General features: G+C 46.1%; 7 protein-coding genes, 2 non-coding genes and 1 pseudogene across 13 annotated transcripts; 4 read left to right on the top strand and 6 right to left on the bottom strand.

Annotated features, from left to right (window-relative positions):
* Window positions 1-36,599: 36,599 nt before the first annotated feature.
* Nupr2 (nuclear protein 2, transcriptional regulator) lies at window positions 36,600-41,461 on the bottom strand. 2 transcript variants are annotated; one of them, XR_005089812.1, is made up of 3 exons: window positions 40,223-41,461; window positions 39,674-39,740; window positions 36,600-37,121 (listed from the first exon to the last, which is right to left on the bottom strand). XR_005089812.1 is itself a non-coding variant. In XM_028870222.2 (2 exons), exon 1 carries the CDS (start codon window positions 40,545-40,547, stop codon window positions 40,227-40,229), a length of 321 nt encoding a protein of 106 aa, XP_028726055.1. In that variant the 5' UTR covers window positions 40,548-41,454; the 3' UTR covers window positions 36,600-37,121; window positions 40,223-40,226. The 2 variants fall into 2 exon arrangements, 1 of the variants encoding a protein (XP_028726055.1); XM_028870222.2 differs by lacking the exon at window positions 39,674-39,740 and having other exon boundaries at window positions 40,223-41,454.
* Window positions 41,462-44,515: 3,054 nt separating this feature from the next.
* On the bottom strand, window positions 44,516-53,632 carry LOC114693671 (protein ZBED8-like). Its single transcript, XM_028870169.2, has 4 exons — window positions 53,525-53,632; window positions 49,261-49,510; window positions 47,526-47,676; window positions 44,516-46,620 (listed from the first exon to the last, which is right to left on the bottom strand). Exons 1-4 carry the CDS (start codon window positions 53,572-53,574, stop codon window positions 44,804-44,806), a joined length of 2,268 nt encoding a protein of 755 aa, XP_028726002.1. The 5' UTR covers window positions 53,575-53,632; the 3' UTR covers window positions 44,516-44,803.
* A 3,343-nt stretch (window positions 53,633-56,975) lies between these two features.
* On the top strand, window positions 56,976-60,333 carry LOC114693672 (annotated as a pseudogene).
* A 3,638-nt stretch (window positions 60,334-63,971) lies between these two features.
* On the top strand, window positions 63,972-69,174 carry Chchd2 (coiled-coil-helix-coiled-coil-helix domain containing 2). Its single transcript, XM_028870171.2, has 4 exons — window positions 63,972-64,113; window positions 66,724-66,973; window positions 68,348-68,498; window positions 68,926-69,174. Exons 1-4 carry the CDS (start codon window positions 64,064-64,066, stop codon window positions 68,934-68,936), a joined length of 462 nt encoding a protein of 153 aa, XP_028726004.1. The 5' UTR covers window positions 63,972-64,063; the 3' UTR covers window positions 68,937-69,174.
* A 2,319-nt stretch (window positions 69,175-71,493) lies between these two features.
* On the top strand, window positions 71,494-85,228 carry Phkg1 (phosphorylase kinase catalytic subunit gamma 1). 2 transcript variants are annotated; one of them, XM_028870172.2, is made up of 10 exons: window positions 71,494-71,686; window positions 74,273-74,389; window positions 74,829-75,007; window positions 75,405-75,459; window positions 79,285-79,350; window positions 81,232-81,395; window positions 82,649-82,739; window positions 82,879-83,032; window positions 83,900-84,025; window positions 84,606-85,228. In XM_028870172.2, exons 2-10 carry the CDS (start codon window positions 74,307-74,309, stop codon window positions 84,855-84,857), a joined length of 1,170 nt encoding a protein of 389 aa, XP_028726005.1. In that variant the 5' UTR covers window positions 71,494-71,686; window positions 74,273-74,306; the 3' UTR covers window positions 84,858-85,228. The 2 variants fall into 2 exon arrangements, with proteins under 2 accessions (XP_028726005.1, XP_028726007.1); XM_028870174.1 differs by lacking the exons at window positions 71,494-71,686; window positions 74,273-74,389; window positions 75,405-75,459 and having other exon boundaries at window positions 74,924-75,007.
* Window positions 85,229-85,687: 459 nt separating this feature from the next.
* Window positions 85,688-99,103, bottom strand: Sumf2 (sulfatase modifying factor 2). 2 transcript variants are annotated; one of them, XM_037198274.1, is made up of 10 exons: window positions 98,985-99,103; window positions 96,137-96,293; window positions 92,767-92,878; window positions 91,712-91,756; window positions 90,956-91,106; window positions 89,100-89,155; window positions 87,877-87,961; window positions 87,604-87,748; window positions 87,338-87,438; window positions 85,688-86,710 (listed from the first exon to the last, which is right to left on the bottom strand). In XM_037198274.1, the coding sequence occupies exons 1-10, from the start codon at window positions 99,073-99,075 to the stop codon at window positions 86,514-86,516; spliced, it is 1,140 nt and encodes a 379-aa protein (XP_037054169.1). In that variant the 5' UTR covers window positions 99,076-99,103; the 3' UTR covers window positions 85,688-86,513. The 2 variants fall into 2 exon arrangements, with proteins under 2 accessions (XP_037054169.1, XP_028726009.1); XM_028870176.2 differs by lacking the exon at window positions 87,338-87,438 and having other exon boundaries at window positions 98,985-99,098.
* A 909-nt stretch (window positions 99,104-100,012) lies between these two features.
* On the bottom strand, window positions 100,013-109,894 carry Cct6a (chaperonin containing TCP1 subunit 6A). The gene is made up of 14 exons (XM_028870175.2): window positions 109,687-109,894; window positions 108,985-109,048; window positions 108,051-108,185; window positions 106,820-106,993; window positions 106,108-106,211; window positions 105,464-105,574; window positions 105,092-105,251; window positions 104,933-105,015; window positions 104,336-104,432; window positions 103,299-103,446; window positions 102,643-102,776; window positions 101,742-101,844; window positions 100,727-100,799; window positions 100,013-100,640 (listed from the first exon to the last, which is right to left on the bottom strand). Exons 1-14 carry the CDS (start codon window positions 109,821-109,823, stop codon window positions 100,568-100,570), a joined length of 1,596 nt encoding a protein of 531 aa, XP_028726008.1. The 5' UTR covers window positions 109,824-109,894; the 3' UTR covers window positions 100,013-100,567.
* Window positions 103,120-103,249, bottom strand: LOC114693720. The gene has a single exon (XR_003734590.1). It is a non-coding gene; the product is annotated as a small nucleolar RNA SNORA15 (small nucleolar RNA).
* On the bottom strand, window positions 107,114-107,252 carry LOC114693721. Its single transcript, XR_003734591.1, has one exon. It is a non-coding gene; the product is annotated as a small nucleolar RNA SNORA22 (small nucleolar RNA).
* Window positions 109,895-110,324: 430 nt separating the features above from the next.
* Psph (phosphoserine phosphatase) lies at window positions 110,325-135,087 on the top strand. Of its 2 annotated transcripts, none has more exons than XM_028870178.2 (8): window positions 110,325-110,506; window positions 119,677-119,904; window positions 123,216-123,353; window positions 128,160-128,318; window positions 129,556-129,690; window positions 130,813-130,958; window positions 133,824-133,972; window positions 134,744-135,087. In XM_028870178.2, the coding sequence occupies exons 4-8, from the start codon at window positions 128,179-128,181 to the stop codon at window positions 134,849-134,851; spliced, it is 678 nt and encodes a 225-aa protein (XP_028726011.1). In that variant the 5' UTR covers window positions 110,325-110,506; window positions 119,677-119,904; window positions 123,216-123,353; window positions 128,160-128,178; the 3' UTR covers window positions 134,852-135,087. The 2 variants fall into 2 exon arrangements, with proteins under 2 accessions (XP_028726011.1, XP_037054170.1); XM_037198275.1 differs by lacking the exon at window positions 110,325-110,506 and adding an exon at window positions 119,483-119,575.
* The last annotated feature ends 4,776 nt before the right edge of the window (window positions 135,088-139,863 follow it).

The raw sequence follows: 139,863 nt of genomic DNA, 5'->3' as shown, positions 1-139,863 counted from the left end.
GCTACTGCTTCCAAGGTCCCTCTGCTCTTCTTTCTTCTTTCTTCTTTTCTTTTCTTTTAAAGTCAGGTCTCATGTATCCTAAGTCTGCCCTCAAACTCACCATATAGCTGATGATGACCTTGAACTTCTGACTGTCCATCTCCACCTCTCTAGTGATGGATTTATAGATATGCATTTCTGTACCCAGTTTATGTAACACTGGGGATTGAAGCAAGGGCTTCCTGCATGCTAAGGAAGCACTCTACAAACAGCCTCATTCCAACCCCCCCCAACCCCCCCCCCCGTTCCCTGTTTCACTGACGCTGGGAGATGTGCGGTATTTTCTGACAAACTCAGCTTTGTATTTGAGTTGTCTTCTTTTCCTTAGAATACTCTATCCGATAGCCCTGTGTTTGTACAAAGACAGAGATTGCTGCCGGCTCAACCCCTGCTCCAGAACAAAAGTCCCAGAAAGTTTCCTGCAAGCTTCTTCAGTGGCCTCAGACTTGATTTGCTGAATTAGAATTCCATGCTTTTCACTCAGAGTTTTGGAGATAACCCTAAGGTGTAACAATAGCAGGGCTAGAAAGCTCTAGAATGGGCTAGAGTCTTGAATGTGACAATAGCTAGGCTAGAGTCTGAATGTCCAAGGCCTCCCAGGTCCCATCGGGAAATGGCCTAAGGACAGGAAACCAGTGTTATTTTCTTATTTGAGAGGTAATGGGTTCTGTTATTATTTCATTGATGTGAATACAGTCTATAAGTCATAGTTAAACTCAAGAGAGATAAAACAGGAAGCTTTTAATTTCAGTGCCAGCCTGGGCTACACTAAGAGACTCTGTTTCCCAAACAAACCTTGAAACCCCTGTGCCATGATCTAATATACATAGAGGATTGGGCTGGGTGGTGGTGGTAGTGGCGAACACCTTTGATCCCAGCATTCAAGAGGCAGAGGCAGGCGGATCTCTGTGAGTTTAAGGCCAGCCTGGTCTATAGAGCAAGTTCCAGGACAGCCTAGGCTACACACAGAAACCCTGTCTCAAAAAAAAAAAAAAAAAAAAAAAAAAAAAAAAAAAAACCAAATACCTATTATATTTATTTATCTTGTTTTTTTTTCTCCTATATCCCTCCCTATATTTTAAGTCCCCCAGATGGGCATTCTTTCTCTATTTCATTAATTACTATATAGGTCAGTAAGACAGGATCTGGCCAAAGGGTAGGGACCTAGTAAGTAGATTTTGAATGAATGAATGATTAAATGAATGGTTCCTTTAAAAAGGTTAGCTTCTGTGCACCTAATAGTTGAAGAACTGAATACAGTGGTTCACCACTGTAATCCCAGAGAGTGTCCTATTGCTTAAGAGCATGGATTGGGATCCCCACATTTCACTAGCTGTGTGTCTGGCAGGCTTCTTGCTCCCTCTACCCATTGTCTTCATCTGTAAATTAGGAGGGCTGTACCACCTACCTAGAGGGCTTAAGGAGGATTAGATGCATGGCACCTGGCACACGGGAGTGTTCAGTAAATGCTCCCTATTGTTACCTTAATCCTCTCCATGGGTGAAAATGAAACACAGCACTGGGTGAGATTAAAAATCTTCCAGAACCAATTGCCTAAAATAAACACTCAAAACTTAACTGCTCTGTATTTCAACAACTATTACACATACAATTTAAAACGTAATTCCTAGGGGAGAGGCCTAGGAATGTGTGGGTTTTTTTTTTTTAAGCAAAATTCTCTAAGTAGTTTGTGTGTGTTTTGTTTGTTTGTTTGTTTAATTAATTAATTTATTTATTATGTATACAGTGTTCTGCCTGTGTGCCAGATCTCATTACAGATGGTTGTGAGCTACCATGTGGTTGTGGGAATTGAACTCAGGTCCTCTGGAAGAGCAGCCAGTGCTCTTAACCACTGAGACGTCTCTCCAGCCCTGTTTGTTTGGTTTTTGTTTTGGTTGTTAGAGACAGAGTTTCTCTGTATAATAGCCTTGACTGTCCTGAAACTCGTTCTGTAGACCAGGCTGGCCTCGAACTCACAAAGTTCCACCTGTCTCAGCCTTCCAAATGCTGGGATTAAAAGGCATGCACCACCATGCCCGTGTACTCTAGGTAGTCTTTATGATGAAATCTGCATGGTTGCTTGCTTGCTTACTTGGTTTAAGACAGGGTCTCCCTAAGTAGCCTAGAGTGGTCTCAAATCCATGATCCTTCAGTCTTAGCCTCCCAAGTAGCTAGAATTACAGGATCTTCTCAGCTGGATATGGTAGTTCTCACCTGAAATCCCGGGATTGGGGAGAGGAAAGGAGTGGGAAGTAGGAGGAGAAGGAGTTCAAAGTCATCTTCAGCCACAGAGTGAGGTCAACATGGGCTACATGACACTGTCTCTCAAAAACAACAAAAGTAAAAAAAAGGGCTGGAGAGATGGCTCAGAGGTTAAGGGCACTGACTGCTCTTCCAGAGGTCCTGAGTTCAATTCCCAGCAACCACATGGTGGTTCACAACCATCTGTAATGAGATCTGGCACCAGATCTCTAGACAGAACACTATACATAATAAAAATTTTTTAAAAAGTAAAAGAAAAACTACAATAAACAGAAATAACAACAAACATTTCCCAAAGGACAGGCAAGACCGTTCATCAGGTGGCTGGAAGTGATTCTCATTTATACCACGGCACATTCACACCCACACATAGATGCATGCACACACACAAAATAAATAATAAATAAAAGTAATTTTAAAAAATATCTAGCCAGGCAGTGATGGTACATGCCTTTAGTCCCAGCCACTCGGCAGGCAGAGGCAGGAGTATCTCTGTGAGTTCAAGGCCAGCCTGGTCTACAGAGTGAGTTCCAGGACAGCCAGAGCTACACAAAGAAACCCTGTCTCAAAAAAAAAAAAAAAAAATCAGATTCTCATTTTTATCTGTTTACTTATTTAGGGGTTTTCCGTTTGTTTATTTTTGTTATTTTTTTCAAGAAATGACTCATGTAGCCCAGGCTGTCCTCAAACTAACTATGAGGCTGAGGCTGATCTTTAGGAAGATTGCCTGATCCCCCTGCCTCCACCCAATCCAAGTGCTGGAATTACAGGCATGTGCCACCATGGCCAATACCTGCCCGCTTGCCTATTCGTTTATTTATTTTATTTATTTTGAAACGGGGTCTTATTCTGTAGTCAGAAGGGCCTGGCATTCATATGTGGTCCAGTCTGACCTCAACAATCCTAACCCACCAGGCAGGGATAGTAGGCTGACCACCAAGATAGGTCTGCATTTAGAACAGCCTTCTTCTCTGGGCAGTGGTGCACACCTTTAATCGCAGCAATCAGGAGGCACAAGCGGGCAGATGAATTCAAGGCCGGCCTGGTCTACAGAGTGAGTTCCAGGACAGCCAGGGCTACACAGAGAAACCCTGTCTCAAAAAAAAAAAAAGTCTGTGTTTGCTTTGTCATTTGAAAATTAGCCTTGGTTAAATCTAGACTCAAATGTGACCACATTAACATTATACTTAACTGTCATAGAAAGCCACGTGATAATGCAAGAGTATGTTCCCTTCTCTAGGTTTCCGATGTGTCAGCCTCAAAATCATGTGTTCAAAGCTTAGTCCCTTGGCCAGCTGTGGTGGCACATATTTGTAATCTCAGCACTCAGGAGGGAGAAGCAGGAGGATGAGAAGTTTGAGGTCATTCTGAATTACACGGTGAATTTGATGCCAGCCTGGGCTACATAAGATTGTGTGTCAATAAAAAAACAAATAGGGGCTGGAGAGATGGCTCAGAGGTTAAGAGCACCAACTGCTCTCCCAGAGGTCCTGAGTTCAATTCCCAGCAACCACATGGTGGCTCCCAACCATCTGTAATGAGATCTGGCACCTCTTCTGTACTTCTGTATACATAATAAATAAATAAATCTTTAAAAACAAACAAACAAATAAATAAATAAAAAACAATAAAATAATGATCTTATGGACATTGGTCTCTCCCAGCTACCCAGAATCTCAACTCTTCAAGGTTGCGGAGAAGACACAGTTCATCTCCCTTAAAAAAAAAAAAAAAAAAAAAGATTAAAAACAGCCGGACAGTAGTGGAGCATACCTTTATTTTATCCAGCACTCAGGAGGCAGAGGCAGGTGGATCTCTGTGAATTCAAGGCCAGCCTGATCCACAAAGGGACTTCCAGGACAGCCAGAGCTGTTACACAGAGAAACCCTATCTCAAAAATCCAAACCAAATGTAACAAACAAACAAATAAACAAACAAAAAAGATGAACACCCCAGACACTTTGCTGGCATCAGTTCTGTTGGAGGGAGGACGTGAGGAGACTTCCGGACACTGTGTCAGGGAAGGAAAATGGCAGCATCTATATCGAGTGTCAGGAGGTGGCAGAGCTGGAGAGTCAGGGCAATGTCTCCTACAATGACTTTTCCTCAGTGTGCTCAAAATGCCTGACTTTCTAACTTAAGGAAGGATGCGTTTATCAAGCAAATGGTTTCAGAGGCTTAGTGCATGGTCGCTCAGCCCCACACACTCGCATCATGGCAGTGGAAGCACATGGTAGAAGAGATTCTTGACTTCTTGGTGGATAGAAGCAAAGAGAGAAGACAGACTAAGTTATTGGTATTCTCTTCAAAGACACACCCCCAGATCCACCAGCTGGGGACCAAGCTCTCAGGAACCAACAAATTACCTATGCCCCCTGCGTCAGGGCTTCCTTCCAACACCATGCTCTTTTTATTGTTTTGTTTTTGTTTTCGGAGACAGGTTTTCTCTAGGTAGCCCTGGCTGTCCTGGAACTTGCTCTGTAGACCAGGCTGGCCTCGAACTCAGATCCTCCTGCCTCTGCCTCCTGAGTACTGGGATTAAAGGCAGACGCCACCACTGCCTGGCTAACACCATGATCCTAAGGTCCACCTGCAGAAGAACCAGGTTCAAAGCTAGCTCATACACTCTCGGTACAACCTACCTCTTCATTGATTGGACAGTTATAGGTCTCAGTGGGGCAATAGCAGTGGCTGTGAAATTACCCTCGGTTCCTAGTCATCTGGTCCTCCCAACACGAGAGCTTGTCTCCTCAATGTGAACAAGCAAGCAGAGGGTGGGGAGCGAGAAAGACAGAGAGCCAGACAGAAGCCTCAGCCTGTTGTAATCAAATCATCAAAATGACCTACTGTCGATTTTGTTTATTATGTTGCTTAGAAGCAAGCAGGCAAGCAGGTCTGACCTACCTACACTAATGAGGGAAATGAGATCACAATTAACAGCAACTACCATGAGGTGGAGATTACTGGGATCCATGTCAGAAGGTGATGACTACAGGTGGCGTACAGAAGGAAAGGAAGACTCCAGTGCTACGGTTTGGATACAGACTGTTCCTCGAGGAGGCTGGGTCTCCAGATGCTAGCACTGTTGAGAGATGATTGGCTGTAACGAGGGTACTGATTTAATAATGGGTTAATCCACCGATAAACTCATACTAACTGAGCTATGAGGAGGTGGGTCCGGGTTGGAGGAGGTAGGTCACTGGAGGAGTGGGTTTGAAAAGTATGCCTCCCCCTGATCCCCTCCTGCCTGTCCCTCTCTTCTTCCTGGCTGCCCTGTGGTGAGCGACTTTGTCCCGTCATGGCTTTCTCCCAGGGTGCTCTGTTGTAGAATATTCCTTGACACTCCGTGAAGATGCGTCACTATGATTGGTTTAGTAAGGGACTTAATGGTCAATAGTTAGACAGGAAAAGGTTAGGTGGGACTTCTGAGGATAGAAAGGTCTTGGGGAAGAAAGGCAGAGTCGCCAGCAGACGCAGAGAAAACAGACATCCAGGAGGAGAGGTAAAAGCCACGAGTCACATTGCCACACGTTCATTTAAGTTATAAGAGCTAGTTAAAAACAAGCCTAAGCAGCCGGGCGGTGGTGGCGCACGCCTTTAATCCCAGCACTCGGGAGGCAGAGCCAGGTGGATCTCTGTGAGTTCGAGGCCAGCCTGGTCTACCAAGTGAGCTCCAGGAAAGGCGCAAAGGTACACAGAGAAACCCTGTCTCTAAAAACCAAAAAAAAAAAAAAACAAGCCTAAGCTACACGCCAAGCTTTCATAATGAATAATAAGTCTCCGTGCCATTTTTTGTGAGCTGGCAGCCCAAAAAACGAAATCCAGCTACAGTGTTCAGCAATCTCGACACTCCAAAGCAAGGGAGCCATCCAGCCATGGCCTGAGACCTCTGAAATCATGAGCCAAAATGAACCCTTCCTCCCTTAAGCTGATTTCTTCAAGTTAGAGTGATAGAAAACCAGCACAATGAAGGTCATAGAAATGTAGAGTTTAAAAAAGAAAGAAAGAAAGAAAGAAAGAAAGAAAGAAAGAAAGAAAGAAAGAAAGAAAGAAAGAAAAGAAATGTAGAGTTTTCTCATTGAAAAGGCCCCACAAATCCAGCCATTCACATGATGCCTATTTTCACCATAGTCCCCTGCTGAGTAACTTTTCATTCTACACCCACATGTCCTGAGTAGAAATGGAATGCTATGAGCCAATGAGATGACTTAGCTGGTAAGGGTGTTTACGGCGTGTGTTGGCTAGTCTTACATCTTACTTGACACACATGCTAGAGGTATCTGAAAGGATGGAACCTTCACTGAGAAAATGCCTCCATAAGATCAGGCTGGAGGGCATTTTCTTTTTTTTTTTTCTTTTTGGTTTTTCGAGACAGGGTTTCTCTGTGTAGCTTTGCGCCTTTCCTGGAATTCACTTGGTAGCCCAGGCTGGCCTCGAACTCACAGAGATCCGCCTGGCTCTGCCTCCCGAGTGCTGGGATTAAAGGCGTGCGCCACCACCGCCCGGCTTGGAGGGCATTTTCTTAATCAGTGATTAATGGGGGAGGGCCCAGCCCACTGTAGGTGGCGCCATCCCTGGGCTGGTGGTCCTGGGTTCTATAAGAAAGCAGCCTGAGCAAGCCATGAGGAGCAAGCCCATAAGCAGCTCCCCTCCATGGCCTCTGCCTCAGCTCCTGCCTCCAGGTTCCTTCCACATTTGAGTTCCTGACCTGACTTCCTTCAGTGATGGACAGTGATGGGGAAGTGTAAGCCAAATAAACCCTTTCCTCCCCAAGTTGCTTTTTGGGTCACGGAGTTTCACAGCAACAGTAACCCTCAGACACTGTGCAAGCCTAACAGCTTGAGTTCGGTCCATAAAACCCACAGTGGAAGAAGAGACCCAAAAGTAGTCCTCTGACCTCCACATGCACACTATGACATACACGTGCCATCACTCATACACTCACATATCACACACAGGTGAAATGAACTTCAAAAGAAAATAAATGAGCTATGAATGTAGCTTAGTGGTAGAGATTGCCTAGGATGCCCCAGTGAGGGGTCAGAGCAATGACTCAGAGATATATCACTTGTCTACTATGTTCAAGGAAGGCTTTGGATTTAGTACCCAGCACTGAAGAGAGAGAGACAGACAGACAGACAAAAACAGAAAGAAAGCAGAAGGGCAAGATGCATATTCTTTCCATATATGCCCATCAGATCAAGGCCTCTCTCAACCCTCCTTTGAGCTTCTATTTGCAGTAAATTATTATTAACACAGAAGCCCACAACTAGCCAAGACACAGAAAATAAGAGGCTGCTGAACACTCAGCCCTAAAGGGAATATATATACAGCATTCTTCCATGACTAAGGCTCAAGGATCACTGAAAAAGAGAGGGAGGAAAGAGTGTAAGAGCCAGAGGCAGTGGATGGCCACAAGGAAACATCTGAACGCAGCAGAAATGCTGCGCATAGCAACTCCTGGCAGTTGTGACAGTATCCACCAAACCTGTGTGTCGTGTGAATCCTAATTGGTCTTAATAATAAAAACCAGGAGCCAGATATCGGGGTAAATGCTGAAAGATCAGAGAAGTAAAGGAGCTAGTCAAAGTCACCTTTTTTTTTTTTTTTTTTTTTTGGTTTTTCGAGACAGGGTTTCTCTGTGTAGCTTTGCGCCTTTCCTGGAACTCGCTTGGTAGCTCAGGCTGGCCTCGAACTCACAGAGATCCGCCTGGCTCTGCCTCCCGAGTGCTGGGATTAAAGGCGTGCGCCACCACCGCCCGGCTCAAAGTCACCTTTTACATCCACAACAACTCAGATCAAAAGGGCTGAGCTCCTGTCTCCTCCCACCTCATATTCCTCTCTCTGCCCAGCCATATCACTTCCTGTCTCCACCTCCCTAGTGCTAGGATTAAAGGCATGTGCTTCTACCACCTGCCTCTGTTTCTCTTTTAGACTGGATCAATCTCAGATAACCCAGGGTAGTATTGAACTCCTGATCTTCCTGCTTCTTCCTCTCAAGTACTGGGATCAAAGGCATGAGATCTCAAATGCTGGGATTGAAGGTGTGAGCCTCCACTGCCTGGCTCTGTTTCTCTTTAGACTGGATCAATCTCAAGTAGCCCAGAATGGCCTTGAACTCCTGATCTTCCTGCTTCCCCCTCCTAAGTGTTGGGATTAAAGGTGTGTGCCACCACTGCCTGGTCTCTATGGTTAATTCGTGGCTAGCTTCCCACTCTGATCTCCATGCAAGCTTTATTCCTTAGAGCACAAACAAAATATCACCACCTTTCCCTTTTTTGTCTAAAATTAAAAAAAGATTATAACTAATATAAGAAAAACTATATAAATAAGTACAATAACTATATATAATGTATACAGGCAATAAATACATCAACAATGTCTAGTCCATAAACATTTGACAAATTCAGAGAAAATATTTCATTATCTATCCTATTTTGGTGAGTGTAAAAGGTTGTACCTAATTCACTTTCTAGTCTAACTTGCATTATCCAAACTATCTTTTAATGTCTCTCAACCTTACACACTTTAGACCTCTTGCAAATTTCTTTTCTGAATCTGGTAACAAGGAAAACTATAACTGAAACTATAATGTCTTCAACTCCATCAGAGACCTGAGAAGGAAATAATATTACCTGAGTAAGCAGGAAGTGCAAACAAGCCACTTTCAAAAAAAAAGGTGAGAAATGACAGAAACAGCTGGCTGCCTGGATAGTCACCCAAGGTTCCTCTGCAACGTTAGGGCATCCATCTTCAGCCTACAAACCTAGAATATCAGACAGACTTATCTGTGAAGCAGAATTTTTCTGAAGGGCTGTCCTACCTTCTCGGCAAAGTTCAGCCATCATTTTCTTTTGTGTCCTGCTTGTCCCATTTGGACAGCATACTGTCAACAGTCGAGGCAAGGGCATTTTCTTGCCCAGTGGCTAGCTTTTGCCACAAAGAAAGTAAACTCCATATGGAGTTTCTTTGATGCTCATCATGTTCTCTGAAGTAGACTGGTGCTGCCAGGAGCAGACACATCTCATTGTCATAACAGGAAAAAAAAAAAGAACCTATGTTGTTAAAACCTCTGAAGTGTTTGAAAGCCACCTGTTTACCAAAAATTATCTGTTTGAGCTTGAAAACATACCTAACAAGACTACAAGTTTAATTAGAATAGGTGACTAACTACTAACCTGCATTTCTTTATTATCCTAAAGAGTTTGTAATAATAACTTTCAAGGACTAGCAATTTGCATTACATTGTTAAATGAGATGTATAGGTAAAACACCTTGAACAGGATTACAAATGTATGTACAGTATGTTCTAACAAAAAAAATCTCAAATTTGTATCAATCTATAAAGATCCATATTAATGTAAAATATTTAGAACAAGTAATTGCTTTTTAAAAGTAGATTCAAAAATCTACCCTTTTATCCTATCATTTTTATATCCCCCTTTTTTCTTTTCAGAGTAGATTCAATAATCTACCCTTTATCCTATCATTTCTTTCTTTTTCTTTTTCTCTTCTTCTTTTTTCTTTTCTTTTTTTTTTTTTCTTTTTTCTTTTTTTTTTTTTTTTTTTTTTTTTTTTTTTTTTTTTTTTTTTTTGAGACAGAGTTTCTCTATAAAACAGTCCTGGTTGTTCTGGAACTCACTCTGTAGACCAACCTGGCTTTGAACTCAGAGATATGCCTGCCTCTGCCTCCCAAGTGCTGGGATTAAAGGCATGTGCCACCACTGCCCAGCTTACCCTATCATTTCTATATGCCCTTTTTTCTCTTTTTTTTTTCCTTTTTCAAAATAAGAACTCTGAATCTAATCTCCTTTGTTCAGCTTTTTTCTAAAGCATTACCAATAACAAGTTGTAATCAACCACCCTAAACAAAATGACAAATATCCATAACCCATTCAAAGACTGAAAACTATCCACCCCACCTCTTGGGAATGTGGGTTTCATGTTCTTAAAATTACTTCCTGCGCCAGGCAGTGGTGGCACAGCCGGGTGGTGGTGCATGCCTTTAATTCCAGCACTCGGGAGGCAGAGACAGGTGGATCTCTGTGAGTTCCAGGCCAGCCTGGTGTACAGAATGAGTTCCAGGACAGGCTCCAAAACTACAGGCAGAAACCCTGTCTCAAAAAACAAACAAACAAAAATTACTTCCTGCTGTCTGGGGGCAACAGCAATTTTAGGGGATCCTGAAAAGAAAAAAAATGGGTTAATTGTTAAGTCCTGGGAGAGCTAGCTGTATCATTTATTGTCCAGTCTCTGTGTTATGGGAAAGTGCAGGGCTTATCTCAAGTCTGGGCTAGAGTAGTCTGTGAGGCTGGATCATCTCAGCTAGCCACCTCAAAATTATCCTGAGCAGTTTGTAGTCCAAAGCTGACCTCTGGGTGATGTAGTAGAATATTATTTTAAGGTGTGTTACTTTTGTTTATGTTGCATTTGTTTAACTCTGTGAAGCTGTGTTACTGTGCCTGTCTAACACACCTGATGGTCTAATAAAGAATAATAGCCAATAGCAAGGCAGAAGAAAGGATAGGTGGGGCTGGCAGGCAGAGAATATAAATAGAAGGAGAAATCTGGGAAGAGGGATTGAATAGGAGGAGCCAGAGAAGGGGGAGGACTCCAGGGGCCAGCCACCCAACTACATGACTAGCAACGGAGTAAGAGTAAAGATTCATAGAAGTAAGACAATGGGAAAAGCCCAGAGGCAAAAGATAGACTGGTAAAGTTAAGGAAAGCTGGCTAGAAACTAAGCCAAGCTAAGGCCGAACATTCATAAGTAAGAATAAGCCTTCATGTGTGGATTTATTTGGGAGCTGGGTGTCAGGCCCTCCAAAAGAGTAAAAACAAAAACAAAAACAAAAAAACACACAGCTAAGAATATTTTGGGCAACACAAATTGGTCTGAAAATGTTAAAAAAAAAAAAAAAAAGTCCCAAAGTTAGGTAGATAGAGAGCATAAAGAGTATCTGAGAAGAGTTGAGGGGGATAATGCTGTGGAATAATCATTTTGTACACTGTGAAGATTTGTCGCTGTGATTGGTTTAATAAAGAAGCTGACTGGCCAATAGAGGAACAGGATAAAGTTAGATGGGAAAGCCAAATCGAGAATACTGGGAAGGAGAAGGGCTGAGTCAGGAGTTGCCAGCCAGATGCAGAGGGAGCAGGAGGTGAATGTGCCATGCTAATAAAGATACTGCCGGGACAGGAAAACTCTGCCTACAGGAGAACATAACCAAAACATGTTATAGGGCTATCGTGGTAGCACACTCAGGAGGCAGAGGCAGGTAGATCTCTGAGTTTGAGACCAGCCTGGTCTACAGAGTGAGTTCCAGGACAGGCAGGCCCACACAGAGAAATTCTGCCTTGAAAAAAATAAGAAAAGAAAAAAAATTACCTTAGGGAACATGTGGTTTCATCCTTTAATTTTACTTTACTCTTTGTTTCCATCTTATTTTGTTTTATTTCTTGAGACAGGGGTTTATTAGGCTGCTCAGGCTGGCTCTGAACTTCTGGCTTAAAATATGACTCTTGTCTGAACCTCCCAAGGAGCTGGGAGTACAAACTACATCCCACCACACCACACCCTGATTGTCAAGATGAGAAAACTAGGTACTGAAGAGATTGAGTTTGGCTGGGATGGGACCTAGTTGGTAGAATGCTTTACCTAGCACAAAGATCTGGATCTAGGTTTGAACCCTGGCACCCTGTTTCAAAAGTAAATAAATAGTAAAGAGACTAAACAATTATATTTGCTTGTTTGTTTGTTTGAGACAAGGTTTATCTGTGTATGTTTGGCTGTCCTGGAACTCACTCTGCAGAGCAGCCTGGCTTAGAACTCAGAGATCTGCCTCCCTCTGCTTCCCAAAGGCATGCACCACCACTGCCCGCTGTCCCCACCCCCACCCCTTTCAAATGGCTTCTATTAGGCATTGCTCAGAGCAGCAAAAAGTCTAACATGCCAAGTAGAAGAGGACAGTCCTTAGGTCCGCTGTTCCTACAGTGACTCTCTCACTGGAAGCCTAGTGAGACAGGATCCTGCCGCCTCCATTTCCGGAGTTCAGTGGGAAACCGCCCAAGGCCACTCTGAAGGGCTTCCACCTCCGAGGACAAGTCACCATGTCCTTTGCCTCTTTTACAACCTTTCCAAAAGTGCTATTTCTCAACTCTGTTTGTGCAAGCTCTTGAACAGCACTCGTGCCCCAATGGAAAGGCACTGCTTGGTTTGCAATGAAGGCCAAAGGCTAGAATGGGTTGGCCACTCTCCAAATGCCTTTCCCGGAGGCCTGAGGTGAACGGAAAAGAAGTATTTATTATTATTTTGTGTGTGTGTGCATTGTGAGTGGAAGCTAGGTTCATCAAGTAGAGATCAATTTGCTTTACTTATTTTAGCTTCTCTATCTATCTGCCATTCCACCTCTCTATCGCTCGTGTGTGTGTGTGTGTGTGTGTGTGTGTGTGTGTGTGTGTGTGTGTGTGTGTGTGTCCCTCCCTCCCTCTCTCTCTGATATTTTGAGACAGGGTTTCATACAGTGAGGCTGTTCTCTCTGGGACTTGTTACATAGCTCAGGATGACCTTGAACCTTGATCATCCCCCCTGAATCATCCCGTGTCACCTCCTGAATGCTAGGATCACAACAGGGTACCATCATGCCCGGTTTATACAGTGCTGAGGACCCAAGACTTCATACACACCAGGCAAGCACTCTCCCAGTTCAACTAAATGCCCAACCTCCAAATTACCTTACTCTTGATGTCTAAGAAACATTCGGGGGTGGGGGGCAGGATGGGACAATTGATTAAGAATATGCTAATAGGGAGTGAGGAGATGGCTCAGTTGGTAAAGTGCTTGCCACACAAACAGAAACACCTGATCCCTACTTGCCAGGGCAAGTACTCAGGCACAGAAGCATGTGCCTGTACTTCAGTGCTTAAGGGGACAGAGACAGGAGGGCTCACTGGCCAGTCAGTCTAGCCAATCAGTGAGCTCCAGGTTCAGTGAGAGACCCTGTCTCAACAAAAGAAGATGGAGGACTGGGAAAATGGCTCAGCGCTCAACCCCAAATCAAGCCTTCCACAGCGGAAGGAGAGAACCAGACTGACTCCTGAATGTTGTGCTCACACACACACACATATACACAAAGGGAAAAAAAACACACAAACGGTCAGTTGACAGGTGACAGATAGGAAAAGTTGTAACCCAAAACCAGTGGAGAGAGACGCAATTAGTTTGCCTGATTTTCTAGTTTTTCCGCTCAGTTTAGATACAAACCTTTATAGAGTGTAGCAGCACAGTTCTTGAGGGGGTGGAGGCAGGACACAGTTCAAAGCTGACTTAGGCTACATCATGAGACTCAGTGTCAAAACAAACAAAAAAATACTAAGCATGGCTACACATGGTGGCGCATGCACGCCTTGAATCCCAGCACTTGAGAGGCAGAGGCAGGCGGGTCTCTGTGAGTTTGAGGCCAGCCTGGGCTACAGAGGGAGTTCCAGGACAGCCAGGGCTATGATGAGAGACCCTGCCTCATAAACAAACAAACAAACAAAAGAAAGAAGGAAGGAAGTGGGAAGAAAGAAGGGGGGGGAAAGAAGAAGGAAGAGGACGGAAAGGGAGGGAGGGACGGAGGATGAATCGGAGGAGGAGGAAGTAGACAGGAGAGAAGATGAGCCATAACCAGGTAGAACTTGGAGAGTAGGTGGTACTGGAGTTGAGGGTGAAGGGAAACCTCCAAGTAAGACGGGAGGATACTGTACAGGAGCATTGCTCATTCCCTAGCTGGTACGTGGTGGAGGAATGCAGTTTTGGTGCAAGTTTCTGTCCTGCCCACCAGTTCCCAAATAACAGACACGGAGACTTAATATTACTTATAAATGCTCGGCCAATTGCTCAGGCTTGTTACTAGCTAACTCTTACATTTAAATTAACCCATATTTCTTATCTATGCTTTGCCACGTGACTCATAGCTTGTTACCTCATTTTCTACATGTCCTGCTTCCTCAGTGGCTGGCTGGTGTCTCCCCTGACTCTGCCCTTGCTCATCCCATCATTCTTAGTTTGGGTTTCCCACCTAGTTTTATCCTGTTCAGCTATTGGCCAGTCAGCTTGTTTATTAAACCAATCATAGCAACATATATTCACACAGTGTACAAAAGGATTATTCCACAGCATTGTGTACCATCCGTCAGTCTAGTCAACACACAGTAACAGAGAGCGAGGCACAGCGTGGTGTTCTCCTGCCCAGTTTTGAACAACTCATCCACACTTGCTGTCTATCTTCACAATTTAGAAATTAAATCTAGCTGGAGGGAAGTCTCAGGAGTTAAGTCCTCCAGTGCTCTGCCAGTGGACCCGGGTTCAGGTCCTAGCGCCCACATGGCAACTCACAACCATCTGTAACTCCAGTTCCAGGGAATATAATGCCCTCTTCTGACAGCCACGGATACATCACACACGTGGGGCACAGACATACATGTAGGCAAAACACTCGCACACACAGAAGAAAAAAATAAATCTAAAAAAATTTTAAATGAAGGGTTTTTTTTTTAAAAAAAAAAAAAAAGAATAAAAATTAAAAATCAAATCAAAACAATTGATTTTCCTTTTGCTTTAAGAATCCAATAACCGGCTGGGTGGTGGTGGTGTATGCCTTTGATCCCAGCCCTCGGGAGGCGCGGATCTCTGTGAGTTCGAGGCCAGCTGGTCTACAGAGCGAGAGCCAGGACAGGCACCAAAACTACACAGAAAAATTCTGTCTCAAAAAACCAAAAGAAGAAGAAGGAGAAGAAGAAGAATCCAATATCAGAGCCAGGCATAGTGGCAGATGCCTATCATCTCAGCATCCAAGAGGCAGAGGTGGGATTACTGTGGATTCATAGCTAGCCTGGGCTACATTATGAATACAAAGTTGGACTGGGTCCATTTTTTCCGTACCCATTTTTGTGGGGTACATTTTTGAGATGGGGTTCATTTTTGAGAACCTGCCTCAAAAATAAAATAAAAAGAAGGAAGGGAAGAGGAGAAGAGGCAAGAAGGAAAAGGAGAGGTAGCCAGTCAATGAGGCAGGCAGATCTCTGAGTTCGAGGCCAGCTTGGTCTACAAAGCAAGTTCCAGGACAGCCAAGGCTACCCAAAGAAATCCTGTCTCGAAAAGCCAGAAAAAGAGAGAGAGAGAGTTCAAGGAACAGATTCAACATGAAAAAGAAAAATTCTGAGGCTCAGAGGTTAAGAGCACCGACTGCTCTTCCAGATGGACCCGGGTTCAATTCCCAACATCCACATGGTGGCTCAGAACTGTCTGTAACTCCAGTTCAGGGGATCCAACACCTTCACACAGATGTATGTATATTCAGGCAAAACACCAGATATATATGTGGGCAGAACACCAATGCACATAAAATAAAAATAAATAAATAATTTTTGAAAAGAAAAAGAAAGCCGGGTGGTGGTGGTGCACACCTTTAATCCCAGCACTCAGGAGGCAGAGGCAGGTGGATCTCTGTGAGTTCGAGGCCAGCCTGGTCTACAGAGCAAGTTCCAGGGCTGTAACACAGAAATACCATGTCTGGGGAAAAAAAAAAGTATGCAGTCCTTCATCAAAGGACATATCATATGCCTGTAAAAATTAATATAGAATTGGCTTAGGCCCAGCACCTGCTAATAAGCTTTTCAATTTGAAAGACAAAGGTAGCATTCCACAAACCTTTGAGCAGGAGAGGATGTACCTATGACAAAACCCTTTGGCCAGCCACAGACTTTTCCAGAGTCTCTGCCACAGCTAGATGATCCTACACTAACAGCTAAGGAAGGGGCATCTGGAATATTCTGTGGGGACTGGAGAAATGGCTCAGCAGTAAAGAATGGACAGTAAGTCGGGCAGTGGCAGGGCACACCTTTAATCCCAGCACTTGGAGGTAGAGGCAGGCAAATCTCTAAATTGCAGTCCAGCCTGGTTTATAGAGGGAGTCCCAGAACAGCCAAGAATACACAGAGAAATAGTCTCTGAAAAACCTAGATAGATAGATAGATAGATAGATAGATAGATAGATAGATAGATAGACAGATAGTGACTGAATCATGCCAGGCATGGAGGCATACACCTTTAATGCCAGCACTTGGGAAGCAGAAGCATGTGAATCTCTCTCTGCATTTCAGGACATCCAGAGCTACATAGTGAGACCCTGTCTCAAAAAAAAAAAGAGAACATCTAGTGATCTTCCAGGAGATCTAAGTTCCATTCCCAGCACCCACACTAGACAGTCCACAACTGTCTGTGACCAGCTCTGGGGGTGTCTGACACTCTGGTCTCTGTAGGCACGAGCATTCATCCGCACAGACCCACACACAGGCATAAAATACATCTTTTTTTTTTTTTTTTTTTTTAAAGAATCTTCCAAAAAAACAAAGAATCTTCCATGAAGATGTCATCCAGTATAAAAATCATTAAACGGAAACTATCAAATGTGCCAAGTCAGGAAATACAGCAGCTATGAGCCAAAATAGAAATTGTAGATTAAAAAGAATCATGGAATTTGACTTGATTTGATATGCGTAGGTATTTTGCTCACAAACATGTCTGTGAACCACTCGAATGCCTGGTTCCTGTGGAAGCCAGAAGAGTGTGTCAGAGCCTCTGGAACTGGATTACAGCTCTGAGACATCTTGTGGTGCTGGTAATCAAATCCTAGTCCTCTGCAAGAATAGCAAGTGCTCTTAACCACTGAGCCATCTCTTTAGCATACACACACACACACACACACACACACACATATATACGTGTGTGTATATATGTGTGTGTGTATATATATATATATATATATATATATATATATGTTCTATTTTATATATTGTTGTTTTGGTTTTTCAAAACAGGGTTTCTCTGTGTAACAGCTCTTACTGTCCTGGATCTCGATTTGCAGACTAGGCTGGCCTGGAAGTCACAGAGATCCACCTGCCTCTGCCTCCAGAGTGCTGGGATTAAAGGCCATACTCAGTTTATGGGTGCTGGGGATCAAACCCTGGGCTTCCTACATGCCAGGCAAGCACTCTGTCAACTGAGCTACATCCCAATCATGCTTATACTAATTCTAAAACATTTTTATTTTATTAATTGTTTGGAGGTTTTAAAAGTTATTTTTAGGGGCCGGAGAGATGGCTCAGTGGTTAAGAGTACTTACTGTCTGCTCTTCCAGGAGACCTGGGTTCAATTTCCAGCACCTACCTGGAAACTCACAACTGTCTTTAACTTAAGTTCCAAGGGGTCTGACACCTTCACACAGACATAAAGGCAAAGCACCAAGGTAAATAAATAATTTTTTTTTAGTTTTTTTTTTTTGTTTTGTTTTGTTTTTTTGAGACAGGGTTTTTCTGTGTAGCTTTGGAGCCTGTCCTGGAACTCACTCTGTAGCCCAGGCTGGCCTCGAACTCATAGAGATCTGCCTGGCTCTGCCTCCCGAGTGCTGGGATTAAAGACGTGCACCACCACTATTTTTTTTAAAGATTCATTTGTTTATTTTATATATATAGTGTTCTGTCTTCATGTATGCCTGCACACCAGAAGAGGGTACCAGATCTCATTACAGATGGTTGTGAGCCACCATGTGGTTGCTGGGAATTGAACTCAAGACCTCTGGAAGAGCAGCCAGTGTTCTTAACCTCTGAGCCATCTCTGCTCCAATAATTTTTAACAATTTTTTTTTTCAAGACAGGGTTTCTCTGTGTAGCTTTGCGCCTTTCCTGGAACTCACTCTGTAGACCAGGCTGGCCTGGAACTCACAGAGATCCACCTGCCTCTGCCTCCGAGTGCCTCCTGATTAAAGGCGTGTGCCACCACTGCCTGGCTAACAAATTATTTTTAATTATATGTGCTCCTTAGTATAGGTGGTGTTGTCGTGGTATGCACTTGATTGAGTTCAGGTGACCATGGAGGCTGGATTCCCCTGGAGCTGGATTACAGGCAGTTGTGTGCTGTTTAATGTGAATTCTGAAAAATGAACTTGGTCCTCTATAAGAGCAGGACACAATCTTGACTAAGCCTTGCCTCCTTAATTGATTTATTATTATTTTATTCTGTATGAGTGAGAGTCCCTGTGTGTCACAGCATAAGCGTAGCAGCCAGTGGCTAAATTTCTGGGATTAACTCTCTCCTTCCACCATGGACCCAGGAACTGAGCTGAAGTTGTCAGGCTTGCCTAGGTTGAGATTGGTTAGTTTGTTGGTTTGTTTGTTTTAGTCAATTTAATACAATTCCAGACATATATAGGAAGAATGACTTCTTTAAAAAACAATTTATTTATTTTCGTTTTATGTATATTGGTGTTTTACCTGCAGATATGTCTGTATGAGGGCATCTGGTCCCCTGCAACAGGAGTTACAAACAACTGTGGGCTGTCGTGTGGTTGCTGGGAATTGAACCTGGGTCCTCTGGAAGATCAGCCAGTGCTCTTAACCGCCAATCTCTCCAGCCCCAAAGAATGACTCTTAATTGAAGAAATGCCTTCGTCAGATTGGTCTTAGACAAGTTTTGGGGGCATTTTCTTGACTAGTGATTGATGTGGAAGGGTCCTGCCCATTGTGGGTAGTGCCATCCCTGGGCAGGTGTCCTGGGTGTTAAACGAAGGAACTGGGCACGTTACAGAGAGCAAGACAGTAAGCAGCACTCCTCCATGGCTTTTGCTTCAGTTCCTGCCTCTAGCTTCCTGCTCCGAATTCTCTCCATGATGGACTGTAAACTGTAAGGTGACACAAAGCCTTTCTTCCCCAAGTTGCTTGGTGTCTTATCACACCAACAGAAATCCTAACTCAGACACCAAGCCATCTCCCTGGTTCCATAAAAAAATTACTGTAGCTGGGCAATGGTGGCACATGCCTTAGATCCTGCCCTTGGGAGGCAGAGGCTGGCCTGGTCTAGGGAGTGAGTTCTAGGACCCTATCTCAAACCAAAAAAAAATTTTTTTTTTAAACTAAGCACTTATTGAGAATGAGCCAAAAGAAATAAGTTATTCAGTTATACACTAGATGATTATACTTGCATACACTAGATTGTCTAATCTATACATCAGTCATTAAAGTACAGATTAGAATCATTTCCCAGAATAGGAAACTGAGGTTCATGAAAAGTATTTCTTGGGGCTGGAGAGATGGCTCAGAGGTTAAGAGCACCGACTGTTCTTCCAAAGGTCCTGAGTTCAATTCCCTGCAACCACATGGTGGCTCACAACCATCTATAATGAGATCTGGTGCCCTCTTCTGTATACATAATAAATAAATAAATCTTTAAAAAAAGAAAGAAAGAAAAGTATTTCTTTTTAAAATTTTTAATTATTTTATTATTTTGTGTGTATGCTTTGTCTCCATGTTTATCTGTGCACCATGGGTGTATAGTGTCCCCCCCTTTGAGGCCAGAAGAGGGTGTTGGATCCCTCTAGCATTGGGGTTCTAGACAGTTGCAAGCCATCATGTGAGTGCTGGGAACTGGTTCTCTGAACTAGTGGCCAGTGCTCTTAACCGCTGAACTACGCCTCCAGCCGCTCATGAGGATTTCTTAATTCTCTGATCACACAGGAAGTAGGGGCAGAGTTCAAACTGTGCCAGGTGCCAAAACAATTTCGCCTTCTTCCAGCTTCGTCAAGTTCAGCCCTCAAGTGTATGCTTTGTGCATTCATGTGGTTCGTCTACATATCCATGCTATTCCATTTGCCCAGGGCAGGACCTACTTCTGGCCAAACAAATACAATACCCATTTCCTGACAAGGCTGTTAACTCAATAGCTCTGTGTTTGGGAAACAGTTGTTGATTTCACTGACAATGGTCTTAAATGAAGTAATAACTGCAAAGCCTCCCGCTCTGGGTGGAAGGGATATGATCATGACGTTCAGACATTCCAGCCCTTTGCCACGCTCTGCTGGAAGGTGACTAATGAGCAAAGTCCTGGTGACTCATGACTTCCTTCAGTAATCTCACTTTCATTAGTAACAGTAGTTTGTACTTCTTCAGGGGGTTGGCTTTGTTTTTTTAATTTTTTTAAAATTTTTTATTTTTATTTATTTATTTATTTACTTTTTGGCAAGGCCAGCCTGGAACCCATTATAGAGCCCAGACTGGCCTCAAATTAATTGCAGTCTTTCTGTCTCAGCCTCCCAAGTGCTAAGATCATGGGTGTGTGCTACCACATCTGGCTCTTCTTAATGTTTGCTGATGGTGATTTCAGAATCCCAAGGAAATGTATCAGTCTATGTGTTTGATTACATATATGTATGTACATCATGTGTGTGCTTGCAGAGGCCAGAAGAGGGCATAAGATCCTTTGAAACTGAGCCAGGTGGTGGTGGTGGTGGTGGTGGTGGTGGTGTGGCAGCGGCGGCGGCGGCACACGCCTTTGATCCCAGCACTCGGGAGGCAGAGCCAGGTGGATCTCTGTGAGTCCGAGGCCAGCCTGGTCTACAGAGCAAGATCCAGGGCAGGCACCAAAACTACACAGAGAAACCCTGTCTTGAAAAACAAACAAACAAAAAAGATCCTTTGGAACTGAAGTCACAAATGGCTGTGAGCCACCATGTGGATGCTAGGAACTAGTTCCAGGTCCTCTGCAAGAGTAGCAAGTGCTCTTAACCACTGAACCACCTCTCCAGCTCCTTCCCAAATATTAGTAAATTTATTATTTGTTTACGTGTGCTGGTGCCTGAGGAGGCCAGGAGAGGGCACTGGATACCCTAGAGCTAGAGGCAAGGGTATGTTTGAGGTGCAGAGAATTGAACTCTGGTCCTCTCCAAGAGTAGTAAGTGCTCTTAACCATTGAGCCATCTCTCTGGCCCTTTTCCAGATTATTTTTGATCCATCTTTAGTTCACTGGACAGATGCAAAATCAAGATAAAGAGAGGCATGCGTCTGCACTATTCCTAGTAAAAGCTTTAGCCACCAATAATCTGCAAAAATCAAATAATACTAAAGGTGTAACCCGTGTCTTCCAGAAATGCCAGTGCTAGGTCAGAAGTGAAAAACGAGGACACAATCATAATCATAAAGGAATGTCACTGGTCCTGTCTCTATTGTGTTTTCCTTCTGGAAACTCCCAAGGGCATGAGTCACACAGGCTCTCTGCTGTCCCCAGCTGGAGCTTCCTCACACACAGCAGTTCTTTTAAATTATATTTTAACTTATCTGCTTTTGAAAGGGATGCACACATCATGGCATGCGTGGGGGTCCTAGTGCTTTGGAGGCACAGGAAGGTGGCTCTCTGTGAGTTTAAGGCTAGCTTGGTCTACATCGTGAGCTCCAGGCCAGAGCCAGCGCTTACATGGTGGGGCTTTTTAGAGAGAGAGAGAGAGAGAGAGAGAGAGAGAGAGAGAGAGAGAGAGAGAAGGAGGGACAGAGGAAGGGAGGGAGAGAGAGTATATAACTGTAAAGTGGGTATTAACAGTAACAGATGCCTATAATATCAGCACTTAGGAGGCTGAGGCAGGAGGATAGAAAGTTTGGCTGGGGGGCGTGTGCCTCTGAGATAGAGTACTCAAGCATGAGACCCTGGGTTCAGTCCCTAGCACCACAAAAAAAAATTAGCAACAACAACAAAAACCCACCACACTAGCATATATATACACTCACATGAGAAGCAGCTACCTAGGCTGAGAAAGAACGCCCAAGAAGAGATTCATTTCAAGGGGAGGTCCACGTCTTCTTGGAGAGGACACAGTCCTAAGATTGAATGGCCAGAGGACAGTCCCTATGTGGAACATGCTAGAAGTCCACCCTGTGGAATTTATCACAAGTCTGCCACCAAAGATGCTAGATTAAATAGCGTCAGTTTGAAACATTGTGTCGATGAGGAACGTCTCTAGAAAAGCGGATGAGTGCTAGAAAAAAAAAGCTAGGGCTAGAGACTACCAACCTACACAGGGCAGGGGCCTGCCCGGCATAAAAGGTGAGCCCCGTTCTCACGAGCCTCTCCCACATCCGCTGTGGACGAAGTCTTAACAACAGCTGTCATCTGCAGAAGAAATATTTTAGGGAAGGTGATGAGGGAAGAGGAAAGGGTTACTGGAGCTTCCGGTTCGCTGACTGTGTGAGAAGGGCGGGAGTAAGATCCCACGGAGTTGGGTAGCCGGAGAGTGATTAAGAGCACCAGCTGATCTCCCAAGGGACCTGGGTTCGACTCCCAGCACCCACTTAGTGGCTTCCGAGCATCTGTAACTGGTTCAAGGGGACCCAATAACCTCTTCCGGCCTCAGCAAGCGCGGCCACACGTGGCGCACAGACATATACGCAGGCAAAACACTCACACATATAAAATAAAAAGAAATAAACCAGGACAAATGACGAGCTGCTGGAGAGGCGGGAAAGATGGAGGGCTGAGGTGTTTTTTTGTTTTGTTTTGTTTTAAATTAATTTGAGGGGGTTCTTTTGGAGGGAGATGCTGCAGGGGTAGGGGGCAGATATGGAGGGACTGGGAGGTGAGCAGGATTGGGATGCGTGATGTGAAATTTCCAATGAATCAATAAAGAATTCTATTATTAAAAAAATAAATAAAGCTTTAAAAAAATCACACAGAACCATTTTATAATAACCTCATAACCAGCACCCTTCACTGGCCCGATGATGCTTCCAGGGAGGCAGCACATCTCTCGCCAGCTTATGTTTTTTGTTTTGAGGTAGGGGCTCATGTAGCTCTCGGCTGGCCCCATCCTGCTCCTCAGCGGAGGATGTCTTGGAAACCCCGATCCTCCTGCCTCTCTACCTCTGGAGCTCTGGGATTAACAGAGCTATCACCCCTGACTCCCTCTTGAACGTTTTGGCCTTGAATTTATGTACTATCACAGTATCCCCTTCTGTTATAACCAAAGGCCAGGAAGGAGGAGGGGGCGTGGCTCAGTAGTAAAGATCTGTTGCCCGCACCAGAGTGGGGGTGGGGAGCTGGGGGGGAATACACTTCCTCCCCCAGGGGATCTCCTCTCTCCCTACCTTCACTGTATAATTACTCCCGCCCCGTAGTTATCTCTTGCCGGGCATTTAAACCACTCTTATTTAACTTTAAAAAGCCTTTCCTAATCCCAGAGTATTCCCTTGTGTAGGTCTCCAGCACACACACTGAGCCATCTGCTCCTGATAGCTTTCGGATACAGCCTGAATGATGAATGTGATCGTATTGCTGCTTATTTAAATAGCAAAGAGAGAAGACCGCCTTAACCCTCCCCACTCTGCCCTGTCTTCACAAGAGCCTGTGAGAGGGCTGGAGAGATGGCCCACTTGCTGCTCTTGAAGAGGTTGGGAGTTCAGATAGTAGCATCCACATTGGGCTGCTCATAATGGCCTATAACTCCACCTCTGGGGGAGCCAATGCCCTCTTCTGACATCCTCGGGAACTCTTACACATTTGACTAGACACACACATACACGTGAATTAAAATAAAAATAAGTCTTAGGTCTAGAGAGATGGCTCAGCAGGTAAGAGCACTGGCTGCTCTTCTAGAGGACCTGGGTTCAATGCTCAGCATCCACATGGTCGCTCACAACCCTCTGTAAACCCTGGAGTATCTGACGCCCTCTTCTGGCCACCACAGGCACTGCATGAATGTAATGCACAGCCGTACATGCAGGCAAAATGCTATATACACAAAATAAAATAAATCTGTCCTAGGCAGTGGTGATGCCAGGAAGCAGAAGCAGGTGGATCTCTGTGAGTTCAAGGCCAGCCTGGTCTACAGAGCGAGTTCCAGGACAGCCAGGGCTGTTATACAGAAAAACTCTGTCTCAAAAAACCAAATAAAATAATAATAAATACAGTAGTAATAAAAATGTCCTCTGTTTGGTCTTCTATTTTAGCTTAGATTACTATTTACATGTATCTTGTGGTTTATCAGTCAGGGTTCTTGAGAATAACAGAAATAATAAGATATATGTGTAATATATACTATATAAGGAGTATGCTGGCTAATTTTACATCAACTTGATGAAAGCTAGAGGTATCTGAAAGGAAGGAACCTCAATTGAGAAAATTCCTCCATAAGATCTGGCCGCTAGGCATTTTTTTTTTTTTTTAGTGATTAATGATGTGGGCAGGGTTGGCCATCATGACTGGTGCCATCCCTGGGCTGGTGGTCCTGGGTTCTATAAGAAAGCAGGCTGAGCAAGCCAGTAGGCAACCCCTCACCTTTTATGGCCTCTGCATCAACTCCTGCTTCCAGGATCCCGCCCTGTTTGAGTTCCTGTCCTGACTTCCCTCAGTGATAACCCTTCTTTTCCCAACTTGCTTTCGGTTGTGGTGTTTCATCACAGCAATAGAAACCCTAACTAAGATGGGGTGTGTGGGGGATATAGAATTGGCTTACGTGGTTGGAGGCTGGGTAGTTGTGATAGTGTTTATTGTCAGCTTGAAAAGACTCTAGAATCTCCTGAGGAAAGAGCCTTTGGATTTGCCTATGAGGGACTATATATTTGGTTTTTTGAGACAGGATTTCTCTGTGTACCCTGGTTGTCCTGGAACTCACTCTGTAGACCAGGCTGGCCTTGAACTCACCTGTCTCTGCCTCCTGAGTGTCGGAATTAAAGGCCTGCGCCACCGACGCCCGGCTTTGACTCCTGGTTTTTTGTTAGGACTATTAGAGTTGTGCTTCATCTGGTGCCTCACGTGGGGCACCACATGTCAACAGAGTCTCTTCTCTGTCTTGAAAAACTAAAACAAAACAAAACAAAAATCTACTCATTCTTTTGGGCTGGAGAAAAGGCTCAATGGTTAAGAGCACATGTTGTTCTTGCAGAGGACCCAAGTTCGATTCCCAACACCCATCTCAGGCAGCTAACAACTACCCGAAACTCCAGCTTCAGAGAGCCGACCTCTCTCACCTCCTTGGGCACATACACAGACACACGTACATACACATAAATAAATTATAAATTTTTTAAAAAGAACTTGAGTTTGATTTCCCAAAACCTACATTAAAAAGCTGGGCGTGGGCGTGGGGTGAGGCTGGAGAGATGGCTCAAAAGTTCAGAGAACTGGTTGCTCTTCCAAAGGGCATGGGTTCAATTCTAAGCACTCACATGGCAGCTCATAACTGTAACTTCCAACCCAGGATGTCCAATACACATGGTATACAGACATTCATATAGACAGAACAATGATAAAATAAAAATAAATATAAAAAACATTTAAAAAAGAAAGCATTAGATAGATGATAGATACATAGATACATAGATAGATACATAGATACATAGATAGATAGATAGATAGAATTCTGGGCATTGCAACTTGTGCCTCTAATCCCAGAGCTGGAAAGGCAGAGACAGACAGGAAGATCCTTGCAGCTTCTTAATTGATGAGCCACATGTTCAATGAGAAACCACTATTCCAAAAAATAAGATAGAATACATCTGACATGGACCTCTAGCCTTCACATGCTCACAGATCCCAAAACATACATACAAGAAACACACACACATACACACTCACAAAGAGTTCATGCCGCATCCTGTGTGTCTTGGGACTTGACCTGATAGGGATGGTGAGGGAATAAAGAAAGGACAGACAGACAGACACATGTACATGAAAGCTGAGATCGGGTAGGGCCTAATATGGATAGCTGTGATTCATCATGTGGGTGCTGGGAACCAAACCCAGGTCTTCTGTAAGAGCAGCAAGCGCTCTTAACCACTGGGAAATCTGTCTATCCCCAGTAGAGAAAGATTGATGTGAGAGGGCCCAGCCCACTGGGGGAAGTGCCACTCATGAGTGGGTGCTGTAAGAAAACAGACTGAGAGCCGGGTGGCGGCGGCGGCGGCGGCGGCGGCGGCGGCGGCGGCGGCGGCGGCGGCGGCGGCGGCGCACGCCTTTAATCCCAGCACTCGGTAGGCAGAGGCAGGCGGATCTCTGTGAGTTCGAGGCCAGCCTGGGCTACCAAGTGAGTTCCAGGAAAGGCGAAAAGCTACACAGGGAAACCCTGTCTCGAAAAAAAAAAAAGAAAAGAAAAGAAAACAGACAGAGCAAGCCAGAAACCAGGGTTCTGCCATGGTTGCAGCTTCACTTGTTTTTTTGTGTTTGTTTGGTTTTTGTTTGTTTGTTTTGTTTTTTTTGAGACGGGGTTGCTTTCTGTAGCTCTGGCTGCCCTGGAACTCACCCTGTAGGCTGGTCTCGAACTCAGAGATCTGCCTGCTCCTGCCTCTTTAGTGCTGGGATCAAAGGTGTGTGCAACCACCACCTGGCAAGGGACTTGGGGCGGGAGCAGGATTTCATAGAGCCCAGGGTAGCCTGGAACTAGTTATATAGTCAAGAACAACGCTGAATTCTTGATCCTCCTGCCTCCACCTCTGAAGGGCTGGGATTACAGTCATGTAGCACCAGATCACAAGGACAATATGTCTGGCTCTTTGATTTCATTCTTTCCTTTTTTCAGTTTTTTAAAATTTAAGTTCCTTTCTATATTTTTGAGACCAACATAACTTTTAATCAAAAGGAAAACGAAAACTCTAAGAGGAAAAAAAAAAACCCTCTGCTTTTGCAGTATTTACAGTGCAGACATTTTTTTTTTAAAAAAAGTGCCTGTGATTTGAATAAAAACCACATTTGTATCTGGCCATGGCTGTTGCGGAGTATTCGTTAACACTGTAAAAAATGCAGCTCTGCCTAAGGTGCCTTCTGATTGGTTTAATGAAGAGCTAGATGGCCAATAGCTAGACAGGAGAGAATAGGCGGAACTTCCAGGGGTGGGGTGCTTCTGCAACCCCAGCCCCTGGGAGAAACTTAGGCAGCATGATCATGAGTTGGAGGCCAGCCTGGGTTACACAGAAGGACTCCTGTCCTGCTTGTACCCACCTAGTAGTGACAGTACAAGTGTGCAGCACTCCTGATGCTGCTAGAGTAAGGGCTCAATGTTTGCGAGGAGAAATAAACACAGGGAACAAAGGCGGTAACAGTGTTGTAGCGGTGGCGCACGCCTTTATTCCCAGCACTCGGGAGGCAGAGCCAGCCTGAGCTCAGTGAGTTCGAGGCCAGCCTGGTCTACAGAGCGAGATCCAGGACAGGCACCAAAACTACACAGAGAAACCCTGTCTCAAAGAGAGAAAAAAACAAAAAACTGTGTCCTGTAAAGCAGAGCACGTAGACATGAGTGGAAACAGCTGGATTTGAAAGGCAAGTTGTTGGGTGCTAGATGGGAAAATGCCTTTATAGCTTGTATTGCAATATATATTATGTCATTTATATTATAGTGAAAGCACTTTATAGATTATATTATAGACTGTAGCTCAAAAAAAAAAACCTCTTGGTGACTGTGGTAGCTAACTGGACTTCTTGGTCCTTAGTGTGGCTTCACTAGCACAGGGTTTAAGAACCTTTGACCCCGGGGAGGTGGAATGAGAGGTGTTGGGGGTGGGGTGGGAGAGTGGGGGGAGGGGACACTGTGGTTGGTATGTAAAATAAATGGGAAAAATGGTTAAATAAAAAATAAAGAGCCTTTGGCCCTTGAGCTCCTGTTGTGGTGGGTCACATTTGTAATTGAAGCACCTGAAGAGGTTGAGGCAGGAGGATTGTTGTGATTTAGAGGGTAGCCTGGGATACAGAATTGAGACTCTGTTTCAGTTCTGCAGGCCTAACCCCAAACCAACAAAACCAAACAAACATAGACAATATTGACTGGAGAACGTTTTCTGAGGGTTCCTCCGGAAAACTGAGATTGGCTTGAAAAGTCCTGTGAGTAAAGGCAGTCTCCGAAAATCAAAGGCAGTGTATGTACTCCCGTGGAATGCTCATCTTCGGGCTGCTGTAGAGGTCAAGGCTAGGCTGGATCTCCTCTCTGCCAACTGTTTCTCAAACACAAACTTCCCGGATGGAATCCCAAGTCAGATGTGCAGTAGATGAAGGCGGACTCCTCCTACAAGGGAAAGCTGGGATAGAACCCGGCCCAGACGACAGGAGCCACAAACGTGTGTGATGCACCAGGGAGACAGGAAGCTGGTACTTTGGCAGAGCCTGTGTGAGAGGTATGCCTTGGTGACCTCCACAATATGGAACGTGGCCTATGTTGTTATGGGTCCCGGTACTACAGGTTTTCATGCTCCCAGCAAAAGTCAGGGATCAAGGGAGCCTGGCTCCCTCCTTCCTTACTTCGTCCTTCTCTCCTTCTTTTCTCTATTTGTTTGTTTGTTTATTCTGTAGCCCAGGCTGGACTAAAGCTTGTGACAATTCTCCTGCCTCACCCAGCCTCCTAAATACTGAAATTATAGACACAAGCCATTATGCCCAGTTTGGCAGTAATTTTTTTTTTAATAGAACTCTTCCTTTTTCTATTTTCCCTGTAGATAGGGTCTCCTGTAGCACAGGCTGGCCTCCAGATCACTGTGTAGCTGAGGATGTCCTTGAACTCTGGGTCCTCCTGCTTGCACCAGCAGAGTACTAAGACTGCACGTGAGCACCCTCATACCCTTGTCATGCATACTGAGCACCCTCATACCCTAATCATCATACTGAGCACCCTCATACTCTAATCATCATACTGAGCACCCTCATACCCTAATCATGTATACTGAGCACCCTCATACCCTAATCATCATACTGAGCACCATCATACCCTAATCATCATACTGAGCACCCTCATACCCTAATCATGCATACTGAGCACCATCATACTCTAATCATGTATACTGAGCACCCTCATACCCTAATCATCATACTGAGCACCCTCATACCCTAATCATGCATACTGAGCACCCTCATACCCTAATCATGCATACTGAGCACCCTCATACCCTAATCATGCATACTGAGTACCCTCATACCCTAATCATCATACTGAGCACTCTCATACCCTAATCATGCATATGTCCTCCCCCTACCCCACCTCTTTTTTCTTCTTTTGTATAGCATTTCCCAGACTATTTTGTTTGGTTTTTGGTTTTTTTCAAGACAGAGTTTCTTTATGTAGCCCTGGCTGTCCTGGAGCCTGGAACTCACAAAGTTCCGCCTGCCTGCCTCTGCCTCCGAGTGCTAAGATTAAAGGCCTGTGTTACTACTGCCTGGCTTCCCAGACCTTTTTTTTTTTTTTTCTTTTTCAAACAGGGTTTCTGTGTAATAGCTCTGGCTGTCCTGGAACTTGCTTTTTAGACAAGGCTGGCCTCAAACTCACAGAGATCACCCGCCTTTGCCTCCGAGTAGTGGGATTCAAGGCATGTGCCACCACCGCCTGGCCCCAGGCTTTTTTTTAAGACTTTATTTTATGTGTAAGAGCAGCGGTTCGCAACCATCCCTTGAGGATCAAATAACGCTTTCACAGGACATCTATCAGAAAACACATATTTCTGGGGGATGGAGAGATGGCTCAGCGGTTAAGAGCACTGGCTGCTCTTCCAGTGGTCCTGAGCTCAATTCCCAGCAACTACATGGTGGCTCACAACCATCTGTAATGAGATCTGGTGCCCTCTTCTGGAGTACAGATATATATGCATACAAAACACTGTATATATAATAATTAATAAATCTTAAAAAAAAAACCAGACATATTTCTGATGATCTAGAGAACTGAGACACCACTCCTATCTCTCTCCAGGCAGGTCTGTCCACATGCTTGATAAGCCCACATAGCACCCAGACTGTATGAAAGGGTTGCAGCATTAGGAAGGTTGAGAGCCACTGCTCTAAATAAAGCTCAGCTTAAGCGGGGACCTTAGAGTCACAACTTCCACTAGATCCTGGCATGCCATTAAAGTCCCCAGTGCTCTTCTTAGGAAAGGCACAATTCAGACAGGTGTGCAAGGTGAGCCCAGGTAATGACTATTTAAAAAGAACAACTCTGCTATACTTAAGAGATAAGTCTGGCCATTTCTTTGCTGTGTAAATCTCCCATCTGCCCAAGCGGCCAGACTTGAAGTCTCTTATCTCTGTTTAAATTATTCAAAGTGTAACCTTGGATGGGGACCCGAAGGAGATTGGAGAATGACAACATATGTGGAATGCATAAGCCTGAAGGGTGGATGTTACTGAAACCTTCGCTTCAATGCTCCTAGTTGATCATTAGCCACAGCTGAATGAGTGTTATTATTAAAAATAAAATAAATGAAAAACTTTATTATTTTGGTTTTTTGAGACAGAGTTTCTCTGTGTAGCCTTGGCTGTCCTGGAACTTGCTCTCTAGAGCAGGATGCTCTACACAGCAGGCATTTTAGTTTCCACTCCAAGTATTTTGGAAATAGAATGGAGCCAGGTGCTGTTGGCACACAACTTTGATCCCAGCACACGGGAGCCAGAGGCAGGCAGATCTCTAATCTACAGAGCTAATTCTAGGACAGCCGAGGCTACACAAAGAAACCCTGTCTCAAAAAAAAAAAAGAGAGAGAGAGGAGAGAGAGAGAGAGAAGAGAGAGGGAGGGAGGGAGGGAGAGAGAGAGAGAGGGAGGAGAGGGAGAGAGAGAGAAAAGAGAGAGGGAGGGAGAGAGAGAGGGAGAGGGAGAAGGAGGAGAGGGAGAGAGAGGCAAGACAGGGCTCTTAAAATGTTATCTATGGAGCTACACAGTGAAACCCTGTCTCAAACATAACAAAAAGGTAGCTGAAGTGATTCAGCAAGCAGCATTCCTCTGTGGCTTCTGCTTCACACTCCTGCTTGAGATCTTGCCCTGACTTTCCTCAGTGGTGGCCTGTGGCCTGTAAGTGTAAGCCAAATAAACCCTTTCCTCCCCTCAGTTGCTTTCTGTCAGACTATTTTCACAACAGAAAGGAACTGGAAAATACAGTGAAGTAAGATGGGCATAGTTTCACACGCCTTTGGTCCCAGCATTCAGGAGACAGAGGCAGGTGCATCTCTGAGTTCAAGGCCAGGCTGGTCTACAGAGGGAGTTCCTGGACAGCCAGGGCTAGGTAGAGAGACTCTGTCTCAAAACAAAACAAAAGAAAACAAAAACTCTATTTAGTGAGGTGGTGGCGGTGGCAGCGGTGGCAGCGGTGGTACACGCCTTTAATCCCAGCACTTGGGAGGCAGAGCCAGGCGGATCTCTGTGAGTTCGAGCAAAGTTTCAGGAAAGGTGCAAAGCTACACAGAGAAACCCTGTCTTGAAACCCCCCCCCCAAAAAAAATGTTATCTGTTTGTGTCTGTGCGTGTTCATTGATGTAAATGTGTGTGTGTGTGTGTGTGTGTGTGTGTGTGTGTGTGTGTGTGGTGCTTATGGAAGTCAGAGGACAAATTTTGGAAGTCAGTTCTCTCCTTTGATCATATGGGTTTCAGGGATTGACCTCAGGTCATCAGGTTTAGAAGCAGGCACCTTTACCCACTGAACTGTCTTTGCCACCCCAGGGCAGGACTGGAACAGGAACATTGGAATAGAGTCATTGATGAATTGGGGAAGCCAGCCATGTCTTTATTAAGGGTGTATTTCAGGAGGGAACACAGCAGTTATAAAGACTCCAAGGCCTGTGCTTTAGTGATAATGGGGATGAAATGCTTGTTTGGGTTTCATGGCTTTGGGAATTGAACACTGGGGACTATGCATATATTAAATAGCACTGTGCCAACTGAGTTATAACCTCAGTTTCTGTGATAATGCTTTTAATAGAATTATTGTAGTATAAGGTGACTGTGCATTTCATGGGTTTTGTTTTTTTTTTTTTTTTTTGCTTCCAAACTCTGTTCCTCTGTGTGTGTGTGTGTGTGTGTGTGTGTGTGTGTGTGTATTTTTGAGTCGATTTGGGCTATTTGAGACTCTGTCTTAATGCATGACCCACATACACACACCAAAAAGGAAAAAAAAAATTGAAGGCTAAGATGGTATGAGCCAGCAGCAAAGCAATAGGAACATTATTACAAATAACTTTAATGCCTATGATATATATGGCACTAAGAGCTTTACATGGATTGTTTTTATCAAGACCTGTGCCGGCTAGTTTTACATCAACAGCTAGAGTCATCTGAAAGGAGGGAACCTCCATTGAGAAAAATGCCTCCGTAAGATGGCTGTAGGACATTTTCTTAATTAGTGATTGATGGAGAAAGGCCCAGACTATTGAACCTGGGCTGGTGGCCCTTAGATTCTAAAAGAAAGCAGGCTGAGCAAGCCAGTAAGCAGTGCCTCTCCATGGCCTCTCCATCAGCCCCTGCCTCAAGTTCCTGCCCTCACTGCTTCTGATGATACACCGCTATTTGGGACTATGGGAGAAATAAACCGTTCCCTCCCCAAGTTGCTTGGGTCACGGTGTTTCATCACAGCAATGGTAACCCTGACTGAGACACGAATCTGCTGTTATTCGCACTTTACAAATGAGAAAACCAGCCTGGAGGAAGCTGAAACCAGTTGCTGGATGCTGCAATGGGAAGGTCCCGAAGCCTCCGCTCAAATTTAGGTTGTTCCTTTCAGTAAAACACCTTTCTCTCCTAGCCAAGGATCACTTCAAGGTGCAGAGGGACTGACTGAAGACGGAAGAGAAATAAAAGCTAGCTTGTGCCGGGCGGTGGTGGCGTACGCCTTTAATCCCAGCACTCGGGAGGCAGAGGCAAGCCAATCTCTGTGAGTTCGAAACCAGCCTGGTCTACAAAGTGAGTTCCAGGAAAGGTGCAAAGCTACACAGAGAAACCCTGTCTCGAAAAACCAAAAAAAGAGCTAGCTTGTGACCTTTTGCTGACCTGTATAACCCCACTCTTGTCTAAAACACTTTGTGTGTGACTGAAGTATGCAACATTGTCTACAATTTGAGGAAAAGATGCTAGAGAGAGGGAATGCTTTGACTATCTGCTGCTGTGGAGTACCTAAAATGCTTCTCTAAAATCTTGGAGACATTTAAAAAAATACATTTGAGCATGGCAGTGGTGGCTCACACCTTTAATCCCAGCACTGGGGAGACAGAAACAGGCGGATCTCTGTGAGGTCAAGGCCAGCCTGGGCTACAGAGTGAGTTCCAGGCAAGATGCCAAAGCTACACAGAGAAACCCTGTCTCAAAAAAACAAAAAAACAAACAAAAAAAATTGAAAAGAGGCACATCAGTAGGGCAGTGGTGGTGCACACCTTTAACCCCAGCACTCAAGAGGCAGAGGCAGGTGGATCACTGTTTGAGGCAAGCCTGGTCTAAAGAGTGAAATCTAGGACAGCCAGGACTACATAGAGAAACCCTGTCTCGGGGCTGGAGAGATGGCTCAGAGGTTAAGAGCACTGACTGCTCTTCCAGAGGTCCTGAGTTCAATTCCCAGCACCCACATGGTGGCTCACAACTATCTGTAATGAGATCTGGCGCCCTCCGCTGTGTACATAATAAATAAATAAATCTTAAAAAAAAAAAAAAAAAAAAGAAATACTCAGAGGAAACCCTGCCTCAAAAAAAAAAAAAAGAAGAAGAAGAAGAAGAAGAAGAAGAAAGAACAAATGAAGAAGAAAAGGAAGGAAGGTAGAAAAGAGGCACACCACTCATCAGTTGGCATGAGGAAAATGAGCCCAGCCTGGTGGTGCTCGCCTTTAATTCCAATATACAGTAGAGACAGGTGGATCTCTGTGAATTTGAGGCCAGCTTGGACTATCAGTCAACTTTGAAGCCAAGCAGGAAAGAGAGAGATGAGAGAGAGAGAGAGAGAGAGAGAGAGAGAGAGAGAGAGAGAGAGAGAGAGAGGAGACAAAGCAAAAAGAAACATCCCCCTCTGCAAAACAACAAAAACAAGAAAAGGTTATTAAAATATGCACTGGCTTACGCATAATCATTATCATACCCCAGAGATAAACCCTAGGTATAACTGAATGTGAAACTGTCACTGTTGTACTACACAAGAGCACGCTTACCAGGACCAAGTTCTTGGTTTACTTCTGCGTGATCTCTGCATGTTACTTCACTGGTTTGTTTTTGTTGTTGTTTGTTTTTATGAGACAGTTTCTCTGTGTAGCCCTGGCTGTCCTGGAACTCACTCTGTAGCCCAGGCTGTCCTGGAACTCACAGAGATCCACCTGCCTCTGCCTCCCAAGTGCTGGGATTAAAGGCATGCACCACCACCACCACCACCACCACCACCACCACCACCACCACCACCACCACCACCGCCTCACTAAATAGAGTTTTTGTTTTGTTTTGTTTTGAGACAGAGCCTCTCTACCTAGCCCTGGCTGTCCTGGAACTCCCTCTGTAGACCAGCCTGGCCTTGAACTCAGAGATGCACCTGCCTCTGTCTCCTGAATGCTGGGACCAAAGGCATGTGAAACTGTGCCCAGCTTACTTCACTGTATTTGTTCCAGTTTCCTTCCTTTTTTTTTTTTTTTTTTTTTTTTTTTTTGGTTTTTTGAGACAGGGTTTCTCTGTGTAGCTTTGCGCCTTTCCTGGAACTCACTTGGTAGCCCAGGCTGGCCTCGAACTCACCTGCCTCTGCCTCCCGAGTGCTGGGATTAAAGGCGTGCGCCACCACCGCCAGGCTCCAGTTTCCTTTCTGTTGTGCAAATAGTCTGACAGAAAGCAGCTGAGGGGAGGAAAGGGTTTATTTGGCTTACACTTACAGGCCACAGTCCGCCACTGAGGAAAGTCAGGGCAAGATCTCAAGCAGGAGTGTGAAGCAGAAGCCACAGAGGAATGCTGCTTGCTGAATCACTTCAGCTACCTTTTTGTTATGTTTGAGACAGGGTTTCACTGTGTAGCCTTGGCTGGCCTGGAACTCACTGTGTAGACCAGGCTAGCCTCGAACTCATAGAAATCTGCCTGCCTCTGCCTCCAGAGTGCTGAGATAAAAGACATTAAAGACACCAAAATAGGTTCAGCTAGTTTCTACAGTCCAATGCCTCTTTCCTAGGGGATGGTGCCACCCATAGTGGGCTGGGTTCTTCCCACTCAGTTATCAAGAAAACCCCCTACTGCCTTGTTGGTGTGATGATCTTATCTAGGGAATTCCTCAACGGAGGCTGTCCTTCTCAGACGACTCTAGACTGTACCGGCATGGGACTGAAGAGACAGCATAGTGGTTAGGGGTGTGTGTAACTGCACTTCCAGATGACCTGCCTTTGCTTTCTCAAATCCACAGCAGATGGCTTACAATTGCCTGTATGAATCCCACTCTCTTCTGGCCTCTGGGATTACCAGAATACACATGACATACACACAAACAGACACATAACGTTTTTTAAAGACGTATTTATTCATTTACTATGTATACAGTGTTCTGTCTGCATATATGCCTGCACACCAGAAGAAGGCATCAGATCTCATTAGAGATGGTTATGAGCCAGCATGTGGTTGCTGGGATTGAATTCAGGACCTCTGCAAGAGCAGCCAATGCTCTTAACTTCTGAGCCATCTCTCCAGTCCCTACATAATTTTTTTTTAAAAAGCTAACTAGGATATTATTAGAATCTCTTTTCTAAAATGGGGACAGCAGCACCCATGTGAAAGAGATGTTGTGAAACAAGTGATGAGAACTTTGAATATGGCCCAGTGTTATTGTTGGCACAAGGTCCCACACACCCCAGGCTGGGCCTGAACTCACAAAGAATGACCTCAAACTTCTGATCTTTGGACCTGTAACTCCCAAGTGCTGGGATTACAGGCACATGCTACCTACCACACACCCAATTAATGCAGGCTCTATGGCTTGAATCCATAGCTTCATGCATGCTAGGCAAACACACTACCAACTGAGCTACAGCTCCAGTCCCCACAATAGCCTACTGTAATGCACACTAAAACCTTCAGCCTGGGGGCTGGAGAGATGGCTCAGAGGTTAAGAGCACTGGCTACTCTTCCAGAAGACTGGTGTTCAATTCCGAGCACCCACCTGGCGGCTCACAACTCTCTGTGACTCCAGTTCCAGGGGATCTGACACCCTCACACCAATGCACATAAAATAAAATTAAATAAATAAAAAAAAAAACAAAAAACAAAAAACTTCAGCCTGATGCCTGACAGTGGTGGTATAGGCCTTTAATCCTAGCACTCCAGAGGAAGAGGCAGGCAGATCTATAAGTTCTAGGCCAGCCTAGTCTTCAGAAGGAGTTCCAGGACAGCCAGGACTACACAGAGAAACCTTGTCTTGAAAACAAACAAACAAAAACCTTCAGCCTGAAGTAGTGGTACATATATTTAATTTCAACACTCAGGAGGCAGAGGCAGGCAGAACTTGTGGGTTCCTGGCTGGCCTGGTTTACATAGCAAGTTCTAGAACAGCCAAGGCTACATAGAGAGACCCCATCTCAGTCACTCCCCAAAACCAAAACCAAACTTTCAGAGATGACATATGGGTAGAATTTTTTCTTGTAAAATATCCTGTCCTGGATCTCCCCAGTTCAGTGCTTGTGTGTGTGTGTGTGTGTGTGTGCGTGCATGTGAGCATGGGTATGTACATGTAGAGGCAATTATTCAGTATCAGGTAGGGTTCTTCCTTTTTTTTTTTTTTTTTAAGGCAGTGTTGCTCATTGGCCTGGAACACATATTGTAGGTTATGTTAGCTGGCCAGTGAGCCCCAGAAATCTGTCTCTACCTCCCAAATGCTGGGATTTTAGGTGTGGGCCACTACACGCAGCTTTTCAAAACTATGGCTTTGAAAGATCAAACTCAGGTCCTTAGGCTGTTGCTATAGTCGCTTTAGCCTCGTGATTCCTTCTTTACACTTTATAGAGACCAAATACTTGCGAACCGGAAACCAGTTACCACCATGATAATGGGGTGGGGGAATGGGGGTGGGGAGGGAGAAAAACCCAGAAGAGTTAAAATGCATTCTTGCTGTTCTCTTTTAATTGGAAGCCCTAAAAAGACATCCCTACTTGGAAACTACTTACTTAATAATTAATTACTGAGGAAAAGACTGAAGCAGGAAACTTAAACACTATCAAAAAAGTCCTGTTGACCAACATGGAGGAACTCAGTTACAGTTGAAAATACTTTTAACAGGTCTTTCAGGTTTCCTGTAAAAAATAAGAAAGAAACAAAAGTCAATCATTCCCCCACGTCTCACAAAGAACATTAGAAGTTATTAGTTTGTTTTTTTTTTTTTTTTTTTTTCCTTTGAGATGAGATGTTACTCTAGCCCATGGTGATCCGAAACTCAAAATAAAGCCCGGGCTGGAGTCCAACTCATGATCCTCCTGCCTCTGCTTCCTGAATGCTAACATAACAGGTCAGAGCCATTAGAGGGTTGTTGTTATTTGTTTTAGACAGGGTCACAAGTAGCCCAGGCTGGCCTCCAACTGTGCAACCAAGGATAACATAAATTTTCGATCCTCCTTCCTCTACCTTCCTAATGCTAAGGTTCACTGTAGACAGTGCTGGTGATTGATCCTGGAATCTTATGCACACTGAGTGTTCAATTCTCAACTGAGCTGGTTCTCAGCCTCCCCGTTTCTGTCTCATGGAGGCCTCAAACTGACTATGGAGCCAATGACCTTGAACTTTTTTAAAAAACTTTTTCATTTAAAAAAAAAATTAAGTGTATGTGTTTGCTCGAATATAGGTGTATGACATGCATGCAGTATCCTCAGTGGCCAGAAGAGGGTGTTGGATCCCCTTGAACTGGAGCTACAGATGGTGATGAGGCACCTGATGGAGGTGGGGGGCGGGGAACCAATCCCGGGTCCCCTGCAAGGACAAGTGCTTCAACAGCTGAGCCATCTGCAGTCTCTGACCTTGAACCTGACTCCATCTTCACTTTCCTAGGGCTAAGAGGTGTATAGGTGTATTATTGGTGTACAGGTATATTATATTATAGGTGTATAGGTATATTATAGGTGTATAGGTGTAATATAGGTGTATAGGTATATTATAGGTGTATAGGTGTATTATAGGTGTACAGGTATATTATAGGTGTATAGATGTATTATAGGTGTACAGGTATATTATAGGTGTATAGATGTATTATAGGTGTATAGGTATATTATAGGTGTATAGATGTATTATAGGTGTATAGGTATATTATAGGTGTATAGATGTATTATAGGTGTATAGGTATATTATAGGTGTATAGATGTATTATAGGTGTATAGGTATATTATAGGTGTATAGATGTATTATAGGTGTATAGGTATATTATAGGTGTATGGGTGTATTATAGATATATAGGTATATTATAGGTGTATAGGTATATTATAGATGTATAGGTATATTATAGGTGTATAGATGTATTATAGGTGTATAGGTATATTATAGGTGTATAGATGTATTATAGGTGTATAGGTATATTATAGGTGTATGGGTGTATTATAGATATATAGGTATATTATAGGTGTATAGGTATATTATAGATGTATAGGTATATTATAGGTGTATAGATGTATTATAGGTGTATAGGTATATAGATGTATTATAGGTGTATAGATGTATTATAGGTGTATAGGTCTATAGATGTATTATAGGTGTATAGGTATATTATAGGTGTATGGGTGTATTATAGATATATAGGTATATTATAGGTATATAGGTATATTATAGATGTATAGGTATATTATAGGTGTATAGATGTATTATAGGTGTATAGGTATATAGATGTATTATAGGTGTATAGATGTATTATAGGTGTATAGGTCTATAGATGTATTATAGGTGTATAGGTAATTTATAGGTGTATAAGTATATTATAGGTGTATAGGTATGCGCCATCATACCTAGCTTTTGTCTCCTATTTTGTTTGTCTGTCTTGTTTTTTGTCAACTTGACATAAACTAGGGTCATCTGGGAAGACAGAGGCAGCAGACTGGCCTGTAGACAAGTCTATGGGGCATTTTCTCAATGAATGACTGATGTGGGAGAGCCCCGCCCACTGTGGGCGGAATCACCCGGGGCAGGTCGTCCTGGGAGGTTTAAGAGAGGTAAGTGAACATCAACCTCTGTGGACTGGGCTTTCAGCTCTGACTTCCCTTCATGACGGACCGTAAGCTTTGAAATGAAATAAACCTGCTGGGGGGGTGGGGGGTGGGTGTCGCACGCCTTTAATCCCAGCACTCTGGAGGGGGAGGCAGAGACAGAGGCAGGCTGATCACTGTGAGTTTGAGGCCAGCCTGGTCTACAGAGAGAGTTCCAGGACAGGCTCCAAAGCTACACATCAAAACTGTGTCTGGGGCGGGGGGGGGGGGGGGGGGGGGGGGGGATGAAATAAACCCTTTCCTGCCCAAGTTGCTTTTGGTCATGGTGTTTATCACAGCGACAGAAAGCAAACAAGAAGGGACTGTTTTGTTTTGAGACAATGCCACACACTGTATCCGTGGTTGGCCTCAAACTCAAGCAGTACATCTGTCTCAGTCTCCAGAGCACTGAGATGGATTACAGGTGTAAGCCGACCTGCTGGGATGTATTTCTTGAGACATATTCTGGCACTTCTGACCCAGGCCTTTCTCATCTAATTGCAAACTTCCAAAGCATAGGCTTGCATTAGCAGCCAGGAAACCCCTGGGAAGGGTCGAGTACAGTTATGACTAATGCTGGGAAATCTCAGAAGACTGTGAGAGGGGAACATGGTGGCACAGACCTGTAATCTCAGCTAGAGAGGCTGAGGATTGCTCCAAATACCATGCCACCCTGGGCTACGCTGGACCCTATCAATAAAACAAAACAACACAGCTTGTGATCATGGCCCTTGCTTGAAATTAGAGGTGAACGCTGGAGGATGAGGAGTCTGAGGTCAGTTTAGTTAGGCTACGTGAGACTGTGTCAAAAGATAAAAAATAAAGGCCGGGCAGTCGTGGCACACACCTTTAATCTCAGCACTCGGGAGGCAGAGGCAGGAGGATCCCTGTGAGTTCGAGGCCAGCCTGGACTACAGAGTGAGTTCCAAGACAGCCAAGGCTACACAGAGAAACCCTGTCTCGAAAAACCAAAAACATAAAAACAACACTATTAAAAAGAAAGAAAAAGAACTAGCCATCGTGGTCCATGTCTTATCATCCCAGCTCTTGGAAGCTGGACACAGGACGATCTGGAGTTCCAGGGTAATCCTACGCTAGTGAGTTCGAGACCCGCCTGAGATACAGGAGCTTCTATTTCCTACCCCGCAACGAGGGGTTCTGCCTGGCCATACCCGCTCAGGTGAGGCGCGTGCGGGGCCGCGGTTGCAGCTGGCGCTGGCGCCGCTTGCGCTGCCCGTTGATCAGGGTCTGCGCCACCTTGCGCTCGTGGCCGCCGGGCACCGTGTGGTTGGTGCGCAGCTGCTGCTCGCGCCGCGTCCGGCCCTTGCTGCGGCCAGCTCCAGAGGCCGGGAAGTCACGCAGGTAGTAGTAGTCCAGGCAGTCGTAGAGCTCGTCGTCGAAGCCCGCAGTGGGCAGCGTCTCCGGCGGCGGCGGCGGCGGCGGCGGGCGACCACGAGCCCGTGGGCGGGAGACGGAAGGACGAGCTGGCGGGTCCATCGCGCCGCTGCGCTGCGTCCGCCGCCGCCGCTGGCTACTCCGCCCCAAAGGCCCCGCCCAGGGTTCCTATTGGCTCCGCTGTAGGGGCGAACCCTCTGTGACCTCACAGAGGGGCGTGGCTTCTAGGCGAGGCTTCTTTGTTCCAGATTGGGAATTCTGAGTGTCCCGGCGGGGCGGCTTTGTTAACTATAAACCTACTGGTTCCGCTGGTCACAAACCTGAAAGGGAGCGAGCAAGAGAATGTGGCTCAGTGGGTAGAGTCCTGACCTAGCATGCGCGAAGCCCTGGGTTCCGCCCCCAGCACTGATGTGGTTGTGCACACCTGTAATCCCAGCACAGGGATAAAAGATGGAGGCCCTTTGGGCCGAATGTGTTGGCTAGCCCGGTTTGGGTTTGTTTTTTTGCAGAAGAAAATAGGCTTGTTGAATTACTTTCGCTTTGTTCCTGTGTTTCTTTCAACATTTACTTTTTCATTGCTATAACCAAATACGTGGCAGGAATCAGATGGGAAGGCGCGGTGGGCAGGATCCTGAGGCTACTTGTTTATACCTGCATTTGTCAATCAGAAAGCAAAGAAAGGGGAATTCTAGCGTCTTGCTTGCTTTTTTCTCCTCCCACCCCTCCATTTTTATTTAAGTCCCCAGCCCACATTCAGGGTGGGTTGTCCCTCAATCTATACTCTCTAGAAACTCCCTCAAACGGATACACCCAAAAGCGTGCCTCATAAATTGAAATGACTGACTGACCATCCCAAGGAGGGGCTGGATAGAGTTCTTAGTGGTTAAGACTGCTCTTCCAGAGGACCTGGGTTCTATTCCCAGCACTCACATGGTAACCCACAACGGTCTATAATTCTAGTCCCAGGGGGATCTGAAGCCCTCTTCTGGCCACCCATACATACAGGCAAAACTCATTCACACAAATAAATGCATATAAATTTTAAAATTTTAGTGTGTGTGTGTGTGTGTACCTGAGGACAGTTTTTGGAAGTGTCTTCTCTCCTCCTACCCTGTGGATTTTGATAACTCATTATCAGGCTTGGCAGCAGGTACCTTTACCTGATGAACTATCTGAATGGCTGCCATATAACCATTTTAAAGAAAAATAATAATTAGTAGACACCAGCCTTAAAGAAAGCATTTGGGAGCCAGGCGGTGGTGGCTCACGCCTTTAATCCCAGCACTCGGGAGGCAGAGGCAGGTGGATCTCTGTGAGTTCGAGGCCAGCCTGGTCTTCAAAGCAAGTTCCAGGAAAGGCGCAAGGCTTTCGAAACCCTGTCTCGAAAAACAAAACAAAACAAAACAAAAAAAAAAGCATTTGGGGGATTAATCCCAGGGTCTCAAACATACTAAGCATTACCATTTGCTAAAATCTTCAGGCCAATAAAAACGAGCCAGGCTTACTAGCATACAACTGTAATCCCAGCACTTAGGAAGCAGAAGCAAAGGCAGGCAGGTCTCTGTGAGTTCTAGGAGACCAGCAAGGACTATGCAATGAGACCATGTCTCAAAACAAATGATATGTTAATTAGACTGTGGGTAGTGGTCCATGGCTGGCTGACACAGGAGGATTACCATAAGATCCAGGCTAGCCTGGGCTACAATGTGAGGCCTTGTTTCAAAAAATAAACAATCCTCCACGCATATAATCAAATCCCAAGAATGCTGAAAGAGCTAAGGTGAAAACATGCACAAAGAGCCTGGTGGTGCTGGTGGCTCACGCCTTTAATCCCAGCACTCAGGAGGGAGAGTCAGGTTGATCTCTGTGAGTTTGAGGCCAGCCTGGTCTACTACAGAGCAAGTTCCAGGAAAGGCTCCAAAGCTACACAGAGAAACCCTGTCTCGAAAAAACAAGAACAAAACAACAACAACAAAAAGAGCCAGGTGTGGCTGCAAAGGCCTTTCCCCTCATCCCTGTAGAGGGACCAAGAGAGGCAGGCACAGGAGGCTCACTGGGGCTGCTGGCCAGTCAGCCTAGCCAAAGCAGGACAGGCTCAGTGAGAGACCCTATCTCCAGGGAACAGGCAGAGCAATAGGGGAAACCACTCAACATCCTCCATCACTCTATATGAACGAATGGGCTATAAGAGCGTGCACGCATGCATGCATTCATGTGCTCTCAAGCACACACACACATACAGAACTAAAGAACATAAATAATCAAGGGCTAGCATGATGGCTCAATGATGGCTTTTTTTTTGAGACAGGGTTTCTCTGTGTAGCTTTTCACTTTTCCTGGAACTCACCCTGTAGGCCAGGCTGGCCTCCAACTCACAGAGATCCACCTGGCTCTGCCTCCCGAGTGCTGGGATTAAAGGCGTGGGCCACCGCCGCCCGACAGATAGAAGCACTTCATAGATCTGATGACCAGAGTTCCATCCCCAAGTCCCACAAGGTGGCAGGATGGACAGATGGACATGGACAGACTCTCTCATTGTGAGTGGTAATTTGATTTGAATGTGATCTTCCTTTTTAGACTCATGTATTTGAATAGTTGGTAACAATGCTTAGAGAGGTTTAGGAAGTATGGCCTTGTTGGAGAAATTGTATCGCTAGAAACTGGCTTATTATTTTCAAGATAGGGTTTCTGTGTGTAGCCTCAGCTGTCCTGGAACTCATTCTCTAGACCTGGCTGGCCTCGAACTCAGAGCTGCCTACCTCTGACTCCCAAGTGCTGAGATTAAAGGCGTGAGCCACCACCGCCCGGAATAGAAGTGTTTTTTTTTTTTTGGTTTTTCGAGACAGGGTTTCTCTGCGTAGCTTTGTGCCTTTCCTGGAGCTCACTTGGTAGCCCAGGCTGGCCTCGAACTCACAGAGATCCGCCTGCCTCTGCCTCCCGAGTGCTGGGACTAAAGGCGTGCGCCACCATCGCCCGGCGTGGTTTTTTGTTTTTTTTTTTTTTTTTGTATTTTTTTTAGTAAGTTGTTTGAGACAGGGTCTCACTATGTAGCCCTGACTGGTCTGGAACTCTGTAACGCATGTATCATCATCATATCTAGTGCTGACGGTGGGCTTGACTGGCGTCATTTCCCAGCTTACAGTCTCTGCTGGCTGCTTACAGTAAAGGGTGTGTGAGCTCTAGGCATTCTGAGCCAGCCACTCTGCCTACTGCTTCCATGCCATGAAGGACCTACCCTTCTGGAACCCTAAGTCCAAATAACCTCTTTCTTCCCTAAGTTGCCTTGGTCATGGTGTTTTATCATAGCAACTGACAACCGATACAGTTTGTTTCTAGAGAGGGTCTCACTGTACGGCTCTGGCCAGCCTTGAACTCAGAGGCCCATCTGCCTGAGCCTCCCAAGTTCTGGGATTAAACCTGTGGGACACCACACCTGTCCCAAATAAATGAATAAAAAAATTTAAAACCAGCTGTTTAAATAACAGTGTGGTTACACCTGATGGGACGTGGCTTTTACAGTTTATCCTAATGCAAGAAATGATCAATGTTAATAGGATATGCTGGCTAGTTTTTGTCAACTTAACACAAACTAGAATCATCTGGAGGAGGATACACAATTGCAAAAATGCTTCCATCAGATTGCCTATAGGAAAGTCTGTATGTAGGGCTTTTTTTTTTTAATTTAAAAAATGAGATTTAGTTATTTATGTGTATCAGTGTTTTGTCTGCGTGTGACATGCATCCCTGGTGCCCGAGCATGGTCAGAAGAGGACATCAGATCCCCTGAAACTGTTAATTATAGATCTTCTCGACCTTCCTAATGCGGTGAACCGTTAACCCAATTCCTCATATTGTGGTGACCCCCGCACCATAAAATTATTTCGGTGCTACTTCATAACTGCAATTTTGCTACTGTTATGAATCGTAATGTAAGCATCTGATATGTAGGATGTATTTTCATTGTTACAAATTGAATATCATTAAAGCATAGTGATTAATCCAAAAAAACAATATGTATATATTGTGAAATATTTCTAATTTACAAATAAATAAAAATTTGTCTTGAAGCATGGTGTAGCATGGGTAAGTCTTAATATAACAATAATAGCTGGGTGGCGGCGGCGGCAATGAAGGCCTTACTCTCTGCACTTGGGAGGTAGAGACAGGTGAATCTCTGAGTCTGAGGCCAGCTTGGTCTACAGAGTGAGTTCCATGACAGCCAGGGTTACACAGAGAAACCCTGTCTCAAACAACAACAACAAAATCCAAAAAATAAAAAAAAAAATAAAAAAAAGAAAAAAAGAAAAAACAACCCACAAGTTGCTACATTTTGTGACAGTTATCTAAAAAAGCCATTATCAGTGTGAAGGTTGAGACTGCTTCTTTTTCACTAGGTCAGAAATTCTGGGGATGGTCTTTGCCAGAGCACAGCGAAGATCATTTTCCACGGCGAGTCTACTTCTGTACTTAGACTTGATCACTAACAAGCTGGAAAACCCCGTTTCACATAGATGTGTAGTGGGAAATGGAAGGAGGAGGCGCAACACTGTCTCGGACAGAACAGGGTAGGGCTGCAAACACTTGATCCAGAACTGGGTAACTGGAAGTGTTGAGAAATCAATCCTCGCTGCGTCGCTGTTCAGAAGGTCAATGAACTCCTCTTGGGCTGTCTTGGGAACATCTTCCACTCTGACCGTGAATGGGCTCCTGGCAAGGGCAAACGGGATGTCAGGTAGGTTTGGAAAGTACCAGGAAATTTCTCCTGCAAGCATGTGCAAGTGTTCTTTGACAGAAATGATCATTGAGATCCTTTTGGAGGGTTCAATGTCATGCTCCTCAAAGAAAGCAGATAAGGTAGGCAGCATGTATATCTTATTTTCATCCAGCTTTTTTTGCCAAAGCTGAAGTTTCATTTGGAAGGATTGGATCTTTTCGGACAAATCGAGGCAGGTTGCATTTGGTCCTCGCAGTGATAAACTGAGCTCATTCAGGATGGCAAAGATGTCCACCAAGTAAGCTATTTTCTGCAATTCACTTTTATTGCTGAAAAGTGCTTCGAACTGTGGTCTTGCTTTCTGGCTGAAAAACATCCTGAGTTCGTCTCGAAGCTCAAAGACATGTTTTAAAACAGTTCCTCTGGACAACCATCTCCCTTCAGTGTGAAATAGCAGAGCTTTGTCTGGCATGTCCAGGCATAGCTGGGAAAACAGTCGACTGTTTAAAGGGCTCGACTTGACAAAATTGACCGAACCTACGACTCTTTTCATGACTTCCTGCAACTCTTGGGGCAGCGTCTTCACCGCTAACGTTTGCAGATGAAGCATACAGTGAGTTCCGATGACTCTGGGTGACGCGTTCAGTACCAAGTGTTGAAATCCAGACTGACTTCCTAGCAGGGCCGGAGCACCGTCTGTGCAAACACCACCGATCATTTCCCACGAGAGCTTGTGCTCTTTCAGAAATGAACTGACTTTGTCAAATACATCCTGCGTAGTAGCTGTTGTTTCAAGGGGCTTGCAGAAGAGGAACTCATCTTTAAAGTCGCCGTCATTAATGTACCTCGCGTAAACCAGTAACTGTGAACAGTTTGCCACGTCGGTCGATTCATCGAGCTGGATACTAAATATTGGCAGTGGAGCAGCTTTAATTTCCTCGATTACCTGATTGAGGATGTCGGCAGACATGTCGTCTATTCTTCTGCGGACAGTGTCGTTAGATAAGGAAACCGTACTCAGCTGCGTAACAAATTCATCTCCAATCATAACTCGAACACCGTCCTTGGCCGCTGGCAAGAGTAAATCCTCAGCAAAGGTGTGAGGTTTCATAGTCCTGGCGATTCTGAGTGCCACCAAATAGGAAGCCTCGACGGCTATTACGTTCTGTCTGGGGTACTTGGCGCCGCCAGTGTCAGGTCTGGCTCGCTTGAGTTCATCAGCTCTGCTTCTAAAATAGCTGACGTCCTTGCCAGCAAAGCTCAGGTGCTTGCTGTCAAAATGGCGCTTTAATTTGTTCGGCTTCATCGATTCCGCTGAGAGAACGTCACCACAAATAACACACTGCGGCTTCTCAATCCCTGCTGTAACTTTTGAGGTAAAACCATACTGTAAAAAATCTTCACTGTATCTTCTTTTCTTAACCTTCTTCTCTACACGATCCATTATTGGGGGATGGCCCTCTAATGAAAATAATACACAACAAGAGCTTTAATAATACAAAAGATGATGCCATAGTTCAGTCAATACAATACATTAAAGTTTCCTATGATTTACCATTCTCTGTGTTTTTTTTCCTTTGTTTTTTGGTGTTATTGTTTATTTGTTTGATTTTAATGTACCTGTTACTATCACAAGGGGGAAGTATTCACATCACCACAGCTGAACATAAAAAAAAACAATTGGCGCCGAGTGGTGGTGGCGCACGCCTTTAATCCCAGCACTTGGGAGGCAGAGGCAGGTGGATATCTGTGAGTCCTAGGTCAACCTGGTCTACAGAGTGAGTTCCAGAATAGTCAGGGCTACACAGAAAAACCCTGTCTTGAATAAACCAAAAAATAAAAAACCACCAAAACCAAACAAATGAACAAACAAATCAGCATCCAGATTAAGTTCCCATAGTACAGATTTTTTTCCACAGTAGTTGATGACATTACAGTACATGATTTTATATTAACCCAGTAATTATAATTCATGAGGTGTCGTTTTTACCTCTAATACTGCTGCTGTCCACACAGTAGCTGCTTTCTACAGATGTGTGACTGGTCTGCATAACTACATTTTGGCACCAACCCTGTCACATACACCTGTATTTGTACAGGGTGTAAGTGATGGGGTGGGCACAATGATGCCACCACCCTGGTTATTCCTAGGTGGGCTTATCTGCATGTAGGCAGACCCACCCAAGACTATGGTAAAGCAGAGTCTCAGTTCCGAAGACCATCACAAACATGCGTTTTCCAATGAACTTAGATGACCCTGGTGAAGGGGTCTTTCGACCCCAAAGCAGTCAAAACTCATGTGAGTTGAGAATGGCCACCCAGAGGGTTCAGTCCTATCACTCTGAGCAGATGGACAGGTCACCTACCATTTGCAATTCTGTACTGCTGCAAAACCTCACTGAAGCCCTCGCAGAGCTTGACGTCACTCTGGTTCTGGGCACACTCCAGAAACTGTTTGATCTCAAGAGAGCAAGGCCCAAAAGACTGCTGGTTCACAGGCTGGGTTCCCTGGGGCTCCTGCCAAGACATAAATAACATTAGGTACTCCTGAGAAAGGGTAGGTGTATACAGCAAGGGCTGCATTCACAGACTGTAGGCCAGGGAAACAACTAGAAAAAGGCACAAGTTTAGTTTTCTGTCTAGGAACACGGTAGTGAAAACCATTTAAAGAGAGAGCAAAACAAACTTTAAGGTTAAAGAAGAAAGATACCCTCCAACTCAAAACCAAAGAACAAACAAAGGTCATCCGGAGTCTGAATGGGAGGGCGGTTCTATGACGTGTTTGCTCAGTAAACACAGGCTCTGGGCCAGATCGTAACACTATAAATATAAAATCAAAACATCAAAATCTGGCCGGTGGTGGTGCACACCTTTAATCCCAGCACTCGGGAAGTAGAGGCAGGCAAGTCTCTGAGTTTGGGGCCATCCTGGTCTACAGAGTGAGTTTCAGAACAGCCAGGGCTACACAGAGAAACCCTGTCTCAGGAAAACAACAAAAAACAAACACAAAACACAACAAACCTGGCTAGGGATTCAATATGAGACTGTGTACTTGGCCCTGGGTTTGATCCCCAACACTACAAACATATATACGAGAAGTGAACCATTCTTAAGGAAAAATAGGACTATTATGGGAAAGAGATGGATGAAAACTTCAGATACACCAGATTTCAAGAAATTACATGCTCCTTAGAAGGGAAAATCCACATATTGGGGGGGGGCAAAAAATAGCAGGGAAGGGGTCATAGAGCTATGAAAGGGACTTGTGTCACCGAGACTGAACTCAAGGGCCAGGCCTTTGAGTAACTCCATGGCTGTAACTCCCACACTTGAGAAGCCAACCCACAAGACTGCTACAAGCGTGAAGCCAGCTTGGGTCCCACACTGAAGACTTTGTCCCCAAGTGAACCAACAGGAATCCAGAATAAGTGTAGTCAAGAAAAACCTTTAACAACCAAGGCAGGAGGATTGCCATGAGTTTAAGGCTAGCTTGAGTGAGGTCCTCTCCAAAACAAAAATCATCTAAAGGGGAAAATGGCCATCTTATAGTAGGGTGGGCTAGACTGTTCGAATTCCAGTCTGTTCTACTTGCTGATGTTCGCCTAAGGGTCAAACTCAAACCACGCCATGTGGCTTTTGTGTGTGATGCCCCCACATGAGTGTGTGTGTGGGTGTCCCCACAGGGAGGCCAACCAAGACATGGGGTGCTTTCCCTCTGCCTCTCTCCATCCTATTGTCTTGAGGCAGGGCCTCTCACTGAAACCGGTCATTTCATCTGCCAGCCAGCCAGGCTGTGGGATCTGCTTGTCTCCCCTCCACGATGAAGGACTTACAGATATGGATGGCTATGCCTAACTTTTTGTAGGTTTATGGGATTTGAACTCAGGTCCCCACAGGTTCAGAATAAGTGCTTATTCACTGAGCCATACCCCCAGCAACCTTCACTAAAAAAAGGTGGTGGTGGTGGAGCACACTACTTTGTACTTAAAGTTGTGGATCCTAAAATTAAACACAGGGTCCTACATAAAAGATGCTTGCCAGCTGCCAAGAAGTTTTCTCAGAAAGAAAAACACAGAAAGGAAAAGGTGCCCCCAATCTTACCTGGTAAGTGATGTCAGGCCTCGCAGGCTCAGCATTACCACCTCCACTGAAGCCCCCGGTGATGGCATGACCCAGGGTGTGCCCCACTGCGGAGCCCACAGCCACACCAGCTGCAGTGGTGGCCATCTGGGCCATCAGGCCTGGCTGCCTGGGGGCAGCGGCAGGGGAGCCCACTGCAGATGGGGCAGCTGCTGCCGGAGGATGAGCTGCAGGTGCTTGTCTGGGAGCAGCCCTCATCGGAGGGGCCCGGCTAGGGAAGAGAAGAACAAAACCCGTCAGTCCCCACTTCCAAATGGCTCTGGAATTCACTGAAGAAATGCAACAAGCCAGGTTCGGTGGCCACACCTGTAATACCAGCACTGGGCTGTTAGAGACAGGAAGAATCAACAGGCCAAAGTCATCTCAGCGACAGTGATTTCTTCCTCCTCTTCTATTTTATTAGTTTTCCAGATATAATAATCACAACATTTCTCCCTTGCCTTTCCTCCCTCCAAACCCCCTCCCATATATAGACCCCTCTTTGATGACTTCAAATAACCGGCCCCAGGCTGCTGTTACTTGTATGTATGTTTTCAGGGCTGGCCTCTTGGTACTGGATAACTAATGGGTGTGCTCTCACTGGGGAATTCTATTTCTCCTGCTCTCAGTATTCCTGTGGGCTTTTCACCATACACTCTGGCGTATCTACTGCCATCCTTGTTCTGCACTGTGATTAAGGCCAGCCTGAGAAAGGATACCCTCCTCTCAAAAACCAAAACCAACCAACCCAACACCCTAGCCAAAACAGCAGTAGCTCTGAACCTGTGACTCCTCCTACATCAGCCTCACCCAGTGCTGAGATTACAAGCATTTGTCACCCAGCCTGGCTTCAGTTTAAACCGATCTTATTGTTATATTTTATGTGGATGATTGTTTACATGCATGCATGTCTGTATACCACTTGCATGCCAGCAGAGGGCCTTGGATCACCTGGACCTGGAGTTACAGATGGTTTTGCGGGGCCGTGTGGATGCTGGAAATCAAACCTGTGTCCTCTGGAAGAGTGATGGATGTTCTTAACTATAAAGCCAACTTTCCAGCCTCATTTTAAATCTTTAAACACCCATACCAAACCCATGCAAGAAGACTACAGAAACTGTTTCCAATTACTGCAGATATATATATATAGCTGTACTTATTTAATCTTTTGTTAAGGTTTTAACAACCAAACATACACTATTTTGTCTTTTTTTTTTTTTTTGGTAACTGTTTTCATGTATCCACATGGCTCACAGTATCTTTATTAAGAGTTAGAAAGGGCCAGGCAGTGGTACATATACCTTTAATCCCAGGACCTGGGAGGCAAAAGCAGGAGGCTCTCTGAGTTCGAGGCCAGCCTGGTCTACAGGTTGAGTTCCAGGATAGCCAGGGCTACACAGAGAAACCCTGTCTTGAAAAACAACCAAGAAGAGCAACAAAAGAGAGAGTGAGAAGGGAAGATGGAGAGGCTGCTCAACAGTGAAGATTGCATTCTGCTCTCCCACGGGCCCCACGTTCAGTTCTCAGTAGCTCTTAACCACCGCGGTGAAACTCAGCTCCAGGCCCTCTCACACCTCGGGCCTTCCCCGGCTCACATCCCCACTTCATTTGCACAAACCCACTCACAGACACTAACAGCCTGAAAGATTATTCAAATGTTGCCGGCGGTGGTGGCGCACGCCTTTAATCCCAGCACTCGGGAGGCAGAGGCAGGCGGATCTCTGTGAGTTAGAGGCCAGCCTGGTCTCCAAAGCGAGTTCCAGGAAAGGCGCAAAGCTACAGAGAGAAACCCTGTCTCAAAAAAACAAAAAAAAAAAGATTACTCAAATGTTAAACGGCTACTACTTGTACAACAGTACTTCAGGCCAGGCGGTGGTGGCCCACGTCTTTAATCCCAGTGCTCCGGGAGGCAGAGGCAGGCGGATCTCTGTAAGTTCAAGGCCATTCCAGAACTACAGAAGAGCAAAAAGCTTTCATTTTATTAGTATATCAGTTTCAAATTAAATGTCATCATATTAAAGAAGAAATATCAGAGAGCTGTTGCCATGGAATCCACTGCGTCTCAATCTTCCTAATGCTACAACCTTTTAATACAGTTCCTCAAGTTGTGGTGACCCCCCTACCCCACCTCCCACCCCCATGCATGAAACTGTTTTTGTTGCTACTTCATAACTGTAACTTTGCTACTGTTACGAATCGTAGTGTATATATGTTTGGAGCCAAAGGTTGGCCACTGGTTGTCCTGACCCACAGGTTGAGAATGGCTACCAAGGTGTGTTGAAATTTTAGAACAATCAAGGAGTCTCCCTAACCTAGTTAATACCTGAATAAAGATTTAGAGCTGTGTGTGTGTGTGTGTGTGTGTGTGTGTGTGTGTGTGTCTGATAAAATGTCTCACTGGAGAAAGGTGTTTGCTGCTAAGTCTGACAACCTGAGTTCAATCCCTGGAACCCACAAGGCGGAAGGAAACAACCAATTTCCACAAGATGCCCTTGACCTTCACAGAAGCAACACACACACACACACACACACACACACACACACACACACACACACACACAAAAGGAGACATGAAAAGATTTAGAACTTAAGTTAACAAAACATTTTCCTAGCAGGCATGAGACCCTGGGCTGACTAAACCAGAAAGAGAAAATGTACAGAAGGCACAGTTCCAGCTCCTCAGTGAGGGGGACAAGATAGTTTAGTACGTGGCTTTGGGACCAGCTTGGGCAATGGAGAAAGACAATCAAAAGTCAACAAAATCCAAGACAGCAATGAGGTAGCTAATGTTCAGAATGTAGACCAAGGCCTTCATTTTACCAATTAGAAAAGGTTAAGTCGGGTGGGTATGGTAGGGTGGCCCACACCTCTAATCCCAGCATTCAGGAGTCAGAGGCAGGTGGAGTTCCAGGACAGTCAGGGCCACAGTGAAACCCTGTCTCAAAAGAAACAAAATAAGCCGGGCGGTGGTGGCGCACGCCTTTAATCCCAGCACTCAGGAGGCAGAGCCAGGCGGATCTCTGTGAGTTCGAGGCCAGCCTGGGCTACCAAGTGAGTTCCAGGAAAGGCGCAAAGCTACACAGAAAAACCCTGTCTCGAAAAACCAAAAAAAAAAAAAAAAAAAGAAAGAAAAGAAAAGAAACAAAATAAACCACCAACCCAATCCAAAAAGGAAAAAAAAAAAAAATTGGGGGAAGTGACCTATGTAAACTGCAACTTTTATTAATTTTATTTCTCTTTCCGTTTTTTAGAGCCAGGGTCTCTCCATAGATAGTTCTGCTAGGCTTCAACTGGTGGCAAGTCTTGCCTGTGTGGAGACAGAGGCATGGGGGAACGGGACTATCTTGGTGGTAGATGGGACATTCCCCTACCATTTACACAGCACTCTGGTTCCCTCCCAGTATGACCATAATTTTTAACTTTCTATGATTTTATTCCCCAAAAGTTGAACACCTGGAGTCTGGATGGTGTCAACAATTTGCTACTTTGCAACAATTTCCCGTGGGCCAGTGAGGTCGCTTCCCCTTTGCCGGTCTCTTTCACGGGTGTCGCCTAAGACCATCCTGCATATCAGATATTTACATTGCGATTCATAACAGTAGCAAAATTACAGTTATGAAGTAGCAACAAAAATAATTTTATTTATTTATTATTTTTATTTTTTGAGACAGAGTTTCTCTGCGTAGCTTTGCGCCTTTTCCTGAAACTCACTCTGTAGCCCAGGCTGGCCTCGAACTCACAGAGATCCACCTGCCTCTGCCTCCCGAGTGCTGGGATTAAAGGCGTGCGCCACCACCGTCCGGCCAAAAGTAATTTTATTATTGGTGGTCACCACGACATGGTGAACTGTATTAAGGAGTCACAGCATTAGGAAGGTTGGGAATCACTGCAATAGAGCATTTACCACTAAATATTAGGTCCTCTGGACTGAAGTGGTGAATAGAGAGAACTGTAAATTCTCCGCTCTCCACACAGAGGCCCGCACACAAATAAATATTTAAAAAAAAAAAAATTTGTTTTTTCTAAAGACCTTTAAAGCCTGTTATCCCAGCCGTGGGAAAGCCGAGTCTGGAAAATAAAGGAAGGCCAGCCAAACCTATGTGAAGTTCAAGGCTAGCCCGAGGGCCTCAAAAACACAGTGAGACAAACCCACCTCAAAGACCGTCGCATAAATCATTCTTTCCCCGCCTCTTTCTAGACTATGTCCTCTAAGGCCCTTCCCCACCAGCCCCCAGGAGGGTCTCACCTGGCCGGAGGGGCCACCCGGGAAGAGCCGCTTCCGCTTCCACGCGGCATCCTAGGTGCTAGTAATTTCAGCGTCCAGACACAACAAACTTTGAAACGCCCACGAGCGTCCAGCAAAGAGAGGAAGGTGGGAGGCGGGGCCTCAGGGCATAGCCAATCAGCGCCCAGGAGCAGCACGGTCGCTGAAGGTCATTGGAAGAGCGAGGCGTCAGTAACCGGCGGTGGCTGCGTCCCACGCCGGGAAGTTGCTTGGCGACGGGGCGCTGTAGCTAACCGGAAGTTCTTGGGATGGCTCTGTCAAAGCTTGTCCTTAGATTCCGTGATGGTTAGGTTTTTGCTTCCAATGGACAACTGACTTCCTCCACAACCCGGCCTTTCCTTGATTTCGAGATCGTCCCGCCTCAGCCTGTCAAGTGTAATGGATTGGGGCATTACAGGCATGTGCCGCCACGCCTACTGTGTTAACAAGTGTTAAACCTGAAAATTAGGAAGAGAAAGACTAAATCCGTGATTGTCTACACAAAGCAAGCCTCAATGTAGAGGTACACCCCGGACTGGCCAGCCAGCTGTCTCACACTAAGTCGGTATTTGAAAAGCAACCCCTTATTGGATTTTTGAAGTCCCTTTATGGGGGAGAGATAAAAGACTAATAGAGACTGGGCGGTGGTGGCGCACGCCTTTAATCCCAGCACTCAGGAGGCAGAGCCAGGCGGATCTCTGTGAGTTCCAAGAAAGGCGCAAAGCTACACAGAGAAACCCTGTCTGGAAAAAAAAAAAAAAAAAAAAAGAGGCCGGGCGGTGGTGGTGCATGCCTTTAGTGCCAGCACTCGGGAGGCAGAGGCAGGTGGATCTCTGTGGGTTCGAGACTAGACCAAGAAAAGATTAATAGAAAACAGCTATGTGTTTACAGAGGCCAGAGAATTGGCTGGTCGAGAGTGTTAGAAAAATACAATGAAAGAGGAAGACAAGGATATACATCTTTTTAATAGGGTCCCACATCAGATTTAAGAAACACTTACTCTTTAATAGTAACCTATTTCTGTAAAGTATGGGGGCTTAACATAATGGGCTCTTTGATTTGCAAGGTATGTTCCTCCTGTTTAATCTCACATTCCCGCCTTGGCCCATGTAATTCTTCCAAACCTTTGACAAGGGAGCAGCATTACTTGATGCTATTGTTGGGTAAACGGTTTAGGTGGCGCTACCTGGGCCCCACCCCTGCTTCTCTCCCTAGACCACTGCCTGAGAAAGCCCTCCAAGCAGCAGCTCCACCCCGCTCCCAGGGTATTTAAGGGCCTGACCCGTAGACTGCCCCCTCCTGGACGTGTTATCACACACACACACACACACACACAGAGGAATGCTCTGCTCAGATTAAACATGGACTTATTAATTTGGCCTGATCTGACTTATTTCTTCAGAGGAGTTACTCACTACCAGGGGATTCTTACTTATCCAACATGAGTCTGGCACTGAATATCTTGGGCGTGATAAGGCTAGTAATACATTGAAATACCCAGGGCCCAAATATTATGATTAATGAGAGAACAATCAGGGGCCAATGAAGGGAGAGAACCATCTTAGTCAGGAGGGGCCAATTTTATTCCTCTCTGTAAATCCTTGGTTTGGTTATCAATGATATGGGAGAAATCTGATACATGGAAACAACACATTGCAAGGAATTGTTGACATCCAAGATTATGTTTGAGCAATAGAAACTCTTTGGTAGCCCTACTTTGTAAGACTGTGGGGTTTTTTGTTTGTTTTGTTTTGTTTTTTCTTTATTTTTTTTCAAGGCAGTTTTTCTGTGTAGCCCTGGCTGTCCTGGAACTCACTCTGTAGCCCATGCTGGCCTTGAACTCACGGAAATCCACCAGCCTCTGCCTCCCAAGTGCTGGGATTAAAGGCATGCAGACCACTGCCCGGCTTGTTTTTGTTTTTTTGGTTTTTTTTTTTTTTTTTGAGACAGGGTTTCTCAGTGTAGCCCTGGCTGTCCTGAAACTCGCTGTGTATACCAGGCTGGCCTAGAACTCACAGAGATCCACCTGCCTCTGCTGGGATTAAAGGTGTGTGCCACCACCTCCCGCCAAGACTGTCATTCTTAACTCTTCCATTTCATGATTAATTTTTGCCAATATCTTTGCTGTAGTACTAGGAGTTTTAGCTATTAAGCAGGCTATTTTAGAAATCTCCTTTTGCATTTCTACAGCCAATGCAGGCCCAGGTAATACAAAGGTACCTACGACTGTTATTGAGGTGGGGTCTAGCAGATGTAGGGAGTCCACAGAGTTTTCAGTTTCCTGACTCCATAGTCCTGTTAGCAGATGGTAGAGACTACCGAATAAAATAGGTGTGATTTGTCTTTGCCCACATATGCCCTTCTAACCTTCAGGGAGGGCAGATATAAGTGTTATTCTCCCAGAAGGAAAAAAAAAGTCCATCTGCCGGGCGGTGGTGGCGCACACCTTTAATCCCAGCACTCAAAAGGCAGAGGCAGGTGGATCTCCGTGAGTTCAAGGCCAACATGGGCTACCGAGTGAGTTCCAGGACAGGCTCCAAAGCTACACAGAGAAACCCTTTCTCGAAAAACCAAAAAAAACCAAAAACAAAACAAAACAAAACAAAAAGCAAAAGGCCATCCCAAGGCATAACCTTGGAAATAGTGTTGCAGTGGGGAGGACCATCAGTACAATCAAAACATAGGCAGTGAAGGAAAAAGGCATTATTTATAAGAGTATCGCTATAACCGTGGGAACGCTGTACAGGGGCATGTTCCGTTGCGTACCGTTAAGTTGGTATAATGTTATAATGTTTATATGTGACGCCTACGGTGGAGCCCAAAATTGGCATCCAATCTACTAGCTATAGACAGTGGCATTATTTAGGTAGGTTCATTTCGATGGGAGCGACTAAGGAGTCTGTTTTCCCTTTTTCATCCTAATACACTTGTAACTTCCGCTATCAGGTTTTGTCAAAGAATATTTAATGATGCTCAAATCTGTACTGTTACATTGGGACTGGTCAGTCAGTTTAGTCCATCCCAGTCACCCTCCTTCCATTCGGGTAAAAACGATTTGTCTTCTTTCCTTCAGCCAAACAATGGGCCCTGTTGGGTGGGCACAGTCCCTAGCCTTACAAAGAAATATGAAGGTATCTGCTGTAACAAGTACACCTTCTATTCCCCCCATTAAAAGACAGGAACATGATGCTAAGGCAAATTGGAGTACAATTGTAAATAGAGAGCAATCATCGTAGCCACTGTCAAAAGCACATATAAAGAAGTAGGAACAGGCATTGTGGGAAGGAGGCGGCAGCGTCCCGGGCGGGCTGGAGGTGCAGCAGCGGTGGCGGCGGCGGTAAATCCTCCCGGCCGCTCACAGCACTGTGGAGCCGCGGCCCCAGCCCGGCCTCGGCCCGCGCGCCCCTCTTGCCCCTCGCGGCTTCGCGAGTCAGCCCCTCCTCTGCGCGCGGCCTTGCGGAGCCGGCCGGCCGGCCCAGCTCCCCTCCCCGGCCCCGCGGGGCGGCCGTGCTGCCCTGACGAGGCGGGGAGGGGAGGGCTGGACCGGCCGCTGGCCGGGCGACCATGCCGAACTTCTGCGCAGCGCCCAACTGCACACGGAAGAGCACGCAGTCGGACCTGGCCTTCTTCAGGTTCCCTCGGGACCCGGCCAGATGCCAGAAGTGGGTTGAGAATTGTAGAAGAGCAGACTTAGAAGATAAAACACCTGATCAACTAAATAAACATTATCGACTATGTGCCAAACACTTTGAGACCTCTATGATCTGTAGAACAAGTCCTTATCGTACAGTTCTTCGAGATAATGCAATACCAACAATATTTGACCTCACCAGTCATTTGAACAATCCACATAGCAGACACAGAAAACGAATAAAAGAATTGAGTGAAGATGAAATCAGGTCACTGAAACAGAAAAAAATTGAGGAAACTTCTGAACAAGAACAGGAAACTAACAGCAATGCTCGGAACCCCAGTGCAGAAGCAGTGAACCAGCAGGATGGAAACGTGTTACCTTTGACCCTTGAAGAGAAGGAGAACAAAGAGTACCTCAAGTCATTATTTGAGATTCTGATTCTCATGGGAAAGCAGAACATACCCTTGGATGGGCACGAGGCAGATGAGATCCCAAAAGGCCTCTTTGCTCCAGATAACTTTCAGGCGCTCCTGGAGTGCTGAATCAACTCTGGAGAGGAGGTCCTGCGGAAGCGCTTTGAGACCACAGCGGTGAACACATTATTCTGCTCCAAAGCGCAACAGAGACAGATGCTGGAGATCTGTGAGAGCTGCATTCGGGAGGAGACGCTCAGGGAAGTGAGAGACTCACACTTCTTTTCCATCATCACAGATGATGTGGTGGACATAGCAGGAGAAGAGCACTTGCCTGTGCTGGTGAGGTTTGTCGATGAAGCTCATAACCTGAGAGAAGAGTTTGTGGGCTTCCTGCCCTATGAAGCTGATGCAGAAATTTTGGCTGTGAAATTTCACACTACAATAACTGAGAAATGGGGATTGAATATGGAGTATTGTCGTGGTCAGGCTTACATTGTGTCCAGTGGATTTTCTTCCAAAATGAAAGTTGTCGCTTCAAGACTTTTAGAAAAATACCCCCAGGCTATCTACACACTCTGCTCTTCCTGTGCCTTAAATTCGTGGTTGGCGAAGTCTGTCCCTGTGATAGGGGTGTCCGTGGCTTAGGAACGATTGAGGAAGTCTGTTCTTTTTTCCACCGATCACCACAGCTGCTTTTAGAACTTGACAATGTAATTTCTGTTCTTTTTCAGAACAGTGAAGAGCGGGGTAAAGAGCTGAAGGAAATTTGCCATTCACAGTGGACAGGCAGACATGACGCCTTTGAAATCTTAGTGGATCTCCTACAAGCACTTGTTTTATGTTTAGATGGTATAAATAGCGACACAAATATTAGGTGGAATAACTGTATAGCCGGACGAGCATTCGTACTCTGTAGTGCAGTGACAGATTTTGATTTCATTGTTACCGTTGTTGTTCTTAAAAATGTGTTATCTTTTACAAGGGCCTTTGGGAAGAACCTCCAGGGACAAACTTCTGATGTCTACTTTGCAGCCGGTAGCTTGACTGCAGTACTGCATTCACTTAATGAAGTGATGGAAAATATTGAAGTTTATCATGAGTTTTGGTTTGAGGAAGCCACAAATTTAGCAACCAAACTTGACATTCAAATGAAACTCCCAGGGAAATTCCGGAGGTCCCAGCAAGGTAACCTGGAACCTCAGCTAACCTCGGAGAATTACTATAAAGACACCCTCAGTGTTCCAACAGTGGAGCACATCATTCAGGAACTTAAAGACATATTCTCTGAACAGCACCTCAAAGCTCTGAAATGCCTATCTCTGGTACCCTCAGTGATGGGGCAGCTCAAATTCAACACCTCAGAAGAGCTCCATGCTAAATGTACAGGAGCGACCTACCCAACCCTGACACACTTGCAGCCGAGCTTCACTGTTGGAGAATCAAGTGGAAACACAGAGGGAAAGACATCGACCTCCCATCCACCATTTATGAAGCCCTCCATCTTCCTGACATCAAGTTCTTTCCCAATGTCTATGCCTTGCTGAAGGTCCTATGTATTCTCCCTGTGATGAAAGTTGAGAAAGCGCGCTATGAAAATGGGCGAAAGCGACTCAAGGCATATTTGAGGAACACTTTGACAGACCAGAGGTCAAGTAATTTGGCTTTGCTTAACATAAATTTTGATATAAAACATGATCTGGATTTAATGGTGGACACATACATCAAACTCTATACAAATAAACCAGAGCTTCCTACAAATAATTCAGAAACCATTGAAAATACCTAAAAGATTTTTAAAATGTCTTATGTTTGCTGTTTGGAGGAAAAGCCGTAAGGTATAGTAGGCCAATTAATCACTGTGTACTTTGCGGCTACACCTCCAGTTGAATGCATCATTAGCTGTTGGTAATCCACATAGTTAAATGGCCCCCGTTTGAACTCTCATGCTTTCAGTGTCTGTTCTTGCAGAAGTTGGCATTGGGATTGCCAGAATGCCTCCCTGCTAGTGGCACTCTGGAATTGCTTTAGTTAAAGTCATTTTAGATATAACTTTATCATTGTGGATCCAGTTGTCAGCTGTTGAGTTATCAGGTCTTTGAAAAATGAATTTTATGAGAGATACATTTTATAATGTGTTACGATGAAGTGTATCATTGACTTTTGACTTGTAGGAGTTATGGGTGTTTAAAATTTGTGGTAGCAGCACTTGAAAGGCAGAAGCATGAGACGTACAAGCTTTAGGCCAGCCTGCATAGTGAGACTCTGTCTCAAAAAAAACAAGGGCTCGGGTATAGCTTAGGGGAGCACTTGTCTAGCATGTGTAAGCTCATGCCTCAGCACTGCAAAAGCAACAAAGTCCACTGTGATGAACAGTCACAGGAATTACAGAAGTTTATGAGCTCAGCCAACAGGTTTCAGTGGAGTTCTGTCAGGATGGAAGGACCCCAAAGGACCAAGTGAATGGCAGAGCCAGGCCCTGTTGCTCCCCATTTGGTTGTTGCTGTTTACATTCCTTTGTTGGACCCACACTTTCATAAGCTTTTTCACAGGTAAATTCACTTCTGCTTCACGGTGAAGACAGAGACAAAGGCCATCCATACAGGCAGCTCCTGGCTTGTCTGTTTCCTTCTGTCTTTTTACATGAGTATGTCTGTCTACTGCCTCATCTTGATTTATAAGCAAAACTTACAAAAATAAATGTTTTGTGGTTTATCTAAATAATACAGAAAATTTTACTGTTATTTTTGGTGAATAAGATCAATTTTGTACAGTTTATTTCAATCTAAATAAAATGTGAATTTTGTTTAAAAAAAAAAAGAAGTAGGAACAGTTGTAATATTAGAAATCTTAACTTTTTTTTTTTTAGATTTATTGTGTAAATTATCATGCATGTGTCCCTGCAGGCCAGAAGAGGGCGCCAGATCTCATTACAGATGGTTGTGAGCCACCATGTGGTTACTGAGAACTGAACTCAGGACCTCTGGAAGGGCAGTCGGTGCTCTTAACCACTGAGCCATCTCTCCAGCCTCACAATGTAAACTTTTAGTGAGACATGTGCAGTCACAGTCTACCTCTTTTCCTTTCCTTCTTCTTGTGGAAGTCAGAGAACAACTTATTCCAGTGGATTCTCTCCTCCAGCGCCTGTCAGGGGATCTAACTCAGGTCCTCAGCCTTGGCAGCAAACACCTTCATCTCACCAATACCCTTACAACGTTGCTATTAAAGAAATAATGCAGCCAGGCGGTAGTGGCGGCGCATGCCTTTAGTCTCAGCATTCAGGAGGCAGAGGCAGGCGGATCTCTGTGAGTTCAAGGCCAGCCTGGTCTACAAAGTGAATTCCAGGTCAGCCAGGACTGTTACACAGAGAAACCTTGTCTCGAAAAACAAAAACAAAACAAAACAAGTTTAAATTATGAAGCTGGGTATGGTGACTTACACCTTTATTTATACCTAGCACTCAAGAGGCAGAGGCAGATGGATCTCTGTAAGTTTGAGACCAGCCTAGTCAACAGAGCAAGTTCCAGGACAGCCAGGGCTACAAAGAGAAACCTTGTTTTTAAAAAAAAATTTTTCGCACACCTTTAATCCCAACACTCGGGAGGCAGAGGCAGGTGGATCTCTGTGAGTTCGAGGCCAGCCTGGTCTCCACAGCGAGTCCCAGGAAAGGTGCAAAGCTACACAGAGAAACCCTGCCTCGGAAAATTTTTTTTTAAATTGTGTATGTTGTGTGTGTTTGTGTGTGTACATGAGTGCTAGAGGTATTGGATCCCCCTGGAGCTGGAGTCATAGTTTTTAGCCATCTGACATGGGTGCTAGGAATGAAACTCAGGGATACTTGGGTCCTCTGCAAGCACAGTACATGCCCTTAACTTCAGAACCATCTCTCCAGCCACTCCACAGGACTTCTCAGTGGGAGACGGGGCTCACCATTTCAGCTAGACTGCCTGGCCAACCAGTCCCCAGGATCTGCCTGTCTCTGCCTCCCCCAGAACCAGAGTTACAGATGCATGCCACTATACCCAGCTTAGTGGGTTCTCAGGATACGAGCTCAGGTTCTCAGGCTTACACAGCAAAGTGGGCTATCTCTCCAACTCTCTGAACTCTAGATTTGATGAGAAGAATAATGAAATTGAACCAATCACATCAATAAATATAGATGGTGTATTTAAGTAAAAGCGGGAGATATGGGAAAGTATGGGTTCCAATGCCTCTATCCCGGGCAAGGGATGTAGACCATAGATGGTTGGAGACAGCCCTCTTTCCAAAGCACCCTGTAAGGGAAGCTGAGGTCACTGTCCTTCCCCCATGAAGCAACAGAGTGGAGGGACCTTGTTTTCCTCTGGGTGGACAGGAGTACTCCCTTGGGACAGGCTGATAAATCTTTCACTGTCATCGTTCTCGTCAGGGAAAGTTCCCCAAGGGTGACGAAGCCGAAGATGGTTTTCATGGACTGTCACCAGTGAATGCTTTCCCCCCACAGAACAACTATGGTAAGACCTCCTGTGGTACAGTGTCTGGCAAGATGGCGGGAATAAACCTCCTGCGGCCTGTCCAGGACATTTGGTGGGTGGGAGAGCGTCCCCTGGTTCCCCATCTAATGACCTGCTGCTACGCATTAGGACTATATGACCTCATGGGCAATGTGTGGGAGTGGACGGCATCCACCTACCAATCTGCTGACCAGGACATGCGTGTCCTCCAGGGGGCATCACGGATCGACACAGCAGACGGCTTGGCCAATCACCGGGCTCGGGTCACCACCAGGTAAGGGTCTTAGGTCAGGGAACCACAAGTTTTTGTGGCCGTGGCTGAAGGTCTAGATCCAGAGATTCTCAACCTTCTCGATGCTGTGATCCTTTAATACAGTTCAGGGTACAAACGTGTGCTGTGGGATGGTCTGTATGTCAAATTGCTCTGATTGGTCAATAAATAAAACACTGATTAGCCAGTGGCCAGGCAGGAGGTATAGGTGGAACTAACAGGGAGGAGAATTGAGAGAACAGGAAGGTGGAGGGCAAGACTGCCAGCTGTCGCCAAGACAAGCAGCATGTGAAGATGCCAATAAGCCACGAGCCTCGTGGCAAGGTATAGATTTATGGAAATGGATTAATTTAAGCTATAAGAACAGTTAGCAAGAAGCCTGCCACGGCCATACAGTTTGTAAGCAATATAAGTCTCTGTGTTTACTTGGTTGGGTCTGAGCGGCTGTGGGACTGGCGGGTGACAAAGATTTGTCCTGACTGTGGGCAAGGCAGGAAAACTAGCTACAAATGTGGGCTTATCTGTGTGTGGGCTGGGCCGCACGGAGAAAGATAGAGGTGGTATCTGAACACACACAGGTTGAGAACCATTTCTTTTCTTTTTTGGTTTTTCGAGACAGGGTTTCTCTGTGTAGCTTTGGAACCTCTCCTGGAACTCACTCTGAAGCCCAAGCTGGCCTCGAACTCACAGAGATCCGTCTGCCTCTGCCTCCTGAGTGCTGGGATTAAAGGCCTGCGCCACCACTGCCTGGCAAGAAATGTTTCTTTTAAGCTATGTTCTTTGATATGGGGATAAGTCTCACAGCTAGTCCTAAGTCAGGATGGCCTCCTTTTATTATGGAAATGGCACCTAATTGGAGGTCAACCTTGGTGAATAAACATTAGAAACTTTTTAGCCACCCAAAACTTCAATTAAGGAACAGAATTTTCTTTCCCACAGTTTCTAACAAGCCTGCTTAGTTCACTATCTTCTAGTCATACTGGAGGCTCCTTTAGCTAAATTCTACTTTATGTAACTTAATTATGTCCAAGCAAGTTTATTAGTAAATCTTTTACAACATCAATTTAACTATGAGTTTCTCCTGCATTACTATGAGTCTCCAGCACTAAGAGACTGAGTCATGAGAACAGCGAGTTCCAGGCCAGCTTCCGTTATGTGAGGCCTTGTCGCAAAACAAAACCATCTGAGAAGGGTTGAGTCAACAGTCCAAGGCCCTCTGGTAGACAAGGCAGAGATGACTCAGCCAAGATTGCATTTAACCTTGTTAATACAGTAGGCATGGCGTCATATGCCTGTAATTCCCTCAATCCGGTTTACTCGAGAGGCTGAGGCAGGACGATCTCAAAATCAAGGGCAGCCTGAGTCGTGGATGAAGCCAGTCGTCCATCGGAAGCAAAAACCTAACCATCCAGCAGAGAATTCGGGGACAAGATTTGAGGGGGCAACACCAGTAACTTCCGGTTAGCTACTACGGGGCTTGGACGCCAAGGGCCTCACTTCCGTGCGTAAGCCGCAGCATCACGGCGTTCCCCGTGACTGACGTCTTGCTCTTCCAGTGACCTTCAGCGCTCGTGCCTCTCTGGGTTCTGATTGGCTGCGCTCTGAGGACCCGCCTCCCGCCTTCCGCTCTCCTTGGTAGAAGTTGCTGGACAGTCGTGGGCGTTTCGCAGATAGTCGTTTTCTGACTCCCAGAGAGAGTGATCGCTTAGGATGCCGCGTGGAAGCCGAAGCCGCTCTTCCCGGGTGGCCCCTCCGGCCAGGTGAGACCCTCCTGGGGACTGGGGGGTTGAGCGCAGGCGGCCCGGGGCGAGGTTCCACAGCCAGAGAGCGGCGGGTGGTGAGACGGTGCGAGAGATCGGGGAGGGATCCGCGAGAACGACGCCAAAGCGTGACCTTTTTCCTAGACTGCATGGGGGAAGGGCCTTAGAGGACATCGGCTGGAAAGAGGCGGGGAAAGAATGACAGAGTTGAAGCTCTTGGGGTGGTTTGTCTCACCGTGTTTTTGAGGCCCTCGGGCTGGCCTTGAACTTCGTGTAGGCCTCTGGCTGGCCGCCTTTGATTTTCCTGACGCCGCTTACCCACGGATGGGCTTACAGGCTTTAGAGGTCTTTAGAGAAAACAATTTACTTATTTATTTATTCATTTATTTATTTATTGTTGGCATACGGGCCCTCGTGTGGAGAGCCCAGAATTTAGAGTTCTCTCCTCCCACCACTTTGTTCCGGAAGATCTAACAGTGGCCAACGGTCTGTTGAGACGTCTACCACGTGAAGATAAAGTAGCAAATTGTTGACAGCATCCAGATTCCAGATGACCCACTTACGGGGGCGGGGGAGATAGTAGAAAGTTAAAAATTGTGGCCATACTGGGAGGGAACCAGAGTGCTGTGTAAATGGTATGGGAATGTCCCATCTACCACCAAGATAGTCCCGTTCCCCCATGCCTCTGTCTCCACACAGGCAAGACTTGCCACCAGTTGAAGCCTAGCGGAACTATCTATGGAGAGACCCTGGCTCTAAAAACGGAAAGAGAAATAAAATTAATAAAAGTTGCAGTTTACATAGGTCACTTCCCCCAATTTTTTTTTTTTTTTCCTTTTTGGATTGGGTTGGTGGTTTATTTTGTTCTTTGAGACAGGGTTTCACTGTGGCCCTGGCTGTCCTGGAACTCAGAGATCCACCTGCCTCTGCCTCCTGAATGCTGGAATTCAAGGTGTGGGCCACCCTACCATACCCAGCTGACTATGTATGTTTGTGTACCAGTGTGAAGGTCACAGGGCAACTTGTGGGAGTTGGTTGTTTCCTTCTTTGTGGATTCCAGGGATCGAACTCAGGTTGTCAGGTTTGGCAGCAAGCACCTTTCCCCAGTGAGGCATTTCATCAGCTCCCCAGCTCTAATTATTTGCTCATTTTTCTGGGGCAGGGTCTCCTTGTGTAGCTCTGGCTGTCCTGGAACTCACTCTGTAGACCACACTGGCCTAGAACTCAAGAGATCCCCCTGCCTCTCCCTCCCAGTGTGCTGGAATTAAAGGCATGTGCTACCACATCTGGCTGGAATGACTGTTCTTTAAAGATACTTTGGGGCATGTGGATACATGAAAATAGTTTACAAAAGAGAGAGAGAGAGAGAATTATACTTGGTTCTTAAAACGTTATAAGCCTGGTGGTGGTGCACGCCTTTATCCCATCACTCTGGAGGAAAAGGCAGGTGGATCTTTTGTGAATATGAGGCCAGCCTGGTCTCCAGAAGTAGTAAGAACACACAAAGAAACCCTCTCTTGAGGGAGTGGGGGGTTGGGCTTAACAAAAGATTAAAGAGGTACAGTGCTATATATGTATACAATCAGTTGTGAGATCAAGTTCCTGTAGTTCTCTTGCATGAAGGTGGTATGGATATTTAAAGGTTTAAAATGATGCCAGGCAGTTGTGGCACACGCCTTTAATTCCAGTACTTGGGAGACAGGGCCAGTTCCAGGACAGCCAGGGCCGTACAGAGAAACCATGTCTCCAAAATCAAGCAAACAGATTTAAAATGAGGCTGGAAAGTTAGCATTATAGTTAAGAGCACCGACCGCTCTTCCAGAGGACACAGGTTTGATTCCCAGCATCCACACGGCCCCTCAAAACCATCTGTAACTCCAGGTCCAGGTGATCCAAAGCCCTCTCCTGACATGCAAGTAGAACACAGACATGCATGCATGTAAACAATCATCCACATAAAATATAACAATAAAATAAGATGATTTAAACTGAAGCCAGGCAGGGTGACAAATGCTTGTAATCTCAGCACTGGGTGAGGCTGATGTAGGAGGAGTCACAGGTTCAGAGCTACTGCTGTTTTGGCTAGGGTGTTGGGTTGGTTGGTTTTGGGTTTTGAGAGGAGGGTATCCTTTCTCAGGCTGGCCTTAATCACAGTGTAGAACAAGGATGGCAGTAGATACGCCAGAGTGTATGGTGAAAAGCCCACAAGGAATGCTGAGAGCAGGAGAAATAGAATTCCCCAGCGAGAGCATACCCATTAGTTATCCAGTACCAAGAGGCCAGCCCTGAAAACATACATACAAGTAACAGCAGCCTGGGGCCGGTTATTTGAAGTCATCAAAGAGGGGTCTATATATGGGAGGGGGTTTGGAGGGAGGAAAGGCAAGGGAGAAATGTTGTGATTATTATATCTGGAAAACTAATAAAATAGAAGAGGAAGAAATCACTGTGTCACTGAGATGACTTTGGCCTGTTGATTCTTCCTGTCTGTAACAGCCCAGTGCTGGTATTACAGGTGTGGCCACCGAACCTGGCTTGTTGCATTTCTTCAGTGAATTCCAGAGCCATTTGGAAGTGGGCACTGACGGGTTTTGTTCTTCTCTTCCCTAGCCGGGCCCCTCCGATGAGGGCTGCTCCCAGACAAGCACCTGCAGCTCATCCTCCAGCAGCAGCTGCCCCATCTGCAGTGGGCTCCCCTGCCGCTGCCCCCAGGCAGCCAGGCCTGATGGCCCAGATGGCCACCACTGCAGCTGGTGTGGCTGTGGGCTCCGCAGTGGGGCACACCCTGGGTCATGCCATCACTGGGGGCTTCAGTGGAGGTGGTAATGCTGAGCCCGCGAGGCCTGATATCACTTACCAGGTAAGATTGGGGCAGCTTTTCCTTTCTGTGTTTTTTTTTTTCTGAGAAAACTTCTGGGCAGCTGGCAAGCATCTTTTATGTAGGACCCTGTGTTTAATTTTAGGATCCACAACTTTAAGTACAAAGTAGTGTGCCCCCCACCACCACGACCTTTTTTTAGTGAAGGTTGCTAGGGGTATGGCTCAGTGAATAAGCACTTATTCTGAACCTGTGGGGACCTGAGTTCAAATCCCATAAACCCACAAAAAGTCAGGCATAGCCATCCATATCTGTAAGTCCTGCATCGTGGAGGGGAGACAAGCAGATCCCACAGCCTGGCTGGCTGGCAGATGAAATGACTGGTTTCAGTGAGAGGCTCTGCCTCAAGACAATAGGATGGAGAGAGGCAGAGGGAAAGCACCCCATGTCTTGGTTGGCCTCCCTGTGGGGACACCCACACACACACTCATGTGGGGGCATCACACACAAAAGCCACATGGCGTCGTTTGAGTTAGACCCTTAGGCGAGCATCAGCAAGTAGAACAGACTAGAATTATAACAGTCTAGCCCACCCTACTATAAGATGGCCATTTTCCCCTTTAGATGATTTTTGTTTTGGAGAGGATCTCACTCAAGCTAGCCTTGAACTCATGGCAATCCTCCTGCCTTGGTTGTTACAGGTTTTTCTTGACTACACTTATTCTGGATTCCTATTGGTTCACTTGGGGACAAAGTCTTCAGTGTGGGACCCAAGCTGGCTTCACGCTTGTAGCAGTCTTCTGGGTTGGCTTCTCAAGTGTGGGAGTTACAGCCATGGAGTTACTCAGAGGCCTGGCCTTTGAGTTCAGTCTTGGTGACATAATCACAAGTCCCTTTCATAGCTCTATGACCCCTTCCCTGCTATTTTTTGCCCCCCCCCCCCATATGTGGCTTTTCCCTTCTAAGAAGCATGTAATTTCTTGAAATCTGGTGTATCTGAAATTTTCATCCATCTCTTTCCCATAATAGTCCTATTTTTTCTTAAGAATGGTTCACTCTCTGGTATATATGTTTGTAGTGTTGGGGATCAAACCCAGGGCCAAGTACACACACAGTCTTATATTGAATCCCTAGCCAGGTTTGTTGTTTGTTTTCATATAGTTATTTATTTGTTTGTTTCTGTAGCCTTGGGTGATCTGGAACTAGTTCTGTATGCCAGGCTGGCCCTGAACTCACAGAGATCCATCTACTTCTACCTCTGAGTGCTGGGATTAAAGGCGTGTACCACTGCCACCGCCTGTCTGTTTTTTTTGTTTTTTAATTTTTTACTTTGTGTTTACAATGTTGGGGTTAAGTCCAGAGCCTTGTGTGTACTGAGCAAACTTTTCAGGAGTACCTAATGTTGTGTCTTGGCAGGAGCCCCAGGGAACTCAGCCTGTGAACCAGCAGTCTTTTGGGCCTTGCTCTCTTGAGATCAAACAGTTTCTGGAGTGTGCCCAGAACCAGAGTGACGTCAAGCTCTGCGAGGGCTTCAATGAGGTTTTGCGGCAGTGCAGAATTGCAAATGGTAGGTGACCTGTCCATCTGCTCAGAGTGATGGGACTGAACCCTGTGGGGTGTTGGAGCTAAGTCCCCAAGTAGAACTCCTGACTAGGCTTCCTGGAGGGTTGGCAATCACACTGTTTCTGTCCTTTCCCTTGTAATTTCAGCAGTTTGCTGTTCATTACAATGCTTGTTTTCCGGTTTTCTATGATGGGGGACGGGGAGGGGGTGGGGATGACCTTGTCCAAAATGGTTAGAACTCTTCGTTGGCTACCCAAATGGCTAAATTTCTGTTTCAGGCCTTCGTCTCTAGAAACGCATGCACCATGTCTTAGTTGTGCCAAGGGTGGAATTGAAGTTTGGTTGAAGGAAAGACTTAAATGTCTTGGAAAAGAAAACAGTGTCTCTGAGCATGATTGGGTATCTTCTAACTTAATCTTTTCTTTGAACAGGTTTGATCTAATCAAGAAGTTGACACTGAAGAGATTGAAATGGGCTCTACATGATTGACAGTGCACGTGTGGACCCTGACCAAACCTTCCTTCTAACAGCTCCATTGCTCGAGAACAGCTATTAAAGAGTTCTAATGTGTAGATATTCACCGAGGCTTGTAGTAGTGTGGAGACTGGGCAAGTGATGGCCTCCTGAACCAACTGTGTTGTGTTTTGTGAGTTAATGAAAATAAAGTTGTTTTCTTCTGAGGTGTGGTAGTGTCCTTATTGTAGGGTCATAAGTTACGTGTGTTTGCTCAACATAATGGAGTTTGTACAAGAGCACAGTTATATCAGCATGCCTCTAGGTTTGTCTAGTCCAGTGGTTCTCAACCTTCCTAATGCTGGACCCTTCCTCGTGTCCTGGTGACCCCCAACATAAAATTATTCCATTGCTACTTCATAAAGCTCACCAGTCATGCTGCTCATTTAAATGGTTTTAGCTGCTGCAGGCCCAGGGTCCCATAAAGCTTACTTCTCCACAAGGCTGCATAGCCATGTGAAACCCTGCAGGTAAGCACACCCACCTTTTGGTTTGTATTCCTATAGCAAAGAGGTCCTGTGCCACACTGGGGTCAGAGCATGGCCTCACATTCTTAAGCACTTGGCACAGAGTACAACTTTTGAGAGCAGGGTACATCCTTGAGTACTTTTTTTTTCAATTTCAAAAAACACTGGTTCTCAAAGGATTTTTGTTTCTGCCAGAGGCTTATTTACAAGTTTTTTGTTTGGTGCGTGAGTGTTTTGCCTGGATGTGTATAAGTGCACTGTGTGTGTGTGTGTGTGTGTGTGTGTGTGTGTGTGTGTGTGTGTAGTACCCTCAGAGGCCAGAAAACTAGCTCCCCTGGAACTGGAGTTGGCAAACAGTTGCGAGTATCCATGTGGGTGCTAGAAACGACCTGAGTTCCGCAAGAGGAGACAGTGCCCCTAATCACTGAACCGTATCTTTAGCCCCTACATTTCCATATGGGGTCTTTTGTTTTCAAGGCAGAGTTTCTCTATGTAATAGCCTTCCTGTCCTGGAATTCACACATCTGCCTGCCTCTTCTGCTTGAGTGCTGGGACTAAAGGTCTGCATCACAGTCTTATTTAACCCTCTAATGGAAAAGATGGTAGATTTTTGTTTACTTTTACCACATGCTTAATGATGTGTTAGGGAATGGGTGTGATCCTTAGTGACAGCATGTGGCAGCATGCTTGCCTAGCATTCAGCAGGCTCTGGGGACTACCTTCAGCCGTGCCAGTGGTTAGATGAGTTTTATGGGATGGGGCTCCTGTGGCCACATCATTACAGTGTGTCACAGCACTAAGCTGGCTGAAGCCTTTTTTGTTGCCCTTTGAGATAGGGTTTCTTTAGGTAGTCCAGATTGGCCTAACTGGTTGTCGTCCTGCATCAGCCTCCTAATGCAGGCATTAGAGACTGTGCTGCCATCCACGGTTTACTCCATACTCCATAAAGGTGTTTTCTCTGCAGTTTAGATATTTTACTTGCAACACTAGGCTAAACCCACACCTGTCTGCGCTTGGTATTGAACCCAGCACCTCAGGAAAGCTTTGTCACAGGGCTCCAAACTCTAGCCCTTTCTCAGGGATTGCTCCAGGTTTAAACCAAACTGGGCATGGTGGTACATGTAATCCCAATACTTGGGAAGCAGGCAAGAGGATTGCCACAAGTTTGAGCCAGTCTGTCTCCGCGTGGGTGAGTCAAATGTGCTGAATCGGAGGAGAAACACAAGGTTACTGTCATGGCTGGTGGTGCACACCTGAAATCCCAGCACACAGGCAGAGGCAGGAGTGTGAATTTGAGGGTAGTCAGAGCTGTGTAGCAAGACTCTAAAAACAACTGCTTTCCTTTCAAAGGTGGTGTTGCCAGGCCCTAGAGATGGATGCCTCGTGTTGTGCACCTGGGTTGTTTCCAGACTCATACACTGGCTCCCAACAGTCTATAACGCCAGTTCCAGGGGGTCCAATGCCCTCTTCTGACCTCTGAGGGTATAAGGCATTTCTGTGGTGCACATACATACTGCCAGCAAAAGATTCATACACATAAATCTTCAACAACAGCTAGAGAACTGGCCCGTCCAGTAAGGTCATATACTGCCTTTCCAGAGTTTGTTTCTGGCACCAACATCAGGTAGCTAAAACCACATATAACTCCAGCTCCAGGGAAATCCAACACCTGGCCTCCCCAGGCACCTGCACCCCTGTGCACACATACACATAATTAAAAAAACAAAAACGGAGCCAGGCGGTAGTGGCAGACGCCTTTAATCCCAGCACTGGGGAGACAGAGCCAGGCAGATCTCTGTGAGTTCGAGGCCAGCCTGGTGTGCAAAGTGAGTTCCAGGAAAGGCGCAAAGCTACACAGAGAAACCCTGTCTCGGAAAAAAACAAAACAAAACAAAAAACAGGCTTTGCTTGCTCCCAAGCCACTTGTGCATTCCCCAGCGTCCACCAGGTGGCACCCTTGATGCAGTTCTGCCCCAGGCCTATCCCTCCTGGACCTTGGCCTACATCCCGGGTCTGCAGTTGTGGTTTATTTTTGGCAGGCCAGCCTTCCATCACCAAGTACCAAGTCCCAGGAGAGGAGAAAGATAGCAACTCCAACCACAAGTGTCTGCCCAGGACACAGCTCCAGCCCTCCGTGGTCCCCTGTCTCCCAAGGGCTCCAGGACCTGGGAACTCTTGTCACTTTGATTCAAGAGCCTACCAGGACATAACGGTGAGTAGCGAGGCAGCATTTGGGGAGCAGCGGGGTTTTGAGGCAAAGACGGAAAGCCTCAAATCTGTTTGACCCATTTCTCCTCAGACCTGGGAGAGTGTGGGTTCTCAGAGCACCTGTCTGTCAGGCAGTTGCCTACAGATCGTGTGCCTGGTTATGCTGTTTAACTAGCTTTCTGGAAGGGACAGTAGGCTCCAAACCATTGGACCACCTACTCTTATTTAGAACCTCCCCCTCCCCCGCAGGGAGTCTTGGGACAAGTGTAACGGGTGAATAAAACAGTAAATAGAGACCCGTTGTTGGCTCCAGCCAAGTCTTAAGAGCTTTGGGGTGGGGGGCAGTGTCAGGGGGATGGACACACACACACATTAGCAGAAAATGTGAGTACAGGCAGAATTTGGCCGGCCTGGTTCAGGATGGCATCCTGGTATGGGCCCAGAATGGCTCTGTACCCTTGCAAGGGATCTGGTGTGGCGGTCATAATAAGTGAGGGGCAGGGATGTCCATTTTGGGGTTTTCAGGCTTGTCGAGGGGGCACTAACAACTTTCTGTTGGCTGTTGATGTGGACAGGCCAGGTTCCTGCTATTGGCAAAGCAGACGATTGTTATTCTAAACCTTCTTCTGGTAACCAGGCACCCAGTAGCTGGGACACCAAGAGCCAGCTTGAGGCAGCCAGGACTGCGGCTTGGCTGGTCAGCAGATTGGGAGACCAGGCCTTTTTGGGCTCGCAGAAGTGGACCAGAAGCGCGTGCCTGTTGCCTGCTTGCCTCTTCCTATTGCTGGGGGATTTTCTACCTTTCTCAAACCCTGGGTCTGAAGCAGGAGTTCAGTTTCCTGGTAGGAGCCTCTATGTTCCTGTGACACCATGGACCCGATTATCTTCTCCACATCCAAGCTTGACCACACTGACTCTGGTGGCTGAGTGCTCGCCTACCATGTGCAAGGCTCTGGGTTCTATCCCCAGCACCTAAAAATAAAAATAAGAGAGCAGGGACGTGATGGCGCACAGCTTTAATCCCAGCACTAGGGAGGCAGGGACAGGTGGATCTCTGAGTTCAAGGCCAGCCTGGGCTACAGAGTGAGTTCCAGGACAGCCAGGGCTACTCAGAGAAACCCTGTCTCAAAAACCAAAAGTAAATAAATAAAAATAAAGAGGAGTTACTGACTCATGCCAGGTGTGGAGGCACATGCCTTTAATGCCAGCACTTGGGAGGAAGAGGCATGTGAATCTCTATGAGTTTTAGGCCAGCCAGGACTGCATAGTGAGACCCTGTCTCAAAAGAAAAAAAAAAGAATTTACTGTATTGTCCACACTGCTCCAGGACTACTCAGGGCTTACTGGCCATTGTTAGGCACGATCTAGGGCATTCCATCTGCTAAGGCCTGTGCCAATGGATCACCTGTTCATTGAATTATACTCAGCAATTACCACACACTTGTGCTGAGCAGAGGGCACCAAGGCATCTAGCAGAGGGCATCTGTCTAATGGGAGGTGATACTAGAGGCTGAGACCCACAATCCCTCACCCAGTTCTGATACAGTGCTTGGCTTTCTTTTGTAAGATTTTTGATTTTATGTGTATGGGTGTTTTGTCTGTATACTACTTGTATGGCTGGCCCCACGGAGGCCAGAAGAAGATACCAGATCCCCTGGAACTAGAATTATAGATGATTGCAAGCTGCCATGTGGGTGCTAGGATTTGAACCGGGGTCCTCTGGTGAAAGAGCAGCCAGTGCTTTTAGTTACTGAGTTTTTTTTTTTTTTTTTTTTTTTTTTTTTTTTTTTTTTTCTCTCTCGAGACAGGGTTTCTCTGTGTAGCTTTGCGCCTTTCCTGAAACTAACTTGGTAGCCCAGGCTGGCCTCGAACTCACAGAGATCCGCCTGGCTCTGCCTCCTGAGTGCTGGGATCAAAGGCGTGCGCCACCACTGCCCGGCTTAGTTACTGAGTTTTATTTCCAGTATTCACCTTCCCTTTTTTTTTTTTAAAAAAAATGATACAAGGTCTCATGTATCAGTTTACTGATCTAGGTCTCCTGGCTGGCGTAGAACTTACTATGTAGACCAAGTTGGGCACTTGGCCTTTGTTTGTTTACTTTTTTTGGTGTGTGTATTTTGTTTTGTTTTCAAGACAGGGTTTCTCTGTGCAGCCCTAGTTGTCCTAGAACTCGTTCTGTAGACCAGGCTGGCCTCAAACTCACAGAGATCCACCTGCCTCTGCCTCCTGAGTGCTGGGATTAAAGGCATGGGGGCCACTGCCCCCCCCCCACTCTATATGCTTTTTTAAAAAAATCATAAAAAAGAAAAAGAGACAGGCCCTGGTTGCCCACGCCTTTAATCTCAGCACTTGGGAGGCAGAGGCAGGAAGGTCTCTGAGTTTGAGGCCAGCTTGGTCTACAAAGTGAGTTCCAGGACAGCCTGGGCTACACAGAGAAACCCTGTCTCAAAAAAAAAAAAAAAGAAAGAAAGAAAAAGTAAGAAAGAAAGAAAGAAAGAAAGAAAGAAAGAAAGAAAGAAAGAAAGAAAGAAAGAAAGAAAAAGAGGAGGGAGGGTGGGGAGCTGAGTGCTGCTTTCTGTACCCTTTTCAGAGGCCCTTGGAATCCCCCTGAGACCCACCTGAGCATGACCCGGGATGAGGCCCTCCCTGACTCCCATTCTGCACAGAGCTTCTATGAGCACTATGAACCCAAGGAGATCTTGGGCAGGTAAGACCTGGCCCTCCCGCGGAAATCCTGACCTCAGCTCTGTGATCAGAAAGATTGTCGCCACCCCAGCCCTGGCCCCATTTCTGTCCCTCTTGGGTGGGAAGGGAAGTATGTGTTTTAACACCGGGAAGAACATCTGTACCTTTTATTTACTGATTGATTTTATTGTTATTTTATGAGCATGAGGGTTCTGCTGGTATGTTTGTGCACCACATACATGTCTGGTGTCCTTACAGGTCAGAAGTGGGTGTCGGATCCCCTGGAATTTCAGACGGTTGTTAGTAGCTGTGTGGGTGCTGGGAACTGAACCCGGGTCCTCTGAAAGAGCAACAAGTGTTCTGGATTGCAGAGCTTTCTCTCTAGTCCCTGTCCTGCCTTTGGTAAGGGACTCCCCTGAAGTGTGGGGTCCCGAGACCATCTATCTGTTCTCTGCCCACAGGGGGGTCAGCAGCGTGGTGAGGCGCTGTATCCACAAACCTACATGCCAGGAATATGCAGTAAAGATCATCGACATCACAGGCGGAGGCAGCTTCAGCTCTGAGGAGGTGCAGGAGCTCCGGGAAGCCACACTGAAGGAGGTGGACATCCTGCAGAAGGTCTCGGGACACCCCAACATCAGTGAGTGGATCCTCCCAGCCCCGCTACCTACCCCTGGCGCAAGCCATGGCCGTGTGCTTTGTAGTGATTCTGCCCTAACAGCCCAAGTCAGGGCACAGGAGCCATCTTGTGACCCGCTATACCCATCTATCTTCACCTGACGCTCGGTGGCTCTGCCAGCCCATTGTCGCAGCTCGAGGCCACAGGTGCCACCCTCGCTACTCAGACAGGGTGGGTATAGACAGGTTGGGAGTGGGTGCAGTTGAGGAACGGGTCCTTCCCACACCTCAGTGATTGTCCTGGAAGCCCATCACATTCCCACTCCTACCTTTGAAGCCAGCCTGTCTGGTCCCTGTGCCCTGTGGCCCCTGCCAAGGCCCCTCTGCTCCTTGAGACCAGCTAGCCTTTTCCATTTCAGTACAGCTGAAGGACACTTACGAGACCAACACTTTCTTCTTCTTGGTATTTGACCTGTAAGTACCCAACCCTGGAGCCACCATTACCCTGGGGCTTAGGAAGCCCTCCACGGGTCCCTGCCAGGTTGTCAGGGGGCCAACATCAGTTCTCCAACCAACGTGATGAAATGCCAGCCAAAATCAACAGTTGATTCAGGGCCACTCTGCCAGGTTTGAAACCTAGGATACCACTTATGGATGGGTTTTGTGTGTGTGTGTGTCTCTCTGTGTGTGTGTGTCTGTGTATACATTGGGTTTTTTGTTTGTTTGTTTTTGGTTTTTCGAGACAGGGTTTCTCTGTGTGGCTTTGGCGTCTTTCCTGGATCTCACTCTGTAGACCAGGCTGGCCTGGAACTCACAGAGATCCGCCTGCCTCTGCCTCCCAAGTGCTGGAATTAAAGGTGTGTGCCACCACTGCCCGGCTTATTTCTTAATTTAAGAAATTTCTTTTAGACAGGGTCCTTTTGGGTAGCTTTGGACTTGCTATGTAGACCAAGTTGGCCTTAAATTCACACAGATCCACCTGCATCTGACTCCCGAATGCTGGGATTAAAGGGGTGTGCCACCATGCCTGGTTTCAATTTGATTATGAGGACTGAACCCAGGGCCTTGCACTTGCTAGGCAAGCGCTCTACCACTGAGCTAAATCCCCAACCCCTGATTATATGTTTCTTAGACTATATGTTTTTTTGTTTGTTTGTTTGGTTGGTTGGTTAGTTGGTTGGTTTTTCAAGACAGAGTTTCTCTGGGTAGCTCTGGCTGTCCTGGAACTCTGTAGCCCAGGCTGGCCTCCAACTCACAGAGATCCGCCTGCTTCTGTCTCCCAAGTGCTGGCATCAAAGGTGTGTGCACCACCGTTTGGCCCTTTCTTCCTTTCTTTTCTTGTCCTTTCTTTTCTTGGGAGGCAACATCTCTCTCTTTTTTTTTTTTAATAATTTTTTAAAGATTTATTTATTTATTATGTATACAGTGTTCTGCCTGTATGTATCCCTGCAGAAGAAGGAGCCAGAATCTCATTACAGATGGTTGTGAGCAGCCATGTGGTTGCTGGGAATTGAACTCAGGACCTCTGGAAGAACAGCCAGTGCTCTTAACCTCTGAGCCATATCTCCAGCCCTGCAACATCTCTTTAGGAAGGCCAGACTGCTGTGGGACTTGCTCTTAGCCCAGGCTGACCTTGAATTCCTGATCCTCCTGCTTCAGCCTCTACAGTGCTGAAATTACAGGCATGACCACCAGCCCTGGTACTCGTTGGTCTCTGGGGATGAGTTGAGGGAGGAAAGAGTGGGAGGAGGCTGCAGGGGTATGGGAGGGAGAAGTCAGTGGTTGAGATGACATTTTGTTGTTCAAAGACCGGTATCATCACTGTGTTTGCGCCAACAGGATGAGGAGGTCCTTGTCACTAAGCATCAAATATGAACACAAACCTGGCATAGCGGCACACTCTTGTAGTCTCAGCTCTCAGAAACCGAGACAGGAGAGTGACTTCAAGTTCATGGCCAGCCAGGGAGTATCAGCCCAGCCTGGGCTATCCAACAAGACTCTGTCTTAAAAAACCAAAATGGAGTGAGCAATGATAACTACACAAAGTGCATGTGAAGGGTGCGCTGGAGACTTGTGATCAGTTTTTATTTGAAAAAAACATGTGCCAGGTGGGGGTGATACACACCTTTGAGAGGCAGAGGCAGGCAGTTCTCTGAGTTTGAGGCCAGCCTGGACTATAGAGTGAGTTCCAGGACACAAAAACCCTATCTCAAAAAAAACCCCAAATAATAATAATAATTATGATGCTGATGAAGGAAGGAAAGAAAAAAGGGAAGGAAGGAAGGAAGGAAGAAAGGAAGAAGGAAAGAAAAGAAAGGGAAAAGAAAGAAAATAAAAAATTTCCTCCAAGCATGGTGGTGCAGGCCTTTAATCCCAACACTTGCAAGGCAGAAGATGGTGAATCTCAGGGCCTGTCTGGTCAACAGTGAATTCCAGGCCAGTCAGAGTATATACAAAGACCCTATCTCAAAAACAAAAAGAAACAAACAAAAGAAGGGTGTGTGTGGGAGGGGAGGGAGAACAGGAGGGTAGAGGGGAGGAGGGAGAGGAGATTGCTTTTCAAAGCTGGGCTTGGTGGTGGCACATCTCTGCAAGGCCAGCACTTGGGAGGCTGAGGCAAAAGATCAAAAGCTTGAAGCCGGTTTGTGCTACATAGCCACACCATGTCTAGAAAACAAAACCCTCAAAACACTCAATTCAGTCTTTTTAGCTTTCTGATCTAGAACGTGGTCGATGCTAGAGCCATCTAGTTTTACTCTGTAGGGCTCCTCGGGACACCAGTAAAAATAGCGTCTCCAAACCACCTCTCTAAAGGTTAAAGACATTTGAGCTGCCCCCAAAAGGTCATGCAGGACAGAACCCTGTGGATACAGCAGGGATGGCCGCAGCTGGGCCGGGGAGGGAGCCTAGGAGCCCATCCTGTGGTTAAATAGGAAAAGATAAAACTGGGTACTGTGGCACAGTCCTATAATCCAAGCACTCAGGAGGGTGAGGCAGGAGGATTATTGCTATGGCTTTGAGGCTAGCCTGGGTAGCAGTGTGAGACCCGATCTCAAATTCTTATATAAGTAATAAGGAGAAGAAAGGAAACAGAAAATATTGAAGGGCTCAGCAGCCACAATAGGAAATGTTTCAACAGTAGAAACATTGTTTTCTCACGTAAATCCTGTCCTTAAACTAACTGTGACATACCGAGGAGTAAAGACACCGTGTGTTGGCTAGTTGTATGTCAACTTGACACAAGCTAGAGCCACTGGAGAGGAGGGAGCCTCAACTGAGAAAAATGCCTCCCTAAAATCCAGCTGCAGCTAAGCCTATAGGGCATTTTCAAGTGCTGGGGTTAAAGGCCTTCGCCACCAGGACTGGCCTGTCCCTCCATTATTTAAACCATTTATTTTTGTTACCTTTAGCTATATGTAGGTGTGTGTGTGTATCTGCATGTGGGTATGTGCAAGCGAGTGCAGGGGCCTGTGGAGGCCAGAGGCCGTTTTGAATCCCCTGGAACTGGAGTTATAGACAGGAGTAGCTTGACCTGGGTGCTGGGAACCAAACCCAGGTCCTCCAGAAGAACAGCAAGTGCTCTTAACTGCTGAGCCATCTCTCCAACCCCCGTTTCTATTTTTTGAGACAGGGTTCCATGTAGCCCAGGCTGTCCTCCAACTCACTATGTAGCTGAGGCTGGTCTTGAATTCCTGATTCTCTGGCTGCCATTTACCAAGTACTAGGATTACGGGTTTATGTCGCCACCCAGTGGCTCTTCTCACGTACTGGGCAAACTTGGCTTCCCCAACACTTACACTGTTGACCCTTTCTATTTGCTTTCTGACAGAATTTCCCAAGTCTTCTCTTTCTTTTTCTTTTCTTTCTTTCTTTCTTTTTGTTTTTTTTTTTTTCGAGACAGGGTTTCTCTGTGTAACTTTGGAGCCTGTCCTGAAACTGCTCTGTAGCTCAGGCTGGCCTCGAACTCACAGAGATCCACCTGGCTCTGCCTCCTGAGTGCTGGGATTAAAGGCGGACGCCGCTGACGCCGCCACCCGGCCTCCCAAGTCCTCTTGATCTGGGGTCCTGGGCCAGAGTCTCCCACTCCCAGCGCTGCCAGATCCCAGGGTGCCATGCATTTCCACAGGCAGGGACATTGCATTTTCTCAGCCTCTAGATTTTCTTTCAGTTCTTCCCAGACAACTCCTCTACTCCCTCCCCGGGGTTCCTTCCCTCAGAGGAACAGCCCACCTTGTCTTTGAGGGCATCAGGGTGGGAACACCGTTCTGGGGGCAGGTAAGAAACACTTTGTTCCCACAGGATGAAGAGAGGGGAACTCTTTGACTACCTCACTGAGAAGGTCACCTTGTCTGAGAAGGAAACCAGGTAAGGGGCATGTGCCATCTCCATCCCTTCTCCAAGTAGTAGCGCCGGCACCACAGTGGTCTGGCGGGAGGCCTGGTGTGCATGCTTTAGCGGAGTGACCTACACTAAAAAGAAGCAGAGTGCTTCTGTGATCTCCCAGCTCCTTGGCTCATCTACAGTCTAGAATAATCTAGACTGTCCCAGCCTATCCTGGATCCTCCATTGCCCGTAGTGGGGTTGGTATGTGGGCTTTGGCCTTTCCGCCTCTTCTCCCCGATGAGTGGAAGAGTAAGTGTAGGGCGACGTTCAGTTCTGTCATATGGTAAAAGTTCTGCCCAGTTCTAGAATCAAAAATGAAGCCAGTGTGCCTGGAGAGATGGCTCAGCAGTTAAGAGCACATGTTACTCTTATATTTGTCTTTTTGAGACGGGGTCTCATTATGTAGCCCTGCCTGGCCTGGAACTTGATATGAAGACCAGGCTGACCTTGAACTCACAGAGATCTGCTGCCTCTCTGCCTACAGAGTGCTGGCATTAAACACTTACACTACCACACCTGGCACACTTGCTGTTCTCAGAGGACCCAGGTTCGGTTCCCAGCACCACATGGGTGGCTCACAAATGTTTATAACTGTACTTCTAGAAAATCTGATGTCTTCTGACCACCTGGTCACTTTATGAATGTGGTGTATATATGTATACGCAGGCATACACACATACACACATTAAATAAATAAATACAATCTATTTAAAAAAACAAAAGACAAAAGACAAAAAACAAGGGCTGGAGAGATGGCTCAGAGGTTAAGAGCACTGGCTGTTCTTCCAGAGGTCCTGAGTTCAATTCCCAGCAACCACATGGTGGCTCACAACCATGAGATCTGTAATGAGATCTGGCGCCCTCTTCTGGTGTGCAGGGATTCGTGCAGGCAGAACACTATAAATAAATAAATAAATAAATAAATAAATAAATAAATAAATAAATAAATCTTTAAAAAACCAGAAATCAAAAACAGGCCAGGCAGTGGTGGCACGTGCCTTTAATCCCAACACTCGGGAGGCAAAGGCAGGCAGATGTCTGTGAGTTCAAGGCCAGCCTGGGCTACAGAATGAGATCCAGGAAACAAAAACAAAAAAACAAAAACAAACAAACAAAAAAGATTATTGTGGCCTGGAGAGATGGCTCAGAGGTTAAGAGCACTGACTGCTCTTCCAGAGGTCCTGAGTTCAATTCCCAGCACCCACATGGTGGCTCACAACCATCTGTAATGAGATCTGGCTCCCTCTTCTGGCCTGCAGGCAAACAATAAATAAATAAATAAATCTTTTTTAAAAAAAGATGCTTGAAAAAAGATTATTGTGTGAGAACCCCTATCTTGTAAAAACAACAACAAACAAACAAACAAACAAAAAGCAAAGAAAGCCAATGGGCATGGGCTGGATGTGTGTCTCCGCAGTATAGTGCTAACCCAGCATGCTTAAAGCCCTGACTTCCATCCCTAGTACCTGCGGTAAAATACAAAACAAAAAATTAAAACTGACTGGTAATGAATGTCTGTAATCTCAACAACAAGGAGGCTGAGGCAGGAGGATCATGAGTTCAAGGCTTGCATGAGTTGCACGTGACACCTTGTTTTGAAAAGCAAAAATAGGGTTAGACCATAGTTCAGCGGCTAGAGTGTTTGCCTAGCAAGCAGGAAGCATAAAGTGGCCATGGTGGCACACACCTCTAGTCCCAGCACTCAAAAGGCAGAGGCAGGCAGATCTCTGAGTTCAAGGCCAGCCTGGTCTATAGAGTGAGATCCAGGACAGCCAGGGCTACACAGAGAAACCCTGTCTCGAAAAACAACAACGACAATAAAATAAATAAAAACAAACCATTGCCATGTATGTGCCTCCTCAGGAAGATCATGCGGGCCCTGCTGGAGGTGATCAGCACCCTGCACAAACTCAACATTGTCCATCGGGACCTGAAGCCGGAGAACATCCTTCTAGATGATGACATGAACATCAAGCTCACAGACTTCGGGTTTTCCTGCCAGCTGCAGCCAGGAGAGAGGCTCCGAGGTCTGGTACCATGGCCTTGGCCCGTAGAGGGGCCTCAGAAATGGAAGGGGCCCGAATGTCTCCCCAGAATAAAAACTACCACTTCAAGCCGGGCGGTGGTGGCGCACGCCTTTAATCCCAGCACTCGGGAGGCAGAGCCAGGCGGATCGCTGTGAGTTCGAGGCCAGCCTGGGCTACCAAGTGAGCTCCAGGAAAGGCGCAAAACTACGCAGAGAAACCCTGTCTCGAAAAACAAAACAAAACAAAACAAAAAAAAAAAAAAAAAAAAAAAAAAAAAAAAAACTACCACTTCAGTGGCTGGGGAGATGGCTTGGTGGGTAAAACAGGGTACAGAAGCTTGAGGACCTGAGTTTGAATCCCCAGAGCCCATGTGTCTCCAGCACTGGACAGGTAGCTAGGAGCATCCTTGGGGATTGCTGGCCAGCCAGTCTACCTAAATCAGCCCCTTCCAGGCCAGTGAGAGACCCTGCCTCAAAAACAAGAGGGAGAGCAATCAAGGAAGGCACCTGACATTAACTCTGGTTTTCACATCACACACACACACACACACACACACACACACACACACTTTAAAAAAAATTCCCAGAAATGACTCAGTAGTTAAGAGCATGGGCTGTTCAGAGGACCTAGGTTCCGGTCCCAGCATCCACATTGCTGATCACAACTCTCTGTAACTCCAGTTCCAGGGGATCCCATACCCTGTTCTGGCTTCCTTGGGCACCAGGCACATATGATACACAGATTATGAGTGTAGCCAAGATACTCATATCTATGAATTAAAAAAAAAAGAGAATGTATTCCTTATGTAGAAGACTCAAGTTTCAGTTCCTAGCACACATATAGGGAGACTTTCAAAGCCACCCCTAACTCCAGTTCTAGGGGATCAGACTCTCTCTTCTGGTCGCTGGGCATTTTTACCTATGTGTACATATCCACATACAGATACATACACAATTTAAAATAAAAATGAATCCCAAAAATGTCCTACTTCAGAGGCTAGATGTCTCTTGACTCGAGTCTTCTCCCTACGACTCCGTTGACCTAGGTTCCCACAGCTTGAGTGCCATGCCAGGTGCCTGAATGGACCTAGGAACCCACAGGTGGCTCTCTGAGCCTGTGTACCCTGATGCCACCCTCAGGTGTGGAATAGGAGAAGCCTGTCAAGCGCTCCTCTTGTCCCATCTCTTGGCTTTCTTGGGTAACTTCTCCCGAGGGTTCCTGTCCACCTGCCCTGATAATGACTGTTCCTGCAGAGGTCTGCGGGACTCCTAGTTATCTGGCCCCTGAAATCATCCAGTGTTCCATGGACGACAGCCATCCTGGCTACGGGAAGGAGGTGGACATGTGAGTGACCTGGGTAGATGTGGGAGGTGGTCACAACCGTGGTCCGACCCCAGTGAAACTAGAAACTACAGCCAGCCGCTCCTGCATGCCTCCCCTACCCATGAGGTTAAGTGTGACATGAGACCCTGCCACCCTCCAGGTGGAGCACTGGGGTCATCATGTACACACTGCTGGCTGGCTCCCCACCCTTCTGGCACCGGAAGCAGATGCTGATGCTAAGGATGATCATGGATGGCAAATACCAGTTTGGCTCGCCAGAATGGGATGACTACTCAGACACAGTGAAAGACTTGGTGAGAGGCCATGCCCACCAGCTCCCCGGATGTCAAGGGAGAGGCCAACACCCGACTACGGGAGCATACCCCAGAGTGGAGGAATCTCCAGGAGGGACCCCTCTGAAATTTGTCTCATCGCTGCTACAAAAGATCTAGCAAAAGCTATTTAAGAAGCTGGAGGGATGGCTCAGAGGTTAACAGCACTGATTGCTTTTCTAGAGGTCCTGAGTTCAATTCCCAGCACCCACATGGTAGCTTACAGCCATTCTTAATGAGATGTGGCGCCCTCTTCTGGCCTGCAGGCATACATGGCAGGCAGAACACTGTATACATAATAAATAATTTTTTTTTCTTGGTTGTTTGAGACAGGGTTTCTCTGTGAAACAGTCCTAGCTATCTTGGAACTCACTCTGTAGAATAGGCTGGCCTTGAACTCACAGAGATCCACCTGCCTCTGCCACCCAAGTGCTGGGATTAAAAGCTTGTACCACTACTGCCCAGCTAAATAAATAAATTTTTAAAAAAAAGCTGCTTAAGGAAGGAAAATTTAATTCTGGTTCATGCTTTATGGCTCCAGATGTGTGAGGAGACTGATCACATGGCATCCACAGTCAGGAAGCAGAGAGAGACGGATGCTGGTGCTCGGCTCACTTTCTCCTTTGTATTCAGTCCAGGACCCCAGCCCATGGAATGGAGCCACCCACATTTAGAGTGGAGCTTCCCACCTCCACCCCTCTAACCAACCCCTCACAGACACGTCCGGAGATCTGTTTTCATAGTGGTTCTAAATCCTACCAAGTTGGCAATGAGGATTGACCACCACACCCTGCGCCTTCCAAAACAAAACGCTGTCCCGGTATCCTCCGCGCCTTTCTGTTCTCACAGGTGTCTCGCTTCTTGGTGGTGAAACCCCAGGACCGCTGCTCGGCAGAGGAGGCCTTGGCACACCCTTTCTTCCAGCAGTACGTTGTGGAAGAAGTGCGACACTTCAGTCCCCGGGGCAAGTTCAAGGTACTGAAACTTACCTTGGCCCAGGGGTCTTGGGGGAGGTTGCTGTTTGCTCCTACACCTGCTGACACCAGGCTCCCGGAGCCTTAAACTGTGGGGGATTCTAGAATTGCCCCCTTTTCTTTCCTTTTCTCTCTCTCTCTCTCTCTCTCTCTCTCTCTCTCTCTCTCTCTCTCTCTCTCTCTCTCTCTCTCTCTCTCTCTCTCTCTCTCTCTCTCTCTCTCTCTCTTTGTTTCTCGAGACAGGGTTTCTCTGTGTAGTTCTGGCTGTCCCAGAACTCACTCTGTAGACCACGCTGGCTGGCCTCGAACTCAGAGATCCACCTGGCTCTGCCTCCCGAGTGCTGGGATTAAAGGCGTGCGCCACCACCGCCACCACCGGGCAAATGGCCCCTCTTCTTGTATCCACTGTTCCAAATCAAATTTCTGGTTGCAGGGAATGTCAGACCCACTGACCTTGTTAGCCTAAATCCCGGTAGATTACGTGTGGTCTGGAAATAGGGGTCATCCTGCCGGGCATCCCCAAAGCCACCGTGGGTTTTCTGACAAGCTGGGCTTCGGGTTCTCAGTGATCTCTCCTGCAGGTGATCTGTCTAACCGTGCTGGCCTCGGTCAAGATCTACTACCAGTACCGTCGGGTGAAGCCCGTAACCAGGGAGATCGTCATCCGGGACCCCTACGCCCTGAGGCCCCTACGGAGGCTCATCGACGCCTACGCTTTCCGAATATACGGCCACTGGGTGAAGAAAGGGCAGCAGCAGAATCGGGCTGCCCTCTTCGAGAACACACCCAAGGCAGTGCTCCTCTCCTTGGCCGAGGAGGAGGAGGACTTCTGAGGGGTGGCGGGGCACAGGGGGAGGCAGACAGCAGACACCCCCCGAACTGTGGGGCGTCCCCAAATAGGCCTCAGGGTCGGAGCAGGGGGCCCTACCCTGTGCTCTCTCAAAAGCTTTCCACTAGAAGCTCAGGGCGTTCCCATGAAACAGCGGTAATTACAGCTGGGGCTGGGGGTGGTGGCGCAAGCGCCGGTGGTCCGGAAGCAGTAGGGCCCCAGGTTCCAGGCCAGCCTGGGCAGCTTAGTGGTCAATGTTTCAAATTAAAAATAGGGCTGGGGATGTAACTCCGTGGTGAGTGTAAGGCCCCGAGTTCGATCTCCGGCATGACACACATAAATAAATAAACAAATAAATAAATCCAACGCCCCTGAGGCCGTGTCAGGCAGGAATGGAAGGACAGAGAGCACGTGTACACGAGGAGCTACCAGCCTTCTGGCTTCTCCACTGTGCACCTTTCTCACAGTCTTGGGTTCTTCCTCCTTTTTTAGATTGATGTATTTCTTGTGTGTTTTGTCTGCCTGTTTATTATGGGCACCACATGCATGCAGTATCTGTGGAGGCCAGAAGAGGGCGAGAGATGCCCTGAATGAGTTGCGGAGAGTTGGGGACCACCGCGTGGGTGGTAGGAACTGAACCCAAGTGCTCTTAACCGCTGAGCCATCTCTCCAGCCCCTGTCTGTTTCTTTATGGGCCCCAGGTTATCGATAATGGAGGAAGTGGAGGCAGGGTGATCAGGAGGTCAAGGTCATTCCTGGCTATACAAGGAGTTTGAGGCTAGCCTGAACTACATGAGACCCTGTCTCAAACAACAATAAAAAGAGTGGACCTCATGATATACACAAATGCAGAGTTTATTGACCTTATGAGATCCAGCGACACCATGAGCTCCAGTCTGTCCAGGGACATGTTTGCAGAGGTACACAGAAGCCCCTCCATGAGTAACACTCAGAGGAGAAGTCTCTGACATTTGTCTTCCTAGAGGAGCACGGATCTTGTTACTCCCACAGTGCACAGTGTCACCTGGCAGATTATTTGCTCTACCAGATCGTTTTAATACTTGGGCACCGTGTATAATCCCAGCACTCAGGAAGCTGAGGTCAGAGGACTGAGAGTTTGAGACAGCCTTGCCACATGGTGAGTACCCTGTTTCAAACGATGGACAGGGAGGCTAGGGGTTCCCTCAGAGGGGCTTTAGGCACCAACACAAAAGGAAGCATTTTCCTTCTACAGGATTTCCCAGAAGTGAAAGCTGAATTAAGAGGAAGAAAGCAAAAGGAAGAGGTTCCTCCTACCCCCACCCCCAGACAAGGGTATCTCTGTGTAGCCTGGACTGTCCTGGAACTAACACTGTAGATCAGCCTGGCCTCGAACTCAGAGATCTGTCTGCCTCTGCCTCCCAAGTGCTGAAATTAAAGGAGTGCACCACCACCGTCTGGCTGAAAGGGGGAGATTTTTCGATCGCTGTCTTTTGGAGAATGACTCCAGATATTAGAGTGTTTGGGTCCTTTGTCCCTAATATGTACTTCGGAGAAAACACCCAGCCAGCTCCCAGCCATGGTCATGATCATCCTGGCCTTCCTCTTCCAGGCTATGATAGTCGCCTCTTGGGTTGAGTGTTCTTCTGCCCTTAAGAGGTGTCTGCCAGAGAGAAGGGGCTCAAAGAGAAGCCACCCGCAGGCTGATGAAGAACTCGGTATCCAGATGCCTCTGGAACATGGTCAGGGAGACACAGTACTCAGTGGGGCTTTCTCCATCCCTGCCTGGAGGCTCACAGATCCTCCTTCCGTCGGCCTGTGCTGGAAGCGCAGCGGAAGCCCAGGTTGTCTGAGGCGGAGTCTGGAGTGTTGCCCATCCTGTAGTAGAGCAGGGAGAGAATGTGCATGCTGTTGGCATGGGGTCTGCTGAGAAGAGAGTTGGTGTGGTGGTTTGAATGAGAAAAGCCCCTATAGGTTCATATATTTGAATGCTTGGTCACCAGGGAGTGGAACTATTTGAGAAGGATTGGGAGGCGTGGCCATGTTGGAGTGGGTGTGGCCTTCTCGGAGGAAGTGTGTTGCTAGGGGTTGGCTTAGAGGTTTCAGAAGCCCACACCAGGCCCAGTCTCTCTCTCTGCCTGCTGCCTAGGGATGAGGATGTAAAGCTCTCAGCTACAACAAAGCTTGAGGAGTCATGGCTGAGGCCCAACAAATCAAATCTACCGTGAGTGAAGCAGAAGTCCTGAAGACAAGAATTCTCTGATGGGGAGCCGCCGCGGATCACTACACGAGGAACAGTCCCAGCACCTCCCCGACAAAATGGCTTTAAGCATGTGTGTGTGTGTGTGTGTGTGTGCGCGCGTGCGTGCATCCAGCAGCTTGAGGAGCAGCCTAACTCAAGTCTCCTGGCTGTGACCCACTGATGTGCAGTTCCATCTCCTTCCCTCTGCCTGCTCTGTGTGAGAAGCAAGCCTAGAGCATGAGGTTGCCGGACAGTTCCCTTACCGCTGCTGAGTCTCAGGAAGGGGTCCCCGGGCTGTCTCAGGGACCCATGTTTACTTCCCACGGTCAGCGGTGCTTCTCTTACAACTTTCAGTGGAGGCAGGCTACGCAAGAAGGGTGAGGAGTGTGAACTAGATACCGAAAGAGATGGACCAGGAAGGGACTGGAGTGGGAAAAAAAAGGGGGCGGGGGCTGGGGTGCAGAAGCCCGGCATCTACACCCTCGGCCAGGGCTACAGTGGCTTGTGGTCCCTGACCTGAGACCCTTACCTGGTGGTGACCCGAGCCCGGTGATTGGCCGAGCCGTCTGCTGTGTCGATCCACGATGCCCCCCGGAGGACACGCATGTCCTGGCCAGCAGATTGGTAGGTGGATGCCGTCCACTCCCACACATTGCCCATGAGGTCATATAGTCCTAATGCGTAGCAGCAGGTCATTAGATGGGGAACTAGGGGACGCTCTCCCACCCACCAAATGTCCTGGACAGGCCGCGGGAGGTTTACTCCGCCACCTTGTCAGACACTGTACCACAGGAGGTCTTACCATAGTTGTTCTGTGGGGGGAAAGCATTCACTGGTGACAGTCCATGAAAACCATCTTCGGCTTCGTCACCCTTGGGGAACTTTCCCTGACGAGAACGATGACAGTGAAAGATTTATCAGCCTGTCCCAAGGGAGTGCTCCTGTCCACCCAGAGGAAAACAGGGTCACTCCACTCTGCTGCTTCATGGGGGAAGGACAGTGACCTCAGCTTCCCTTACAGGGTGCTTTGGAAAGAGCGAGGTCTCCACCCATCTATGTTCTACATCCCTTGCCCGGGATAGAGGCATTGGAGCTCATACTTTCCCATATCTCCCGCTTTTACTTAAATACACCATTTATATTTATTGATGCGATTGGTTCAATTTCATTATTCTTCTCGTCAAATCTAGGGTTCAGAGAGCTGGAGAGATGGCCCACTTTGCTGTGTAAGCCTGAGAACCTGAGCTCATATCCTGAGAACCCACTAAGCTGGGTATACTAGCATGCATCTGTAACTCTGGTTCTGGGGGAGGCAGAGACAGGCAGATCCTGGGGACTGGTTGGCTAGGCAGTCTAGCTGAAATGGTGAGCCCCGTCTCCCACTGAGAAGTCCTGTCTGCAAAAATACTGTGGAGTGCCTGGAGAGATGGCTCTACAGTTAAGAGCATGTACTGAGGACGGGAGAGATAGTTCAGTAGTTAAGAGCACTGGCTGCTCTTCCAGAGGACCTGGGTTCAATTCCCAGCACCCATATGGCAGCTCACCACTGTCTCTAACTCCAGTTCCAGGGGATCTGACACTCTCATACAGATATACATGCAGACAAAACACAAATGCACATAAAAATAAGTAAATATTTTTTTAAATGGCATGCACTGTGCCACTGTGCTTTCAAAGGACCCAAGAGAATCTGAGTTCCGTTCCCAGCATCCATGTCCTGGAACTTGCTCTGTAGACCAGGCTGGACTCGAACTCAGAGATCGGCCTGCCTCTGCCTCCTGAGTGCTGGGATTAAAGGTGAGTGCTCCCATTGCCCTGTGTTCCATTTTTGAGTCAGCTGCTCAGGAAGACGTTGAGCTTGTGATTTGTCCCAGGAGGACAACCTGTCTCCCCAGGCCCTGGTAGGCACTGTCATCCTTGTCCGTGGCCTTCCAGTGTTCGATACAGCACCGAGTCCCACCAGGACTGAAACAGTACCTCTGCAGGACTCGATTCAAGGCTTGGAGAAGGGGGGGGGTGTCTTACCTGCCACAGGTTGGTGCGGTTTGGCTCGAACTGGTTTCCCCATGGATAAACCTGGCCTGCAGGACGGCAAAGAGACAAAAAAGAAAGAACTGGGTGAGAAGTAAGAAAGTGAGAAACCCAGCAGGGAGGCAGGAGACGGTGAGAAAGGGTGACTGACATCACTTCCTTTCATCCCGTCATAGTCCTCCCCCAACCTGGGAAGCAACAGACAGACTTACATTACACCCTGGACCACGGCCCTGTCTGTCATTCTGAGTGTGGCGGAGGGACACACAGGCATGGAGGGAAGGCGTGAGGGCCTCGTTAGCTGGACGTAAAAGTGCCATCATGAACAGGCAGGAAGCAGCCTCATTTGCCAGAATTGAAAACTGACTATTGGCCGGCCAGTGGTGGAGCACGCCTAAAATCCCAGCACTGGGAGGCAGAGGTAGGCAGATCTCTGTGAATTTGAGGCTGGTCTGGCCCACAAAGCAAGTTCCAGTATAGCCAGAGCTGTTTACATAGAGAAACCCTGTCCCCAAAAACCATAAAATAAAATAAAATAAAATAAACTGACTATTGACATAACCTTGTGTTCATGAAGAGTATAGAAGCGCTTAATGTGGGTCTGTCTTCCAAGTGCTGGGATTACAGGCGTGCGCCACCACCATGCAGCAACTCTCTCTATACTTTTTTTTGAGGAGGATCCCACTATGTAGCTCTGGTTGTTGACCTGGGCCAGGCCTTGAACTCACAGAGATTTTCCTGCTTCTGCCTCCCAAGTTCTGGGATTTAAGGTGTGTGCCGCTATGCCCAGCTTTCTAATAACATTTTTTAGGGCGTCAAGATGGCTGAGCAGATATGCATCTTGCTGCTTTTCCAGAGAATGTCAGTTCAGTTCCCAGTACACACATCTGGCAGCTCACAAACATCTGTTACTCTTTTTATGCCGTGTTGTAAGTGAGTGACTGGTCTACACTGGATCAGAGATGAAACCACAGAACAGCAATTGGCCCTTTGCCTATGTTAAAAATCACTACTGTAGATGACTCAGACCCTCCCAACCCGTTCAAGCCCCAGTGCAGAGAAGGGTAGGAAGATGAGTAAGAGAATGGCCTTGGCATCCACATTGTAGTTACCCTACTAAACACACCCTGGCCCTGAACCCAGAGCCAGTGAAAGAAACACACTTTGGGCCTGAACCCAGAGCCAAAAAAAACACACTCTATCCCTGATCAACTCAGTACAAAAAACAACCAATCCCTGAGTAGGAAAACCACCCTGAGCATGAAACTAGCCAATCCCTGAGCACAAAATCCAGCCAATATCTGAGCTTGTCCAAGCTCAGGGATTGAAATCCGACCAATTCCCATCCTGGAAAAACCCCGCCCCTAAGAAGCACCATATAAACTCTGTGCCTACTCAGTTTGCCGCTGCCTTTTTCCACCTTGGCAGAGGCAGCCGCCGTCCGTCCTGGATTCCTCACTCCTAATACATCTCTTGAACGAGGTTTGGGTGAGACATTTTGCAGGAATGGAGCAGAGCAGAGCTAAGCAGTAACATCTTTCGCCAGAGCTGGAGCAGAAACATTCTCGCTGGGGAAACCCTAGCGGAGCGGAGTTGTTACATCCTAGGGGACCCGAGCAAAGCTGGCTGGGGAAACCCTCCCCTGCTGGAGCAGAGTTGTTACATTCTAGGGGAACTGATCAAAGCTGGCTGGGGAAACCCTCCCCTGCTGGAGCAGAGTTGTTACATTGGGAAAACCTTTCGCTGGAGCAGGGCTGCAAGCGGCTATGCTGACGGTGACTTTGTGGGACTCCTTGGCTCCTGACTGCCAGGATCCCTTTCCATCCTAGCTGCAGTGCTTACACACATACCCTTCAAGCCCCCTCTGGCCGCAAACTCCCACTCTTCTTCGGTGGGCAACCGCTTTCCCCGCCATGCGCAGTAAGCGCCAGCATCGTTCCAGCTCACGTGTACCACCGGAAGTTCCAGTTTCTCTCGGATGCCAGAGCCGGGACCTGCAGGCTGACAGCCAGAGGGAAGTGAGATCTGGGATCCAGGGAAGGGATTGGCTTGGGGTGACTCAGTTCAGCCTTTACCACTAGGTAGAGGAAGGAAGTCGGGAAAGATGGATCGGTGAGTGAGGAACATAGAAGAGACAACGGGAACCGTGGTTGCACACACCTGTCATTCCAGTACTCAGAAGGTTGAGGAAGGAGGACCCTGGGCTACAGAGTGAGATGCCATGAGGGAGGAGGGAGACAAAAGGATTCTTCAGTAAAGAGTGCAGTAGGAACCATGGAAAAGAATTAGAGCAAAAGGAACACGGTTATTCGTGAAATGCCCTAGCCACTCCTTAAAACAGCATTCCCGGCCAGGCGTTGTGACACACGCCTTTACTCCCAGCACTCGGGAAGAGGCAGGCAGATCTCTGAGTTTGAGGCCAGCCTGATCTACATAGCCTGTTCCAGGCCAGCCAGGGCTACACAGTGAGACCCTGTCTCAAAAACAAAACAGATAAATGACTTCAGTATGACTGGTGTTTTTAGGAACTAGGGGTTTAGGGAAAACAAATTTCCAGAATGAAACCCAGCAGTAGTAGAAAATGAGGCAAAGGAACCAATACTCACCTGCCTCCAAAACGCCTTTTGCACTGGTAGCCACCAGAGAACAGACTGCAAAGAGAGAAACCGCATGAGGGCAAGACAATCTGACCCAGCCAAGGACCCTTCTTGACTTGCTATTGGAAGGGGAACACAGACCATGGGCTGGGGATGGAATCCTTTGTTTTGTTGTGAGCCAGATTTCACAATGTAGACTGAGATGGCCCTGAACTGGCACTCACTATGCAGACCAGGCTGGCTACAAACTCAAGAGACTCTTGAGTCTGGAATTGAATGTATACTCCACAACACCTGGCGATGGATGGGATCTTTTTAAAATGATATTCTGAGGTGGGGCATATAGCTCAGTTGGCAGAGCGCTTGCCTAGCATGCATGAAGCCCTGGGTTCAATCACCAGTACTGCATAAACCCAGTACAGTGGTGCACACCTGTACTCTCAGCATTTAGGAGGCAGAGGCAGGAGGATCTCCTTGAGTTCAAGGTCAACCTGGTCTACATCATGAGCTCTAGGGTCTACATAATGAAACCTTGTCTCAAAAACAAACAAAAACCAAAAAAACACCTCCCCCCCCCCAAGAAAAAAACCCAAAGCCAAAGTAGGGGGATAGCTTTTTCCTTTTTCTGACCTTCACCCTGTCTTTTCCCCCCGAGTCTTGGGGACTGGACATGCTCTGCACATGCTAGTAGGCAGCCCTCTGCCACTGAGCTACATCTAGCCCCCCTTTTAACAATTCCATTTTCAGATAGGGTCTCCCTGAGCTGCTCAGGCTGCCCTTGACCTTGTTATCCTGCCTCAGCCTCCCAAGTAACTGGGCCTCCAGGCATTCATTACCAGGCTTGGCTGTTACCACTGTGGCTGCTCTGGTTAAATGAGCTGCGGGTATACTCTCTGGCTTCCACTGGGCCCCCAAGTCTGATCCTTCACAACAGCACCCGGGTGACCCCTCCCCTCTCCCTCAGAAGACTCTGCCCAGGTCCCACCTCCACCCTCCTTCCCTGTTCCCCCCACTTTCATCCCCTGAGCCTCCCACCTCCCTACCCTGAGACCAGGCTCTCTCACCGGCATCTGATTTCCTTGATCTCTAAGCTCCGGGGAGACAAAATCCTCAAAGACGAAGCTCCACCCAAAGGCCTCAGCCTCAGTCCGGTATTTCTTCTCCCGGACAAATTCCCTGGGAAGAGAGAGTTCCCTTGGCTCAGTGGCTAGGATTCCGTGCCCATCCCTACGGTCCTCTCCATCCTCTGCCCCAGGGAGCCTTGTGTCCTCCTCCTGCGAGAGTTTTCACAAGCTTCAAAAAATTAACCTGACACCTGTGAGAAAGTTTTTTTTCTTCTTTGTATTGAAAGTAGTCTGTTTTTTTTTCTTTTTTTTCCCATTAAAATAATTGTGCCTTCAAGGACTCAACTCCTGAATCAGGGTGTGAAGTCCGGCTCCTACAAGTGGATGAGATGCAGCCATGATGAACGTCAGACACAAAAGACAAAAAACCCTCTTCGTCAAGTGCTTGCCAATCTGGTTTGGGGCTTGTGCGCCCTTTTTACAAAAAAAATTACCTTGCCACGCTACCTTCGATTTGTGTGTTTGTGCAACACCAAGAATATTCTTCGTGTCTAACACACCTGACCAGACTTTCTGTAAAATTAGAATATGCATTAGTAGAAATCCCTCTTTTGAGTATATAGTTCTGTGGGGTTTTTTGTTTTGTTTTGTTCCAACAGGGACTCACTGTATAACAGTGGTTCTCAACCTTCCTGATGCTGCGACCCTTTAATACAGTTGCTCATGCTATGGGGGCCCCCAACCATGAAATTATCTTCATGCTACTTCACAACTGTTGTTATGAAGTTTTTGCTGTTATGAACTGTAATGTAAGTATTTGTGTTTTCCAATGGTCTTAGGTGACCCCTGTGAAATGGTCACTCAACACCAAGGGGTCACGACCCACAGGTTGAGAACCACTGCTGTATAGTCTTTCTGACCTGGAACTTGCTGTGTAGACCAAGCTGGCCTCCAACTCACAGACATCCTCCTGCCTCTACATTCCCAGTGCTAGAGTTAAAAGTATGTGTCATCACACCTAGCTTCTTTTTTTTCTTTTTTCTTTCTTCCTCTTCTTTACTTTTCTTTTTTCTTTTTCTTTCTTTCTTTTTTTTTTTTTTAAGCTAAGAGTATCAGGCTGACCAGGATAGCCTTGAATTCTCTATCTTCTTGTCTCTTGGCCTCAAAATGCTGGGATTTTAAATGTGGGCCATCCCTTCTGGAAGTTCTATATGTGTGTTCATTTAAAAACAGGATTTCCTATTTTACTGTTTAAAATAACCCTGGACTTTTGAATTATAAGCTGTCTTTATGTTCAAGCTATCTGTGTATTATTTCTCCTGCAGTTGTACATAAAATGTTTTAAATTCAAAAAGAGGACAAATACTATAGAATTGTATTACATGAAATATATAGAATATACAAATTTATAGAGACAGAAAGATTAGACATCTCAAGACAGAGAAGAAAGGAATATAGAGCAATGATTTCCTAAGTACAGAATCTCTGTTTTGTGTGATGGAAAAGCCCCACAAATGGACAGCAGTATCAGGACATAATATCATGAATGTAATAAATCAATACAATTAATGTAATTAATGAATATCATAAATATAATTATTGAATGAATACTGGGAATGTAATCAATGAGTACCACAAATGTAATTAATATCATGAGTGTAATTAAATAAATAAATAAAGCTAAACAAACAAACAAAAAAAAAAAACGAGAACAGCAACAACAACAACAAATACAACAAAAAACCCAGGATTTCCTTATAGAGTCCAAACTCCTCTCAATCCTCTTGCCTTTAGCCTACTGAGTGTTGTGATTACAGCGGTATAATACCACAACCAACTCTAGTTCTGTGGGTTTCATTTTTTTAGACAGGGTCTCATTTTGTATTGCTGGCTGGACTAAAACTCATTATGTAGAGCAAGCTAGCCTTGAGCTCACAGAGGTCTCCCTGCCTCCCCCCATCCAACCCCAGTGCTGGGATTAGGGCATGTGGCACCATGCCTGGCTTAGTTCTGTGAGCTTTTTTTTTTTTTAAGTTAAAAAAATATTTTATCTCATCAGTTATATGTATGTGGAGTGGCAGTGTATGCACCATATATATATGCAGTGCCTATGAAGGCCAGCAGAGGGCTTGAGAGTCCCTGGAGCTGAAGTTACAGGGAGTTACAAGCCTCCTGATCTGGGTGCCAGGAACTGAACTTGGCTCTGGAACACTCCTAACTGTTGAACCATCTCTCTACACCTGTTGTTGTTTTTTTTTTTTTTTTTTTTTTTTTTTTTTTTTTTTTTAAAAAAACCTTGTTTAACGTATTTATTTTATGTGCTTTGGTGTCAGGTCCCCTGGGACTGGAGTTGCAGACAGTTGTGAACTGCCATGTGGGTGCTGAGAATTGAACCCGGGTCCTCTGGAAGGGTAGCCAGTGCTCTTAACCACTGAGCCATCTCTCCAGCCCCTTTTATTGTTGTTGTTATTTTGAGTCGTTCTATGTAGACCTTCTAGGTCTTTCTATGTAATCCTGGCTATCCTGGAACTTGGTATATAGACCGTAACTCACAGAAATCCTCCTGCCTCTGTTGGGATTAAAGGTATACAACACCAAGCCTTGACTTCTAGTCTTGTGAGCTTTTTATTTTATCTATCTATCTATCTATCTATCTATCTATCTATCTATCTATCTATTTATTTGAGACAGGGTTTCTCTGGGTAGCTTTGGAGCCTATGCTGGAACTTACTCTGTAGACCAGGCTGGCCTCGAACTCACGGAGATCTGCCTGCCTCTGCCTCCTGAGTGCTGGGATTAAACGTGTGCGCCACCATGCCCAGCTGCATTTGCTGTTCTTAATGAGGAGCCAGGCTGGATTCCTAGCACCCATCTGGCAGCTCACAACATTCTGTAACTCCAGTTGCAAGGAATCCAACACCCTCTTCTCACCTTTGGGGGCACCAGACATGAATGTGGGTGCACAAACTAACAGATAAGCAAAACACTCATATATAGAATTTAAAAAATAAAAACTGTGATAATATCTTTTGTGGTTTATAAGATACTTGTCTATTTAACATCTTTTCTTTCTTTATTGGTTTTTGGAGACAGGGTTTCACTGTGTTGTGTATCCCTGGCTGTCTTGGAACTCACTCTGTAGCCCAGGCTGTCCTTGCACTCAGAGATCTGCCTGGCTCTGCCTCCCGAGTGCTAGGATTAAAAGCGTGCGCCATCACTGCCTGGCCTCTATTTAACATCTTACAATTATCTCTTGTATCAAGGTTTATTTATTTTTTTGAGATAGGAATATTGGGAATGAAGATTAGAATTAGAAAAGATTAGAAAGAAACCTTACCCACCCATCCATCCCCCAAAACCCTTGAAATACCTGAAATCTTTATTGGTGACCGGAAATATGTCAATGGCAAAGGGTTTTACCGTCACTTCCCGGGCAGGCCCTTCACCATCTCTGCCATCTGGAGCATCTGTCCCCATCAAAAATCGCCCACCCGGCAGCTGTACCATGGTGGGCGCCTGGGTACTTCCTGCAGAACAGGACAGGTAGGAGTAATGCATGCAAATATACAGAGATGAGATTTCACTTACCTCATTTTTTCTTTTCAAAATTTTTATTGTTGTCATGGAGACAGGACCTCACTATGCAGGTCTGGCTCACCTGGAACTCACTTTGTAGACTGGGCTCACCTCAAACTCATGGACTTCCACTTGCTCCTGCTTCCTGAGTGCTTAGACTCAGGTGTGCACCAACACACCCAGATTTTTTTAAAAATTTTATTTATTTTTTATGTATACAATGTTCTGCCTGCATGTCAGAAGAGGGCACCAGATCTCATTATAGAGGGTTGCGAACCACCATGTGGTCGTTGGGAATTGAACTCAAGACCTCTGGAAGAGCAGCCAGTGCTCTTAACTGCTGAGCCAGCTCTCCAGCCCCATGTTTTGTTTTTTGGGACAGGGTTTCTCTGTGTAGCTTTGGTGCCTGTCCTGGAACTCACTCTGTAGACCAGGCTGGCCTCCAACTCACAGAGATCCGCCTGCCTCTGCCTCCCAAGGGTTGGGTTAAAGGTGTGCGCCACCACCGCCCGGCTTCACACCCAGCCTTTTAAAAATATTTTTATTTTTATGAGTGTTTATCTGCAATGTTTATAAGTATGCTGTGTGTGTGCCTAGTACCATAGAGGCGAGAAGAGGGTACTGGGTCCTCTGGAACTGATTAGTTCCAAGGTGCCATGTGGGTGCTGGCAACCAAGCCTGAGTCCTCTATAAGAACAGCAAGTGCTCTTAACTGCTGAGTCATGTCTCCAGACCATACTTTATTATTTACATAACTCTTTTGCCTCAGCTAGGTAAACTTAAAAACTGTAACCTCAAATATATTTACATTTTCACTCACCCCCTCCACTCAATAATCCCCCCCCCCAAAAAAAAAAAACTCCTTTGAAGACAAGGTCTCTCATTACATAGCTCTGACTGTCCTGGAACTCATTATGTAGACCAGGCTGGCCTTGAACTCACAGAGATCTGCCTGCTTCTGCCTCCAAGTGCTGGGAGTAAAGATGGGCGCCACCATGCCTGGCTTCACTCACACTCTGTTCTTGCTGTTTCTTTACCTCTCCCTTTGTCCTGTTGAACACTTACTTGTTTTCTTCTTTCTTTTTGAGACAGGGTCTCATGTAACCCAGGCTAGCCTAGAACTACGTATCTGAGCATGACACTGAACTCCTTACTCCCCTGCCTCAACTTCTGAGTGTTAGGGTAACAGGTGTGTACCACTTTGCCCAGTTTATAAGATGTTGGGAATGGACCCAGGTTTCATGCTAAGCAACTGAACCAGCTCCCACAATTTGTGTGCCTATGTATGTTAGGGCTTTTTCTGATTTAAAAACAAAAAAACAAAACAAAAAACAGAAAAAAAATTGTTCTCCAGCTCCTTCACTCAAGGGACCCTCCCTCCTTAGCCTCGCAAATGCTAATACTACAGGCATATGCTACCACGTCACAGTTTAAGAACTGTGTGTGTGTGTGTGTGTGTGTGTGTGTGTGTGTGTGTGTGTGCCAGCCACAGGGGATTGAAAGCAGGGTCTCACACATGCTAGGTGGTGTTCAACCTGAGTTACACCTCAACCCATCACTTTAAATTAGACCTTTTCTTATTTTAATTTTTGGCAACAAGGTCATCCCCACTTCTGTCTCACCCTGGGCTGGCCTGAAACTCACTGTGTAGACTAAGCTGGCTTGGAACTCACAGAGATCTGCTTACTTTTGCCTTTCAGGAGTTGGAGATGAGTGACCACACCCAACCTTCCAGGGTACTGTATTTAGCTCTCTTCTGATTCTGACACAATTCTATCCATTTCAAGCATAATTCCAAGAGGGGAAATGAGGAAGTAGGGAAATCTCAAATTAAAGAGGAATTAAATATCCAACATTACAATATAGAAAAACTAAAATTTTAAAAATATCAGCCGGGCGGTGGTGGCGCACTCCTTTAATCCCAGAACTCGGGAGGCAGAGCCAGGCGGATCTCTGTGAGTTCCAGGCCAGCCTGGGCTACCGAGTGAGTTCCAGGAAAGGCGCAAAGCTACACAGAGAAACCCTGTCTCAAAAATCCAAAAAAAAAAAAAAAAAAGACATATGGAGGGTGGAGGGCTGGAGAGATGGCTCAGAGGTTAAGGGCTCTGAATGCTCTTCCACATGTCCTGAATTCAATTCCCAGCAACTACATACATGGTGGCTCAAAACCATCTATAATTTGATCTGGTGCCCTCTTCTGGCATGCAGGCAGAACACTATATATATAACAAATACATAAATCTTTAAAAAGGAAAAAAATGGTGCATTTACACAGAGTACTCCTAGTTGTAAGGGGTGACATCGGAGTTTTGTGTATGACTTCATGATCTTGAGCTTTCAAAGCTGACTTTCTACAAATAAAACCTTTGTATCACACATGAGTGCACCAGCTGAAGATGGGGAAGTGGGATACGGAGAACAGGAAAACCAGCATGCTGTACTCGGCAGCCCAGGCAGGTCCGCGTACCAACCGAGACCCTGCTTTAAAAACCCAAGTGCAGTTTCACAGTGGCCAACCCCAGCAAGCCGCCCGCGATCCCGCAAAAAACCCTCCGAGCAGGGGGCAGCATCTGAAAGGCTGGGTGCAGTCCCTTTTCGGGTGCTCAGGGATGGGGGAAAAAGGCACAGAGCAGCACACTGACCTAGCTGAAGGCCGGGACTGGACAGGAGCCACAGCAGAGACAAGAGAGCGAGCGATGAAACCATGCTGAAGAGCCAGGACTCAACACGCATGCGCCTGCTCCGAGCCGGTGGCCTGGTTGACTTCCTGGCGCCTGCGCACTTGCTTTATGCTAAGCACCCTTTTTTTTGACCAATGGCGGGGCTGTTGGGCGATCCAGGTGGCGCTCCTCGGGAGCCGCGTGTAGGGACCGCCCATGAATGTACTGAAACTGGCTGACACCAGTCTTGTTCACACTCGGACTGGATTTATCAATTCTGAAATTTTTTGTGTACGTGATGTTAAGGAGTGCGTGTGTACCCAGTGGTGAAGCTGCAGCTGGTTAGGAGCAGCCTAGTGTGGCTGCTGAGAACTGATCTCTCTGCAGGAACAGTTAAGTAAGCACTTGTAAACAGCTATCTATTCAGATGCCACCCTTTATTCAGTTACACCCTGTAACACGACCACAGGTTCCAACCTTTTATTTCACTCACTGTAGAACACTGAGAGCCCCCCCCCCAACACTCCACTTGGGAAGATTGCATGTATATCAAACACATAGGAAATACATGGCTGGGCAGTGGTGGCACACGCCTTTAATCCCAGCACTGGGGAGGCAGGGCCAGCCTTGGCTACAGAGTGAGATCCAAGACAGGCACCAAAACTACACAGAGAAGCCTTGTCTCGAAAAACCAAAATGAACAAACAAAACAATACATGTAAACCAAGAGTATTTCAGTGAGAAAATATGACAAAGCTCGAGACAGGCATGAGGCAAAAGCGTCAAGTTTAAAGGTTTGGAAATAGCCTAAAAGTGATATATTTCACCCAAATCTTTATTCTTCAGCCATCTTTTGCCTGTTATACTTGGGACTGTTTCTGCCTGTGTTCTCATGCTGGTGGGAGGCTTCAGAACTGTGATCCTCCTGCCCCAGCCTCCATGTGAAAACCTCAAATTAGCTTTTCTCAGGAAAGCATGTTTAACAGTTATTTCAAGCATGAACGATCCAGTACCTTTAAGTATTTATTAGATACTATGAAAACCATAAATTACCCAGATGTGTTTCACACTGGCAAGAATCTTACACATTTAACGGGGTTAGTTGGCTAATTTAAAATACATCCAATAAGGAAAAGAAAATGATTCTTCTGAGCTGGGGGTCTCCTGTAGCCTAAGTTGGAGCAGAACTTCCTCCAAAGTGCTAGGCTTACAGGCATGCACCACCATGCCTTGTTTAGAAGAAAACCATTACAATTTTTCAAAGAACATTTAAGGAACAAGGTAGACAACACATTTATCTTAATATGTAATTTTGTGTCATTGTCTCAAAAACATCTTGTTCAGTGGGTTAAAAAGGGTCCACTTTATGAGCGTATGCATACACTTAATGCAAAAAAAAAATTTTTTTTTACAGTATTGTAACTTGAGTAGGTGCCAAATGTCCTGTTCATTTCTTCAAAGGGGAAAGAAAATTCCTTTCCAAATCACTAGAATCTTGGACAAAACTGACCATTTTCCCCACATCATTCTGTAGTATTACAGATTTAGTTACAAGGCAGACTTCTTCAACCTTTCAGAGAAGACATTCCAGCTCTCATGATCTCATCAACCAGGAGAATGTTGGTGGCAATCACAGTACTGAAATGGAAAAAAAGACAGCTCAGACACGTTCAACCTGTCCAACTCAACAATGAAGCAAGGGCCAGCTCCCGTTTCAGACTCACCAGGAGTGCAGCAGCTGCTTCTTCACACAGTAGTTATCCCACACACCCATCTCTGCTGCCACCATCGGCTCACCTGCAAAGGACCACACCTTGAAATCATGTACTATCAGATGCCCTTCGCTTGTTAAATTTTTAAAAAATGATTTTTATTTTATATGCATTGGTGTTTTGCTTTCATGTGTATCTCTTCGGGAGTGTCAGATCCCCTGGAATTAAGAGTTACAGGCAGTTGTGAGCTGCCATGTGGGTGCTGGGAATTGAACCCAGGTCCTCTGATAGAGGAGTCAGTGCACTTAACCAGCCTCCACCAAATGCATTTTTCAAGAAACCAGTCTATTTTATGAACAAACCCTGCCAATTCAAAACTAGGAACAATTTAGACATTTTTTTAACACAAGATTTTGCTATGCAGCCAAAGACCACTTCCAGGCTTCGTTCCCACTAGCTCAGTTCCAGGGTTACAGACTGCACCATGTTAATGTCAGGATCTTTCAAATATAAACCAAAGGTACTGCTTATCACTGACTACTCATCCACCATAACCACTGAGTCCTCCAATCACTGCTCCTCCTCAGACTGGCTGTGATGTGTGGCTGATCTCTTTTTATCAGTGATTTAGCCATGAAGTATTCATTGCTTAGCAAAGGTTTGGACACCCCTGTTCTGGGCACGTTCCTGCTGACCCACATTACATGAATGGCCTTTGGACTCTCCTCAGTCTCAGTCTCTTCTCTAAGTTAGTGACGGTATGGACAACAGGCCGTCTGCTTTAGATGTGTACATCTGTGTTACAGGGCTACAAGCGGGTACAGCCATGCCACTACCTTTACTCCACCAATTACAGTACCCACTCTACGTCTGAATCTGCCATCTAGTTAGTCCAGCACCTGTCACATCAACTCACGAGGACAGCACTGGTACCAAACCAGAGCAGTATACCAAGACCCTCAGTCGCTGCCACTTTCCCCAGCTGCGCTCCATCTAGTTCCACCCCACAGATAAGGCCCATTCTCACCTGTGTTCAAGTCCACACCTACAAGCTGGCCCGATTCCGAATGCTCAGCTTGAACTTTAACTAATGTTTCCTGAAGGTCAAAACCAGAGTTCTGGGCAAGAACCTAGTGAACAAAGGATAAGTGAATGTTAAGCGTACAATAAGCCAACAGCATTTCTAATAAAAAAGAAATTCCCCAAAAGCAGTCTTCTGACCTCCATATACGTGCCATAGCACGCCCCCTTCTTGCCCCCCAACCAAATAAATGGGGTGGTGGTTGGCATGCACTGAATGAGATAGAACATTATTCATGTTCTCTCCCAGAGAACAGGCAGGTGTTGCTGACCGACTTCTAAGAGACTCCAAACCCATCAAAACAAAGCACTGCTCATGAACCCTCACCTTACCGAGCACCTAACAGGGACTCACACGTCCATTAGTTCTACTCAAACAAACAAAAAAACCAAGCTTACCCTTGAACAACCCAAACAGGCAATGGCTCACTGGGCTGGTGCCACGCAGCTGGCACCTGTCCACTCAGCCTCCCTCCCGCTAGGTGGCCACTAGTCCTCCCTTTGTGACCGACCTCCATGCTGGCCTCCCCTTTCTGTTCTCCATTCTCCTCTGTGAAGCTGCAGAGATTCATAGCTTGCCTATCCCAGGATGTGGTAGGGTGGCGTTCTTCTAAACTCTCCCCACCCAGAGGTGGGGAAGACTATCTTGCTACAAACAGGGCTGGCTTGCCTGAAATGGCATGTAAATCAGTTGGCCAAGATCTGCCTGCCTTGGCCTCACAAGTGCTAGGATTAAAGGCAGGAGTCACTCCACCTAGCCTGACACAGTTTAGGAAACTAACATTTACAATAGACTGTAGCCCAAAGGCATCAGCAAAGAAAATGAAGTTGTCAGTAAACCTCCAAACCTTGGGGATAATGAGCAAGGCGTCTGCAAATGCCTGTACTCCAAGCTGCGCCCTGCCCTTCACGCTGGGCTTGTATTTAATCAGAGCCTCTGCCATTGCCACTTCTACTGCCCCTGCGCCTGGGACAACACAGCCTGGTGGACAAGGGAAGGAGAAATGCTAAGTTAGAGAGACAAAAACAGGAAACACAAAATAAAGGTGTAGAATGTACCATAAGGGAAACATGCATAGGAAGCATCTAACTTCTTACAAATTCACGCTGTGACTGACTAGTTATATGTAGTTTACTTGCTTTTGTAGTGCTGGAGATGGAAATGTGGGTCTCAAATAGCTAGGTAGGTGCAGTACCAACAGGCAGCACCCCAGCCCAGCCCTACCTCTGGAGCCACAACATGAGCAACCACAACCTACAGGAAAATGTCCGACCTAACCATAACTTGTAAGTGGTAGCTCAAGAGCCACCAGTTTGAATCACTTCTTTGTACTCACTTTTCAAGATGATATACCATAAAAAACAGCATACCGATCATTGCAAAGGAAGACTTTACTTTTGCATGGTGTCTGGCTGTGTAAATTACTGACTAAAGAACACAGTATTCAGCCATGCTTTTTAGACTAGCACCATGAACACAACTCAAAGCCAGTGTGGTTCTTACCATCATCGATGGCATTTTTGACAGCCCTCAGGCCATCTCTTATTGCATCCTTGATTTGAGTCAGTGTGTGTTTATTTGGTCCTTTAATCAGTAATGTGACAGAACGAGGATTATTACATTTCTCAATGAAGGTGAACTTCTCTTCACCCTGGGAGAAAAGAAATCATTGTCAGAACAGCTTACCTCTGGGCATGGTGCTGCATACCTTTAATCCTAGCACTTGAAAGGCAGAAGCAGACAGGTCTCTGTGACTTCCAGGACACCCAAGAATACACAGTAAAACCTTGTCTTAAAACAGCAAAATCCCTAACACATATAAAAAGTAAAAACAGCCAGGCGGTGGTGGCGCACGCCTTTAATCCCAGCACTCGGGAGGCAGAGCCAGGTGGATCTCTGTGAGTTCGAGGCCAGCCTGGGCTACCAAATGAGTTCCAGGAAAGGCGCAAAGCTACACAGAGAAACCCTGTCTCGAAAAAACAAAAAAAAAGTAAAAACAGTATCACACAGAGTACAGGGAAGGGTGTATGAAGAGTAAATAGTGTAATAAGAAACAATCACCATCCCATTGAAGAAAATTTGAAGGGGGAGGAGGAATATTCAACTCATATTACACATAAACTACCAAGATGTTTGAGGAAGTCACTTTTTTTTTTAAAATAAATTTTCGTTCTATGTGCATGGGTGTTTTGCCTGCATTCGTGTCTATGTGAGGGTGTCGGATCTCTGAATCTGAAGTTACAGACAGCTGTGAACTGCCATGTGGGTGCTGGGAGTTGAACTCAGTGAAAGAGCCCTATACAAGCTGGGTAGTGGTGGCGCACGCCTTTAATCTCAGCACTCGGAAGGCAGAGGCAGGCGGATCTGTATGAGGTCCAGGCCAGCCTGGGCTATAAAGACAGCAAGGGCTGTTACAAAGAAACTCTAGTCTCAATAAACAAACAAACAAAAAATTGAGAAAAATCTGATTGTGAGTTTGAAATTTCCTATCCAACCACTGATAAACAAAATACTATTGTCTTTAGGAAGAAAACACTTACCAACGTATACTCATAGACAAGACCTGCATAGCCCAAACAGTCAGGATTCAGGTCGTCAAAGGAATTCAGAGCTACTCCACCACAAGCAAGCGTCAGCCTGTAACAGTGAAGCACAGCATTTGAAAATATAGTAAGCCATGTCAGTTATGTTCAAGAAGACAACAATCTTTAGGAAGGCCATTTTCAGAATGACATGATCAAAGTGTTTTTTTTTTTCCCTCAAGACAGGTTTCTCTGTGTAACAGTCCTGGCTGTGATGGAACTTGCTTTGTAGACCAGGATGACCTGGAACTCATGACCCCCACCCCCAAAAAAGCAAGCAAGCAAAAAAAAAAAAAAAAAGTTATCTAGCCCCCCCTCATTTTTTGGAAGGCAAACAAAAATAGAGTATTTGGAAAGAGTAGCAACCAGTAATAGGGATGGAAGGGAACTACAGTAATGGGGGAATGTGTGTGAAAACAATCAAAACACATCATTTGCTTGTATCATAATGAAGTCAATGATCTTGTTCAATTGATACATGCTAATAAAATGCAAAAACGCGTACAAGTGCAGAAGGAATAATCTAAGTCCCTTGCTGGGACTGGCTCCCCTTACCTCTCCATGTTTCTCCTCTTGGCCCTGCGCAGAGCCACGATGCCTTCTTTTGCAAGGGCATCTAAGGAAAAGGGGTCAATCCCCTGAACAAAAACAAAACAGTTTCAACAGCTTTCACCTTACAAACAAACAAACTCACTCAAAATTTCAAATACTCACCTTTTGGTTAATGACGACAAATCCTTTATCGGAATCACCACAGACTTTCCTTTTCAGCTCTACTATTTTTTTAACTCTGTCTTCAATGAATTTTCTTTCAGCCTTCACTAGTTTCTCTCTCTCTTCTGCACTCTTGTAGAAAAACCCAGAATTCACTTCTCTACAAGGAAAAAAAGGCCACAGAAAAGGGGAGATTACCATCTTCCCTTAGTTCTAAGGGGACCAAGGAAACTGCATTGGGCTGGACACATCCTGGCCCAGGGCTGCACCACTGAGCTGCATATAACCGAGTCCCTACGTTTGCCTCCTGTCCCTACAGTGGGGAAAATGCCAGGGCGCCCCCTACCCTCAAGAGTTATGCTATACACTCACGTTTTCTCATATTCTAAGGACACGTTGCACGTGAGGATGTAAGCATTTTCTACTCTTTTCTTCATATCAGGATGCCGTGCTCCATGATCCAAAACAAGCCCTCTGATTAAGCTATAAAACAGGAAAATTTATACCATTCCTATTTATAGATACCAGATAGGAGAGTGACACACATTGATCAAATAAGAGCAATGAACTGCTACAGTGATACTTTTTACACAAGTTCACAAATTTCTACAAACAGTCTGCGAACTTTGTAGTTAAACTTAAGGCCAGACAGGAAAAAGCAATGCTCTAGGATACAAGACAAGCCACACAAACAAAAACAACCTTCTACCTTAGGAAAGACTGCCGTCACTTTAATGTTTCTCTTAAGGAAACATTTTCAAGCTAGTATCTTTGAACAGTTGAATTACCAGCAGTCTTTCCATTATGCACTGTACTCAAGCCTATCAATAAATGCTTATTGATACTCACACTTCAGAATCACACTGACCACAAACACAGAGCAGTACTCCCTCATTTCAACAGTGCATGCTACTTCGAATAAATATCATACCCAGTAACTTATCCAATATGAAACTGTCTCAGGGCTGGGGAACAGCTTGGCGGTAGAAAGCAGTTCAAAGCATTCTGTCACCTACCTTGTATCAGTTTCAGATTTATGTTTCATCTCCATGATCTCAACCATGAAGAGGTCAATGGGTTCATCTTTTTTCTTAATGGCCAAAATGGAGTCCACTACAGCCTATGAGATAACCATTAAATAAATCCAATTTGTAGAGGATGACACACTTTAGCTGATCTTTAGACAAGCGTAAAGGTTGAAGCAATTTATGTCCCTAAAACCTCAACTTGCAATTGTCTGAAGGATTACCAACACTATTATTGTATTGCAAACACATGTATCTCATTGGGCACAGTATGGACTGGGGTTAAGATGAGAGAGAATCTATTTCAAATTCACTCTATCCCCAAACAAGCACAACCGTATCAGTTTACTGAGAACTAACAGACAACTTTGAGTGTTAAGAGATTTCCTGATTAGACCAGGACAAACTACCAGTTCCCATAAATGGGGGGGTGGGAGGGAGGGAGGACACCTATTTCTAAAAACTAAGTCTCTACTTAATAATCCTTCTGTTAAAGTTTCAATGATTCTTCCCAAACCTGGCCTGGTAACAATTCAATCTTCCCACTTGGAAGACAGATTAGTTGACTACTGCTGAGGGCAACCCCGAACCCCTTACTCTGCACAGCATTGTTGTGAAGACCCTATGTGTGCAACATCAAGAACAGACATTTCTGGAGATCTCTGTGCACTGTACCTCGTGCACAGCCACGTTACTCACACACCTCTGTTAAGACATCTGCAAGTTCAGCATGAACTTTAGTTCGCAGAGATGTTCTGGCCACATCGATCAGGGTTTCTCTGTCCATCTCTCTGCTCACTTTGACTTGTTCCAAAAACTGGAGTGCCTTTTCCTTCGCAGCTTCAAAACCTTCAGTTATTATCCTGGGGTGAAGACCCTAGAATGGAAACAGTTACAAACCCACTGCCAACATTGGAATCTTCCATTAGATACACGACAATCCACTAAGTTCAGCAACATCTGAAGGGACACTGGGCCATTCATACTTAAGGCAACATGGTGTGCTGCTTTTCTGAATACATTTAAAAGGACACAGTACTCCTTTCAATGCAGAGGAAAAGAACAGACTTTGCTCTAGCACAGAGTCAAGGCCAAGGGAACCACAGATATAGCACACTTGGGTGTTCACTGTGCAAACCAGAATACCAAACCCCAAACTGGCTCCTAAAGTCCTGCTGCCAGTAAATGTCTTTCTTGTCTGCAGGTAATTTCAACTAAGTCACATTATTTTGAAATACTATCTAAAAAAAAAATCTAGAGTCTAGGCCAGATGTGGGGCAAAAGTAACCAGAGCTCTGTGAGTTTGAGGCTAGCCCATTAAATATAAATATGTAATCATTTACATATTGTTGTTGGTTGTTTTTGCTCTTTTGAGGGGCTTGTCACCCAACTCCCAAATTAAACCACACACGAGGCTTATTCTTAATTATAAATGTCCGGCCTTAGCTTGGCTTGTTGCTAGCCAGCTTTACTTTAAATTATCCCATCTAGCTTTTGCCTGTGGGCCTTTACCTTTCTCTATCTCTGTATAGCCTTCATTATTTCTTAACGTGGCTTGCTGAGTAACTGGGTGGCTGGCCCCTTGTGCCCTCCTCTGGCTACTTCTTTCTTTTCTCCTCCCAGATTTCTCCTTCTATATATTCCCTCTACCTGCCATCCCTATCCTTTCTCCTTCCTGCCTTGCTAATGGCCGTTCAGTTCTTTATTAGACCATCAGGTGTTTTAGACAGGCACAGGAACACAGCTTCAGAGTTAAACAAAGGCAACATAAACAAAAGTAACACACCTTAAAATAGTATTCTACAACAATATAGAGGTTTTCTTCATTCATGTCGGACAGAGATAAAGACAAACACAGGCTCCCAGATGGTATCCCATCAATTTTCACCAAGATCCCACAGACAACATACCCCAGAAACAAGAATCATGTGTACCTCAGAAATGTAGAGGTCGGCCTGCTTCAGCAGCTCCCCGATGATAAGGACATTGGACGTGGTGCCGTCGCCAGTGATGTCATCCTGGGCTGTAGCTACTTTTGCTATTAGAGAGGCTGTTGGGTGTTGGATTTGCTGAAAGTAGAAAAAGAACTACTTAAATGACTTAAAACACTACCTAAGGTAAAATATAAGACAGGCTCCTTTTAAAGCCATCTATTTAAACTGTCTGGCTGAGCTACATTTTGTTGGATTTTCAAGTCTTTTTTTTTTTTTCCCCCTGGGATTTGAACTGCTGGATCTGAAAGTTCTGGTGAGCAAATAGGTGCTTGGACCAATTTCACTTGACCCTTGGGACAAAAATAGTAACTATAGTAAAATATAACTATCCAGGTGTGAAGGCATACAGCTTTAGCCCCAGTATTCAGGAGGCAGAAGCAGGTTATCTCTGTGAGTTCGAGGCCAGTCAGGGCTACATTGAGATCTTGTCTTAAACAAAAAAAAAAATCAAAGTAAGGAAATTTTCACTTCTCCTGTAGTAGAAATGGAAAGATGAGGATTTACTTTGGTTGTTCTTTCACAGTTGCCCTGATTTTGAGACAGGGTCTCACTATGCAGCCCTGCCTGTCCTAGAAATTGCTGTAGACCAGGGTGTCCTTGAACTCAAGAGACCCTCCTGTCTGGGTGCTGGGATTAAATCGTGCACCACTGCCACCAAGCCTTTTTTTAAAAACAATCTTTTAGTCCTGACTAAAAAAGTAGCTCCCAACCCCCAAAAGCAGGGATCTAAATACATGTGTGAGACCATAAGTTCTTCACCCAGTATACCATTTTCTACATTTCTGTTTTAAAGGTATGAGCCACCTCGAGAATGAACAAGGTAACACTACAGGAGGGTAAGATTTTTTTTTAACCTACCATGGGAACCTCTTACCATTTCGTGAAGCAGCACATTGCCATCTTTAGTAAGCTTGATGTCTCCAGCACCAGAAACAAGCCTGTCAAAAGGGCAAAAAAACCGATGAGCAAAATGTGACTTTTTTCAATGGAAACCCAACTAAGAATTCCATAAAGAAGCAAAGGGGAGGTGATGTGTATTTCTCCCCCCCCTCCTTTTTTTTTAAAAAAAATTTTTTCATTTTTTTGAGACAAGTGAATCTCTGGGAGTTTGAGGCCAGTCAGAGCCCAAATAAATACACAGCGACAAAGTCCTACAAAGGAGACAACAGACTATATGACGTGCAAGCAGGCCCTTTGGGGGAAGTAGGTACAATACGGGAGGAAAAGGAACAGGGGTAAGAGCAAAGTAAAATAAAGCACCGTGTCCCAGTCAACTTCATTAATTCGCCAACGGTACGGTCACGAAACTAAACCCCATGAAATGTGGACCTTGCTCCTACATCCTATTAAGTTCGGGACCACGGGGCTGGGGCGCGGAAGGGTGCACACGCCACCCCTCTTCCTCCAAAGGAAGTGGGTGCGACTGGCAATCCCGAAAGGCGCGAACTGGGCTGTCTGGATGGGAGGCCGCACAGACATTGTAGAAAACGCCAGGGCGAAGGCCTGCAGGCGGCGGCTCGGCTCTGCGGCCACCGGCCCCGCCAGGCCCGCTCTCCTCCCGCCCTCCCGGCCTTACATCTTCATGGTGCCCTTAGGCCCCAAGTTGGTCCTCAGCACATCCTGCAGGCCCCGTGCCGCGCTGATGTTCACCGCCAGCGCTGCCTGCGCCCGGGCCACCTCGGCTTTGGGATTTAGGGTCTTCACCGCCGCCATGGCTGGCCTAGCTCAGGGAGAGGCCGAGAACAACGTGCTCTATGCGGGTCTTCTCGAAAAGTCTTACGCACCTGGCCCGCCTCCAGCGTGCCTACAGGGCGCCGCCATTGGGCTGCGGCTCCGCTCGTGCCCTCTGATTGGCTCAGTCGGACGCTAGTCTCTCGAGGCTCCGCCCACCACGCCCCAGTTGCGGCGTCATTGCGCATCCGAGAAACTTGTTCCCTGGCAATCGACCCTCCGAGGCTTAAGGTTCCGTCGCGGTCGCAGCACACTGTTGCTGATCCGCGACTTAAGGACTGAAGCGTGGCGGTTGCACAGCCTGCTGTGCGGGAAAGCCCTATAGGTTGTGTGTGAGGGATGCTTCGGCCTCAGCACTCGCCTGGGCGTGACAGGAAGCAGAGGCGTCGGCTTCGCTTTGCGGGATGTCTGTAGCTACTGGACTCTGGGTTCCGGGATGTGCCCCTCACCCTCTCGCGAGGTTTCCCAGATTCGGTTTTTTTTCCTTGTTTTATCCATAAATGGGGGAACACAGAAAACGGACGCTTCCCCAGTACCCTGGTGGTTTAGAATCGGGGAAGAAAAGTCTAATGCTAGGCAGAAATTCCTAGATGGCTTTAGGAGCGACGAGATTGGTGCGATGTGCGTTGAGGAGACTCCAGAGTCAGTCCATTCTTAGGGCCCAGGTCAGTGAGGCAGATTTTGAAGACTCAGGGGTTGGTTGGTTGGTTGGTTTTTAGAGATAGGTTTTTTTTTTTTTTTTTTCCTGTGTAGCCTTGGCTGTCCTGGAACTCGCTCTGTAGACCCGGCTGATCTCGAATTTATCGTAGCAATCCTGCTTCAATCTGCGAAGTGGTGTGAACTACTTTGCCTGCTAGAAACTCAAACTTAGTTGGACAGTGGTGCCCAGCCTTTGAAAGGACTCCTTTAATTAAAAAAAAAAATTATTTAGCTTTATTTATGTGCTTTGGTGTGAAGGTACCAGATCCCCTGGTACTGGAGTTACAAACAGTTGTGAGCTGCCACGTGGGTGCTGGGAATGGACCTAGGTCCTCTGGAAGAACAGCCAGTGCTCTTAAACGCTGAGCCATCTCTCCAGCCCCACTTTAGGTTTTTTTTTTTTAAATAATGTTATGTGTATGAGTGTTTTCCTTGCCTGTATGTCTGAACACTTAAGTATAGATACGTGCTCAATTTTTAAGCTGTTACCTGACTTTATAAACATGCATCTCAATAGGAATCACTTTTCACACATGACAATTCATAATACCATTGGATATATTATACTGGTCTAATCTGGAGGTGTTTTGATTGAAATAAATTATCATTCTCACCATCTGTCTGAATGAAACATGAATGAAACAAAGGGGGCTGGAGAGATGGCTCAGAGGTTAAGAACACTGACTTCTCTTCCAGAGGTCCTGAGTTCAGTTCCCAGCAACCGCATGGTGGCTCACAACCACCATCTGTAATGAAATCTAGTGCCCTCTTCTGGCCTGCAGGCGTACATGCAGGCAGAACACTGTATTCATCATAAATAAATAAATAAATCTTTAAAAAAAAAAAAACACAAAACAAAGCCAGGCATAGTGGCACACATCTTTAATCCCAGCACTAGGCAGGCAGGCAGATTAATGTGGGTTCAAAGCAAACCTGATCTACATGGCAAGGCCCAGCCCAGCCATGGCTACATAATGAGACCCTGTCTCAAAAAAGAACAGAGCGGGGTGGTGATGGTGCATACTTTTAATCCCAGGGCTGGGGAGGCAGAGGCAGGTGGATCTCAGTGAGTTTGAGTTCCAGGAGAGCCAGGGCTACACAGAAAACCCCTGTCTCAACGCCCCCCCCCCAAAAAAAAAGGAAAGAAAGAACTATAATTGATTTGAAATATGAGGAGGGTAGCTCAGTGGTTGAGCACTGGCCTAGCAGGTGCAGAGGCCCTGGATGTGATCACAGCACAGAAAATTAAAGAAAGGAAAGGTAGAACTAACCACTCATCTGGCTGAGCTTTAGTTATTCCCAAACCTTGGCTATTCTGGCTGCAGTAATTATGCTGGTGTGATGTTTTTAAGTGGGTCTGTAGATTTGAAAAATCACAAAAATCGTGTATATGATGAGTGGCACGTGGAAAACTCATGTTAACTTATATCAGCCACTTGGTGAACATGCAGATTCATTGTAATTGTTGGTAAAATGATGCATAGGGCGACTCGGAAGTCACGTGTCTGCTTACAAGGCAGAGAATGGGAAAGGCAGATGATGGAGTGAGTTGGAAAATTAAAGACTGCCCAGAAAAACTCAGTGCTGACACTGGTAATACTTAATATAATATTCTTTAAAATGTTAGGGAAGAAATATTGGAGGTTTCTTTCTTTCTTTCTTTCTTTCTTTCTTTCTTTCTTTTTTTTGCTTGTGGCTTGTTTTACTTTTGAGACAAGGTCTCACTCCGCAGATAAGGCTGGTCTTGAACTCCCTATCCTCCTTGCCTCTACCTACCTCCTATTTATTTATATGGGTATTTTGTCTGCGTGTATATCTGCACACCAAAAGAGGGAACCAGATCCCCTTGTGGCTGCTGGGAGTCGAACCCAGGACCTCCAGAAGAGCAGCCAGTGCTCTTAGCCACTGAGCCATCTTTCCAGCCACGTTCAGCTGCCTCTTAAGTGCCGGCATTACGGGCTTGCACCACCACACCTGGTTCACATTTGCTAGGCTAGTGCTTTACCTCTGAACTATATCCCCAGCAATTGCGTCGTTCTTACAATGAGTATCACACAGCATCACCCCCTCTGGCTACGTTTTTGGGTTTTGTTTGTTTTTTAACATAATTCATTGAATGACCGCATCACAGTTTATTTCACCAACCTCCCATTGGGCCAAATTTATTCTGATATTTTGTTACTGAAAATCTCTATGACATCTCACATATATGCTAGGATACCTTTAGATGCATTTAAGATTGTCATACACTTTGGCCTACTCCCACAACAGCATTTAACAACACTTCGGGTTTCCAGTCTTTTAAAGAGAGTTTTGTTGTTGTTTAAGACAGAGTCTCAAAAAGGTTTTATTACACTTACTTGTGCATGTGTATGCAGGTGCACACAGTGTGTGTGTGTACACATGTATGTGTACAGGCGTTTGTACCTTTCATCTGTGCCAGAGTATATATATGTACAGAGGTCAGAAGGACAACTCTTTTTTGTTTGTTTGTTTTCGTTTTTTGAGACATGGTTTCTCTGTAGCTTTGGTGCCTGTCCTGGAACTCACTTTGTAGACCAGGCTGGCCTCGAACTCACAGAGATCGGCCTGTCTCTGCCTCCTGAGTGCTGGGATTAAAGGCGTGAGCCACCACCACCCAGCTGTTTTTTTGGTTTTTTTGAGACAGGGTTTCTCCCTGTTCTGGAACTTACTCTGTAAACCAGGCTGGCCTCAAATTCACAGAGATCCGCTTGCCTCTGTCTCCCAAGTGCTGGGATTAAAGGCACGCACTACCCACCACCGCTCTATGATAGAACAACTTTTAAGCATTGGTTCTCAGCTGGTTGCTGGTGGCACATGCCTTTCATCCTAGCCCTAGGGAAGCAGGAGCAGATGGTATCTTCTATGAGTTCGAGGCCAGCCTGGGCTACTGAGTTCCAGAAAAGGCTCCAGAAGCCACACTGAAAAACTCTTGTCTCAAAAAAACAAAACACACTGGAAAAAAAGGAGTTGGTTCTCTCCTTATTTAATTAATTTATATTTTAAAACAAAACAAAAAACTAACAGGTTCTCCTGTAGCTCAGGCTGGCCTCAAACTTAGTATGAACTCAGGGTGACCTTGAACTGAATCTTCTGCCTCAGTTTCCAGAGTGCTGTAAGTGTAGTATTGTACCACCATACCTAGTCTAGTTCTGAGACAGGCTTACTATGTAGCCCAAGATGACCTGAAACTTGTTGTGTAGCCTAGGCTGGCCTCAAACTGGCAATCCTTACACCCCATAGATTGCTGGGATTAACAGACCTGTACCACCACTCCCCCTGGCTTCATCCTGGCAGTTTTGAGTATCCTGTATGGTAGAATATTATTTTAAGATGTGTTACATTTGTTAATGCTGTGGAACATGTGTTTAATGATGCAAAGATGTGTTGCATTCTTTTATGTTGCATTTGTTTTACTCTGTGAAGCTGTTTTGCTTTGCCTGTGTAAAACACCTGATGGTCTAATAAAGCGCTGAACGTCCAATATCGAGGCAGGAGAAAGGATAGGAGGGGTTGGCAGTCAGAGAGAATAAATAGGAGGAGAAATCTGGGAGGAAAACAAGAAAGAGCAAGAGAAAAAGGAGAGGAGAACATCAGGGACCAGCCACCCAGCCACACAGCCAGCCACGGAGTAAGAGTGGAAGTAAGATTTACAGAAGTAAGAGAAAAGTAAAAGCCCAAAGGCAAAAGGTAGACGGGGATAATAAAAGTTAAGAAAAGCTTTAAGTTTTAGCTTAGCAACAAGCCAAGCTAAGGCTGAGCATTTATAATTAAGAATAAGTCTCCGTTTGTGTGTGTGTGTGTGTGTGTGTGTGTGTGTGTGTGTGTGTGTGTGTGTGTGTTTGGAAGCTGGCTGGTGGGGTCCCCCAAAAGAGCCAAAAAAGCAAAAACAACCAACAACAATATAACTATTTTATAGACTTATTTTGTGTAGTTTGCTGTTTCCTGAGGCCTAAATTAATTTCTGGCGAGAAATACTACAGAAATGACGTGTCCCTGTGGTGGCTTAAGAAGAGGCAAGTGATTCCAGTTTATCTCATTGTTCGGGCTGTTGACCATTTATTCGAAAGTTGCCAGATTACTATAAAGTTGTAACTTTTCTCTTTGGGGCTACAGGACAGCTGGCTCAGCGGTTAAGAGCACTTGCCAGTGGCTCTTCTAGAAGACCTGAGTTCGATTCCCAGCACCCACACATCAGGCAGCCCACACTCTCTGTAACTCCAGCTTCAGGGAAATCTGACACCTCCGGCCTGCACTCGTGGCCATATACCTACATGCAGATACATAGTCTATACATAACTAGACTATAATAGAAACAAACCTTTAAAACTAGTTTTGCTCTCTGTATTCAGTCGGCATCTCGGGAGGAATTCTATAAATATTCTCTTTCACCATGCCACACACTACTTTTAGCATCTGTCAATGGTTTTGTTGTGGTTGCTGCTTGTTTATTTCATTTTGGTCTCTCAAGATAGGATCTCTCTGTGTAGTCCTGCCTGTCCTGGAACTCACGCTGAAGACCAGGCTGGCCTTGAACTCACAGAGATCTGCCTGCCTCTGCCTCCAGAGTGCTGGGATCAAAGGCCACCTCCCAGCCTTGTTGCTGTTTTTTTGTTTGTTTGTTTTTCGAGACAGGGTTTCTCTGTGTAGTTTTGGTGCCTTTCCTGGCTCTCGATTGTAGATCAGGCTGGCCTTGAACTCACAGACATTCACCTGTCTCTGCCTCCCGAGTGCTGGGATTAAAGGCGTGCGCCACCACCGCCTGGCTCTTAGTTGCTGTTTTTATGACACTTATTTGTGTATTTTTGTATGTTTGTTTGTTGTTTATTGAGACAATCTCACTCTGTCTTACTGTGTAGTCCTGTTTGGCTTCCAACTCAAAAATATTGCCTGCCTCTGTTTCCCAAGTGTTGGGATTAAAGGTGTGAGCCACTACACCTGGCTTCCTGACACATTAACATTTTTTTCTTTTATGTCTGTCTGTGTGTGTGAGTGCAGGGGCCTGACGAGGCCTGGCGTATCAGATCCCCCTGGAGCTGAAGTGACAGGCAGTTGTGAGTTGCCTGATGTGGGTGCAGGGAATTAGACTCAATACATGCTCTTCACCACTGAGCTGTCTCTCCAGCCCCTGACTCATTTTTTACATATGTGTGCTCTGGCTGAACATCAACACTGCCGATCTTGTGCCCAAACATTGTACAGGTGTGAGATGAGGTGGCTAAAAGGACCATGAACAGCTGATAGATTTTATTTAAATACCTGAAATTTCTGTCGTGACTATGTAAAGTAGGAATAATAATAGCACACATGAACTCTTGTAGTCGTTCATATTTATAGTAGTTAAGCTTTCCTTTTCAAATACAAATTTCCATTGCTACCTATACTTAAACACATATGTTTAGTGTTTAACATCTAGCATATTTTATTACACTTCTTTTAAAGTTACTACCATATATGCTGGGCCGTGGTGGCGCACACCTTTGATCCCAGCACTCGGGAGGCAGAGGCAGGTGTAACTCTGTGAGTTCGAGCCCAGCCTGGTCTACAAAGTTCCAGGACAGGTTCCCAAGCTACACAGAGAAACCCTGTCTTGAAAAACAAACAAACAATAACAACAACAACAACAAAAGCTACTACTAAATACATATGTGTTATTGACTAGATTGTTATTTCAAAACTCTCAATTCACTTATTTCATCTGGTCTTGGGGATTATTTAGGCAAGTACTCTACTTCATCAAAATCATTTCTGAGGCTGGCTAGATGGCTCAGCTGGTAAAGGCATTTGCCATAAGCCTAATGACATGAATTTGATGCCCAGGACGCTCATAGTGGAAGGAGAAGCCTGACACCATAAAGTTCCACATGCACACTGTGGAACTTGTCCCACAGTAATTAAATCAATGTGATTTAAAAGAATCCCATCTTCAGTGGACACAGGAAAACTAAGTAGTCATGTCCGATCAAAGAGCTGGGGGACTTTTGTTACTGGATGTGTGGCTGCCCACAAAGATTCTGACTGTGGTTTGACTCAAGGTCAGAGAGTCAGAGTTTATGTTGCTCTCCAAGGGTGCATAATAGGGTGCAAAGGCCTGGTTACCAGATGTCTTTTTTTAAAAATCTTATTTATTTTTTATTTTATGTGCATGGGTGTTTTGCCTGCATGTGTGTCTGTGTGAGGGTGTCAGATCCCCTGGAACTGGAGTTACAGACAATTGTGAGGTGTCATGTGGGTGCTGGAAAATGAACCTGGGTCCTCTAGAAGAGCAGCCAGTGTTCTTAACTACTGAGCCATCTCCCCAGCCCCAAGATGTCTTATACTTCAAGGCCTAATCACAAGATGCTTTGCCATGGGGTATGGTTACCAGGTGTTTTGAAGGGTCTACACTTCATTGTAAGTTGTTGGTCTTGAAAGGGGGAGGTCTTTTGCCTCTCCCCTTGCTAGTGTGTAAAAAGTCCATTAGAAATAAACTCAAGGCTGCTGGGTATTGACCCAGGGCCCTCCTGAAGCTATCCTGTGTCTCTGTCTTTCCCTACATCTATGTCTATATTTCCTATCTAGCATTTCTCAATTCCTCACCCCCACTTCAAGGGACCCTTTGATAGGTTGGGGCTGGACCCCAACACTAGGCCCTGACCAGGATTGAATTGTATAATTTTTTCTTTGTTTCTTTTGAGACAGAGTCTCACTACATAGCTGTAGGTTAGCCTGGGACTCACAATGTGGACCTGGCTGGCCTCGAACTCCCAGAGATTCACTTGCCTCTGCCTCCCTCTTGAGTGCCGGGATTAAAGACCTGTACCACCTTCCTGCAGTGTGTATTTTGAGAGCTTCTCTGGCTAAGGGCATGGTTGTTTGTGGCTAGAGGCCTGCCTTAGCCTTGGCATTCTCTCAGCTTGGAGAAGCAGATGGTCAGCACTAGAGGCTTCAAGTTGTCTTATGTTGGACTTCATTGCCCAATTGCAGCTGGCTTCCTGCAATGTAAATATTTGGAAACAACATTCCTTCCTGGCTATGTTACAGTAATAGCTGGACAAGTGATATCTGGAAGGGGCAGGCAGCACAGAACGAAGCTGGACCTGGTGATTCGGGCCTGTCATCTCAGCCATCAAGAGACTGAGGCAGAAGGATCACAAGTTCAAGGACTGACAGGGCTATAGAGTCTGTTGAAGGCCAACGTGGGCAATCTAGGCTCATTTTCAAAGTATGAATGAAAAAGAGGGCCAGGTAGGCCTATAAATGCTGAATAGGAGAACATTTGACTATGTGTAAAACCTTAGGTTCACGGGGCGGTGGTGGCGCACGCCTTTGATCCCAGCACTCGGGAGGCAGAGGCAGGCGGATCTCTGTGAGTTCGAGGCCAGCCTGGTCTACAGAGCGAGATCCAGGACAGGAACCAAAACTACACAGAAAAAACCCTGTCTCAAAAAACCAAAACCAACCAACCAACCAAACAAACCCATAGGTTCACAATTCCAAGTACACACACACACACACACACACACACACACACACACAATCCCAAGAAACAAAACCCTCAAATCAACCAAATAGATAAAACAAACAGGTATACAGGTTAAGAAGTTGGCTCAGTGGTTAAAGTACTTGCCATGCAAGCCCAAAATTGGGAGTTTAGATTCATGGAGCTCCCATAAATGTGGGGTGGGAATAGAGGCCTGTCTGAATTTCCAGCATTGGGAAGGCAGAAATGTGATCCTCAAAGTAGGCTGACTAGGTAGAATAGTTTTTTATTTTATTTTGTTTCATTTTATTTTATTTTATGTATGAGTGCTATGCATGTATACCTGCATGCCAGAAGAGGGCATCAGATCCTATTATAGATGGCTGTGAGCCACCATGTGGGTGCTGGAAATTGAACTCAGGACCCCTGGAAGAGCAGCCAGTGCTCTCAACTGTTGAACCGTCTCTCCAGCCCCTGGTAGAATAGTTCTGTGCATGGACTCTTGAGTTCAGTGGAGAGATCCTACCTTAGGCAGAAAGCAATTGAGGAAGACACCTGCTACCATCCTTGGGTCTCCATGTGCACACACAAGCACACATCACACACGAGAAAACATGCAAGCACACCACACAAGTATACACATGAGGGGAAAACTGCCAAGATTAAGAAAAGATAGGGACTTGAGAGATGGCTCAGTGCTTAAGAGCAGTGGCTGCTCTTCCAGAGGACCTGGGTTTGATTCCCAGCAGCCACATGGTGGCTCACAACTTCCTTGAACTCCAGCTCCAGAGGATCAGATGCCCTCTTCTGGCCTTAGCAGGTACCACAAAGTGCCAGACATGCAGAGGAAACATCCATACGTACTAAAATAAAAAGAATTATTTTTATTCACGTGTATGTATGTGTCTGCATATATGCTGGTGCCCTCGGAGGCCAGCAGGCATTGGATCTCCTGGAACTGGAGCTACAGGTGGTTGTGAGCCCCTGATGGAGGTGCTGGGACCCAAACCTGGATCCTCTGCAGTAACAAGTACCGTTAAATTCTGGGCCTTTCTCCAGCCCAGCAAAGATTTTTTTCTTTTTCACTTTAAGTGTGAACAAAGTGTTTTTATTTTTAGACATGGTCTCTCCGATTGTGCAGGCTTGTCTCAAATTCATTATGTAGTCAGGATGACTTTGAACTTCTGATCCTCCTCTCTCCACCTTCTGAGTGCTGAACAGGCTTGTACCACTGTGGCGTTTATGTGGTGCTGGGGATGGAACCCAATTCTTGAACGCCAGGCAAACACTCTGCCAACTGAGTTACTTTGCCAGCGACTCCGTGTAGATTTTGTAATTCTCCTGGCTCCTGCCTTTCTGCAGGGACAGCGTAGGAAACGCGGGATTTCAGAAAGAGCTCACAAGGGGCTTCGTGCATTGTGAAATCAGTGCAGAGGTCCCTCGCTCCTCTCTATTGCAGGGACCCCGCATTGGGGCACTGCTTCTGAAAGTCGGGGAGCTCTTTCCAGCCATCTCAACAAACCAGAGATCACAGAGATCTCACGGAGGCTCGGTAGGCGCGGAGCCCCTAGGAAGGGAAGGGGTGGGGGGCGGGACCGGGAAGCCCCTCCCCTGGGGGCTGGACCAAGGCCGCCTTCCAACCGGGTTTTGCAGAGCTGAGATCAGCCGTCTCCAGTTGGAAACGCACATGCGAAAACTGTTCTGAAGCCACCGGACCCATCAGCAAATCCCAGACCAGCCTTGGGTGAGGACTGTGATCTCCTCTACCGGTCACCTCCCTTAGGACGCAGCGCTCGCACGTCACGGCAGCTCCAGACCCCGCTGCTACCGGAAAGTTACAGGCACAGGAACCGTGAAGACCAGCGCGGCCCAGGAACCGCGGTGAGTTCCCCTCCCGCGCCAGTCTTGCCCTGTGCCCAGATCTCTGATGCACCGGTCCTCGCTTTCCCACAGCTGTGGCCTCTCTGATTCTTTGCTGGATAGGTAGATTATCTCTTGGGACTCCAAGGCTTTCCTTTCGCTAGTTCATGTTTTAGAGAGCTTCACTTTTTTCATTCTCCAAGACAAACAGCATGAATGAATGATGCAATCTGGCCCAGGAGAATCATCTGTAGAAGATAGGGAAATTCTCCAAACGGGGAACTGAAGTGTCTTGACTTTGCCATAGTTTCCATTAGAAATAGAATTTGAAATAAACACACACACACACTAAACACATACAGTTATAAAGGAATAGCTTTAATTCGGGTGTTAAATCTTTCATTCATTAAATTTGCGCATTCTCTCTCTCTCTCTCTCTCTCTCTCTCTCTCTCTCTCTCTCTCTCTCTCTCTCTCGATGTGTGTGTGTGTACCTTCAGAGGCCAAAGGTGTCAGATCCCCAGGAACTGGAGTTACAGAAGGCAGTGATCGACCTCTGTGACCCATGCGGGTGCTGGAAACCAAACTTCTATTTTCTGCAGGAACAGCAAGCACTCATGACCATTGAGCAATCTCTCCAGCGCCGGTTTTATTTTCTATAGATGAGTCTTGGATATTATAGTTACTCTCGTGTGTGTGTGTGTGTGTGTGTGTGTGTGTGTGTGTGTGTGTGTGTGTGTTAGCACAGGCTTGCCTTGAACTCGTGATCCTCACATCCTCATGCTTCCATCTCCCAGTGCTTAAAGCTTATCTGTTGGTGGACATTTGGGCAATCACCTACAAATAAACTGTGAAAATGTTTCTCTCCCATCGACCTTCCTTTTTGTAGGAAATCTCTAAGAGCAAAGCTTTTGGGGTTTGTAAATCTGTCTTCAACCTACAGGAAATTTGTTTAATGCCGGGGCGGTGGTGGCGCACGCCAGGTGGATCTCTGTGAGTTCCAGGCCAGCCTGGTCTACAGAGTGAGTTCCAAGACAGGCACCAAAACTACACGGAGAAACCCTGTCTCGAAAAACAAACAAACAAACTAACTAACAAAAAACCAAAAGAAAGAAATTTGCTTAAATCTCACCCTCTCCTCATCCCCCCCCCAGTGATATATGAGAGTTCTCAGTACTTTTATCTTCACAGAAACTTTATTCATTCTTTTTACAAGTTTATTTACATAGCTCCCTTTTTGAATGGTGTAGTTATTTTTTATTTTATTTTATTTTTTTTTTTTTTTTGAGACAGAGTGTCTACAGCCCAGCTGGCCTGAAACTTGAAAATTCTTTATGTAACCCAGGCTAGTGTGAACATGCAGTGATTAGCTTAGCCAGGCTAGTGTGAACGTGCAGTGATCCTCCTGCCTTAGCTTCCGACGTGTTGGGATTATGGCCAGCACCTCCAGGCCTGGCTCTCCGCTCTATTTCTTTCTTTTTTTTTTTCTAAAGATTTATTTATTTATTATATATACAATGCTCTGTTTGCATGTATGACTGCAGGCCAGAAGAGGGCGCCAGATCTCATTACAAGTGGTTGTGAGCCACCATGTGGGTGCTGGGAATTGAACTCAGGACCTCTGGAAGAGCAGCCAAGTGCTCTTAACCTCTGAGCCATCTCTCCTGCCTGTCCAGCTGTTTTTTTAAAAGACTTATTTATTTTTATATTTGTGAAATGTTTTGCCTGTATGTATGTCTGTGCACCATGTGTGTGCCTGGTGCCACCACCCCCACCCCAGGTCAGAAGAGGGCAAGGGCATCAGATCCCTTGGAACTGGAACTGACGTTGCAGTGATTATAATATGACATGTGGGTGCTGGGACTCGAACCCAGGCCCTCTGCAAGAGCAGCAGGTGTTCCTAACTGCTGAGCCATCTCTGCAGCCTCTATTTGCACTTTAATGCTTACTATTATTGTTGTTGTTTCTTCTATTGGTTTTTTTTTGGTTTTTCGAGACAGGGTTTCTCTGTGTAGCTTTGCACCTTTCCTGGAGCTCACTTGGTAGCCCAGGCTGGCCTCGAACTCACAGAGATCCGCCTGCCTCTGCCTCCTGAGTGCTGGGATTAAAGGCGTGCGCCACCAACGCCCGGCTTCTTCTATTGGTTTTTTTAAAAATAACTTTTTGTGATGCTGAGGATGGAACTTGGCGTGCGTTAGGTGACCACTTTACCCCTGAGCACTTCTCCAGCGTTAACGATGAATATCTCAGCTCCCAGTTGGCAGCTTCGCTCCCTCGATGCTAGCACCAGAATTTCCTTACGTATACATATTTATTATTACTGCGAGCATCGGTACGGACATGTACGGCCATGGCTCACCTGTGGAGGATGGCTCAGCAGCCAGTTGGCTTCTTTCAACGAGGGTTCCAGGGCTTGAGGGAGCGAGGGCCATCAGAGTTTCAAGGTGAACATCTTCACCTCCAGAGCCATCTCGCCAGTTCCTGAATCCTTTTCTGACTTCTCCGTTGCTCTTGACTTTGTCTCCCTGACCTGTAATTCATTAGTTGACTGATTACATTGTTTCGTGAGCACAGGGCCAGGGCATTCTACTACTGAGCCACACCTACAGTTCTAGCTCCTGGTCATTGATTTCTTTTCTTTTTTGAGTTTTGGAGACAGGATTAAAACTCCGAGTGATCCTCCTGCCTCAGGCTTCCTTAGCTCCTCTAATGTTGAAATTACGGGCACGAGGCACCACACACATGGGTCTTATTTGGAATAAGAGACTTATTTGGAGCAGGGACTGTTGAATCTAGCCCATGCTCAAGTCTCTCCACTCCGATTTGCATATTGTCTCCCAGCAGGCCCTCCTTGTACTCTGTCCATCAGGTACGTTAACTTCCCGGAAGTGGCTGAGTGGAAGCCACAGACCAGGCTGTAGCTACTTCTCTGCTCTGCTCCACCATCTCCCAGGGGAAGCAGTTTTAGGAAACTTTGGTTTGAACCGTTGTTGGAACAATCTTACTAAGAGGTCAAGCAGTCTTCCTCCCCACACACCCCCGAAAATTTTCTTTGTGACTGGGTCTCGTATAATCCAGGCTTGCCTTGAACCTCCCTGTGTAGCCTAAGATAACCTTGAACTTCTGAGCCTTTGGACGGATTCTGCCCCAGGAGTGCTGGGATTACAGGTGTAGGTCATCAACCCTGGTTTGTGCACAGCGGAGGGTTAGAAGCCCAGGCTTGCTACCTGCCAGGCAAGCGCTTTACCAACTGTCCCACACTCCCCACCCATTTGCCACAAGTCTTCCTGGTCATTCATTTTCTCTCTCTCTCTCTTTTTTTTTTTTTTTAAGGCTCTTGAAAAAACCCACAGATATTTCTTTAAAAAAAACAACAACAACTCTAACCTGAGGTTTACGGTGCATTTTTAACCAACTAAAGTAAGGGGAAGAAAAAGACACTGTCATCCAGGAATCCAGCTCTGGAGAATCGTGAGTACCTGACATCTCCATGCATTTGGTCATTAGGTTTGCCCATGAGCTAACCTCCTCTAGTGGAAAGTAGCAGCTGTTGGTTTGAGGGTGTGGCTCAGTGGATAGAGTGCATGCTTATCGTGCTCAAAGCCCTGGGTTCCACTGAGCAAAGTAGGTGTAGTGCTCATGCCTGGCATCTCAGAGCTCTGGAGGTGGGAATGGGACGATCAGGAGTTCAAGGTTATCCTTGGCTACAAGGCAGGTTTGACGCCAGGCTAGGTAGGATACAGGAGACCTGTCTTGAAAAAGGAGGAGGAGCGGAGGAGGGAAAGAAGAAAAAAGCATTGTCTGCCATAACATGACATATGTATGCCACTCTGATTACAAGAAGTTTGTCTATTTCTTTTTTTTTTTTTTTTAATTACACCTATGGGTGCTTGCTGGGGTCAAATTCAAGTTCCCTGGAAGAGCAGCCAGTGCTCTTAACCGGTGAACCGTCTCTCCAGCCCCCGAAAAATGCTTTTCTTTTTCTTTATTTTATTTTATTTTTTTGTGGCAAGGACTCATTTTGTATCCCAGGTTGGTCTGTAATTCATAGTAACCTCCTACCACAGCCTCCTGAGTCCTGACATACACATCATGCCCAGCTTGAATAACTAGCTTTCTTTCTTAAAAGAATTTATTTATTTTGCCTTCGTGGTGGTGCACACCTTTGATCCCAGCATTTGGAAGGCAGAGGCAGGAGGATCTCTGTGAGTCTGAGGCCAGCCTGGTCCATGTAGAGAGATCATGTCTCAAAAAACCAGAAGAAAAAGAAAGGAATTTCTTGTGTATGAGTTTTGCCTACCTGGATGTATGTGCACAACCTGCATTCAGTGGGTCCACAGAAGTCAGAAGATGGCAATGTTAGGAACTTAGAGTTATGGATAGTTGTAAGTCACCGAATAGATTCTGGGAACTAAACCCAGGCTCTCTGCAAGAACAACAAGTGCTCTTGAGTGTGGAACCATTTCCCTAGCTCCCTTTTCTTTTGAAAATTTACCATTACATTTTTAATATATATATGTGTGTGTGTGTGTGTGTGTGTGTGTTTGTGTGTGTGTGTGTTTCTAACCACTCAGACATCTTCGCAACCCTGTTTTTTTCCTTTTTAAAAACATTTTTGTTTATTTTTTTACATTTATTTATTTGCTTACAAATTTGTTTATTGTACGTGTTGATTCGTGCACAGGTGCCCTGGTACTTGTGAAGTCAGAACACAATATTTGAGACTCAGTTCTCTTCCTCTACTGTGTGGGTCCTGGGGACTGAACTTAGGTCATCAGGTGCTTGGCAGCAGACTCCTGTATCTACACTGAGCCATTTCATTCACCCAGATTAACTGTTTCTTTAATCATAAAATGTAAGTGGCCAGGTATAGAACCATATGCCTGTAATCTTAGCACTTTAGCTAAGACATGAAGGTCTTGTGTTCGGCATAGCCCAGGCTACAAGAAGAGTTTCATACCAGCCTGGGCTATCTGGAAAACCCTTCTGCAATGAAAAACAAACAAAAAACAAAACAACAACAACAACAAAAAAAAAAACCAATAAAAACAAAAGAAAAAGAAAGAAAAAAATATGCTGGCCTAACACTTTTTCCCTACTCCAGAGAGGGTCTCTGATTTGACCTGGATTTAGAAGTTTCCCAGAACCCGTTTTGCTGTCCAGGGGTCCTGAATAGCTTTGCCCTTAGGATGTTTCACCCACTTCCAGAGCCTGGTAAACTTGATTCTCTCCGATGTGTTTAACTTCTGTGGCCACTTTATTTATTTATTTCCATAATGCAGAATGTACTTATTCCAACACTGAAAGTCCTCATGGTCTTTAACAATTTCAACACTGGGGACTGGAGAGATGGCTCAGCAAGCTAAGTGTTGTTGCTCTCCCAGAGGACTTGAGTCTGGCTTCAGTACCCATGGTAGGCACCTTAGACCACCTGTAACTCCATCTCCAGAGGACCTGATGTCCTCTTCTGTGTGGCCACTTTAAACATGTATCTATTTTTATTTGATGTATGTGTACCACACATGTACTAGTCAGAGGAAAGCACTGGATCCCCTGGGACCGGAGTTACAGGCGGTTTGGAGAGCTGCCATGTGGGTGCTGGGAGCTGGGCTGGTTCTCTGTACAAGCAGCAAATACTCTTAACCGCTGAGCCACCTCTCCAGCCTCCCTGTGCTGACCTTAACTGTCCTTTATTTTAAGGCAGGGTTTCCTGCAGCCTCATTGGCCCTGAGCTGCTAATCCTTCTGTTTCCACCCTTCCTGTGCTGGGAAGATAGACAGTCCCACCACACCTGCTTTTATCTGTTTTTAACGCAGTTTAGGAGATAAGAGGTGTGTATCATAACGTAAGAGCTAACGTAACCTTAGGTGCCTCTTGCAAGATACTAGATGGAAAAGCATTGATCTGTTTGAGCAAGGAGATTATTATTTTTATTTTTTTCCTTCTTACCCCAATTCTGGCCTCCTAAATCCAGCCACGAAGGAAAAACCCTTGTTTTCACTTTGGAGCTCTGGGGAAGAACAGCTTGTCAGCACAATTAAAAAAAAAAAAATACAGTCAGGTGGACCCACTGCCAAGCTCAAGTCCCAGCCTGTACCATGGAAGGCAGTAAGTGGGCCTGGGCCTGTGTTTGAACACAGACCTTTCTTCCAGCGGTCTCTCCACTCCTCATCTGTGGGCTTCCTCCCTTCCCCCAAAAGCCAGATGTGAAGGTTCCAGAGTCCATTCCCAGCAGTGATTTTTTTTCTTTCTCTCTGTGAAAGTCTATTGTGCACAATTTACTTTGAAGCAGCTGAATTTAGTGTTCCCCTATGGTTAAGGTTTTTTTTTTTTTTTTTTAAAGACTAGTCTCACAACGTAGCACCAGCCTAGCTTTGCACTCATAATCTCCCTGCCTCAGCCTCCTTAGTGCTGGGAACACGGATGTGCATCACCACCCATACCCACTTACTTATTTATTTATAGGTTGGATCTCTAGCCCAGGTGTGCCTTGACCTTAGTACCCCAACTCAGTTTAGACCCAAGGATGACCTTTAACCCCTGACCCTCCTCTCCTCATTTCCCCTCCCCAGTGCTGAGATTGCAAGTGCACACACACACACACACACACACACACACACACTGCCATGCCCAGCATCTCTGAAAGACCAGGAGCCTCTTAAGGACATTGTTTTGTTTACCGTCAGGTCCCACGTCAGGCGCCTGACCCAGATTTGTCTTTTTGGCTGGTTTTGAGCCTCTGGGTGCCTGTCAGTCATTCTCAGCCACGATCTCATTTTAGCTGTTACATAATTTGCCTTCCTGGCTAGCTTTCCCTCAACCTGTGCCTCACCATCCTGCCCAGTTGAATCGAATGATACATTTATGGAACAAGCTTTATTTCTTTTCTTAAGAAACTCTGTTGCCGGGTGGTGGTGGCGCACACCTTTAATCCCAGCACTTGGTAGGCAAAGGCAGGCGGATCTTTGTGAGTTCGAGGCCAGCCTAGGCTACAGAGTAAGTTCCAGGAAAGGTGCAAAGCTACACAGAGAGACCCTGTCTTGGAAAAAAAAAAAAGAAAAAGAAAGAAAGAAACTGTGTTGTTGTGTGTGAGTGGGGATGCATGTGTAGCACAGTGTGAGCATGGAGGGCAGAGGTCAACTTTCATGACTCCTCTCTTCTACCATGTGGCTTCCAGGGTTGAGGTTTGGCAGCAGGCATCTTTTTTTTTTTTTTTTTTGGTTCTTTCGAGACAGGGTTTCTCTGTGTACCTTTGCTCCTTTCCTGGAACTCACTCTGTAGCTCATGCTGGCCTCGAACTCACAGAGATCCACCTGGCTCTGCCTCCCAAGGGCTGGGATTAAAGGTGTGTGCCACCACCGTCCGGCAAGCAGCAGGCATCTTTACTGCCATTTTTTTTTTTTTTTTTTTTTTTTTGGTTTTTCGAGACAGGGTTTCTCTGTGTAGCTTTGTGCCTTTCCTGGCACTCACTTGGTAGTCCAGGCTGGCCTCGAACTCACAGAGATCCGCCTGCCTCTGCCTCCCGAGTGCTGGGATTAAAGGCGTGCGCCACCACCGCCCGGCCCTTTACTGCCATTTTTATCTGAAACAGGGTCTTATGTAGAGCAGGCTGGCCTCAAACTTGCTATGTAGCTAAGGATGAACTTAAACTAACTCTGTCTCTCACTCTCTTTCTCTCTCTCTCTCTTTTTTTTGTCTTGGTTTGTTTTGTTTTTTGAGACAGGGTTTCTCCATGTAGTTTTGTTGCCTGTCCTGGATCTCTCTCTGTAGATCAGGCTGGCCTCGAACTCACAGAGATCTGCCTGGTTCTGCCTCCTGAGTGCTGGGATTAAAGGCATATACCACCACCATCCCAAAACTCTCTCTTTTTAAAAAAATTATTATTGCTATTTTTATTTAAGTGTGTGCATGCATGTGTGTGTATGTGTGTGTGTGCACATGCATGTGCCAGAGAGAGTAATGGGTCTCCTGGAGATGGAGTTACAGGCAGTTGTGAGCTGCCTGATGAGGGTGCTGGGAACCGAACTTGGATCCTTTGAAATTGCAACAAGCACTCTTTACTACTGATCCATGTCTCCAGTCCTAACTCTTGATCTTCCCGCTTCTACCTCCTAAGAGCTGGGATCACAGGCAGACATTACTACACCTGACTTGGGTGGTGCTGGGGGTCTGAAACTCGGAGCTTCATGAGTGCTGGACAAACACTCTGAGCCCCATCCCCAGCCCCTTCTGATTATATCTGACATCTTTAAGGACATTCCTCTTTTTCTCCTCCAGGAGGAAAATTCTTCCCAGGATGGTCTCCCACTCAGAGCTGAGGGAACTTGTCTGTTCAGCGGACGCAGTGTGCTTTGATGTCGACAGCACCGTTATCCGAGAAGAAGGGATTGACGAGCTGGCCAAATTCTGTGGTGTGGAGGCTGCCGTGTCTGAAATGTATGAGCTGTCTTTATTCCCTTTATGAGATGGTAAAGATGTCACCATGCTTGAAAAAAAAAAAAAAAAGAATGACCTTCTGGGCATAGTAGTGCACACCTTTTATCCCAGCACTTGAGAGGCAGAGCCAGGCAGATCTCTGTGAGTTCGAGGCCAGCCTGGTCTACAGAGTGAGTTCCAGTACAGCCAGGGCTACACAAGAGAAACCCTGTCTCGAAAAACAAAAACCAAACCCCCAAAAAACAAAAAACAAACAAACAAACAAAAAAAACCAAGGATAAACAAACAAAAACACCAAAAAAAAAAAAAAAAAAGACTGGATGAAATGCCAGGGTCTCGGTTCCTAGGTTTGGTTTCTGGTCCAGTGCTAAGACAAAGCACTAGTTATTTCCTCTGGTTGCCTGGAGCTGAATGTGGTAGCATGCCATCTTCATTTATCCATCTGCAAATATTCCAGCAAAAACAAAGGCAGATGAGACGCATTCTTAGACAGGCTGGGAAAATGATTAATCCAAGAAGATAGCCCAGGGGTTTTAACTTTCAGTGCCTACTGTCATGGTTGAGAGTGCAGCCTTCTGCCTCAGTGGAGAGAGATCCCAGGCCAGGATCTTCTGTCCCTTTCCCCTTCCCATCCTGCGGCAGCGACACCTTCCTGAGCTATGGCTGTCACCCGCTCAGCTGCATTTGACACAGGAGCTTTCAGCCTTCAGTTTCTGGTTGTTTGTTTGGTTTGGTTTTTCTATTTCGTTTTTGTTTCCTTTTTTTTTTTTTTTTTTCAGAGCTGAGGACTGAACCCAGGGCTAAATCCCCAACCCTTGTTTTGGTTTTTTAAGACACGGTTTCTCTGTGTAGTCCTGGCTGTCCTGGAACTTACTCTGTAGACCAGGCTAGCCTCAATCTCACTGAGATCCCCCTGCCTCTGCCTTCCATGTGCTGGGTTTAAAGGCGTGCGCTACCACCCCCCGGCAGCCTTTGGTTTTGTTCTGGGTTTATGGCTTGCAGGCAAGGTGCCTGTGTGTGGGGTGTGTGGGTTTCTGACCAATTGGTGGATGCATAGTACATAGTGTCAGAGTCTCAGTGTGATTCCCGTACACAGCCTGCAGCGTGTCTGTTGGAGAGTTGGTCTCATGGCACTAACCTTCTTCCTGATGGTTATCATGAAGTCCTGGCATAGGAAGGCATGTTGACCTCAAGAACAGCTATGCCAACAGGCCTGATCATTGAGTCTTCCTCCTAGGACACGGAGAGCCATGGGAGGAGCATTGCCTTTCAAAGACGCGCTCACTGAACGCCTGGCATTGATCCAGCCCTCCAGGGAGCAGGTGCAAAGGCTCCTAGCTGAGCACCCTCCACACCTGACCCCTGGCATAAGGTAAGTACAGCCTGGACCCTTGGCACACTACCTTCCTATCAGCTTGGGGATTTGTGACACTCTTTGCTCCAGGGAGGATCTGTTGCTGTGGGGCTCCCTTCTGCATGGCTCTCTTGGTACTTATAGATGCTCTCCTTTTACTCTCTGGTCTTGCTCATGTCTGTCCTCATGCTTCCACAGGGCTCTCTAGGGTTTTTTTTAATCTTAGCATTGGTGTGAGCATGGTTTGCTTGCATGGTTTGCTTGCATGGTTTACTCAGCATGTTTTCCCGAAGCAGAAAAGCTCCACCCATTAATTTCTAAGTACTTCTGAAAAAAACACATATAATGCTGGGAATGGTGGTGCACATTTTGTAATTCTAGTACTCAGCGACCTGAGGCAGGAGGCTCTTGAGTTCAAGGCCACCCTGGGCTACATAGTGAGACCTTGTCTCAGAACACACACACACACACACACACACACACACACACACACACACACACACACACTCACTCACTCACAAGCCCGGTATGTGTGTAGCATACCCTTGTCTGTCCTAGCACATAGGAGGTTGGGGCGGGTGGTCAGAAGTTCAAAGCCATCCCCAGACACATGAGATCGTATATCAAAATCAGCCAGCAAAACAGACAAACACAAAAGCCAAGACCAGGTGTGGGTTCATGGCCGAGGCAGGATTGCTGTTGTGAGTTCAAAGTCAGGCTGGCTAGATAGCAAGAGTTTGTCTCAAAAACAACCAAAGAACAATGAAAAAGACAAAAATGACAACAACTTCACAAGAGACGAGCACAAAAGTGGATGGAGGAATAAAAATGTAGTTGATGGTGAAAGTGTGGACCCTAAGCAGAGAGACCTGGCTTCAGAACAGCTGCTATGACCTCACAGAAGATCAATAAAGTTTTATTTAAACACATAAAACCCAGATGAACAATACCTCACTAGCACCACTGACACCCCCTCAGAAAAGAACCCCAAAAAAACAAAAAGGAAAAACATATAAATGTTAAGGCCTTATAGATGGACCTCCAGCGTTGGACCCAAGAGGAAATTTTTTAAAAAAGCACCTTTTTCATGTTTCCTTTTTGTATTAATTGATGTTTTGTATCTTGTGTTTATTTTTGTAGGGAGCTGGTAAGTCGCCTACAGGAGCGGAATGTTCAGGTGTTCCTCATATCTGGTGGCTTTAGGAGTATCGTGGAGCATGTGGCTGCAAAGCTCAATATTCCAACAACTAATGTATTTGCCAATAGGCTGAAATTCTACTTTAATGGTAAGATTTTTTAACCACCATAGCTAATGGTAAGATTTTGATGGTAGTATATTCCCTTTCTTCCTTTCTTTCTTTCTTTTTTTCTTTTTTGGTTTTTTTGAGACATGGTTTCTCTGTGTAGCTTTGCGCCTTTCCTGGAACTCACTTGGTAGCCCAGGCTGGCCTCCCGAGTGCTGGGATATTCCCTTTCTTATCTGTTCCGTTATTTAGTATTCTAGATAGCGTCTGTTGGAATGTAACTTAAAGAATGGTGGCTCTGGGGTTAAGTGTTACATGAATTACTCTTTTAAAGACATTTTTGTGGGGGCTGGAGAGGTGTCTAATGAGTTAAGAGCACTGGCCACTCTTCTAGAGGACCTGGGTTCAATTCCTAGCATCCACATTGGACAACCCACAGCTACGTAAGTCCAGTTCCAGGTATCCAACTCCCTCTTCTGGCCTCTGAAGGCACCAGACACTCATGAGGTACACAGACAAGCATGCAGGCCAAACACCCACACACATAAATAAAAATAAATAAATCTTTAAAAAAATTTTATGACCGGGCAGTGGTGGCGCACGCCTTGAATCCCAGCACTTGAAAAGCAGAGGCAGGAGTATCTTTGTGAGTTTGAGGCCAGCCTGGGCTATAGAGCGAGATCCAGGACAGGCACCAAAACTACACAGAGAAACCCTGTCTTGAAAAACAAACAAACAAATTGTGTGTGTGTGTGTGTGTGTGTGTGTGTGTGTGTGTCTCACTACAAGTGCCCTTGGAGGCCAGAAGAGCGTATCAGCTCTCCTGCAGCGGGAGTTACAGGCTGTTGTGAGACACCTGACTCGATACTGTGAGAATTGAACTCAGGTCCTCTGCAGGAGCTGTTTGCACTCTGAACTGCTGAGCCATCTCTCCAGCCCCATTTGAATGGCTCTTTTGACTGACACCCTCTGCACTTTGGTGCTCTTTGCTCTGCAAAACAGGCTGAGGTTGTCATCTGTCCTGACTTGACTTAGCATATTCATATGCTCGCCCGTCTACGTATAAACTAAAATGTTAGCCTGCTGGCTTATTTTCTGATATTACTGTTGAGGGTTTTTTTGTTTGTTTTACTTTATCTGGAGCAATTTAGACCCAGGAAGGAGTTTGGTTAATGAGTTGCTGCATTACCATTGTTCTTGGGACACCTGGGGACACAGCTACATTTACATAGTCCCAAGAGGGCTCCAGATATGCTAGACTCTTGAGGTGCTGAGGCAGGAGTATTTCAAGTTTGAGTCTAATTTGGGCTACAGAACAAAAACTTGTCTCTAGCCGGGCAGTGGTGGCTCACGCCTTTCATCCCAGGAGGCAGAGGCAGGTGAATCTTTGAGACCAGCCTGGTCTACAGAGCAAGTTCCAGGACAGCCAGGGCTACACAGAAAGCCTGTCCTTGGGGGGGGAAAAAGTATGAAACCGGGGAAGGGAATTGTGTCAGGGACAGGTCCATGGAAAGAAGGAACAGAGGCACTCTAGGATGAATTCTAGCTTTCTGTGGCCGCAGGATAGTCAACTTCTGATGAACTGACTCCTATAGCTTAGCCAAGGGCTCTTTTATTGTTATGCAATTTTACACCCTTTAGCAAGTCAATTTCCATATACCAAAACCTCTTATCTGAAGATCCATAGAGACAAATGCCAAAGCAATTCCTAGCCATGGGACATCTCAGTTTGCTGAGTCCTCTTGTAACCAAGTTTTGCATCAGCTTTGAACTGTTAGGAAACTCTCCCGATAAGAGAGTTTCAAACAGAAGCTACCAGACACAAAAGGTAGCAGTCACAAAAGGCAGATCAGTCCAGGTACTAACACTCCGGAATCAAGCCAGCTGCAGAATTCTGCATGAACTCCCATAACAGGGAATGCCTGTGTAATCCCAGCACTTAGAAAGCAGAGTCAGGGGATTAGGAATTAAAGGTCATTTTGGGCTACTTAGACTCCATCTTGAAAAATAAAAACAAGGCTGGGCGGTGGCGCATGCCTTTGATCCGGGCAGAGATGGGTGGATCTCAGTGAGTTCTAGGCCAGCCCGGTCTACAGCGCGAGATCCAGGACAGGCACCAAAACTACACAGAGAAACCCTGTCTCGAAAAACCTAAATAAATAAATAAACAAACCAAACTAAGCCAACAAACAAACAAAAACAATTGCGTGACCAGGCCTGGGGACTCACTCTTAACATTTGGGAGGATTGCTTCAAGTTCTAGACCAGCCTGAGCCACAGAGTGACACTCATCTCAAACACACCACACCAGCCCCACACCCCACTAATGAGTGTGTTCATTTCTGCAGTAATAGAAATAAATTCAGAGTTGGGGATGGGGTTCAGTGGGGAGAGCACTTGCCTAATGTGTAGGAAGCCCCGGGTTCCACCCCCAGCACTGCATACATCAGGTGTGGGGGCACTCGCACACCTGTAATCACAGTGCTCCAGATGTGGAAGCCAGAGAATCAGACATTCAAGGTCATCCTAGAAGTCATAGTAAATTCAAGGAAAGCCTGCTCTACGTGATATCCTATCTTTAAAAAAAAAAAAGTAAGAATAAATTGGTTATTTCCTTTAGGTAATGTTAATATATTAATGGTGTATTGCTATATTATGGTGCTCTGATATCTTAACAAAGTTTAAAATTGCTACATTGGAAGCTTAGAAGATGCAGGTAATTCAACTCAAGGTAACCCACCAGTGCCGCCTCCTCAGGAATATGGGTCAGGTCCCTTGCTGGGTGACCATACCCAGGGCTGCTTTAGACTTCATGCTGATCGTTAAGTTCGGGTATCATCAGTATAAACAAGCTGGCTGGAGCCAAATGCTCCTGTGACCCTCATATTTTCTCTCTGTCCTCTTAAGGGGAGTATGCAGGTTTCGATGAGATGCAGCCGACAGCCGAGTCTGGTGGGAAAGGGAAGGTTATTGGATTTTTAAAGGAAAAATTTCACTTTAAGAAAATAATCATGATTGGAGATGGAGCTACAGACATGGAAGCCTGCCCTCCTGCTGTGCGTATCCAAGGGTACTGGGGGGGTTGTTGTTGTTGTTTTCCAGGTGGTAATTTTGTTTCCTAGGTCTGGCTGAAAACCATAGGAAGTTAACCACAGAACTTAAACAAGAACAGCTAAATATAGTAAGAAAACAAAACCACTAAAAGACATGCAACCAGGAACACGTGTGAATAAGTGTCTGAGTTACTGTTCTATTGCCGTGAAGAGACACCATGACCAAGGCAACTTAAAAAACCCCAAAAACCATTTCACTGGGGCTTGCTTAGAGTTTCAGAGGGTTAGCCTGTCATCATGTAGGGGAGCGTGGTGGCAGGCAGGCAGGCAGGCACAGTGCCGGGCAATAGCTGGGAGCTCACATCTATCAGCAAGTTGGAAGCAGAGAGTGAGACTGGGCATATGAACATATATACGTATATATAGCAATATGCACACACACACACACACACACACACACACACACACACACAGATATACATGTGTTTTTAAGTATATAGGCAACTTTTCCCTTAGAAGTATTTTATAGGGCACTGGAGAGATGGCTCAGAGCACTGGCTGCTCTTCCAGAAGTCCTGAGTTCAATTCCCAGCAACCACATGGTGGCTCACAACCATCTGTAATGAGATCTGGTGCCCTCTTCTGGCCTGCAGGCCAAATGCTGTATACATAATAAATAAATAAATCTTTAAAAATTATTTTATATTTATTTGATGTATGTTTCTGGCTGTGCCATTTTCAACGATATTAATCCCTTCTCCCTTTCCCTCCTAGGATGCCTTCATTGGATTTGGGGGAAATGTGATCCGGCAACAAGTGAAGAACAATGCCAAGTGGTACATCACCGACTTCGTGGAGCTGTTGGGAGAACTGGAAGAATGATCTCAGCTTGTTGCTCACTCAGAACAACTCCAGTGTCTCCAAGCTACAACAGCGAGGCCCCTGGTGCAGTCTAGGGGATAGCTAGCCTTTTCTACTGTAGTTCCAATAGTAATATGACTACTAATTACCTGGAGAGTTTTATATTCTGAATCTTTTGTGAATATTCCTACCTATATTTTACCTGGAGCTTTCTGAGGTACATACTAAATTAAATGCTTTTACTCTTGCAACATGTATTCAGTAGCCTTAAGTGAATATTGGGTTTTTCTTTGGTATAAAAAGAATGTATACCAAAACAGGCCTGTTCAATTTTCCTGTTTTGTTTATTTGTTTCTTTCGAGACAAAGTTTCTCTGTGTAGCCCTGGCTGTCCTAGAACTCACTCTGTAGACCAGGCTGGCCTCAAACTCAGAGATCCCCCTGCCTCTGCCTCCTGAGTGCTGGGATTAAAGGTGTGTATCACCACAACCAGCTGATATGTTCTGTTTTCAATTCTGCCTCTTAGGAATTCTTTGTCTAGTGTTTCAGTGACTGTGAGTATGGAAGTTCCCAGCACCCACAACCAGTGGTTTATAACTCTCTGTAACTCCAGTTCCAGGGGGTTCTGACGTCTCTGGCCTCTTCAGGCACACGCATTCATGTGCACATACCCACATGCAGAAACACACATACACACAGTTGAAAATAATAAAAACAAGCATTTTAAAAAGGAACAATGGAGCCTGAATAAAAATACTGGCTTTAAAAAAAGTTGCTCCTGGGCCAGAAGTGGTAGCTCTTGTCTCTAATCCCAGCACTCAGGAGGCAGAGGCAGGGGGATCATTGCCACATTTGGGGCCAACTTGGTGCCTCGGTTCTATACCCAGAGTCACAAAACAAAACCTGTATATACCCTGTCTCAAAAGACAAAGGAAAATAAAAAATACATTTATTTTTGTAAGTTACATCAAAGTTACACATAAGGATTACAAATCATGAAGGGAGGGGAACATTTTCCTAATATCAGCACAGTTCTTGGGCCTGAGAGATGGGCTTACTGAGTAAAAGTCCTTGCTGCAAAAGCCTGGCCATGCGAGTTCAATTCCTGGAACTCACCACAGAGGAGACAATGCTCTCAAAAGTTGTCTTCTAGGGGCTGGAGAGATGGCTTAGAGGTTGGGGCACCGACTGTTCTTCCAGAGGTCCTGAGTTCAATTCCCAGCACCCACATGGTGGCTCACAACCATCTGTAATGAGATCTAGCACCCTCTTCTGTATATGTAATAAAAATCTTAAAAAAAAAAAGTTGTCTTCTAACCTCTACATGTGTGCTGTGGCACGTGTGCACCTGGCGCCCAAACCACACATGCACGTGCTTTCGTGCACGCACACACACACATTTGCACACATGCACACGCGCGCGCGCACACACCCACAGTTCTTTTTCACAGATGTCTTGGGAAGAACGACCTGCAGGTTCATGTTTGAGGCACTATCAGGACGGGGGGAAGTTCAGAAAATGCTTTAAAGGATGATATTGTTTACCCTCCTTGCCTAAATTCTGTCCGAGGGGAAGGGCGTGGGTTAGGAAGACACATGTAGTAGCGACTATTGGGTCATTAAGTAGAGAAGGCATATAGATTTTTTGGGTTTTATTGTGTGTTATTTTGGAGTAGTGCTAAGGATGGGGCCTAGGGATTCGCACCTTTGAGGTAAGCACTCTTTCTACCCCAGGGCTTTTAATTTTATTTTTAATGGTAGATTCTCACACATCTCAGCTATGTATGTGAGGATGACCTTGAACTCCTGTTCATCTTGCATCTACCTCCCGAGTGTTGGGGTCCCAGGCGCGCACCATCATGCCTGGGTTATTCAGTGCCGAGGACTGAATGCCAGGCTTCACGCATGCTAGGTAAGTCCTCCACCCCAGCCCTTGCCTCTACTGCCCCGTGTTTGGCTAGTGTAAATTATATAAAACATTTATAACTTAGCCAGATTGATCAAATGTGTCCAATTTCAAAATCAGTTGAGGGTGAATGGTGCCTGGTATCTTCAGCACTCAAGAGGCCGAGGCAGCCGGGCAGTGGTGGCTCATGCCTTTAATCTCAGCGCTGGGGAGGCAGGTGGATCTCTGTGAGTTCAAGGCCAGCCTGGTCTACAAGGGAGTTCCAGGACAGGCACCAAAGCTACACAGAGAAACCCTGTCTCTGAAAACAAAACAAACAAAAAAATTCCAGGACAGGCTAGCCTGGGCTATAGGGAGACTCTGGCTCAAAAACAAACAAATAAAAAAAAAAACTGAAAAAATAAACCTTTAATTCCCAGCACTCAGGAGGGAGAGGCAGGCAGATGTCTGTGAGTTCGAGGCCAGCCTGGTCTACAGAGCGAGATCCAGGAAAGGCACTGAAAATACACAGAGAACCCCTGTCTCGAAAACAAAACAAAACGAAAAAAGAAAAGAAAGAAAAACAGAAGAAAAAACAAAAAACCCAAACCAAACAGAAAACAAAACTAAACAAAAAATGGAAGGCAAAACAAAGCAAAAAGCTCAGGTTTTGGAGGAGAGGCATGGAGGAGTGTGCTTGGCCGCGCTCCCACGGGTCCCAAACAACAAGGCCGTTGTCCCGGTTGTAAATGCTTCCTGGCAGTTCTCCTGGATGCTGCTTTGTGGGTTTGCACTTTTCAGCAGGACCAGGCATGCTGGGTCTCAGCAGAGTGCTGCTACAAAAGGTCTCCGTTTTCATTGCCACCTAGGGCACACAAGCCCAGGCAGAGGTGGAGGAGGAGGCCACCACCGGCTTGGTTACAAAAGCTTGCTCCTGACAGGACATCTGAACAGGTGCGATGCCAAATTTGCCCGAGGAATCTGATAAGGGTGCAGATGGAGACTCTGATAGAGAAGTTTACAATTCTCCCATTAGTTCTGTGGGCCATAGGCCACCGGCTCTGAGCTCACCACCCCAACAGCTGGTACAATCTCTTCTTTGTTGTGTCAGGGGTGAATATGAATGAGGCAAGAACTGTACTGAACTCTTTCATGCTTTTCTAATTGTAGACTGGCTGGAAGCAGCCAGAGATTACGTCTCCCACAGGCGGCATCTACGGGTAGATAGAGGAGGGTGGGTTCCCCGAGTGGTAGCAGCATGATACAGCTCCTGTTTGGGGGTGCCACTTTTCAATCTATGGAAACTGTTTTGTAAAACCAGAGAAAGTTAAGGGGTTGAAGTTTGTCCTGGCTGAAGCAATACAAGCCCTCGTAGCTGGCCTCTGAGGGCACCCATATATACATAGTGCACATACCTATACTCAGGCACACATACACATAAAATATTAAAAAGAAGGAATGGGCCGGGCGGCGGCGGCGGCGGCGGCGGAGGCGGCGGCGCACGCCTTTAATCCCAGCACTCAGGAGGCAGAGCCAGGTGGATCTCTGTGAGTTCGAGGCCAGCCTGGGCTACAGGGTGAGTTCCAGGAGAGGCACAAAGCTACACAGAGAAACCCTGTCTCGAAAAACAAAAAACAAAAAAACAAAACAAAACAAAACAAAAAAAAAAAAAAAAAAAAAAAAAGAAGGAATGGGCCAGGTGGTGGTGGTGGTGGTGACCTCCTTTAATCCTAGCACTCCGGAGGCAGAGGCAGGCAGATCTCTGAGTTTGAGGCCAGCTTGGCCTACAGAGTGAGTTCTGGGGCAGCCAGGGCTACACAGAAAAACAACAAAACAAAACCAACAAACAAAAATGAGGAAAGGGTGGTGAGGTGTAAAGGCTCAGCAAGTCAAGGTTCTGGCTGTCAACCCTGATGACCTGACAACCTGAGTTTGCCCCCAGGACCCACATGGTGGAAGGAGAGAATACTCCTGCAAGTTGTTCTCTGGTCTCCTTACACATGTCACAGCACGTGCGCTCATAGACAGACTCACACAGATAAATTATTTTTTTAAAGGGTGAAGAGTTGGAGGAACGCAGTTGGTAGCGTGCTTGCCTGGCATGCAGGAAGCCGGAGGGGTCCATCCCCAGCACCACAGAACACCAGGTTGTGGTCGCACAGGCTTGTTATCTTCACACAATTTTGCACCAAGTAGGTCTTAGAACCTTAGGGAGTAAGATTTCACCTGCTGTATTAATAGGTTAAGGCTGTGGCCAGTGTTACTAAGTATTAGGTCAGGGTGGGAACGCCTGGCTTAGGTAAATTGTTAACGTTGGTAATGCATTAGATAGAGAATGCTGGGGAAGGGTTCCAGCTCCGGGTGTGACCTGGTGGCAGTCAGGAGCGAGTGAGCAAATCTTTCTGTTGAAGACAGTGGTTCCTGTTCTGCTGACCTCAGGCTTGGGGGAACTGCATGAGGAGAGATGGGAAAACACTTTGGAGGATGTGAACAGAACTCATGTGACCTGTGGACAGGTCACTCACTTGTCCGGATGAAACTGACCATTAAGATTCTGACGGCTGCCAGGCGGTGGTGGCGCACGCCTTTAATCCCTGCACTCCGGAGGCAGTGGCAGGTGAATTTGAGGCTAGCCTAGTCTACAGAGTGAGTTTCAGGACAGCCGGGGCTACATAGAGAGCCCCTGTCTCGGGGAAGAAAAACAAAACAAAACCCACAAGCAAACAAAAGATTCTGAGGCTGTAGAGGCAAAAACCCCTCCTATCTCTGCCATCACTAAGGTGGCTCCAAATATCTCTGGAATCTCTCTCACTGCTGCTGTTCTGGGGGTCTCTCTCCCTTTCTTAGAGACATACTTGCCTGGGGAGGAGAATATACCACCATAGGGACCCAAGTGGTGGAAGGAGGGGACCAACTCCAAAAGTTGTCTTCTGACCTCCACAGGCTGTGTACCCATGAACACACATTCTCTCTCTCTCTCTCTCTCTCTCTCTCTCTCTCTCTCTCTCTCTCTCTCTCTCTCTCTCACACACACACACACACACACACTCTCTCACACACACAAAGTGTAATTACAGTAAGAGTTACAAAAAAATTTAAAAATTGTAATTTTCCTCAAAACTCAGAGGAAGACAGCAGATTGTCCTCAC

The sequence above is a fragment of the Peromyscus leucopus genome, chromosome 23 (assembly GCF_004664715.2).
Source record: "Peromyscus leucopus breed LL Stock chromosome 23, UCI_PerLeu_2.1, whole genome shotgun sequence".
In the NCBI taxonomy this organism is placed as follows: Eukaryota; Metazoa; Chordata; class Mammalia; order Rodentia; family Cricetidae; genus Peromyscus; species Peromyscus leucopus.
The sequence above is the reverse complement of the archived record's forward strand: the minus strand, read 5'-3'. Positions and strand labels throughout refer to the sequence as shown.

Excerpts from the sequence above, each read along its gene's own strand:
- Cct6a (XM_028870175.2), bottom strand. The coding sequence starts at position 109,823 with ATGGCGGCGGTGAAGACCCTAAATCCCAAAGCCGAGGTGGCCCGGGCG. Across the intron at positions 106,212-106,819 it reads TTGCAGATGTCTTAACAGAG|GCTGTAGTGGACTCCATTTT; the intron begins GTGTGTGAGTAA and ends GTTATCTCATAG. Across the intron at positions 100,641-100,726 it reads AAGCAGCTGCTGCACTCCTG|TACTGTGATTGCCACCAACA; the intron begins GTGAGTCTGAAA and ends TTTCCATTTCAG.
- Chchd2 (XM_028870171.2), top strand. The coding sequence starts at position 64,064 with ATGCCGCGTGGAAGCCGAAGCCGCTCTTCCCGGGTGGCCCCTCCGGCC. Across the intron at positions 64,114-66,723 it reads CGGGTGGCCCCTCCGGCCAG|CCGGGCCCCTCCGATGAGGG; the intron begins GTGAGACCCTCC and ends TCTCTTCCCTAG. Across the intron at positions 66,974-68,347 it reads GGCCTGATATCACTTACCAG|GAGCCCCAGGGAACTCAGCC; the intron begins GTAAGATTGGGG and ends GTGTCTTGGCAG.
- Psph (XM_028870178.2), top strand. The coding sequence starts at position 128,179 with ATGGTCTCCCACTCAGAGCTGAGGGAACTTGTCTGTTCAGCGGACGCA. Across the intron at positions 129,691-130,812 it reads CACCTGACCCCTGGCATAAG|GGAGCTGGTAAGTCGCCTAC; the intron begins GTAAGTACAGCC and ends TTATTTTTGTAG. Across the intron at positions 130,959-133,823 it reads GCTGAAATTCTACTTTAATG|GGGAGTATGCAGGTTTCGAT; the intron begins GTAAGATTTTTT and ends TGTCCTCTTAAG.
- Nupr2 (XM_028870222.2), bottom strand. The coding sequence starts at position 40,547 with ATGGACCCGCCAGCTCGTCCTTCCGTCTCCCGCCCACGGGCTCGTGGT.
- Phkg1 (XM_028870172.2), top strand. The coding sequence starts at position 74,307 with ATGACCCGGGATGAGGCCCTCCCTGACTCCCATTCTGCACAGAGCTTC. Across the intron at positions 75,460-79,284 it reads TTCTTCTTGGTATTTGACCT|GATGAAGAGAGGGGAACTCT; the intron begins GTAAGTACCCAA and ends TTGTTCCCACAG. Across the intron at positions 83,033-83,899 it reads CAGACACAGTGAAAGACTTG|GTGTCTCGCTTCTTGGTGGT; the intron begins GTGAGAGGCCAT and ends CTGTTCTCACAG.
- LOC114693671 (XM_028870169.2), bottom strand. The coding sequence starts at position 53,574 with ATGCCGCGTGGAAGCGGAAGCGGCTCTTCCCGGGTGGCCCCTCCGGCC. Across the intron at positions 47,677-49,260 it reads GGCCTGACATCACTTACCAG|GAGCCCCAGGGAACCCAGCC; the intron begins GTAAGATTGGGG and ends ATGTCTTGGCAG. Across the intron at positions 46,621-47,525 it reads GCAGTACAGAATTGCAAATG|AGGGCCATCCCCCAATAATG; the intron begins GTAGGTGACCTG and ends TATTTTCATTAG.
- Sumf2 (XM_037198274.1), bottom strand. The coding sequence starts at position 99,075 with ATGCGTGTTGAGTCCTGGCTCTTCAGCATGGTTTCATCGCTCGCTCTC. Across the intron at positions 92,879-96,136 it reads GTCACCAATAAAGATTTCAG|GGAATTTGTCCGGGAGAAGA; the intron begins GTATTTCAAGGG and ends CTCTCTTCCCAG. Across the intron at positions 87,439-87,603 it reads CGGGCTCGGGTCACCACCAG|CCTGCCTCCACTGAAAGTTG; the intron begins GTAAGGGTCTCA and ends CTTCTTGCGTAG.